The 141,382-nt window shown below is 47.3% G+C and overlaps 4 protein-coding genes across 34 annotated transcripts in view; all 4 read right to left on the bottom strand.

Annotated features, from left to right (window-relative positions):
• The window catches only part of Hnrnpr (heterogeneous nuclear ribonucleoprotein R), a 35,040-nt gene extending 5,107 nt beyond the window's left edge, over nt 1-29,933 (bottom strand). Inside the window, exons 1-11 of one of the 19 annotated variants that reach the window (NM_028871.2) lie at nt 29,786-29,933; nt 26,620-26,788; nt 24,396-24,514; nt 23,684-23,791; nt 21,368-21,481; nt 13,463-13,639; nt 11,374-11,509; nt 8,272-8,477; nt 4,428-4,577; nt 1,578-1,699; nt 1-1,456 (exon numbers count right to left, since the gene is read on the bottom strand). The exon at nt 1-1,456 is cut by the window's left edge and continues 5,107 nt beyond it. In NM_028871.2, the coding sequence (NP_083147.1) occupies nt 847-1,456; nt 1,578-1,699; nt 4,428-4,577; nt 8,272-8,477; nt 11,374-11,509; nt 13,463-13,639; nt 21,368-21,481; nt 23,684-23,791; nt 24,396-24,514; nt 26,620-26,776 (1,899 nt within the window). In that variant the 5' untranslated portion in view covers nt 26,777-26,788; nt 29,786-29,933 and the 3' untranslated portion in view covers nt 1-846. Of the gene's footprint in view, nt 1,457-1,577; nt 1,700-4,427; nt 4,578-8,271; nt 8,487-11,373; nt 11,510-13,462; nt 13,640-21,367; nt 21,482-23,683; nt 23,792-24,390; nt 24,515-26,619; nt 26,789-27,711; nt 28,931-29,127 lie in introns of those variants that run through there. The other 18 variants (NM_001277121.1, NM_001355182.1, XM_006539221.2 and 15 more) reach the window with 18 other exon arrangements.
• Nucleotides 29,934-46,932: 16,999 nt separating this feature from the next.
• Zfp46 (zinc finger protein 46) lies at nt 46,933-56,707 on the bottom strand. 6 transcript variants are annotated; one of them, NM_001356308.1, is made up of 4 exons: nt 55,780-56,199; nt 54,394-54,448; nt 53,560-53,803; nt 46,933-50,912 (listed from the first exon to the last, which is right to left on the bottom strand). In NM_001356308.1, the coding sequence occupies exons 3-4, from the start codon at nt 53,663-53,665 to the stop codon at nt 49,660-49,662; spliced, it is 1,359 nt and encodes a 452-aa protein (NP_001343237.1). In that variant the 5' UTR covers nt 53,666-53,803; nt 54,394-54,448; nt 55,780-56,199; the 3' UTR covers nt 46,933-49,659. The 6 variants fall into 6 exon arrangements, with proteins under 6 accessions (NP_001343237.1, NP_001357580.1, NP_033583.2 ...); NM_001370651.1 differs by having other exon boundaries at nt 53,560-53,686; XM_006538728.1 differs by having other exon boundaries at nt 47,023-50,912; nt 53,560-53,686; nt 54,394-54,968; nt 55,780-56,707.
• A 9,264-nt stretch (nt 56,708-65,971) lies between these two features.
• Nucleotides 65,972-92,939, bottom strand: Tcea3 (transcription elongation factor A (SII), 3). 4 transcript variants are annotated; one of them, XM_006538710.4, is made up of 11 exons: nt 92,716-92,939; nt 87,067-87,129; nt 86,233-86,410; nt 85,587-85,725; nt 82,889-82,951; nt 76,265-76,428; nt 75,947-76,003; nt 72,712-72,866; nt 69,496-69,642; nt 67,160-67,231; nt 65,972-66,095 (listed from the first exon to the last, which is right to left on the bottom strand). In XM_006538710.4, the coding sequence occupies exons 1-11, from the start codon at nt 92,824-92,826 to the stop codon at nt 66,087-66,089; spliced, it is 1,158 nt and encodes a 385-aa protein (XP_006538773.1). In that variant the 5' UTR covers nt 92,827-92,939; the 3' UTR covers nt 65,972-66,086. The 4 variants fall into 4 exon arrangements, with proteins under 4 accessions (XP_006538773.1, XP_006538775.1, XP_006538774.1 ...); XM_006538712.4 differs by having other exon boundaries at nt 86,305-86,410; nt 92,716-92,938; XM_006538711.4 differs by having other exon boundaries at nt 92,758-92,938.
• Nucleotides 92,940-94,297: 1,358 nt separating this feature from the next.
• Nucleotides 94,298-134,525, bottom strand: Asap3 (ArfGAP with SH3 domain, ankyrin repeat and PH domain 3). 5 transcript variants are annotated; one of them, XR_390738.4, is made up of 25 exons: nt 134,228-134,525; nt 113,395-113,467; nt 113,167-113,312; nt 112,402-112,476; nt 111,426-111,475; nt 107,525-107,636; nt 107,226-107,311; nt 106,776-106,851; nt 106,461-106,547; nt 106,182-106,291; nt 104,431-104,500; nt 104,091-104,178; nt 102,651-102,699; nt 102,356-102,543; nt 102,143-102,276; nt 101,889-101,983; nt 101,517-101,694; nt 100,672-100,757; nt 100,409-100,524; nt 99,802-99,869; nt 99,610-99,720; nt 99,307-99,519; nt 97,994-98,219; nt 97,334-97,427; nt 94,298-97,086 (listed from the first exon to the last, which is right to left on the bottom strand). XR_390738.4 is itself a non-coding variant. In XM_006538761.3 (25 exons), exons 1-25 carry the CDS (start codon nt 127,275-127,277, stop codon nt 97,015-97,017), a joined length of 2,613 nt encoding a protein of 870 aa, XP_006538824.1. In that variant the 5' UTR covers nt 127,278-127,292; the 3' UTR covers nt 94,298-97,014. The 5 variants fall into 5 exon arrangements, 4 of the variants coding, with proteins under 4 accessions (XP_006538824.1, XP_011248535.1, NP_001342627.1 ...); XM_006538761.3 differs by lacking the exon at nt 134,228-134,525 and adding an exon at nt 127,251-127,292 and having other exon boundaries at nt 99,307-99,502; XM_011250233.3 differs by lacking the exon at nt 134,228-134,525 and adding an exon at nt 125,629-126,571 and having other exon boundaries at nt 99,307-99,502.
• Between the last annotated feature and the right edge of the window lie 6,857 nt (nt 134,526-141,382).

The following is a 141,382-nucleotide window of genomic DNA, read 5'->3' as shown; positions in this document are numbered from 1 at the left end:
ATCAATGAAATGGTATTTGGAATATGTGAATTTAGAATAATCCTCAAATCTAATATCCACAATACATGATGGAATAGACGAGAAATTTTTCATGAATTTGATCACTCACATAGGCAGTTCTACTTTGAAAACAGTATTCCTTCAAGGATTACGAATAAAGTAATGTTTTAGACACAATTGAATTTGAAATAGGTGATGTTTTGAATAGATTTTTGAGTTTTATTGAAATCTTACATGAACAAGAAATTGGAAATACAATCACATCAAAGAACAAATTGTCACGGCTTTGACGTTTAAGCCAAACAAATTTTGTAGGGCAGATTTCAAAAAGGTGTGGTTATAACAATTTAAAAACACAGTTAACCTGCTTCTAGGAATGCAAAACATACAGTCATAGGTTATCTTCAATACAAGGAAACTTAAGTCTGTTTGCTTTAATTTCTTAAAACTACTAAGACAAAGCACTGGCTTGTACTTTTATTTACAGCATACTTCATACTCCTATGTAATCTATTCCAAATCCAAAAGAACAGAACTGTCCAAACCAAAGGTTCTGCAAAATCATGATTTAACAGTTTGTTCTGAAGCTAAGATGAAGCTTGGAACGATAAAAGCATTGTAGCCCCAGAATAAGGGAACTCTGCAAGCCCAATAATGTCCAAGAGCATTTAGAAAAGAAGAAAAATAAGAAGCCTTGAGTATATACACAATAGTGACTTCTTCAGCTGAATACAAATGGCAGCAAACTGCTACTTAAAGATGAAACAGTTACGCCAATTTTGTTTGAAGAATGTAGATCTAGAGCCAATTGGATCTTGACAGAATCGTTTTCAAGCCCTCACTTGTCTATTTCCACTGTTGCCCATAAGTATCCTGATAAAATTCTTGGTTGTCATTATTGTAACCATAGTTACCAGAATAGTCACCACCTTGCTGAAGCGGCTGCTGAGCGATGGGTTGGGAACCCCAGTTCTGTTGGTTGTTGGTCTGACGACGTTTGGAATCAGGTTGGTTGTACCCATCTGCCTTTCTCTTGCCTCCTACATTGCCCCCTCGATTGCCCCGAGCTCCACGAGAACCACGGCCTCTCTGCTGTTGTGCAGGACCCCCTCTGCCACCCCTTGAGCCTCTTGGTGGTCCCAAAGGTGCCCCCCTCTGTGAATAGCCAGCTCTACCTCTTGGAGGTGGTGCTCCCCGCCCCCTTGGTGGTGGTGGAGCACCTCGCCCCCCCCTTCCTCCTCCTCTTCCTCTTACTGCATAGCCATCATCATAGCCGTAGTAGGGATCTTCATAGCCTCCACGATAGTCGTGATAATCATAACCATAGTAATCATCATAGTAGTCTTCATAGCCATAATAATCTGGAGGGTAGCCATATCCACCTCTCCCTCCACGACCTCGGCCTCTCATTGGAGGTGGCATTCGGGGAGGAGGGTGATAATAATAATCTTCATACCTAGCAAATGGAGGGAAGGAAGAAAAGAAACAAGTCAGTTTACTTTAAGGTTCATCCCGACTTTATTAATCTGATCTGTTACCAAGGTATTCTTTATTCAAATAATAAAATATAAACTCACGCAGTGCTTCTGGAGGCCTGTCTAGCAGCTTGGCGCTCTTTCCTTTTCTTGTCTGGTGGCTTAGCTAAGACAATTTCAATTTCTTCCCCTTCTATTTCTTTTCCATTCATTTCATCCATAGCCTAAATTACAAAATTAAGTTTATTGTATAAGAAACAGCATTTTAAAACTTAGTATAAATGGGGAAGTAGAGAGCTGGCTCAACAGTTAAGGGCATATGCTGCTCTCCAGAGAACTCCAGGCTCAATTCCCAGCACCCACATGGCCATCTATACCACCCAGTTCCAAGAATGTGACACCCTCTTCTAGTCTCCATGGACACCATGCATGTACATGACACAGACAGACAGACATGCAAGCAAAACACCCATATACACATAGTTTTTTTTAAAAAAAATCTTGAAAAAGTATAAACATATGGTGTCTTAGTAAGCATTTTATAATTATTTTAACTTATAAGAGTAGCCTAGCCAGAAAGAGCTGTTTCCTCACCTTATGTTTTATACATAAATTACTGTTGAGAACAAAAAGCAATGCCATCTCATTTTATTTTAGAAGGTAAAAGAGGAGCTGGAAGATGGCTCAGGTGCCAGTACTCACACTGAGGCTCACCACCATCCCTAACTCCAATGTCAAAGGATCTGATGCTATCTTCTGACCTCCTGAGGGCACCAGGCACACACGTGGTACATATGCACACAAGCAAAACACCCATACACATAAAATAAATATGCAAATCTAAAGGTTTAAAAAAAAGTTTCATTTAGCCAAACTCCTTTTTCCAAATAATCAATCCTAGAAACAATCCACACCTGGGGAAATGCCAGCAGCAATAAAAATCATACAAAAACTAACTTTTCAGATATCAATAAAGATGTGATATTCATTATCTAAGTTTTGCACATATGTTTTAAGACTGTGAAATGCAAAAATGAGTTGAATATAGCTGTCTGAAACTCAACAGGACACTAAGTTCTGATCATATCCAGCATAGGACTTACTGCACCCAAACTAAAAGCAGAGCAAAGAAATGCCAATACACCACCAAAAAAGCAAAAACTATAAAGACAGGCTTTCTCGGGCTGAACTGGAATTCTATACACTGGGCTGGCTAGAAACTCAGTCTCTGCCTCCCAACTGCTGGGATTGAAAGTGCACACCACTGCTGAGCCTAAGCTATGGATTTTATAATCAGCACTTCAACAGATAACAGTGTGTCAGGATTTTCCCTGTCCAATTAAATAGCCATAGGTAGATATAATATCATGTAGGGATAGAATAATTGGGGTAACTTGTCTAATCCTGGTGGGCAGCTTGTATCATTATCAACTGGCTCTGAAATTATTTTGTGAGCATCTTGTGAATTGAGAATTTATTGTTATATAAATCTGACTGGTTAATTATAAGCTTCAAGAGTTTTGACTTTACCAGGTTACTGGGTATTGTGATATCTAACCACGAGGTGGGCAGTCATTGCATGGGGCTGGCATGGCAGCAGTCCACCAAGGGAAATTAGTGAGTCGGGTGGAGAAATCTTGCGAGCCTCGGGTCAGAGAATCTGTTGAGATGAGAACACCCTGTTGGAGCCATGCAGCCTGCCTAGCCCGGGAACTTGCCATTTGTTTTTTTTAAAAATATTTTCCACAACATACGAGAAGAAAGCAAAGTAATTAACTCTACACTAGAACTCGAGAAACAGAGCTAATGTCTAATGTGCTTGCTTTGCAGTTCTAGGTTTTGATTATCAGTACTACAAAAACAAGAAAGCAAACAAACAAAACCCTATACCAGCCAGTAGTTCTTTAAGTTCTACTTTAAAGCATCAACCTAGTCAGGGAAGTAAATGCTCAAATCAAACGTCAGTAGTAGTGTACCACTGCACTGGTCTATGTCAGCACTCGCTAGTCTCCTAGGAGCTTCAACTGAGAAAATGCTTTCATCAGATTAACCTGTGGGCGGGGCCAACTCCCTGTGAGAGGTGTTACTCCTGGGCTGGTGGTCCTGGGTGCTCTAAATTTGCAGGCTAAGTAAGCCAAGCGGAGCAAGCCAAAATAAGCAGCATTCTTCTGCTTGAGTTCCTGCCCAGACTTCCTTGGATGGTGAACTACAAGCTTTAAAATCAAATAAACCCTTTCCTTCCCAAGTTGCTTTTAGTCATGAAATTTTATCAAAGCAATAGAAACCCTAACTAAGACAACCATCAATAGAGAATGTGAGAAAAGAACAGTGTTTGACTCTCTTAGTATTCCATTTTCCCGATCATATATTTAAAAAAAAAAAAAAAAGACTACAAAAGTAGTCTTGATTTTTCAGTTAAGGAAGGAGAAAAGAAGAAATGAAAAGCTCTGCCCATTAAGAGCTGGGGGTTGTGGTGGATGCCTTTAATTCCAGCACTTGGAGTACAGAGGCAGGTGCACCACTGTGAGTTCAAGGCTGACCTGGTCTACATAGTGAATTCCAGGAGAGCCAGGGCTATGTAGACTTGCCTGATATTGCATAAAACGTTACACTTATTTAAGAACACTTGCTTTATATGTAGCAGGTCCTAGGTTCAGACTCCAGCAACTTACACAACGACATCAGAGTCACTCACATACACACTCCTAGACACCAACTTTATCTCTGTTTTAATGTTACTTTATGGGGTGAGAGCAGTGGTTCACGTTAGGAGTAAATGTTCTTCCAGAGGAAGTGAGCTTGGTTCTCGCACCTGTAACTGCAGCTCTAGAGAATCCAGTGCCCTCTTCTGAACTTCACTGGGCACCTGCACACTCACATGTGCCCATAGCCTCACACAGATATACACATAGACTCACAATTTTAAAATATTAAATAGTTACTTCATCCTACCTTAACAGCAGCTCCCCTGTCCTCAAAATGAACGAACGCATAATCCTTCAACTTCTTCACTCGCTCCAGTTTTCCAAACTCAGAAAATGACTTCTCTAATATTTCTTCTGTCACCGTAGTTGCCAAGTTTCTCACAAATAAAACTTTTACCTAAGAGCAAAAACACAAAACTGGCACTCTTAAACCAGCAAGTCTAAAAGGGTAGTCAAGGAAGTCTGAGAAACATGAAGAAATGATTCTCACATTAGCTACCACTTTTCTATGGCTTTTAAAAAAATAACCAAGTTATATAAACTATTGGCTCTTGCCTTTTGTCCCAAGGGAACAGTTACCACTGAGGGTATGGGGCAGGAAACACATATAATTATTATTGTTAATTCACAATTTATCATGGCTCCAAAGTACCCTCTAAAACAAGTTTACCTATTTTCACTCCTAAAACTGTGGATAGTCATGTAAAAACTATACAAGAAAAGACTTACTAGAGCTGGGAAGAAAGACAAACAAACTACAATGCTTAATTAAATCATTTAGTAAGAGTGACATTAATGGAGAAATAAAGAAAGTTGGTCTATTTTCTACAATATACACCAAGAGAAACTCCAAACAGATTAAAAATGTAAAAAAGTAATGTGGGGCTGTATGTTAAAGGAAAGCAAGGGTGATCTATTTATAAAGTATTGGTGTGAGAGAAGGGGAAATGATATAATCTCAGAAAATTAAAATTTTTAAATTCACAAATATAAATAAAGTGTGGATGTGAAGCAGCTTGTGACCTAGAACCTAGAGCCCAAATGAAGGAATGGCACTACCTATGACAAAGCTATCATAAACAAAGTCAGAAGACAAGTGACAAGTATGAAAAAATTCACAACTTATACCAGAGAAGCATCAGAAAATAAGAAAAATACGCAAAACTCATGACTACATGATTCATAAAGAAATACATGTAAAGCCACATATATTAAACACTCAAACCTATTAACAGCACTGAGCAAAATACAAGTTTGATCACATTCTATTTTGTCAAGTATAAAGCACACCTGCTATAAAAGCAAGCATGGGAGAATCTTAGTAACTGCATTTCCCTTTGAACTACAGTTCTCTCCTAAGTGTCTGTCTACAACGTGTCTGCCCTGTATCAGCACATAGCACAGGCTTACTTACTATACTTAGAACAAAAGATTAGAAATAATCCAATGCATATATAGAGCTGAGTGTGCTGTGGAGACCACAAACTAAGAGGGGCTCTATGAGCTGACAGAGAGCCTTTCTTTCCCACTGCTTCACATCTCTGAAGGAGAGATACAATGCAGTCACCAGATGAGTTCCCAGAATGCCAATTTAACTGGCAGTACCATGTGACGGTTTAGTGTTATAAACAATAATACAGTTATCTTCCCAGAGCTGATCAAACAGAATGGTGAATAAAGCAAATACAGATTAATAAACACAAAAGGCTACCTACAGCCACTTATCTAAGAATTAAGGAAAATAACATACTTTTATTTGCCTATACTTGTCTAAGACAACACTAAAATTGGGTGCCTTACAGGAGTCAAGATAGACGTAGAAAGTGGAATTGTGTATACTTTTCTGTGTAATTTTTTAATACTTGAATTAAGAAACTATTCAAGAAAAAACAACATACCTACTAAACAAACTATTACTCAGATAAAAAGCTGTAGGAGTCAGAAAGATTTGAGTCCAGGCATAGTAGCACACACCTTTAGTCCTAGCACTTCTTTTGGGCAAAGTGGGGGACATGATGCTAAGAGAGGAACGTGAATTTGTGAGTTTGAGACTAGTCTGATCTATATAATGAGTTCCTGTACAACCAGGGCTACACAGAGAAACCCTGTCTCAAAAACAAAACAATACAAAACTGAGAAGGAGAACAACTTTCCGCTGTGAGACTGAGACCTAGCTTCTTGACTAAGCGGCTTCTACTCGTTTATTCACCTCTGAACAGAAAAGGAACTTCCTGGACCGACGTGTAACTAACTCAGTGGTGGAAGGTTTCCTCACATGTATGAGGCTGTCAGTTTGACCCACAGCACCAAAACAAGACACAAACAAGCTTGGAGCTAGGCTTACAATGTTCAGCAGTCTTAGCGTTGTCTTATTTGTGTAGCACTTCCTAAGCACTGCCATGTCCTGTGTTTTAACTCTAGGACTGCAAGAATATAATTTAAATATTCAAAAAAGAATATTTAGGGGCTGGAAAGATAACTCAGCAGTTAAGAGCACTAACTGCTTTTCCGGAGGTCCTGAGTGGCGATGCACACCTTTAGTCCCAGTACTCAGGAGACAGAGACAGGCAGATCTCTGAGTTTGAAGCCGGCCTGGTCTACAAAGCAAGTTCGAAAATAGCCAGGAATGTTACTACTAGGTAGAGGTAGTAGGGTTTCGTTTGAACTTCCACTTGAAAGGTTATCAGGAGCGAGTGACAAGTGATTGATAAAGCAAAATTACTAGTTTTATCTTGAAATTTCTGGGAATTTTACTGCTCCCAATATATAATACACTTTTTTACTTTTTTTTTTTTTTTTTTTTTTAAGATTTATTTATTTATTATATGTAAGTACATTGTAGCTGTCTTCAGACACTCCAGAAGAGGGAATCAGATCTCGTTACAGATGGTTGTGAGCCACCATGTGGTTGCTGGGATTTGAACTCTGGACCTTCGGAAGAGCAGTCGGGTGCTCTTACCCACTGAGCCATCTCACCAGCCCCACTTTTATTTTTAAAAAGCAGTAGAAGCTATGTTTTGTCTTACAGGTACTCAAAGCTGTAGTGAGCTAAAGAGACTTATCCAGTCCAAATAAAACACATGACATCCAAGGTCCAGTAGTTAGCACAAAGTCACACTGTACTGCCACAAACAATGAAGACTGAAATCAAGCAATTAAAAAGAAAAAATAGGAAAGAAAGAACTAGGACTATTTAGATTCCTACTCCCTCCCCGGACACTCATCTACTCAAGGAATGTGAGACAGAAAAACAGAAAGCACAATTCCTGAGAGCCTCTCAAATTCTTTTCAATGAATCATCTCTGCTTAGCCCAAAAATGCCTGTACATACAAAGATAACATTCTAACACACCATACTAATATAAACCAGAATCCTCCAAACTAGTCCAAGTGAGCATTTTGCCTCTGTCAGTCAAAGATCCAAACACTAACTTACGGGCACTGATCAAGTTGCCTCCCTGAGGAAAGAACCGTAAGTGAACTACATAAACTTACTGCAAGCAGATAAGTAAATCCCTTCAGCTCCAGGAACCATTGAAAGAAGTCTCAGAACTGGACAATGAGAACCTGAGGACCTGCTCTCTGGAGATATGTCACGTCTATTTTACCAAATATCGGCAAGCATGACAAGCTTTGGTCTTTTTTCACAGGGACAATACTCTAAGAGTAACTAGATACATTAAAATAAATTAACTATAAATTCAAATAAAATGTAATTCAAAGCCATGTAATAAAATTCACCGCGGGAGCTAGTTCATGTCTGGAGTCTGGAGCAAGAGGATTCTAAGAAGCCAACCTGGGCTACAGTAAGTCCCCAATGAGTCTGAGCTCTATGGGGAGACCACCCCCCAAAATAACAACAATAAAATAGTTATTATTACCAACATTTTGTATGTTTTATGGTCCTAACATCAAATAAATGCTCGGTGTGTATGAAACACTTATTTGAAGAAACTAGATTTCAGTTGTTTTGACACATTTGATCTGGAGGAAACTGAGCAAATGCTAGGACAGGCTACCGGGTTAGTGCTGCATCAGCTACTTTTTGCTTTTCTAAGCAGTTACAGTGAACAGCTACATTCTGTATTTACCTTTGCCATGACTTCTGGATCCGGCTCCTCCACGGGGTCAGCCCACTCTACTGTAACCACATTTCCCCACACTTTGACTTTTCCACTCATCAGCCGGCGTCTGGCTTGTGCTGCTGACTTGTGATCCTCATATTCAAGGAAGCAGAACCCCCGATTCTTCTTTTTGTCATCGGGTTGATGATAGAGAATAACGTCCACCAAACCCTCTGTTAAACCAACAGCCAGATATATAAGCCAAAAGCATCCACCACACGTCTAGTGATTAGGCAGGCCTAAATCCACTCGCCAATGAGCAAACAAACAAACAAACAAACAAAATGACTGAAGAAGCCTCCCAACAGTAAACACCACACCAGCATTACTCGATGCAGAGTTTGGGACAGTAGTATGTGTTCTGTCAATTTTAGAGTTCTTCAAGTAGGTCCAGCTACTATGAAATTTTGTAATTAATGATAAAACATGACCTCATAATCTATAAAGGCATTATTAGGACCTCAAGATTAAAATTACTTACACAAATGCAAAAGAACTAACTCTCAACAACTAGTCATAGGCAAAAATACAAAACAGAAATAAAACAAAACAACCTACCTTTCTTATATCCAGCACAAAAGCTAGTTTTACTATGAGCGAGGATGCTCGGTGACCATTCATGTCCAGTCCTTGGACCTTGTCCTTTGTCCCTCCACATGTCCTTTCTAAATCACATGAGCTTACCGTAAGCACTTCCTATAGCCTTTTAAACAAAACTTTTTCTAGCCTAGATTTCTGTGAGATTCTTAAAATGCCTTGGACCAATTTCACATGTCCAAAACAGCACTATTATACCCAAAGTGTATTTTCCCAAGGCTTCCCTATCTGTCATCTACCAGCTAAATCCTCAAGCCAGAAAATAGTAATTCTTTTATATCATCTCTACTGTCCAGATCCAGCACATTTACTTTTTACCATCTACCCTGATCCATGGTCTAACCTACTACTACTAATCCTAATGATAGCTCATATAATTCTACTTTTAATTTGTTTTAACAAACATGAGTTTTCTATCAGTTACTTTAGTATTAAGTTACTTCTTGACTTGGACACTTGATATATATCAATCTTTTGGAAAGCACTTGGAGGGATGAGTAGAAGGACACAAAGAGAAAAGAATCACTGTATAAATAGTCAGTAGAACAATTTATGGGTAATGGAAATTAAGGTTTCAGACTGAATAGAATTTCTGAAGAAAAGATCCAGGATCTATTCTAGATAGTATAGAACTGAAGTTTGGCCTTAGATAAGTCATCTATATAGATTTTACAGTACACGGGTGGTGGTGATGCACACCTTTAATCCTAGCACTCGAGAGGCAGAGGCTGGTGGATCTCTGTAATTTCAAGGCCAGCCTGGTCTACAGAGCAAGTTCTAGGATAGCCAGGGTTACACAGAGAAACCCTGTCTTGAAAAACTAAAAATGAATGAATGGGTGAATGAATGAATCAGAGTACTAAGAATAAATCAACTTAGGGCTGAAGAAGAACTAATATGGGGCAACCTTTAAGTTAAAAAAGGGTAAAACCAGAATAATAAATGATAGGTTTAAGTAAAGGGAGAAGACAGTATGACTGGATGACAAAGCATAAAGAATATAGTGGGTTTTATAAGAGGAAGTCATGATCTTAAAACAGTGTTTTCAAATCATAATCTCACCATTTCTTTCCCTCCCTTTCTTTGTCTCATTCATTCATGTGCATGAAGAAAGGAAAACGAAGAGAAAAAGAAGGGAGACAGACAGACACACACACACACTCACGGGGGTGGGGGGAGCAAGCATGCCAGTGTGTATCAGCAGATACTCCTCCTATGGCAGCATCCATCTGTACACGTCAAAGAACAACTCGAATGAGTGGGTTCTCTCTAATTTTTGTAATCTGGGAGTTGAACTCAGATCCTGAGGCCTGCAGTAAAAATACCTCTATTAGCTGAGCCATCTCACTTGTGCAATCTCAACATTTAAAAAGTAAAATGCTCACTCAGTCTAAAAGCTTTGATCATAAGCAGGAAATCTGTATCCTATAACTGTGCCTACAATTCATCCTTTGACACCGCAGACTCGTCAACTCTTAGCTACTATGGAGGTAAAATCCTTTGGTGATGTGAGGGACATTGAAGTACAGCCTTATAACAATGAACTCCAATGTCTAAAAATTGTTCCTATTTTGGGTTTGTACCAAAGTAAGAGTCAAGATCTTAAGCTTTACTAAAAACAAAACAAAACAAACAAAAACTATCTTAAAAAAATAATAAATAAAATAAAATGAGCAGGCCAGGCGTGGTGGCACACTCCTTTAATTCCAGCACTCTGGAGGTGGAGACAGCTAAATCTCTGTAAATTCAAGGCCAGCCTGGTCTACGCTGCAAACTTCAGGCCTTTGAACGCTGTAGGGAAATGGCTCAGTGGAAAGAGTGCTTGCTGTGAAAGCAAGAGAATCTAAGTTCAACGCCTCAACACCCACATAAAAAGTGAAAATGAATGGAAAGTAGGTATAGGCAAGGTATAATCTTATTCAGTTCTTTCACATTATACATATAGTCTTCTGCTTTGCTTTTTGAAATAGAATCTCATGTATCCCAGACTGTTCTTGAGTTAAGCTTTTTTTAAACTCCTAACCTCCAAGTGCTAAGAATACAAGCATGCATCCCAGTTATATATTTAAGTATGTGGACCTGTGGTATAAAATATACTTCTCAATCAACTGCATGGATTCAATTAGAATCTTTAAATAAAGTTATGTAGTCAGGCTAACCAGAAATGAGAACTGTCTTCTCCCGAATCCTAAAAAGTTATTGGAGGAAAAAGCTTCCACTTGAGAGCTAGAGAGCAAAGGCTCTGACAAAAAACAAGATGCGATTAAGACAAAGTGAAAAGGAAATTCCATGAAATCAATACTACTTAGACATTTATTTAGTCCAACTACTATTAAAGCAGAAAGAAGCAACTGATACATAGGAAACTTGAACTCTAAGTTTATTATAGCTATCTCCTTTTGGGAGAGCATTTATATTTATAAATAATGCAACAGATCCCCACAAACCAACTTCGAAATGCATTTTTTTTACCTGTGACTTTACTGAACTCTTCCAGAATGTTCTCTTTAGTTTTATTCTTTGGAATGGATCCAACAAAAAGTCTGTTGTTTGCCACAGAAATGCACACTCCCAGGTGTTTACCAGGGCGAATCTCATAGCTGTCACACTGCAAAGAAGAAAAGAACCAGAGACCCCCAAACCATCCCAGACTGAGGACAACTAATATTAATCTAAAGAGCCCCACAATTTAAGATCAAACACTCACCAAGCTCCCTCACACTTGCTGAAACATGAGTGTAGATTTTGAATTCGTTACAATCCCCAGTTATAGCTTAGTTCTGTAACCTCTACTGTTCATCCATATAAAAAGGGGATCAAAGCTATTCATTTTAACACACCTTTCTCTCTCTCTCCCTCTCTCTGTTTTGTTTTTGAGACATGGTTTCTCTGTATAGCCCTTGCTGCCCTGTATAGCCCTTGCTGCCCTAGAACTCAGTGTAGATCAGGCTGTCCTAGAACTCAGAAATCCACCTGCAATTCTCTACCTCCCAAGTGCTAGAACTAAAGGCATGCACCATCACTGCTGACTTATTTCAATTTTATCTACATTCCCTTCCAGAGAATTTCAGAAGGAATACCTGAAAATTATTTATTTTTATTTATTCTGAGTCCTTGAGGATGAAATTAGATATAGATCAGCAATAGCCAAAATAATTACATGTAAAAAGGAACAATTAAAACTTTAACTATGGGGGCTGGTGAGATGGCTCAGTAGGTAAGAGCACCCGACTGCTCTTCCGAAGGTCAGGAGTTCAAATCCCAGCAACCACATGGTGGCTCACAACCATTTGTAACAAGATCTGACGCCCTCTTCTGGAGTGTCTGAAGACAGCTACAGTGTACTTACATATAACAAATAAATAAATAAATAAATAAATCTTTAAGAAAAAAAAAAAAAAAAACTTTGAGTTTCACACTGTATACAAACCACAATTCTGAATAAAGCTATAAAATATCAGAACACTTTCAAAACTTTATGAAGACAACAAAGAATGTGATGAATTCTTTAATAAATTTTATTTTATGTTTTAACATTACTTACTACTAGTTTACTAAGTGATATTTTTAAAGTTATCCATGGGACTGGTGAGGCAGCTCAGTGGTTAAGAGCATTGGCTGCTCTTCTGGAGATACTGAGTTCAATTCCCAGCAACCACAAGGTGGCTCACAACCATCTGGGCATCTTGATGCCCTCTTCTGTCATACACATGGGAACAGAGCACTCATATATATGAATAAATAAATCTTTTTAGTTACCTATACACTATCAAAAACAAGAAAATAAAACCTTGAAATGTCCTTAATATTGAATACACAAGTTTTAAGAGAAAAATCCATCAGAAAAACTAAACCCTGGACCAAGCTAGTAAAGGACTGCTTCAAACTCACTGATGAAACAAGAACACTTGGTGGATACAGCTGTGCTAAAAAAGGACAAGAACTGCCTGCCATACCACACTGCGTATGCCCTTAGATGTCTGGCAAAAATCTGCCAAAAACAGTAACACTGTCACTTTAACACACCGAGAGTCAGAAAGCATACAGGCCAGACTCAGAACTTACTGCTGCTCTAAAAAACACAAGGTCGTAAGAAGCTCTCAGAGAAAAGGAAAGCCACGGAAGGCTAGCTGTTACACAGCAGAAAGTAAGAGAGTTAGAATACAAGTTGTTAACTGCACAGCTGGATTGTGATACAAATAAAACAGATTCACACTATTTCTTAAACCAAATCCTAAAAACGTCCTGGTCTTCCGGTTACACTCTGCAGAACCATGTCAGACTCCGTCATACTTCAGTACCAATTCTAAAGCTCGACAGCGAGAAGTGACAGTAAAAGAAAAAACTGAATTTGTTTGGTACTAAATAAAATCATACTAACCAACCTTGTTAGCTTAGAATTATAATCAGAAAAAATAAAAGGTTACATACCAAATCAGTCAATATAAAGATATTAAAGGCAGTGACTAAAGAAAATGAAGCAATGCTAGCTGCAAATGCTGTTGAACCGCTTTATGCTCTGGAATGTTCAGTTCTTGGACGACAGACTCTTACCACATACCAGCTTAACTGCTTCCTGCGCAGCTTCTTTTCCACAGAAGGTGATGAATGCATAGCCTCTGTTCTGACCAGAGAGTGGATCCATCATGAGCCGTAGATCCCAGATAGGACCAGCCTTCTCAAAAAGGGGCACCAATTCATCCTCATACAAGTCTCTTGGGATTTTACCTACGAAGACCTGAAATAAAACTTCCTATTAGAATCCAACATAAGCACTCTTCATTTTAGAACCAGAGTCAGACTTCCTGTCTCCTGTTAGGAGATAAAGGCACAAGATACTTAGTGTTCCTTCTTTCTTTCTCTGTTTTTGAGACATGGTTTCTCTGTATAGCCCTGGCTGTACTGGAACTCACTGTGTAGCTCAGGCAATTTGAATCTGGCAGTTGATTTGGATTAAATATGAACCCTAACTTTTAATAAAGTCAGGCAGATGAGGTTACACAGGCACTTGTGAGGCAGACGCAGGTAAATCTCATGTGTTCCGACGCCAGCCTCATCTAAACAGGTAGTGCCAGCCTTGCCAAGATTATAGGGTATGATCTTGTCCCAAAAAAAACAAAACAAACATAAAAAAGCCTTATGGCCATCGACAAAAAGTTAAGGTCTATACTGAACAGAAACTGGTAGCTACACAAAACTGTACTCACAACTTCAATTTTTTTTTTTTTTTTTTTGGTTTTTCGAGACAGGGTTTCTCTGTGTAGCCCTGGCTGTCCTGGAACTCACTTTGTAGACCAGGCTGTCCTTGAACTCAGAAATCTGCTTGCCTCTGCCTCCCGAGTGCGGATTAAAGGTGTGCGCCACCACTGCCCGGCTACAACTTCAAATTTTAAAATTTTATAATTTGCCTTTTCTCACAAATCTCTGAGTTACAGGCTATCTTGGTCTATAAGCACCAGGGCAGCCAGGACTACAAAGTGGAATATTGTTAAAACAAAGAATAAAGAAAAAGCTAATCTGTACCTTCATAGAAATATGATATTCATTTTTATAAAACAGTAATTTAGTAAGAAAATTAACCTATATTTCATCAAGTTTTCTCAATATTAAAATCTTTGTTATCTAAAAAAGCAACCTTAATAGTTTTCAAAGCCTCTTGCCAACCCTCCTCCTTCAGCCTCCTTCCTAAGTAGCACATCATACTTGGCTAGCACATTTAATTCCAAGGATCAAAAAGATTATTTTTATACCATTTAAGGAAGTCATAGTATTTCTTTAATTATAAGCAAAAAATTACAAAGTAGAGTTAAGTATAAGATAACAAGAACATTGAAGTAGAAAATTAGCAGTTACATCAAAAATTTCAAATTTCTCCAACATCAGTATTGGGGCGGGGGGGGGGGGGATTGAGGGTTCAAGACAGGGATTTTCTGTGTACCCCTGGTTGTCCTGAAAATGTCTTTGTAGACCAGACTGGACTCAAATTCAGTGATGTGCCTCCCTCTACCTCCTGAGCACTCACTCGGTTTACATGTCCAGCTCTATACAGTCTTCTGATAAAACATTTATAAGCCACAAAATCTGAAACAGTAAACTTTTACATTAAGTTTTCTAGTGAAAACTCATCTACATCAAAATTTTAAACTCTGAACAATGACCTAACCACAGACAACGAATAAAGTAACAAAAGCATTCTGAAGCATGTGAAAGATATCACTGGGACTGGGCATACAGTTCAGGGTAGAACGTCTCCCATGAATGAGTAAGACTCTGGCTTCAATCCCTAGCACTGCAAATAAGAAAGTTAAAAAAAAACAAAAAAACAAAAAACAAAAAACAACAAAAAACTATTAATGGTCAAGCATGGTGGTGCAAGCATGGTGTACCATGCCCAGCACTCAGAGGCAGAGGCAAGTAGAGCTCTGTAAATTCAAGGCCTGCCTACATTACATAATCTAGCTTCAAACCAGCTACATAGTAATATAGTGGACATAGAAGCTTCAACCTGTGTTCCCAGCTGCTCAGTAGGGAGAGGTAGAAGGAGGATCATCTGAGTCCAAGAGTTGAAGAGCAAGCAGGACAAGACAGCAAAAACCCACCCTCTCTAAGCCTAAGTAATTAGGCTGTGTATGTATGACCTCATAGATATCCTGTGTATATTAGTGAGAACAAACAAAACTTGCTTCCCGGGCTGGAGAGATGGCTCAGTGAGTAAGAGCACTGACTGCTCTTCCAAAGGTCCTGAGTTCAATTCCCAGCAACCACATGGTGGCTCACAACCATCTGTAATAGGATCTGACGCCCTCTTCTGGTGTGTCTGAAGACAGCTACAGTGTACTTACATATAATAATAAATAAATAAATCTTAAAAAAAAAAAAAAAAAAAACTTGCTTCCCAGTGCAGTCATAAAACACTAACTGGAGACTATACATACAGCATGATCAGGTTAGACAGGGTCTGAGAGCCTACGTACTGTTTAAAATAACAGCCACCTTTTTTTTTCTTTTCTTTTTTTTTTTTTTTTAATTTGGGGCTGGAAAGATGAAGGACCACGGTTTAATTTCCAGACTGGCATGACAGCTCACAACTATCTGTAACTCCAATTCAGAAGCTCCAACATTTCTCATACAGACATACATGCAGGCAAAACCTTAATGTACTTGAAATAAAAATGAACTTTTAAAAATTATTTTTATTTCTGTATGTATGTATCTGCTTGTCTGCCTATGTGGAAGCCAGAAAGCTGTGCAGAAGGAATTCCTCTGGAATGGAGCTCCACACAGCTGTGAGACACCCAGTGTAGTGCTAGGAACAGAATCCACCCAGTGTAGTGCTAGGAACAGAATCCAGGTCCTCTGCAAGAGCAGCAAGTGATCTTAATCACTGTGAAACTTCCCTAGTTTCTTTTTTTTTTTTTTAAGTATGTGTTTTTGTGTTTGTTTTGTGTGTGTTAATAAGTACATATGAATGGAAGAGCCTTTCAGAGACCAGTAGATGGCATCAGATCACCTGGAGCTGGAATTACAGGCACTGTGAGTAGTCTGACCTCAGGCCAAGAAAATAATTCCAGAAGAGCAGCTACTGCACTTAACCTCAGAACTATCCCGGCAAACGCTGGTGGCCTGTTTAGGAGACTTACATGTAGCACAGGTTGGCCTCTGGACTCATGGCATAGCTGAGGGTGCCCTAGAAGTCTTGACCCCAACCTGACTTCCCAATATTCACTGAGATTAGTCATGTGCCACCATATCCTGCTCTAATTTTTTTAATTAAATTTATTGACTTTGATTGAAGTCAGTGTCTGAGAATGAAGCAATATTAAAACTGAATCTGGAAATAATTAAGTCTATTCTTTAGAGAAGACGTTCTATAAGTTACTTCCACAGGTATGCACTCATTAACAAACTGTGAAGCAGTAGTTATCCTGAGAATGAGAAATGCACAAGAATGATGGGTGTTTCTGCTGAAGGATGAAAGCTAAGTGGTTAGACAACCCAAAGTCAATTCCTAGAACCAACTGCCTGCAACTCCAGGTACTTAGGGCCTCTGCACACAACTCTACACAAGTAATGTACATACACAAAGAGAACACAGGTGCTGGGCATGCCTTGAATCCTAGCACAAGGTGGCAAACGGAGCTCTGTGAGTTTAAGGCCAACCTGGACTACAGAAACTTATTGGTCTCTGCTCCCAACCTTGTACTGATTACAAACATGCTACCAAGCCCAGCTTTTACACTGATGCTGGGGATTATAACTCCGGGCCTCAAGCACTTTACCCTCTGAGAGACCTGTTTCAAAAACATGGAAAGCTAGATATTCAGCAGGTAAAAAATGCTTGCAGCACCAGCCTGACAATCTCTGGAATCCACATAAAAGTAAAAAGTGAGACCCAACTCCATAGAGTTATCTTCCGACCCTGACATGAACACTATGAAATGCAAACCATATCATTCATGTATGCTTGCTCCCACCACCACATATACACACATAAGATAACATTTAAAAAATAGGACCTGGACCAACGGTTCAGCAGTTTCAAGAACTTGGTGCTCTTGCAAAGAACCCAGGTTCAGTTTTCAGCCCCCACAATACAAGCTCACAGCACCTTGCACCTCCAGTTCCAGGGAACTCATGCTACTGCTCTCACATACAAATTAAATCAATCAGTCTTATTTTTAAAATATGTAGTGGGAAGCAATTGAGGAAGACACCTAATATCAACCTCTGGCCTCATCGTAAAAACAGCATACATAGCTGCTTTTAAACTACATTGCCCTCTTGGAGGTGTTTCAGGATACCTTATAAACAAAAAATATGGGGCTGAAGAAACGGCTCAGTGGTTAAGAGCTCTGTCTGCTCTTCCAAAGGTCATGAGTTCAATTCCCAGCAACCATATGGTGGGGCTCATAACCATTTGTAATTGGATACACACCTCTTCTGGTGTGTCAGCAACAGGATGCTCATATACATTAAATAAATAAATCTTAAAAACAAACAAACAAGGAATCTACCCTAAGAACAAGAAATATACAGATAATTCCATTTTTCATTTAGTCATCTTGTATGTGTGTTTATAAGAAGAAAAATTCTAATGCTAAGAACTCAAAGCCACAAGTGATGTAGTCTCAGTCACACAGCAAATTTGAAGACAGCCTGAGATACGTAAGATCCTTGCTTCAAACAAACAAGTAAATGAACAATATTGGGGGCCAGAGAGATGGCTCAGCCATTAAGAACACTGACTGCTCTTCCAGAGGTCCTGAGTTCAATTCCCAGCAACCACATGGTGGCTCACAACCATCTGTAATGGAATCTGATGCCCTCTTCTGGTGTGTCTGAAGATAGGGACAGTATACTCACATACAATAAATAAATCTTTAAAAAAAAAAGTAGTAGTAGTGAAGGATAGAAGAAGCTGTTAGAGATGAGGAGAGAAATAAGGCCAAAATATTACTTATTTGTACCCTATGATTCACTGATGATGCATGCTTCTATGAAGAACCTAGATGGCTCAGAGTCCCAATCTAACCCTTCCGATTATCACATAACATGATCTTATTCTTTTATTACATTTATACTGGGGATGGGAGTATGCACCATGGCACACATGCTAATGTCAGAAGACTACCTGCAGGAGTTGGTTTTCTCCTTCCATCATGTGTTGCAGGGATCCAACTCAGGTCACCAGGCATGGCATGTAAGTACCTTAACCCACTGAGTCCTCTTACAGGCCCACATTTTATGATTTTAAAACCATCACAAACTAATAATATGTAGATGGTTCTAATGTTTTTAAACCTGAAAATGCTTAGAATCTCTTTTGATATTAAGCATTAAGAAATAGAAATTAAGAAATAGAATATGAGGCTGGAGATATGGCTCAGAGGTTAAGAGGGTCCAGGTTCAATTCCCATTACCCACATGGTGGTTCACTACCATCTCTATCTCCAGATCCAGAGGAGCCATGTTCTCTTCTAACCTTTGCAGGCAGCAGGCATACAACTGGTAAGACATACACGCAGGCAAATCACCTATACACATAAAGTAACATAACTTAAAAAGTAGAATATTTGCACTATTGTAACATGAAAATGAAGGTTACAAGAACAAAAGGCAACAACCTTACTATACAAAGAGAAGACAGACCTTAAAGCTGATACTGGGACTGGTGAGATAGCTCAGCAAGTAAAGATGCTTTCCACACAAGCCTGGTGACCTAAGTTCAAACCTCAAACCCATGTAAGGGTGGGAAAAAAGAACCAACTCCACAAAGTTGTCCTCTAATCTCTATACAAGCACCTACACAGCAAACACATACACACACTTTTTTTTCCTAATGGTTACTACAGTCATCTTTGCTTATCCATTTACAAACAAACAAAAATATGATCTTTGCTCCTGATCATTTGAAAAGTTTTAGTTTTTTGAGCATACAATTTATAATAGTCTAAAATCATCACTCTCCTTAAAAACTGTTCAAATGGGAGTAAATTTTTTTTCTTGTAACTCTAATAGTCAACCTAAAACTCTCAAATCTCACAGTAACACTCCCCAAATAAAGAGCGGACACCGACTATCTGAGGAGCTACCCCCTTCAGCCTCACTCCCACTCCGATGCTCAGGAGACTCCTACAATGCCTGGAACCTCAGCGTGGGAGGGAGAGGCTATACAACAAGTTCAAGTCAGTCATAGACTATGAGACCCAGCAAAGTACACTTGTCACACATCCTGATAATCTGATTTCTGTCCCCAGAACATACAGTGGGAGAACAAAAGCCTTCACCCCACCCTCCACATGCCTATACTCACACACACACATCCTCTATCACACACTCCAAAGGAGATCCCATCTCAAAATAAATAAATAAATAAATAAATAAATAAATAAATAAATAAATAAATCCTGTACCACTCAAGCTAGCTTAAATTTGTTACAAAAAGGCCACAACTTCTTTTGTTTTTAAAAAACTCATCAAATACTGTGCACTGTGTTCCTGGCACTAAATATAGACAATGAAACCATCCAATCAGAAAAAGTCCCTGCATAACTGACTTTTTGTCACCTAGTTTCTCCATTTAAGGATCCAAGAGTGCTACAACACTAGGGAGAGAGGGAGGTGTACAGGGCTGCAGGGTGTGGGAGGGACGCAAGGAGCAGGGTGCTTGCTGAGCACACAGGAAATCGGGGTTGGACCCTCAGCACTACATAAACTGCTGTGGAATAAACTTATCATCTCAGCTCTTTGGTGGTGCCAGCAGGAAAATTGTAAGTTAGCTAGTTCTAGGACAACTTGAGCTACATAAAACTCTTTCTTAAACAACAACAACAACCCAAAAGTAGAAAGGCACTCGGATGGTAGTAGAGCACTCCTCTTACCCTAGCATTTGGGAAACAGAAGCAGGAGCTATCTCTGAGGTCTAGGCCAGGCCAGCCTAGACTACAGAGGGAGTTCCAGGATTGCCAGGAATGCACAGTGGAAAAGGGGGAAAAAAAAAGTCCAGAGAGAAACTTTTAAAAAAGCCTAAGAGTCACTCACTTTCCCACTTTCTCTCTCTCTCTCACTCTCTCTCTGACTCTCTCTGACTCTCTCTCTCTCTCTCTCTCTCTCTCTCTCGATTCTAATCTACACTCTCCTTCATGGGATTCCCTCCCAGTCAGAATATTTCTCAGTCATTTCTAAGTGCATTTTGTGTTGAAAGAAAGCAAAGTACTGACATTACAAAACGCAAATGATTGAGACATGATGACTCACCCCAGCACAACCCCAGCATTCAAGAGGCCACCCGATTACCAATTGTTCAAGGCAAGCCTGATCTTCACAGAGTACTTTAGGCCAGAAAAAGCTACATATAAGACTTTGTCTTAAAATAAAATAAATATGAGCTGAGTCCAATAGCACATGCCTACAACCCCAACACTCAGAAGGGAGGCCCCATCGTCAAGGTAGTCTGGGCTACATACTAAGATATCACATCAAATGAAAGATTTAGGTCAGAAGAATGGCATAGAGGCAGAACACATGCTCAGAATGAATGAGGCCCCAACTCAATCCCTAGCACAAAAAATTTTAAAATTCTGCAAAATTAAAAACAACTGCATCCGGCTGGAAAGATGGCTCAGTGGTTAAGAGCACTGACTGCTCTTCCAGAGGTCCTGAGTTTAATTCCCAGAAACCACATGGTGGCTCACAACCATCTGTAATGGGATCTCATGCCCTCTTCTGGTGTGTCTGAAGACAGCTACAGTATACTCATATATACAAAATAAACAAATCTTGAAAAAAAAGATTTCTAAACCAAGGTCAGTTATCCTTGCTAATAATGACACAAATACACATAGATACTACCAATATAACACTAGCCACACTTTGACAGTAATCAAGTACTTTACCCACATCATAAGCTGGATTATACAGTTAATAGATTGGAAAGATTTTCCCACAAAGGGCTAAAAGCACTTACCTCTGTCCCAATCCCAGGCTGCACACCCGAGTACACACTGTCTGGTGGGGGACCGCCATACTTCCTCTGTCCCGTGGTCACATCCAAAGTATAACCAGTCCTCTCAAGCAAGGCCTAGAGATAATTACACATGTTAAACTTGAAAGTACAAACACACACACAAACTGTCACATCTTTGAAATGCATTTTATGATGAATTAAAAAGGAGCAGCTGGAAATAAAGCATGCATGCACGAGGCACCAGATTCTACCTGCAGTGCCACATAAACCCCAGAGATGGGGCCAGGCAGCAGTCGTGCATGACTTTAATCCCAATACCTGGGAAACAGAGGTAGGCAGATCTTTAAGTTTAAGACCAGCCTGATCTACTCAGTGAGTTCCAGGACAGCCAGGGCCACACAGAAAAACCCTGTCTGAAGCTACCCCCCGAAAAAAAGAAAAATAAAAGTGAGGGGCTAGAGAAATAGCTTAGCAGTTAAGAGTTTACTGCAGAGGGCACAAGTTTAGTTCACAGCACACATGTGAAATGTCTCATTATTAACTGTCTGTAACTCCAGGTCCAGGGGGTCCAATACCTCTTCTGGCCTCCATAGACACTGTAGTCCTGCATACAAACCCACACTCAAACAAACACATATACATATAATTAAAAACAAGAGTAAACTATTTAAAAGAGGACGGCTGGAGAGATGGCTCTGAACTAAAGCGCACCTGCTGCTCTTGCAGACCTTCGGAGTTTGGTTCCCAGTACACATGGCAGCCCACAACTGCCCTTAACTACTCCATTTGTCTGCTTCATACTCTTACCAAGCTACAAGCTCAACACAACTGGAATATCTCACAGGATACTCTAAATTTGGAAACTTCCAAATAAATATACTCTGATTTCAAAACATGAATCATTATTTGAGAGCCGGGCATGGTGGCGCATGCCTTTAATCCCAGCACTCGGGAGGAGAGGCAGGCGGATTTCTGAGTTCGAGGCCAGCCTGATCTACAAAGTGAGTTCCAGGACAGCCAGGGCTACACAGAGAAACCCTGTCTCGAAAAACAAAACAAAAAGAATCATTATTTGATTCCACCTCACTAACACTAACTAACAGAGGTCACAGAAACAATGTTCTTGCCCTCAAAAAGCTTGCACGATAGATAACATTCGTATGAAATTTCATATGAAAGGTCTATAGAATATCTTTTGTTGGCAAACAAAATATGCACTCTACCAAGAAAGAGAAGGGCTCTGCATGTTAGGTATGTAATTACAAAGAGCACCAGCAGATTCATGTTTGTTAGAGTTAGTTAACCCTGGGATTCCACAGGGAAGAATGTCTTGAACCTTCCATTTTTCTACCAGGGGAAGGGGGTTAGTCAGCCAATCAGGGTTGTTACACAGTAGTTTGGCATTTGTTTAAGAATGGGGCTAGATCAGTTTATAAACAGATGAGAATGGAGGAGAAAAGTATAAAGGCACTTTACAAAGTTAGTTATACCCAAGCCTGAGTCACCAGGGCAAACAACTCTAAAACTCAATACCATTCCAATTAAATCTTTAAGGACAGCTTAGGATAGAGCACTTGATTAGCATGTGTAAAGCCCTGGATTAGGTCCCCACCACTGCAACCTTGACAAAACCCCTTTAACAAGGTCTTTTAGGAAAAGCCTTTTTGACTTTCAAAGCAATTTATCTAAGTTAATAATAATAATAATGACCGGGGAAGGTAGTTACTTTACATATGAATTCATCTAATCTTCACAACTTAAGGAGGTAGGCAAAACCAAAACCATTTTATAAAATCAAAAAAGGTCAAAGCCAGCCGGGCAGTGGTGGCGCACGCCTTTAATCCCAGCACTTGGGAGGCGGAGGCAGGCGGATTTCTGAGTTCGAGGCCAGCCTGGTCTACAAAGTGAGTTCCAGCCAGGGCTATACAGAGAAACCCTGTCTTGAAAAACCAAAAAAAAAAAAAAAAAAAAAAAAAAAAAAAAAAAGGTCAAAGCCGGTTTATAAATACACTGAGGTCAGAGAAAATTCAAAAGGAGGAAAGCAGTTAGAATACCACAGCTCTTCCCTAAGGCCTTTCACTTCAGCACTCAGTAGGCTGAGGCAGGATCACCTTGTTGGGAACCAGTCTGGGCTATAAAATGAGTTCCAGGCCAGTTTGAGCTACATAATGGTACCCTGTACCAAACAAAATATATATATATATATATAAAAGAGTGCTTATAAAGCAATAATAAACATGCCCCTCCCTCTTTGTCAGAAGACTGAGGATCAAGGAAGAGTCTGAACTAGACATTCCCATACTGTGACTCTTTTACCTTGATTTTTGCTTCATCGGGCCCTTTCGTGGACTCTTGTACCTTGCTGCCTTGTTTCTCTCTTTGCCTGTAGGTCTTCATAACTCCACATAAAAATGCACTTTTGTTCTAAAAGATGCAAGCAATTCAAAAGGAAGAATTACCAGGAATCTCTGAAGGGTCAAATACACAATAAATTTAAATTTAAATGATAGCATTTTAAGACCAACGTTTTAACAAAAATATTCATTCCATTCATTCAACAAATACTTTGACATGCCTGAGGCTGGAGCAGACAGTAAGTCAGTACCTCAGGGAGCTTGCCTTCTAAACTGGAAAAAAACAAACAAACAAAAAAAGGGGGGGGCTCACTTCCATTTGTTATTCTTTACCTGAATCTGGACTACCTTTCCAAAATGGCTAAATGTATTTCTCATACAAAGATAGCCCAATAGCACCCCCCTTTATTGCAGACGATTTAAACATATAAAACTGTCACAGTAACAATAAAATCCAAACATGACTAAGTTCGTAAAGTAACTCACTGTGTTAAAGGTGAGGGAAGAGCTTTGCTTTGTGCCCATGCTTCTGAAACTCTGACACAGAAGATCTTTTTTTATCTTAAATTTTTCCAAAGGAGAGATAGTCACAAACAAAACAGACCACTTCCCCACAGGGAACCAGCTGCAGATAGATCACTGCTCGGACGGACGCGTGCCAGTACTGACCTTACCTGGACATGAGACAGGTCACTTTCTTTGAACTGCTGCAGTACAGACAGAGCTCCTTCCTCATTAAACTCCCTGAGAGCATCGATTGCTCTTTCATCAAGATCCACATAAGCTACCAATCCTAAAAATTAAATTGAAAAGGGTTAACATCATTGTAATAAAAGAGGTAAGCTAAACTATCTAGTAAGGTCTAGTAGCATTGTTATATTCAATACCATCTCTGACAAACTACATTTTCATTTAATTATATGCATATACATAGCTAAACAAATAAGATCTAGAAAGATCAAACACAAAAATCAAAAATAATATATCAACCATAAACGTGAATTTTAACTTAAAAAAATTTAGTGGAAAGATCCCTAAAATGTGTCTAACTCCCCCAAACAGCAGTAAGTTCTGAAAATCTGATGCGCATGCTTGTACTACAGATGAACCATTCATTTAGGAAATTCTGGTTTATATTAGAGTGGTAACAATACACTATCTTTCTCAAGGATAAACATTCAAATTACAGGTTGTTATACTTATTTATGAAAACCAATTTTACTTCTTTCCACTCCAAAGAGTATCAAAGGTTTTCCCTCCTTAGTACCAAATATAAATTAAAATGTGTTTATCCAAGCATCTAGTTTGCTGCAGTCAGAATGTGGAAAGGCATCTTAAATTCTACAAATGCAAGTGCAGCTTGCTAAATCAATTCTGAAAGTTGTATTTTAAGTCAATCTTTTGCTTTTCTGAAGTAACAAGCTGAGATTTAAAAGATGCTGTGGCATTCACAAGACTGTCAATAATGACAATCTCCTTCAAAGAATTTTAAATAAATTATGCAGAAACCATATATGCTGTGTACTATATATGTAGTCTACTTAACTACTCACAGAACATCTACTATGTTTAAAATAACTCTTAATATATAAGGAACCTTTTCAGAATTGGTCCAATGTAAAATAGAAATACCTGACAGATTAACATTCCCCTCCCCAAGTCCGTATGAACCAACAGCAAAAGTGATTCTATTTTGGTAAAGTCAAAAAGAACTTTATTTCATACAGTAAATAAATTGAAAATAAATTAATGCCACTTGCAAAGTTATTGTTTAAAATGTTGCCATTTCATGTTTTACAAGCTCAGAATGAGCATGGCTAAGCGACTGGAGTTTCCTCACCCCCAAAGCCACAACTCAGGACCACCTTCAATCCACCCTATCAATCCGATCCTTCACCCACATCACTGGCCTCTTAGTAACAAAGCACTATACAGGGAGGTCTCTAAGCAGATCACTGCTACCTCTCTAGGGCAGAAATGTCACAGCTCCTGAGGACTGGTTTTCAAATGGGACCATCACCCAGGAGTCATTTTTATAAGCCATTTTAGTGTCTAAAATTAAATCTCAGCTGCAAGATTTAAAATATTTTTAAGAAAAAAAAAAGCACAGCTATGTCTACTAAATTTAAAACATATTTCTAAAAGAAACAATTCTCTCTCCTGATCTGGATAGGCACACAAACACAGAGGAAGAAAGTTTCCATCTATGGCCCCAAAGGAGGACACATTTATTTACGAACACCATTCCCTAAGGGTAAATATTTCTCTCCCTGTTTAAAACTTCAAACCACCTACAACCAACCATATTAAGATGTTCAAATTTGCTTAAGCACTTAACCATGGGACTTACACATTAAGAAAAAAATCAAAAACAAAAAACAGCTGTTGCAAGCCAAACACTTCCAAATTACCCGAGAGATGTGAATTTCTGTCTATTAGAAACTAGACAGGCCACAAACTCTCACGGAGTATGACATATATTATCGTTTCAGACAATACAGTCTAACTATTCCTCTTATGCCACCTAATCAGACCTACACTGACTTAACAATCACTTTTAAAAAGCTAAAAGTAGAAAAGTAAAAGCAAAATGATGACTGATTTAGGTTAGGGGGAAATGTAAAATTTGGTATGCTGAAACATACATTTTAATTGGTAGTAAATCTAAGACAAATTGATGTTCTGTTCTGAAACAACTAAGTCTGCATATTCAACACTAAGGCTTCAAAATAATGAAACAGGAATAAAGTCAAACCCAATATGCCCTCAATGAAGGGAAAGTATTGGCTCTACACAAATCACAAATAGTAAGCATTATTTATCCTTAAAATCTATAAAATTCAACGTGGTTTGCCCTCACTTTCATAACCAGTCAGAAACAAGAAATGCATATTATACCTGTCTGAAATATTTCATCAAGTCTTTCTGCCACCTTCTGTGGGAGGCCTGCCTCTATCAGTGTCTTGTAGTGTTCTGTGTGAGTTACACTGGAAGTATCCATTGGTTCTTCCTCTTCTTTTAACTGTACCGCATTACCATTCACCTGATTAGCCATTTTATTATGCTGCTGGAAAAAATTCAGGAGCTATATTACATTAAGCCAGAAATAACTAGATTGTAGGACAATTCATGATTTACCTCAACTAATTTGTACACATGCTGCTAATAACTATCCAGAATATTTTATGCCTTTTGTGAGCATCTGACCTATATTTCCAGTAATAATCTTGTCAAACTATAGAAAATGTACATGGAAGTATCGGATCCTTAAGCAACTTCATGTACTCTGGGGTAGAAGAACTTGAGTTTACGGCAGGTACAATTGCTGAGTAACAGAAGCAGCCGTTGTGTTCTGGGGAGCAGATCAACAAACCACCAGGAAATCCTAAAGGCCCCTCAGCTTACAGAGTTCTAAAATTTGATTTAAAACAGAATGAACACCCACACATCACTTAATCAAGGTTTAAGAACTTTCCATTTTCCCTAGCTCTGCTTCAGAAACAACATAGGTATGAAATAAATCCATGTTGTATCTCGGTCAATGAGCTGGTGGCTTGGGTTCTCTCCACCTCACTTAAAAACACAACTTTCACATTAATTTTGTTCTAAGATGAATTTGCTATTCCCATTCACAGATTTAAAAGAAAAAATGACCAACTTTAAAAGCTAAGCCATTGTTTACAGTCTAAATAAAAATAATTGAGCTCTAGTTGAGGTTGCTTCTTGTTTTTAAAAACAAAACAAAACAAAAAACCCAGGAGTATGAGTGGAATTTTTCTTGTCAGTGAAAGAAAGTTGCAAAAAATACTGAATAAACAACTTGCAAAAAAAACTTCACAAACACTATCTAACTGGCCTAAACTTTGTCAGGTTTCTCAGATTAACCTACCAAAATCATTTTGTATGTTCAGCCTGTATATAATGCTGAAATGGACCAATTCCCTGAAGAGAGAGTAAATCACAAAAGCATACAAGGCCAGTCTACACTACCTCAAAGTCAGGGCATTAAGTGTGTGCGTGACATTCCATGTGATGAAGAGAATGGGTGGCTCAAGAGATGTCACAGCACAGAGGTAAAGGCAAGATGAAGCTGGGTCTCACGAAAAAGCCTACTGTCCCTGAAGACACAAGATAGAAACCACAAGTCACCCTCAAGCACTATAGCTTAAGATAGCCAATCCATTCCTGATCAGTCATCAAACACTGTGCAAATGCTGTTTCCTGACACAAAACAACTCTTCATTTGAACATCCACTGATGTCTAGTTGAAGTTAATGAGAGGAGAAAGAGGAAGGCAATAGTAGAAGCAGAGTGTGAAGGGTGTTACTCTGAGAATGACCTGACAGCTGCATGACTTCTCATCACAAAGCTCTCACTAGTCCTCTAATGTCTACAGAGACGCGACTGTACTTAACGATGTATCTCAAGGCAAGCCTCAAATTCTGATGAACTAGCAAAAAATAGAAACATCCAAAACTGGCACAAGAAACCACTATACTAGCACGTAAAATGTAAGATGAACCTTTTTACTGATTAAAACAACCTAGTTCTATAAAGAAGCATTCTAAAATCCAAAATCTTTCTGTGGACATACATTTGTGCTTTCCCATTCCTCCCCCACAAACACTATACGAAGATCACAACTCAAAAGTTCTGTAACAAGACCTTCATAGCACTGCACCTATGAATACTATGTTACAGGAGAGGAAATTAACTGAGAAGTTCGATGAACATCTGTTAAGGTGGAGTGTTTTTGAAAAGTATGCGTGAAGCAAAATGACAAGTTATGTATTAAGCACAAGACATTTATGACTACCATTGATATCAAAACTTTTAAAATGTTCAGATTTTGTCAACTTTAACCTAAAAAAAAAAAAAAGGTAAAATAGACTCTAGGAAATAAATCCTTCGGATCAAGAGGGGGGATTCAACAACAATGCCACACAGCCAAACCATATTTCTGGATGCAGCAAATATTCTAACGTGACTGGAACCCTTTGACACAAACATTTTTGCAAAAAAAAGAAAATTACAAAATAAAGTCATTTAAATAAGATTTATAAGGACCGCTGGGAGACTCGGGAAGTCAGTACTAGCTTCTCCCTGACTTGTGGCGAACATCTCTAAGCAAAATGTTGAGAGACGGGCTTTTAAAAGAACCAAGGAAAGCTAACGGTTATCTCACAGCTCGGGAGTATCAAGCCTTTAATCACTACGACTGACTCCTGACACATTCTGCTTTTAAAGGGCAAGGGGGGGAAAAATCCCAAACAGGTAACGAGAAAGGACTGAACCTTTCAAGAACCCCTGGGCTTTCGTCTTAAAATTCTGGCCACATGGCTACTACCGTGTAAGAAAAAGAAGCGCTTTTCCAAACTGGAGCGCCTATGACATTCTCAGAATTACCTAGCTCAGGCGCCGCTCGAAACCAAGTGTCACGGCCTCTTAGTAGTCATTTTTTCCTTCAAATCCCGGCTCGAAGCATGCAGGTTGGGGATCGGGCGGGAGGCACCCCCCATACCTCGGCCCCTCGGCTCCGACTCCCGTAAAAGTTTGCTCCCGGCTCAGGTAACCCTGGGACTTGCACCCCGCCCTCGGCTCACCCCACCCCCTCGGGCGCGACCCGGTTATCAACACATCCCACAGGCCGCCGGGCGAGAGGCGGGCCAGGCCTGACCGCAGGCCTCGGGGGCAAGCACCGGGGTCAGGGGGAAACGCCTGAAACCCTTCGCCCGGACCGGGGCCGCGGACAGCGGCGGGCGGAGGCGGGAAAAAGCACCGCGAGACCGGCAGGCCGCACGGAGGACAGCGGACCGAGGGACCGGGGCACCGGAGGGGCTGAGAAGGATGAGCGACAGAGAGAGGAGGCGCCGCGGCGGGACTCAGGCCCGCGGCTGCGCGGCGGGCCGGAGCAGAAGCCGCCCCCGGCCCATCCCCACCCCCACCCTGGGGCCTCGGAGCAAAGACCCAAACTGCAGGCCAGGGCGCCGAGCCTGGACCCGGCCGAGTCCGGTCAGACCGGGACTCCCGGCCCCTCCCCCCCACGGGCCAGCGCGAGACTCACCAGGGCAGAGCTGGGGGCTGGCGGCCTGGCCCGTGAGAAGCAGCGCGAGGCGCTTTGAAAACGACAAGAAATGGCGCGCGCGCCACCCCCTCCCCCCCTCGCATGGACCGAGACGCGATCCCGGCAGCACGCGGGGTTTCCCGGAACTGCTTCCAGGGACTCCGTGCGGCCGACCAATCGGCCCACGAGACCGTATGACGGGCAGCTTGACGGGCCAATAAGAGAGAGGGGAAAGCGGCCCTCACGTCGGGGACTCCGAGGACCAATCGGTGTGGCCGTCGGGCTGAGCCAATGAGGGGTCTCAGCGCCACTGGCTGCGGCGCCTCCGGGGCGGGGGCATGCACACAAAGGGGTCTGTTGGTGGGAGCCCCTGGTAGTGGCGAGGCTGCGGGGCAGCGGGCCTTGCGTGGCCGAAGCTCCTCCCTCTTCTTCTACCACCGTTAAGAGGTTGAAAAATCTAGGCCTCCCGCCGCGTGGCCACCTCCGGAGCCCCGCCCCCTCGGGTCCCGGCGGCCACGCTCCGCAATGGCGCTGCTACCCCGCGCCGGAGTCCCTTATCTCCAATCCTCCCTCCCGCCGTTCTGAGCGTTAGGTCCCGAGCACACCCCATTCGCCACACGCTGGGCTCCATCAATAGATCATCTTGGCTCTAGTCAAAACACAACTTCAGGGTGACTTGACTCGTGTCGCTGGAGATTTCTCTGTAGAAAAGCATCCCTTAGAATGACTGGAGAAACTGCCTGTTTCCCTCCTTGGCTCTTCTCCTCACAGAATAACGTGGATCTGACTCAAGAGTGACGCTAACAGAAAGCAGGGACCCTTCGGAGTTTGGAGACTAGAGTAGGTAGGGTCACTGGATCAACGACTGAAAGCCAGGCAAGCGGGCAAAGGGTTCATTTCCAAGAAACTAATACCTGTTATTCATAAACCTCTCACCTGTCACTCCTGTCCCAACACTACCTCAGTGAAGAAGGTCAAGGGATCTGCTTCCAAACATATCTGGAGATCATGTTTCTCAAATCCTATAAACCAAAGTTTATTGTTAGTCTACCCATGCGTTTTTGAACGGACATGTGCAAAAGTGCACTTGATACGAACTTGATGGCCAATGTAGTAGTGCTGGGAGGTGGGGCCGGTAGTGGGAGGTGTTTCGGGCACTAGGACTCCACCCTCAAAGCATTAAAGCCGACTGATAGGCCTCCAGGCTGTGAGTTTGATGCCTGACTCTAGATCTTCTCTGCATCTTTTGCGCTTCCAGCGTAGGGAGACGGCCCTTATCCCCGCGTGCTCTCAATGTTGGACTTCCCTGCTTCCAGAACTGTAAATTGTAAAGCCTGTCCTAGGGGCTGGAGAGACGGCTCAAATGCAAGTTTAAAATCCTGACTGTGGCCCGGCAGTGGTGGCGCATGCCTTTAATCCCAGCACTCGGGAGGCAGTCAGGCGGATTTCTGAGTTCCAGGCCAGCCTGGTCTACAGAGTGAGTTCCAGGACAGCCAGGGCTATACAGAGAAACCCTGTCTCGAAACCCCGCCCCCCCACAAAAAAAAAACCTGACTGTGAATCTCCATCCACTTGAGTAAAAAGCCTGGCGTGACCGCATGCACCTGTAAACTCCAGTGCTGATGTAGACTGCAACCGGAGAATTGCTGTAGCTTGCTGCCAGTTTAGCTCCAGGGCGGAGGGTGGAAGAGCAGGACACTCACTTTCTTCCTCTGACCTTCGTCTGCACCTCCCTCCACACACACATAAGCAAACACAAGATCAGATAAAAACCCTCTTCTGTATAAATTATCCCACCGGTGTTGTATCCCAGCAATACTAACAAGGCCGTTAGTGTCCAATACCAAGCCAATATTATGGGATGTAAAACACAGATCTCCCAGGAGCATACAGCTCAGTGTTAGAGCACGTTCTTCCATACAAAGAGCCCTGAGTTCAGGCTCTAACTTGTGGGGTGGGGTTCTGGTGGCTGGAGAGACCCAGGTTCAATCCCAGAGCCAATATGGTAGTTCACAAATGTCTGATACTCCAGTTCCAGAAGATCTGATGCCCTCCACTGACCTTTTTAGACACTAGGCACACATGTGATATGCAAGCATATATGCAGGCAAAAGCACCCAAACATATAAAATAATTTAAATAAGCTTTTGTACCTTAGAGAAATTCCAGGGCAGTAGACTATGCATATCAAAGCTTTCACAACCTGAAGGAAGATTTTGTTTGTTTGTTTGTTTGTTGAGCCAGGGTCTATGTAACCATGGCTGTCCTGAAACTCACTATGTAAACCAGGCCAGACTCTAACTCAGAGAGGTCTGCTGGCCTCCACCTCCCTGCTGGGATTAAAGGTATGTACTATTATGTCTGGCCCATATACTCTTTTTGGCTTGGGTTTTTTTATGTGCTTGTTTTGTTTTTAAGGTTTATGTGGGGGGATGTATTTTGCCTGTATGTATTCTCTGTAACACATGTGTGTCTGCAGAGATCAGAAAAGGATCTCAGATCCCCTGGAACTGGAATTGCAGATGGTTGTGAGCCACCTTGTGGGTCCTGAAGGAGCAACAAGCGCTCTTCACCTCTGAGCTAACTCTCCAGTCCTTCATCAAAGGTATTTTAAATGGAAAGTGTGCTTCCATTTTTGTGGAGCATCTATAGACCAGGCTGGCCTCGAACTCAGAAGAACTCTGCCTCCCTCTACCTGCAGAGTGCTGGGATCAAAGGCATGCACCACCACCACCCAACAAAAACAAGTCTTTTTGTTCTTTTAAGATTGATTGATTGATTGATTGATTGATTGGTTTAATGTATGTAAGTACACTGTAGCTGTACAGATGGTTGTGAGCCTTCATGTGGTTGTTGGGAATTGAGTTTTTAGGACCTCTGCTCGCTCCCATCAGCCCCACTCACTCCAGTCCCGCTCGCTCAGACCCTGCTTGCTCCAGCCCAAAGATTTATTTATTATTATACATAAGTACACAGTAGCTGTCTTCAGACACACCAGAAGAGGGTGTCAGAGGGTTTCAGATCTCATTATGGGTGGTTGTGAGCCACCATTTGGTTGCTGGGATTTGAACTCAGGACCTTCGGAAGAGCAGTCAGTGTTCTTACCTGCCGAGCCATCTCAACAACCAAACACAAGTCTTTATAACTCCAACTGAAAAAATATTTTCCCTTTTCCTGTAAGCAGCCTGAGATGACTTGTGAAGATGGTTCACTATCCTCTTGGCCCAGAAACCCCTACAAAATCATGCAAATCAAGAGATTCAAATTTGCATGCTCACTTTTAAGAACACCCATGAAACTGGCCAGGGCATCTAGAGTATGCATATCTGGAAAGCCACCAGGTATCTGAAAGATGTCACTTTAAAGAAATTATTGTGAGTTCCAGTGATGTAATGGAGTTTGTAGGTGTATCCAGGCCAAACAGCGGGGCTGGACATTGGGTCGACAGCCAAAAGAGTGCTGAATTTTTGCTGCACGTGCTTAAAAAATGCAGAAAGTGATGCTGAACTTAAGGGTTCAGATGTAGGTTCTCTACATATCTCGTGAACAAAGCACCAGGGATGCGCTGAGAGAGCTCATGGCCGCCAGACTACCTGGTACATGATTCCCAGTCCAATCGAGATGATCCTCACTAAAAAGGCGCAAATCGTTCCGAAGCCAGAAGAGAAGGTGGCACAGAAGAAAAGATATCCCAGAAGAAACCAAAACTTAACGGCACAGGAATAGACTCAGCACAAAACAGGCACAGACAAAAGGAAAGGTCATAAAAGGAGAGAGAAACAGAGAGAGGAGGGAGGAAGGAGGAAGAGAAAAATTGCTTTTTAGTTAGAGTCGCAGCGGGGTGGCAGGTTTGCCAGCTGAAGAAGGTATATATTATCATCCAATGAAAGTGTGAAGGGCTGCCAGGCTCAGTGGCAAGAGCCCTTATGTACTGAGACACCGCACCAGCCTGTACCATCATCATCATCATCACTATTATTATTTATTTCTTTATTTTGTGGTACTGGGGACCAAACCTAGAGCCTTGTCTATGACAGGCAACAACTCTGCCAGCAAGTTACACCCCAGGCAAAAAAAAAAAGTCTCACATGTAAAAAGCAAATTTTTGTCATGAAAGAAAATGTCTCCTGGGACTTTATCAAACAGACCTGGTCATTCCTTACCGTGTCTTCATCCTGAGCATCTTACCTCATTCCATGCTCACAGTTGATCCATGTTCTCTTCCTTTACACATGAGGACGCCAAGGCCAGATCAGAGCTGAGACTCGTACTCTGCTGTAACTCTAAATTCCCTGCTCAAATAAATTGTTATTCTACATGGCCAGAAGAGATACCTCCAGCCAGTAAAATCATCCTTCCTTCTATAAACCTCCTTGTATAACGTGATAGCTCTCCTCCCCCACCCCGCAGTCCCCGTTGGAGAAGGTCATCGGCTAGCACCACCACACCTGGTTTGTATTGTGACTTCAAATTTCTTTTTACATTAACAGATTTTTTTAAAGATGTTATTTTTATAGCTGGGCAGTGGTGGTGCGTGCTTTTGAACCCAGCACTCAGGAGGTAGAGGCAGGCAGATCACTGAGACCAGCCTGGTCTACAGAGTAAGTTCCAGAATAGTCAGGGCTACACAGAGAAAACCTGTCTCATAAAGGAAAAGAACAACAAAATTTTTTTAATTTTTTAAAAAAAAATTTAAAAAAACAATGTTATTTTTGTGGGTGCCAGTGGAGGCTAGAGAAGGGAGGAGGAGCAAACATTACAGACTGTGAACTATTTAACATGGGTATTGGGAACCAACCTCCCACCCATGGCAAAATAGCAAGTGCTCTAAATTAGTGATTTCATATCTCCAGCCCCTACATTAATTTATACAAATCAGAGCTGGAAAGAAGGCTCAACACTTAAGAACCCTATTGCTCTTACAGAGGCTGTAAGTCCCACGTTCAGCATCTATGGTGGTTTGAATACCCTTGGCCCAGAGACTGGCACGATTAGGAGGTATGGCCTTTTTGGAGTAGGTGTGGCCTTGTTGGAGGAAGTGTGTCACTGTGTCACTGTGGGCATGGGCTTTAGGATGCTCATCCTAGGGCTGGTGAGATGGCTCAGTGGTTAAGGGCACTGACTGCCCTTCCAGAGGTCATGAATTCAAATCCCAGCAACCGCAAGGTGGCTCTCAATCCCAGCACTTGGGAGGCAGAGGCAGGCAGATTTCAGAGTTCAAGGGTAGCCTGGTCTACAAAGTGAGTCCCAGGACAGGCAGGACTACACAGAGAAACCCTGTCTCAAAAAAAAAAAAAAAAAAAACCTAATGAGAAAAACAAAAACAAAATCTATGGGCAGGGCCTGAGCAAGAGGGAGAAGGGAAGGGAGAAAAAAAGATGCTCATCCTAGCTGCCTAGAAGCCAGTCTGCCAGTCTTCTCCTAGTGGCCTTCAGATGGAGATGTAGAACTCTCAGCTCTTCCTGCACCATGTCTGCCTGGACACTGCCATGCTCCCACCTTGATGATAATGGACTGAACCTCTGAACTGGTAAACCAGCCCCAATTAAATGTTCTTCTTATAAAAGTTGCCTTGGTCATGGTATCTGTTAACAGCACACCGATGGTGTCATACAACCATCTGTAACTCCAGGTCCAGGGGGAGCTGACCCTCTTCTGACCTCCATGGGTCTCAAGCATGTGTGTCTCATACATGGAGGCCAAACAGTCGCACATAAAATAAAATTAATAAATCTACTTCTTTTTTTAAATTTTTTTATTTTTTGTTTTTTGTTTTTTTGAGACAGGGTTTCTCTGTATAGCCCTGGCTGTCCTGGAACTCACTTTGTAGACCAGGCTGGCCTCAAACTCAGAAATCTGCCTGCCTCTGCCTCCCAAGTGCTAAGATTAAAGGCATGAACCACCACTGCCCGGCTACTTTTATTTTTGTAGATAGGCTCTTTCCCTGTCCTGGAACTCACTGCATAGACCAGGCTGGCCTTGAACTCACAGAGGTCTACCTGCCTCTGCCCCCTGAGTCCTGGGATTATAGGTGTGTGCCACCCTGCCTGGCTAACATATCTAATTTGTATGTGAGCCTAAGTGTTCACTGAGTTCTTTAGAAGCTATCAGATTCCCCAGGAACTTAAGTTACAGCAGTTGTGATTGACCGAACATGGGTACTAAGAACTGACCTGAGATCGATCATCTGGAAATGCCGTTCGCATCCTCAAACCCTGAGCCATCCCTTCAGCGTGCCTCCCATTATGATTATTTGTTGATTGAATTCTCTTTTTTTTTTAAGATTTATTTATTTATTATATGTGAGTACACTGTAGCTGTCTTCAGACACACCAGAAGAGGGCGTTAGATCTTGTTAGGGATGGTTGTGAGCCACCATGTGGTTGCTGAGATTTGAACTCAGGACCTTCAGAAGAGTAGTCGGCGCTCTTAACCGCTGAGCCATCTCACCAGCCCGATTGAATTCTCTTTAAAACAAAACAAAACAAAACAAAACAAACAAACAAACAAAAAACAAACAAACAAACAAACAAAAACCTGAAGAGAGCTCTCCTTTCCCAGCCTAATTTTTAAAATGCAATAGTCAGCTTTTAGTTCCAGTCAGGATTACCAAATCCAACTTTCAAGTGTTAAATACTTGGATTCTTCCATTCTACAATTGTGGAATTCCCTGGCAACTCACCAGGAGGGCCTCAGAGTTCCCACCCAGCAACACCAAATTCCTCATCCACTTTAAAGAGACCAAAACAGGTAATATCTCAGCAGGAGCCACATTCCAGCTGACTGGTGCACACAGCTCCTTCGACCCTAGTTATTTTCAGGTTTCATTATAGGCAAGCAGAAGAGATAGACACCACGGAGGTGATAGTGCAAGTCTTTACCTCAAATCCTGTCTGAGAAGGTTAACCACCCATATTCAAAGACTCGGGTTAAATACACAGATTCACAAATCCAATTCTACAGGGATTGTGAATCTTGTTTGCAGGATCAGTGTGGTGCTGTGAAGTAATTATAGCGTTCAGTCTAACTTTAGCACATGTTTGGAAATTCAACAAAACACTAAATAGACTGTGTATATAACTAAGCCCTCATTACCCTTAAGCGAAAATATCCACTGCAGGACGGGGCATGTGCTCTGTAATTATCGTGAATAATAACCACAGTATAAGGTTTTTTTCCATTTACTGCCTTCCAAATTCCAAACCTTACTAGACCTCTTACCCTCACTTGCACATCTTGAAATGGGACAGACCTTTTGCCCGGTGACTCTCCTGTCCTGGTTCCTCCTTCCTGGTCCTCCCCTCTCCTCCAGAGCATTAACCATCGGTGTTCCCAGGATTCCATGCGTCTCGATCCTCTCACTCCATCCGATACTCCTCATTTCTGTCCGTGCTTTTGCTACCACTTTTTTTTTTTTTTTCTTTTTCTTTGACAGGATCTCATGTAACCTAAGCCGTCCTCAAACTCACTGTGTAGCGCTGAGGGTGACTTTGAACTCCTGATCCTCCTGTCTCAGCCTCTCTTGCATTGGGATTACAGGTGCATTGTCCCATCGGGTTTATGTGGTGCCGGGAGACCAGAACCAGACTGTGAACACTCTAGCCAAGCATTCAACTAACTGACTACAACTCCAGCCCCTATCATTTCCATGTAAGGGGTATTCTCACTAATTGCTAAGGATGGTGTTTGTTTGTTTGTTTGTTTGTTTGTGACAAGGTCTCACTATGCAGCCCAGGCTACCAATCCTCTTGCCTTGGCCTCCTAAGCACCAGGATAACCAGCTTATGTCACCATGCTCAGCTCATCCATGTTTCTTTATCTACGGCGACATCTCTGGTCTTGAACTTTGGATTCATACTTAACACTCAACCAGTTTCTAACCCCATGAGTGTCATACATAGCTGTAATCCCAACACTTGGAAGGCTAAGGAAGGAGACTCATGAAAACTTCCAGACCCAGCTTGGGCTACACATTGAGTTCCAAGGCTAGCTCAAGCTACAGCGGGAGACCCTGTCTCAAAAACCATTGTAAAGATGACTTTTGTCCCCACCATTCAATCCTTTGTCCTTGAGCTCAGCCACAGCAGCCATCTGGTGGCTGTTCGCTCTGTGAGACCTGTGCTCAGCTCCTTCTTCCAAGGAACCCATCCTGCTATTCTGAACTCTGCCTAGAGAGCAACGGTGGCTTCCTTCTTTGCGAGTCTGGGGTCTATTACAGAGCTTTATAAGTACCAGGCAAGTGGTCTGCCGCTGACTTACACTGTGGACAGCTTTGGGGGCAGCTTCTAGAAACTTGGCAGGAATCTGACATTGGGCCAGGACACAGAAGTAAGCTCAGGCAAGAATTTGACTTTGGACTATGACAGGAAAGTAGGCTCAGATTAGAATATTTACATTTCGGCTAATACAAAGCTCAAGCTAAACTCAGCAGAGCAAAGAGGCGATTCTTTTATCTTGGACAGCCTGATAAACCCCTAGAAGCAGTGATCAGACGACTGTGTTTATTGCCTTGTTCATACCTTGAGTATTTGTGTTTATCACCTTGTTTGTTCCTTGACCTAGAACTGACCTAATTCTTTGCCTGTACTTAAAATGGTATAAAAGCAGACTGAGAGTCATGCTACAGTGTTGTCTAGTTGTCTTTTTTCTTTTCAATCCTCACTCCTTCCCTTGAGACCCGGTTGACTGACTGAGCTGGCTTGGTCATTACACCCCTACCCCAAACAACTTGTCTTTAAGGGAACGTTCCACGGCCACTTTCTGTAAACTCAGTTCCTAGCCATTCCCCTTAAGTTTCTTCATTCCTACCACTTGATATGTCTTTTATTTGTTTGTTTGGTTGGTTGGTTTTTGAGACAGGGTTTCTTTGTGTAGCTCTGGCTGTGCAGGTTGGCCTCAAACTCAAAGATCTGCCTGCCTCTGCCTCCTGAGTGCTGGGATTAAAGGTGTGCATCGCCATGGACTGGCCACTTGATTTGTCATTTATATGCCTTGATTTTTTTTCCCATAGGGCATGAATATATTTATCCAACTCCCCACCAAAAGCAGTGAGGCTCGGGAAAGTCAAAGTCTTTGTCTTCTTTAGACTTTTTTTTTTACTTTATGCACATGGATGTTTTTTCTGCCTGTATGCCTGTGTACTGTGTGCATGCCTGGTGCCCTTCAAAGTAAGAAAGGGGGCCTCTTGTGGTCTTTATTCCCATCCTATATTCCTTTTCTTTGTGTTCTCTGTTCTATTAAGAGCATACTAAACTGTACAATAAACCACAGACTTCAGTAATCTGGGTCTCAAAGGTACTGACTCTTTAAGTCTCTCATGAAAAATGTACAGTAGTGATCTTGGAACCAGGACCGAGACATGACTCTAAACGGAGGCCTGACCGTTCTTTCCCATTACCACTGGGTTCTGTGCTTTTCCAGGGGTGTCCTCCTATCCATGTGTAGTGTGCAGTGTGCAGATCCAAGTTCCATCCATCTCCGGACAGTGTCTCAGGGTACAGTACACACAAGCAGATTGATCTGCCTCAAGACCTGGAGACAAGACTCTGAAGAGGGCTGCTTAACTGAGCACAGAATTTGCAGGTCCTGGGCACATAGAACTGTGATATAGAAGTAGGGGCTGGGGCTGGTGAGATGGCTCAGTGGGTAAGAGCACCCGACTGCTCTTCCGAAGGTTTGGAGTTCAAATCCCAGCAACCACATGGTGGCTCACAACCATCCGTAACGAGATCTGACGCCCTCTTCTGGAGTGTCTGAAGACAGCTACAGTGTACTTACAAATAATAAATAAATAAATCTTTAAAAAAAAAGAAGTAGGGGCTGGCCGGGTGGTGGTGGCACACACCTTTAATCCCAGCACTCGGGAGGCGGAGGCATGTGGATTTCTGAGTTTGAGGCCAGCCTAGTCTACAAAGTGAGTTCCAGAACAGCCAGGGCTATACAGAGAAACCCTGTCTTGAAAAAAAAAACAAAAAGAAAGAAAGAAAGAGAGAGAGAGAGAGAGAAAGGAGGAAAGAAAATATGGTCTACAAAGTGAGTTCCAGGACAGCCAGGGCTACACAGAGAAACCCTGTCTCAGAAAAAAAGAAAAAGAAAAGAAAGAGAGAAAGAAAGAAAGAAAGAAAGAAAGAAAGAAAAGAAAATGCCTCTGGCGGGGTGGGGGTAGGGAGGAATGGCTCAACAGTTAAGAGCTCTTCCAGAGGTCCTGAGTTCAATTCCCAGCAACCACATGGTGGCTCACAACCATCTATAATGGGATCTGATACCCTCTTCTGGTGTCTCTGAAGACAGCAACCGTGTACTCATAACATAAAAGAATAAAGAAATTTAAAAGAAGAAGAAGAAGAAGAGGAGGAGGAGGAGGAAGGGGTCAGATCTCGATACGGATGGTTGTAAGCCACCATGTGGTTGCTGGGATTTGAACTCCTGACCTTCAGAAGAGCAGTCGGGTGCTCTTACCCACTGAGCCATCTCACCAGCCCCCATAGAGCACTAATTAAGAACACATTTAATCCCAGCATTCAGGAGACAGAGAGGGAGGGAGGGAGGGAGGGAGGGAGGAAGAAAATGCCTCCATAAGATCAGTCCGTAGGCAAGCCTTTAAGGTTTTAATTTTGATAATTATAGTTGTTTGTTGTTGTTGTTGTTGTTTTGTTTTTTTGTTTTTTTCGAGACAGGGTACACAGGTTTTTCTGTGAAGCCCTGGCTGTCCTGGAACTTATTCTGTAGATCAGGCTGGCCTTGAACTCACAAATCTGCCTGTCTCTGTCTCCTGAATGCTGGGATTAAATGTGTTCTTAATTAGTGCTCTATGGGGGCTGGTGAGATGGCTCAGTGGGTAAGAGCACCCGACTGCTCTTCTGAAGGTCAGGAGTTCAAATCCCAGCAACCACATGGTGGCTTACAACCATCCGTATCGAGATCTGACTCCCTCTTCTGGAGTGTCTGAGGACAGCTACAGTGCACTTAAATATAAATAAATCTTTAAAAAAAAAAATAGTGCTCTATGTGGGAGGGCCCAGCACATTGTGGGTAGTGCCACCCCTGGGCTGGTGGTCCTGAGTTCTATCGGAAACCCAGCTGAGCAAGCCATAAGAACCAAGCCATTAAGGAGCACTCCTCCATGGCCTCTGTATTAACTTCTACCTTGAGATTCCTGCCTAATTTGAATTCCTGGTCTGACTTTCTTTACAAATGGACTATGATGTGGACATGTAAGCAAAAATAACCCCTATCCTCCCCAAGTTGCTTTGATCATGGTGTTTCATCACAGCAATAATAGACCTAAGACAAGTTGGTACCAGAAGTGGGGTATTGCTGTGATAGACATGTCTATGTTGGTTTTTTGTTGGATTTTTTGTTTTGTTTTGTTTTTATTTTGGAAGATTGAAGAACTTTGGACTAGAAAAGTCATTGAGTGTTGAGAGCACAGTGAGATGTTTTGTAGGAAGTTTAAAATGTTGAGCGAGGTGCAGACAATGGAGGCCTGGCTTGTTAAGTTTCAGAGGAAAACTTAAAGACTCTACAGGGCCATTTGTTATTTAGAACTAAGAGTCTATGTTCTGTTTAGCTGGAGCTGAAGAGTCAGCTGTGAATAACAAGATTCCAGAACTACTAATGTGAAACCCTTGCTTTGCTGGGATACTCAATGCTGCTCAGCTGGAGCTTAGAAATTAGTGGTGATTAAGAAGGCATTTGCGCCATTGAGGTGAAATTTTCTGGAAAGTTTTCCTAAGAGGCAGCACACAGAGGTTGTGTTCCAGAGAAGGCCAAGGGTGTACTGTAGGCTGGCAGCCAAACTTGGTAATGTGTAGGAGTCACTCAGGTGGTACTGGTTTTGAAGGTGTTAGGAAGTCATGGAGAGTGGCTGAGGCTGTGGGAAAGGCTAGGAAAGGCCATTGGAGAAGGTGCAATCTCAGTAGCAAAGGCCCAGGATTCAAGAGATCATGAGGAGAAGTTGAGACTTATCCCAATGCAGAGAGTCCATCTGCAATCCCAGCACGTGGGAGGCAGACACAGGAGAATCAGGAATTCAAGGTTAGCCTGACTACACAGAGAGGCTCTGTCAGAAGGAAGGAAGGGAGGAAGGAAGAAGATGGGGGAAGAGAAGGAAGAGGGGAGGAAAGGGGAAGGGAGGGAAAAGAAGGATAGGAAAATGAAGAGGGGAGGGGGGAGAGGGGAGCAAGACATTGATTTCCAGGTTTATGGGAGGAAGAGGGATAAACACTTGTGTTCAATCCAGGAAAACCAGGAAGGACACACTTGGTCTAGTTTTCTGGAAGAAGTTGCGATAGAAACTTGAAGAAAGAAGAAAGCTACTCAGAGAGAGTGGACAGCAGCAGCTATTCAAGTGCTGGGGAGGTGGAATCAGATCACAGACCTCTTTTCAGCCATGGAGGAACCTCACTGTTTGTAGCTGGCAATATTTATATTTATGTGTACATGTGTGCCTGTGTGAGCCATCTAATGTGAGTGCTAGAAACTCAACTGATTGTCTGTTAGAGCAGCCAGCACACAACCGCTGGGCCATCTCTTCTGCCCTAACATGCCAAGGCTTTATTTTATTTCATTTCATTGAGGTATCTCCATGTAGCCCTGGCTGTCCTGGAACTCTCTATGTAGACCAGGCTGGCCTTGAACTCACAGATCCACCTGCCTCTGCCTCCTCAGTGCTGGGATTAAAAGAGCGTGACATCATTCCCAACTGCAAAGGTTTTATTTCTAATTTTTCATTTATTTGTTTGCACTGCTAAGCTTTGAACCCTAAGTCTCCACAAACACCCAGCAGGGCTCCACCACCAAGCTTCCATGCCCACTCCGCTTTCTACCTTTAAAAAGCTTGTGTTTATTATATTATGTATGTGTGCCTCCTGCATGAGTTTATTTGCAAAATATGCATATAACACGTGGAAGCCATAGGGCATTGAATCCTCTAAGTAACAAGTGGTTCTGAGATATCCGAAGTGTGGGTGCCAGTAATCCCATGTGGATGCTGAGAACAGAAGCCAGGACCTCTGAAAGAGCAGTAAGTTTTCTTCTTCTTTTCGCTTCTTTCCTTTCTTCTTCTTCTTTTTTTTTTAAGATTTATTTATTTGTTTTATATATGTGAGTACACTGTTGCTGTCCTCAGACACACTAGAAGAGGGCGTCAGATCTCATTACAGATGGTTGTGAGCCACCATGTGGTTGCTGGGAATTGAACTCAGAAACTCTGGAAGAACAGCCGCTGAACCCTCTCTCTCTCTCTCTCTCTCTCTCTTGTTTTTGTTTTTGTTTTTGTTTTTGTTTTTTGAGAAAGTTGTTTCGTTTGTAGTCCTGGCTGTCCTAGAACTATGTAGACCTGGCTGGCTTCAATCTCACACAGATCCACCTGCCTCTACCTCCCAAAAAAGCCCTCTTAACTACAAAGCCATCTCTCCAGACCCACACCTCCCTCTCCCCATTCAGTGCAGGAGATCAAGTTCTTTGCCTTTCAGAAAAACCATTAGAGCTAAGGCAAGGGAGAGCAGACTGAATTTGACGGAAATGGAGTGAACTCGCTAGGTGGCTGTTTCATTAAGAAAAATGTGGTCCTGGTGCCAGATGACTGCTAATATTCTGAGTACCATTAGGTGATTTAACCTCTGCAACTTGATGAGGTAAATATAATAGGTATAACTCATAGAACTCAAAGAAAAGAGGCGCTAAGTAATTGCTCTAAGTCATTTGGTAAACCATGTAAGTAGGGGAAAAGGTTGCTAGACTTGGGAAAGGTTTAAAGGTAACACAGATAGGACTAAATAGCTATGCAATTGGCAGTTGTCACTGATTGAGGAGACGGAGGGGGTGGAGGGTGCCGGAGCTTCAGAGAGCATGAGACAAGGATAATATGCAAGCTTCCAGCTGGGCTAACTGGGCAATGACTACCTTAGGAAATTGCAGGAGAAGCCATGGGGTCTAGAGGAGAAGGGTCTGTGAAGGATGGTATGGGCATCTCCATCAGGAGCTACTGAGAGGCAGCAGCTGCAGAGGCTGTGGTGAAGCCCAAGCAAGAGTTGTGATCATGTCTTCCAATCCAACTCCAGGCAAACGCAAAACAGCAAACTACCTTTAGAGATGTTGGAAATGATGCCAAATTTGAAAACAAAACAAATGAACTCCCTACATTGTCTTGCACTGTTTTGTTTTTATCTGTTGGTAGCTTCTTTTTTTTTGTTTGTTTAATTTATTTATTATTATATGTAAGTACACCGTAGCTGTCTTCAGATACACCAGAAGAGGGCGTCAGATCTCATTACGGATGGTTGTGAGCCACCATGTGGTTGCTGGGATTTGAACTCATGACCTTTAGAAGAGCAGTCAGTGCTCTTACCCACTGAACCATCTCTCCAGTTACTGTTGGTAGTTTCTAAGAGCCCCTATCTCCTTCCCTTCCTCGCCCTGATTCTGATAGGGTCTGACTGTGTACCCCAATTCTGTCTACACCTCCAGAGTCAGCTGGGATTACAGGTGTGTCATCAGGTCTGGCAAATTGTTTTTGCTTGTTTGTTTTAAATATTGACGCTCCAGCGATCCACTTGTCACCCACCTGTCTCTGCCTCCTGCATGCCAGGATTACAGGTGTATATATACATCTAGTCTAAGAGGCCTAAGATTTAATTATCATTTAAAATGGTGTGTGTTTATGTATGTGTTGTGTGTGTCTGTGTCCACACGAATGTGTGTAGGTATGCACACATGAGCGCAGGTGGAATTGGAGGCTCCTAGAGAGTTCTAACACAAGCCTCCTAAGGGCCTGTTTCCTCTAGGGTGTGGAAGCTGGAGCTTCAGACACACCGGAGAGCCAGTTAGCAGATAAGCAGGTTGGTGTCCTCCCTGGAGCCCTACCAGCCTGGAAACAGCTCTGAGCTCCCTCTGCACCCCTCCACTGCTGGAGGACAGTTCACGCCTGAGCAAGTTTGCTTTGCCAGGAACGCTGCAGAGACAGTAACATCCGAAACACGCACACCGGAGATTCCCTGTTAAACTTCTGGTGAGTTAACGTTTTAACTCCTTTCTGGCCACTTAAGATGCTGAGCTGGCAGAGGGTTTTGCCTGTGCTTTGGAACTGAAGTTCAAACTCCCCATGCTAAGTACCCACTGTTCTACTGATGGCATTCCCAGCAGCCCCCACACTTTTCTTTCTATTTTTTTTTTTTTTCATTTTGAGAGAGGGATTCTCTGTGTAGCTTTGGCTGTCCTGGAACTCACTCTGTAGACTGGTTTGACCTGGAACTCAGTGATCCCGCCTGCCTCTGCCTCCTGAGTGCTAAGATTAAAGGTGTGCGCCACCATGCCCAGCTTTTTTTTTTTTTTTAACTTTACAATTATTTTTAAATGTATAATGAGGATTTGCCTAATGTGTGTTTGTCCACCACAAACAGTACCAGAGGACATCCAATCCCCTAGGACTGGAGTTATAGATGGTTTGGAAGTGCCATAGGGGTGCTAGAAATCAAACCCAGGTGCTCTAGAAGAGCGGCCAGTGCTCTTGACCACCAAGCCATCGGAGTCTTTCAATGTTGCCCAGCCTAGTCCCAAAGCCCTGGTCTGCTATGGCACCATGCCTAGCAAGAAACAGCTTAAGTCTTAAAAAGTTTATTACATGTGTGAGGGATGGAACAGTGACAAGTGGGAACCTGTTCTCACACTGTCACACTCAGGGGTTCAGGGATTCAAACTCAGGTGGCCAGGTTTGGTGGCAAGCCCCTCTACCCTTTGAGCCATCTTACTGCCAGATATTAAAGTATCTTTTCTTTGCTGAGTCTAAGCTACAGGCTAAATCATTTCCCTTTAATGTCTGTAGTCTCCCAATTATGAAGACATAAAGCATTTCTTCCCACTACCTCTGTCCTGGCTGACCTGCCACTAAAAAAAGTACAAGTTATTAAGAAAAAACTTAGCAGCTGGAGAGATAGCTCAGCGGTTAAGGGCATTGACTGCTCTTCCAGAGGTCCTAAGTTCAATTCCCAGAAACCACATGGTGGCTCACAACCATCTATAGTGGGATCTGATGCCCCTTTCTGGTGTGTCTGAAGAGAGTGGCAGTGTACTCATATACATTAAAATAAATAAATAAATCTTTAAAAAAAAAGAAATTACTTATAAGTAATTTAAAAGTTATGGCCACACTCTGTATATCCATCATCACTGTCTTAGACAAAATGTGCTCTGGTCTTCTTAAAAAGAGTTTTCTTTTGGGCCAGGGGGTGGTTGCATATGCCTTTGATCCCAGCACTCAGAAGGCAGAAGCAGGCGAATTTCTGTGAGTTCAGGGCAGTATGGCTTACAGAGCTAGTTCCATGGAGAAACAATATATATATATTCCATGGAGAAACAATATATATATATGGCAGTTTTGCCTGCATGTGTGTGCCTGGTGCCTACAGAGGTTAGAAGATAGTCTTGGTCCTCTGGAGTCACGGACCTTTGTGAGGCACTGTGTGGGGTCTTGGAATGAAACCTGAGTCCTTAGAGAAAACAAGCGGTGTTCTTAGCTGTTGAGCCACCTCTCCAGCCCCTACTTGTCTTGAACCACAAGCTCTGTTTTTAAGAGATGGTCTCATGTTTTACTATTTTTTTTGTCCCTTTTACTAACTTACTGGGGGTGGGGTTAGCACATGCCATTCGTTTCTGCCATGTGGGTGACAGGAGTTGAACTTGGGTCATCAGGATTCCACTAGAAGCATCTTTACCCACCGAGCCACCTTCCTAGCCATTTTAATGGTTTTTAGTTTTTGTTTTGTTTTGTTGGTTTGTAGACAGGGCCTTCCTACACGTAGACTAGGCTGACTTCAGACTCATGAGCTCCGCCTGACTCTGCCTCCCGAGAGTCGGGATATAATGTGTATACCACTATGCCTAGCACTGGTTCCTGCTGTGTTTCCAGAAACTCTCTTTTTAAAACAAGAACTCTAATTTTTACTTTTGGCGTGTTTTCCTCTTTCCTGCAAAGCTAATAAGCTATACTTTCATGTTGCTTTTGCCACGGCCATGACTCCTTAGGAATCTATTCAGGTTTTCACACTGACCGGACCAGATGTAGCATATTCAGAGTTCAAGACAGTGTGCCCTCAACTCCTACTGGAAAGCCTATGCAAACTAACTGTACAACCTGCACAGCATAAATGTAAAGATGATCATGCACGATTTTAATGAATCTCATGAAAATGAGAGGCTCTACTATCAATGAGTTTGAGATTACCAAGATAACTCAGTGGTTTTGAGTTTAAAAATTATACCTTTAATTATAGAATATTGTTAAGATAATACAGCTATAGACAAGACACTAGGATGGTTGACCAATACCAAGGGAATCTGCTCTACAGATTTATCTGCTCATCCACTCTCCACAACCATAGAACACAGGCACAGACTGTCTGGTGTGTGCAGAAACGGCCAGGGACTTGCGAACAGAGGGCATGCACATAGCGTTAAGTGAAGTGTGGTGCTTGTATGACTTCCGCAGCTCAGCACAGGGAGGGGAGCGGCTGACCACAGCGGAGTGGACTGAGCTGGCACGGCCACTGCCTTTTAAGCCACCCAGCTGGAGTGTACGGATATGAAGAGATGGGAAGGCCATCGGGAACCTTCTGGGAACCTTTCATCTCTTAGAAGGCAAAAGCAGCAAATGGGATTCAGCATAGCCTTCAAGGGCTGGGGCTGCGTGGTCATGGTGGGGGTGCACAGGCGCGTGCGTGTGTGTGTGTATGTGTGTGTGTGTGTGTGTGTGTATGCATGTGTGTGTGTTAGTGTATGTGTGTGTGTGCACGTGTGCGTGTGTGTTAGTTTTAGGAACCGAGGAGGGAAACGGGGTGCAATGAAGCTGGGTCAGAGGGTCTGTCTTCTACAAGCCACTCCCAGGCAGACACTTATGAGGCTCAAAGAAGCAATGGGAGACCGCTGAACTGCACCCAAGTCATCGGCTGCACTGATACAGAAGATACATCCGAGTTTAGTTACCAAGAACATGTAGTCACCTAACAGTTAAAGTATGAATACCCACAGTAGGCTCCATTTTGTACAGAATAGAAACCATGTGCCCTGCCCCAAGTCTGCCCTCTAATGGGAGTGCCCACTTAGAGGCCCTCTGAGTGGTTGCTCCTTCGGTTGCTTTTCAGGTTGTCACTAGTGATATGGTATCATCCAGCTGTGGCCACAGTGACTCTCTGTGACGAAAGCACTGGGCTTTAAGTGCCAAATCCTAAAGAACTTTAACAAAAAGGGTTTTCTTAGTAAAAAAAAATAATAATAATAAAAATTACACTTGCAACTTTGCAACAAAGCACCATAGAAATACACTGGGACTCTTTAAATTCATACACGCACTCGCGCGCGCGCACACACACACACACACACACACACACTGGAAGTCCCAGCTCCCTGGGTGCCAACTCCTCTCCATCCCCTCGGGGCTGAATAAGCACCAACATCTGGGCTATCTAAGGAGAACTGAAGTACTGGGCTACGCTGGTCAACTCGTTTCACTATTTGTGTCGCCGCAAACACATTCCTCCATAGGTCTATTCGTGTCTTCGGATGAGGCCACTCATCACGGAAGATAATTCAGTCTGAGGAAGGCCAAGGACCTGAGTGTCCAGTCACTCTCTCGCCACTGGTGGACACATCCACACAAGTGCTTAGTTCTGTACAAAACCAAACCTTAAGGAGCGCATGGTGCTTGAGCACTGATGCTAAACCTTTCTCTCCGTAACAAAAGAAAGAAAATAAAATAAAGGACACTTCTCACATCAGAGTTATGTCTACAGTTCTAGCTTATGATCTACATCACGCAGGAACATGCTGATTATGACTTCAGATTCTGCTATCAGAATACACGTTTTACTGTACATACGCATGCCTTTATGCAAGCTAAGAGAAAGACTGGGGTGTGGCCCTCTCAAGCCCTAGAGTTAGCAGTGCAGGGGCGAGTGATCTTAAAGGCTAGATGGCAAAGACCACAGTACCGACTGCTGTTCCCTGGGAAGAGTTCTGGGCTCCCTTCCCTGGGGCGGTCAGTTCACTTCCTACTTCCACTCCACCAGGACTTCCAGACCTATCTTTTCCTAAAGGCAGTTTCCCTGCTAGGATCCCTAAAGTGATTATTGAAGAAAATACAGAAGCCTGATGAATGGCAGTCTCGATGGCTATCTCTTGCTGACGTCACCGCCCATGGGCCCTTGGTCCTTGAACCTGTGCCTCCAGTTTCCCGTTTCCTGTTACATTGTATCTTCGGTCAGCTTTCAAAAACATGCAAGCTATACCCAAGTGAGAAACAAGGAGAAACCCTGTGATCACTGCTTTCAGCAGGCAGAATCCTGTGCACAAGGAGAGGTTTAGATATGAAGGTGAGCTACTCAAAATAAAATAAAATAATAATAAAAAAAGAGCCCTTTGGAAGGGATGTGTGTGAGCCCAGCCACTACAGCTTGTCAACAGTTGCAGCTCAGGGCAAGGCCACCTGCCTTCTGCCAAAGCAGTTGTGACCATCCTATTTCTCCTGGGTCAAAGATACGAGAGAGAAAAAAAAAAATTAAAGATGTACTCCATCTCCAGGCCTGAGCATCCGCCAGCATCTTGTCCTCTGGTCTTCAGCTCTCAAGGAGGGGGCTGACTTTGATGAAGCAATTCATATGATAATCAGTGAATAAACATCACCGTTTTGGAGGAGGGGACAGCATCCTGGAAGCTGTGGGTCAGAATTTCAAAAGGGTTGCTTTCTTTTGTGTTTTAGACTGTAGCCCATAACTAGGGAAGCCAGAGCATTAAAAACAAAAGAGCTGTCTTAAGGAAGCCCGCTGATATCAAAACGTCACTTGGCCTCCAAACGAGTCCTTTCTTACCCGGGGTTACAGGGCCTAGTCGGTATGAACTCTCTTGTGTTTAATAAGCGCTGAGCTCCGGCTGAAACTCTTATCACACTCGGTACATTCGTAAGGCTTCTCTCCTGTGTGCACTCTCTGATGCGTGATGAGGTTGGAGCTCTGCGTGAAGCCCTTTCCGCACTGCACACATTCGTAGGGCTTTTCTCCCGTGTGGGTTCGCTGGTGCTTGATGAGGTCGGACCTTTCCCCAAAGCTTCGCCAGCACTCGTTACACTCGTAGGGCTTCTCCCCGGTGTGGATCTTCTGGTGCGTGATGAGGTGCGAGCTGCGGCTGAAGCTCTTCCCGCAGGCCGTGCACTCGTACGGCTTCTCGCCCGTGTGAGTCCGCTGGTGCTGGACGAGGTGGGAGATGCGGCTGAAGTTTTCCCCGCACTCGTTACAGTGGTAGGGCTTCTCCCCGGTGTGCGCCCGGCGGTGCCGCACCAGGTCGGAGTTCTGGCTGAAGTTCTTCCCGCACTCGTCGCACTTGTAGGGCCGCTCCCCGGTGTGCACGCGGTAGTGCTTGATGAGGTCGGAGCGCTCGCTGAAGCCCCGCCCGCACTCGTGGCACTCGTAGGGCTTCTCGCCCGTGTGAGTCCGCTGGTGCTGGGCGAGGTGGGAGCTGCGGCTGAAGCTCTTGCCGCACTCCTCGCACTCGTACGGCTTCTCCCCGCTGTGGGTCCGCTGGTGCTGGATGAGGTGGGAGAGGCGGCAGAAGCTTTTGCCGCACTCGGTGCACTTGTGAGGCTTCTCGCCGGTGTGGATCGTCTGGTGCTGGATGAGGTGCGAGCTGCGGCCGAAGCTTTTCCCGCACTCGTTGCAGTCGTAGGGCCGCTCGCCCGTGTGCGTCCTCTGGTGCTGGATGAGGTGGGAGCTGCGGCTGAAGCCCTTCCCGCACTCGTAGCACTTGTAGGGCCTGTCTCCCGTGTGCGTCTTCTGGTGGCGATTGAGGTCTGAAATCTGACTGAAGGCTTTCCCACACTGAGAACAAATGTGGTAGCGGATGCCCGCGTGCGCTTCCTTGTGGACAAGCAGGTCAGTGACTTGCTGGAGAGGGTAGCTGACCCACTCCTCCGCTGTCAGGTCTCCCCACGGCCTTTCTGCCTGGTCCCCACTTTCGAAGGCCTCTTCGCTTCCAGGATTCTTCTCGGCATTCTCAAGAGGCTCTTCCGACATGGTCGCGAATTCCACATCGTCACTAAACTCCTGTTTGGGGTTGGCTTCATTCTCGCTCCTGATCTCAAAATCTGTAAGGATGGTGCAGAGTCAGGTCAGTGCACGGCCATACCTGCTGAGTTCTAGACGCTGGACTAGGACGGTTAGTTATCCCTCTAGTCCCGGGGCTGGAGAGTAAACCTGGGATTTCTAAAGCTCAGCTCCACCACGCCCACCTGGTACTGAGCGCGCTGGCTCTCGCTCTGGCTCGCTCGCTATCTCTCTCTCTCTCTCTCTCTCTCTTAGTTTTTCAAAACAGGGTTTCTCTGTATGTAGTCCTAGCTATCCTGGAACTTGCTCTGTGGACCAGACTGGCATAGAACTCAAAGATCAACCTACCTCTGCCTCCCGACTGCTGAAATTAAAGGTGTGCGCCATCACCCCATCAAATCAGGTTTCTTAGTACATGAGAGAAAACTGTATGTAATAGGTATGTTCCCTGAAAAGACCCTATGGGTAAATTAGTTTACTAACTAGCCACAAACAAACTGAAAACCTAAGAGAGGCTGGGAAGATAGTTTAGAGAGGAAAGTATTTGTTGTACAAACATTAGAATCTGGTGTGGGATATCAGGCACACACATAAAAACTGCACATACCATTAATCCCAGAGCTTAAGGTGATGGTCAAGTGGATCCTGGGGCTTGCCCGCCAGTCTCACTGAAAGAGCTAGCTCCAGGTCCAATGAGAGACTGTGTCTCAAAAGTAAGGTGGAAACGGACAGAGGAAGGAGCTGAGAGTGAAGCCCTGGCTTACACCCAGGCAAATGTTATCTGCACATCCATGTGCACACACACGCATCTACCCCATCACACGTGCACAAACAAACACACACACACACACACACACACACAGAAATCCAAATGTTTAATAATACATTAAAGGACCCAAGGAGCCCTGAGATAACAACCTTGAGGAGCCTGAGAGATGGCTCAACGGTCTCTTGCAGAGGACCTGAGCTCAGTTCCCAGCACCCACAACTGTTTGCAACTCCAGTTCCAGGGGATCTGACACCCTCTTGTGGCCTCCATGGGCACCAGGCATGCACGTGGTACACAACACACACTCAGACAGAACATACACACACATTACAAGGAGCAACTAAACAATGAAAACAGTTACTAATCCTCCCCCTACATTTATCTGGGTAAGAAAAAAATCTTTTGGTAATTCTATCTAAGAAATGTTCCTGAGACAGACTGTAGGGATTCAAGAGTGTATCTTTTAAAAGACGCTCCTTTCTTTCTTTTCTCATTCTCTTTTTTTGTTGGGTGGGATGATATAGTTAGGTTCTACTTAAAATAGGTCTGAGTAAATAACATAGTGATGGCTGTTGAATCTTTACTTCACGTTTAATTATGTGTATGCATCTAGGTTGGAGTATGTGTACATGTGATTGCATATGCCTTCAGGAGCCAGAAGAGGGCATCTAATCCCCTGGAGCTAGAAATACCAGTGGTTGTAAGGTGCCTGCTATGGGTACTGGGAACTGAACTCAGCACCTCAGCAAAAGCAATGTCCACTCTTAACATTTGAGGCATCTCTTCCACCTGTTCCTGGATTTGTTCACTTTGTGTTTGGTATTGGAGTTGTTGCTGCCTTTAAAGAACAATTCAAGGGACAAGAGCTCAAGGAAGTAGGGGAGGGGAGCAAATCAGATCAAGTGTTTGGACACGTGTATATGAAAATGTCAAAATGAAACTCATTATTAGTATCACCTAAAAATGAATAAAAAATAAAAAGAAGACTCCAAGGAAACTGGGACATCAGAGAGAGAGAGAGTCCAAGCAAAGAAAACCTGTCAGGTCGCCTTCTGTTCTGAGAATAAAAACATTTTAAAATATCTCAGTCCTATGTCTGGCTGTATGCCGGACTGAGGATGAAACCCAGGGCTTCAAGTCTGCTAAGCAAGCGCTCTACCAACCGAGCTGCATCTGCAGCCTCACGACTTCTCCTCTGAATAGGATCTGTGAGCTGACTATTCAGTGGTTCTTCTGAAACAAGACTGGGGCTGGAGAGATGGCTCAGCAGTTAAAAGCACTGGCTGCTCTTCTGAAGGTCCTGAGTTTAAATCCCAGCAGCCATATGGTGGCTCACAACCATCCGTAATGAAATCTGATGCCCTCTTCTGGTGCATCTGAAGACAGCTACAGTGTACTTACACATAATAAAAGGAAAAAGAAAGAAGACACACTTGAAGGATGATCGCCTCTGAAAGATCTCTAGACAAGAACCGACCTAAAGTACCTGAAGCAACGCTGCAGCTATGGAGCCAAAACAAACATAGAAGGGAGGTTTCTGTCCTCCTGTGAACCCACCTCAGAGCCCTCATCTTCCAGCGCCCCAGAGAAAAAGCACCATTTATAGGGCATTTATGTCCTGGCGAGCACCAGAGTGTAAGACCTGTTTGGTCAGTAATCTGTACAAACAGGCCACAGAGCCGCTAATGACTCAGGGCACGAGAATCCTCAGAGTCTCGGAAACGGCAGAAACTTTACTTTTCATTTAAGACTGGGAAACACGGATCTTCCCACACTTAAAGATTTGAATGAGCACCAAAGCAGGTAACTAACCGTGTGGTTTTCCTTAACAACAAACAAGGCTGTATCGAAAAGACCTAAGCCGTTCTGACAGTTTCAAAACCCCTAAGAGGTAAGACAAGATAAAAGTCCTCACTCACCCAGTGAGACAACATTTCCGTAATTCTCCTGCATCACATCCCTGTAAAGATCTCTCTGTGTAGGATCCAGAGGTCTCCATTCTTCCCGAGTGAGGTACATGGCCATATCTTCAAATGTCACAGGGGCCTGAAATCACACAACGCTTCCTCACTACTTGGTATCTAGGAGTTTAGAACCAGCTTTTCTTCTTGAAATTAGAGACATGGTTAGAAATGTCGAGAAGGCAGTGGCATTAAGTCTCATCTGTAGAGTCCGAAGGAAAAAAAAAATAATAAAGAAAGAAGAAAAAAAGACATGTGGTCAAAAGACAGGGGCAATCTACTAGCTTCCCGCTCAGGCCGTCCCTGCCCACTTTGGACCCTTACATACAAGGCTCTCCTTTTCTTAGACCAGTGAAATTCTCGTCTTTATGGCCCAGTTCTAGAGCCAACTGCTGTTCTGTTTCTCCCCACCCTTTATCACTCTTCGCTCCATCCTTGGACACCACATCTAGAATTAACCACTCCTCGACTTACTATTTCCCACACCACAATACGTCCTTGCTCAGGCCAACAGAATACTTACCATATCGCATCCAGGTTAACCGGACACACCGTTCTCCCTACAGATTGTTGGCAAGAAGGGTACCACCCATCTTGTTTGGTTTTATTCTCCTCAGTATTTAGTCTTACAGTGGGTGTTCTATATATGCTTGTATATGGTTATATTAGCCAACTCGAAGCCCGTATACTAAGCAGAATAGCAAAATGAGCTTATCCCAGGGAATTTCCTATAGGGGTTTGCAGACGGGGAAACACCGGGCAAGATGGGTAAGCAGAGCCCTCGGGGCTTACCTGAGTCCCAGACATGAGCAGGGTGGCTGCCATCTCGGGCTCAAGCGTTCGTCTCCTGGGAGAGAGAGAGCAGGAAAACCAGCTAGCAGACAACGTTGAAGGAGGCGAAAAGCAGGACGTGAGGCGCGGCAAGAGGCCCTGCCCACTACTCCCTAGGGCTGGAGTTCTGGTCGCAGGGTATGAGGGGAAGGCCCAGGACTGGTCACTCTCCTCTCTGACTCCCGAAGAGTCACCCACTCTCCGTGTCTCGGTTAATATCGAGTACGTGCAACGTTAGGGTAGGAGAGGGCAGGCACTGGCTGGGTGCCCCCTAGGCTGGGGGGTCAGGCCGATGCAATTCAAGGGAGGAGGCTTTCAACCCAGCCCATAGAACGCCTCTGCTCTGCCATCTCCGGGCTGGGACCTTTCCGGCAGCAATCCCAGCCAATCAGCGAAAAGAAATCGTAAAATATCTGACCAATCAGAAGCCAAACCATCAGCCCTCCTCCTGCGGCGTGGCCGGGTAGCTCCATCACGCGTGCGCGCACCTCGCGGCCTGACGGGACTTGGAGTTTCACTCTGGCGTACAAAGGCCACTTAGCAGCCAAGAGCAGGGGAGGGAAAAGAACAAAAGGGAAGAGACAGGACCGCGACCTTCAAGACCAGTGAGAATACCCCCACACATACTTTTTTCTCGGAAACCACAGCACGACTCAGCAAAGGAAGCGTCTGTGTTTTTTTTTTTTTCTCATGGCCCTACGACCATCTTTGAGTCATATATTATCCGCGAGGTTAGATTGAGTGTGGAAGCTCGGGCTGACCTCAGCTGAGATCACCCCTCATTTGACAGCCCAGGCCAGAGCGGGAAAAGGCTTCTTTTCCCTCCCTTGGGAGACTCCCTGGCCGGGATGGAACTTTGGGCCCCGCCCACGGACTCCCAACACCGCCTGAAGCTCTCGCTTTCTGGATACTGAGAACTACAACTCCCAGTAGGCCTTCCGGCAGTCACAACCCACCCCAGACTACATATCCCACGAGGCCTCGCGTCCCCTGTCCGGTGCTGGAGTGCTGTCCGCGGCCCGGCCCAGGGTGTTCCAACGTTAACCCTGTAGGGAGCGTCTCGAGCTCTTTTATAGAGACGGAGCTCAAGTGCACCCATCTAAGTCGCCAAAACATTGAAATCAGAAGCGGGGGGGTGGGGTAGGGTGTGTAGGGAAATAGCTGGCCCTGGAGTGGGAGACTCAGGGACTTGGTACTCTTGAGGGTGTCTCTGCTGAAAGGAATCTTGGAGACCTCCCAACATCATGAAAACCTTAGGCCTGCGACAACCTGGAGTCCTAAGGATGCTAGTAGTCTCTGTTTCAAAGAAATCACAAAACCAGATTAGGACAGAACGGACAGGCTTACCTCCTGGTCTGTGGTCGCTGGCTCCTCAGAGATCTAAAGAGGCCTGACGTTCAGAAAGGTTCTAGATATCACCAGCAGATTCCAGAGATCTCAGGGCCATGAATAGAAATCCGAATCCATGGATTAACAGGCAAAGGGCAGGGTTTGGTTGTAGGATGAGCACAAAGCTTCAAGACTGCAGAGACTGTTCTATAGCTCCGGGAAACAACAATCTCATAAACAGATCTCCGAGGCCACAACAGCTGGCCAAGAAACATCAGCGTTGGCTATGCTGCATTCACTCAGAATCCTCCAAATGGAAGGACTTGTAGCCTTTCCTTTCCCTAGCGGGGATGAAGGAATTAGACAATGGAAGGCGAGGGCTAAGCAAAACAGGGATTCTGTGTGGGGAAGAGCTCCCAGCTTGCTGTAGCCTTGGAGAGGGAAGTGATGGAAAAAGAATATAGCAGCTTATTAGGGACTCCCACCCTCTTCAAGTTATAAATATCCCCAAACCTTGGCTTGATGCCCAGACGCCTGTTGTCTCTGACTGAACGGGAGACTTCTCTGCCTAGGCTGGGAAAAGGGACTTTTCTTTTGTTTTACAGATACATCCACACACACTGAAGGACTTGGGGAATTTTTTTTTTCCAAATAAGATTCCCGGCCATGCTTTTATTAGAGTGTTCTGTTCCCAATGCCCAGTTATTTATGGCTACATGACTCAGGGGTCTAAAAAAAAAACAAACTAGCAGGACCCCTACCAGCCACAATGAATCTCTTCTACCTGTGCTTCTCTTGTGCTCCCAAGGGTAGGACTAAAAAATGTTTCGATGCCACAAAATTGCACTATTCTACCTACTGTAAAATGTATCCAGCCACCATGTGAGTTAGAATCCTGAAGGATTTACAACAGCCAGAATATGGGCATAAAGATTGGACAGACCTAGGCTGGGTATCTTTCAGAAAAATCTCTCCAGGCCCATTTCCTTTTTTAAATTTTATTTTATCTTTAATTATTTATAAAGGGGAGGGATATGAGCATGTGAGTACAGGTGCCTGGAGAAGCCAGAAGAGAGTGTTCGGTTCCTGCTGGAATTACTGGTGGTGGTGGTGGTTAGCATCCCTCTAGGCTCCGCCCAGCAGTTACCTAGCAACAGCCTGCCTGTCTCTACCCCAGGTACTAGCCTGGAGCCAGGCAGTATAAGGACTTATCTCTCTCTCTCTCTCTCTCTCTCTCTCTCCCTCCCTCCCTCCCTCCCTCCCTTCTTCTTCCTCTCTCTCTTTTCCCCACATGTCCTAGCCAGCCTTTCTTCTCTTCCTTTCTTCCTCTCTCTTCTCTCTGTCCTCTCTTCCCCTTCCTCTGCCTCTATTCCTTTCCAGGTCCCTGGCTCCCTTCCCCCAATAAACACCCTTTTATACCAGACCTAAATGTTTGAGGGGACACCTTGGCAGAGCCCAATGAAGTGCTCTCTCTTGAATTATTATGCCACGTTCGTAAAATACCACAGTTGTAAGCCACCTTATATGAGCACTGGAAAACAAATTTGGGACCTTTGCAAGAGCAGTATACTCTTTGAACCACCAAGTTATCTCTCCAGCCCTTCTCTCCTTTTCTGTACAGTTGGAATTGCCTCTGCTAAGGATGTTGGGGAGGGATTTAAAACACACCTGCACAAAATGAACACTAAGACCGTAGGTATTTGGATGAGCCTGCCTTTCATAGCAGGAGAAACTTCCAGAAATGCTGTGGGTATATTCAGTGGCCTGAAGGTCTGGGAAGTCCACTCTGGGATGACCTTATCTTCACACTATTTCCGCTGGAAATACAGCCAGTGGGCGGTGTCAAGTGAGTGGTCCGTAGAGCCTACCTGGGATTACTAGTAACCCAGCAAATTGAGGCCTCATTCAGAGAAAGCGGAGTCAGGGGTCAATAACCAAACTCCTAGAACAAGGAGAGTGACTGGTGTTGAGGCAGTCTGCTTAAGTCAGGTCCCTCCCTGGAAGGGCCTCCCTCTCAAGGCTCTTTTGTAAACTCTGAGGCCTTTTGTCCCGCTGCTGCCAAGCTTTAAACCCTCTTTTGTCCCTCCTGCTTTTCCTTTTATTCCTAAGGGCTGTGCCCGCGAGCAGGATGGCTCTGTGTGCCCTGCTTGTCAGCTTGCCCCTAGTGTGTGCTTTTTCTTTACCCACCTGGGAGAGGAGTGCAGGTGGGAGCAGGTTGGGAAGCCCCTGGAGGAGTGGGGAAGGGAAGACAGAGGCTGTGGGGCTTCCTGTTCCAGTTAGTAGCTTGCTTCCAAGGGCTGGGAGGCAGTCCCTGGAGGAGGAAGCCACTTCCTGCCCTATTGTTCAGGGTTACGCAGAAATACTCTTCTGGGTTTTCTAGATTGAGTTGGAAAGTCCTGTCTGTTCCATCAGCATTCAGCAAATGATGATGACCTACTGGGTGTGGAGGCTTCCCGCCAGCCTGGTCTGTCCTGGGGAAGTGAGGACCCTTCTTGCACGTCTTTAAAGTGTGCATTTGCTACTGGGCGAGTGTTCCTGTGGGGCTCTGTAAATGATTCTTTTTCATAAATATTTTTAAAAGATTTATTTCATTAACTGTGTGTGTGTGTGTGTGTGTGTGTGTGTAAGAGTCACATCTCCTGGAGCTGGATTTACAAGCCATCGTGAGCTAGTGTGCCACCCAACATGGGCACTGAAAACCAAACTCTAAAAGCACAAATATGTTTAACATCTCTCCAGCCCCATATTTTAATAAATCCTATGGTTATCTAGGATCAGTTCAATTGCAGCTTTTTTTTTCTTTTTCTTTCTTTTTTTTTTTTTTTTCTTTTTTGGTACCAGAAGCATTAATGTGCTAAGCATTTAAAACTATGTCTCGGGCTGGAGAGATGGCTCAGCGGTTAAGAGCACTGACTGCTCCTCCAGAGGTCCTGAGTTCAAATCCCAGCAACCACATAATGGCTCACAACCATCTGTAATGAGATCCGGTGTCCTCTTCTGGTGTATCTGAAGACAGCTACAGTGTACTCATATGCATAAGATAAATAAACAATTCTTTAAAAAACAAAACAAAACAAAAAACAACCCTATGTCTCTGTGTTTGTAATCCTACTTTCGAACGTTCTATTTCAAAGGAAATGACCTGGGTCTCCCTTGCCCTTACAGCTGCACCTAGCCGGACATCCCGTCATGTCCCCGCCCACCACCCCCTTCTCACTGGGAAGGTGGGAGGTGACACCCCAGCAGTCTTGCAGACTGTAGACACTTCAGAGGTGGAGACCAACCGTGGGTGGGAGGGAGAGCTTTCATCTTGAACAGTTTGTGCGAAGGCACAGAGGTGTGAAAGGATCGCTCCATTCCAGCAGGGCTTGGGTTTCTGAGGACAGGAGGGAAGAGTGGCAGGGGAGGAAGCAGGGCAAGGACAGCGTCTGTCTCATGTTCCCTTGCATGCCTGCCTGCCTGCCTGTCTGTCTGTCTGTTGTCTGTCTGTCTGTCTCTGCCTCTGCCTGCAGATCAGTGAAGCTGGTGGTAAGTCCCACAAGCAAGGCCCAGGGGTTGGCCTGGCTGAGAAGAGCAAACGGGCTCTGCAGGAGGGCATCAGGCCCCAAGGAGTGGGGAGCTTGGCCTCATAATGCTTCTGCTGGTGGTCTTCCTCAAAGAAAGTAGGTTCCAAAAAACTGTAGACCATGGTACTGAAAATGCACAACAAGAACAAGCAGCGTTCTCTAGGCTTTAAGGGCATCAGCTGAACCCAGGTCATTAAGCCCCTTCTGAGCGAGACACTGAGCTGAGAATTGGGTGCCGCGCCCTAATGACTGCAGGGCTGCTGTGAGGATCAAGTGTGGGGCTGACTGGTGGATGCTGCTCAGAGCGAGGACAGAAGTGGAATCGGGAGGCCACTGCCCTGGGACCCCAGTGGAACGGCTTTCCTCCATCTCAGAAAGGGAACTGTGAGAAGGCAGGGTGTTGGCTGCTGGCAGCAGTGGTGGAGAGAAGGGCCGCTCAACAGAGGGACCACAATGTATCTGAGAGGCTCTGAGTAACATTGTCCTGAGTTAAAGATGATGGAGGACTAACAAACAAGCCAGGCCTGGTAGCCGCAATGAGATGACTAAGGAAGACTTCAGGAAGTGGAGCACTGGAGAGATAGCTCAGTGGTTAAGAGTACTTGCTGCTTTTGAAGGGGACCCGGGTTCGATTCCCAGCACCCACATTGTGGCTAACAATATTCTGTAACTGGTTCAAGGGGATCCCACATCCTCTCCAGGTTCCTTGGGTACCAGGTATGTACCTGGTGCACTGCCATGCATGCAGGCAAACGCTCATATATACAGAAAACAAGAAAATAAGAATACATGGTAAAACTTCCAGGGCTAGGATGCCACTCAGTTGACAGAGTGCTTCCCTAGGACGCACAAGGCCCTGGCTGATCCTCAGATCACATAAACTGAGGTGGGAGATTCCGCAGCTCAAGGTCACTTTCTAGTGAGTTAGAAGCCCACCAGGGCCACTGTGTCCCAATCTCTCTCTCTGACAGCAGTGGTGGCACACGCCTTTAATTCCAGCACTTGGGAGGCAGAGGCGGACAGATATCTGAGTTCGAGGCAGCCTGGTCTATAGAGTGAGTTCCAGGACAGCCAGGGCTACACAGAGAAACCCTGTCTCAAAAAAAAAAAAAAAAAAAAAAGAAAAGAAAGGAAGGAAGGAAGGAAGGAAGGAAGGAAGAAAGAAAGAAAGAAAGAAAGAAAGAAAGAAAGAAAGAAAGAAAGAAAGAGAAAACAGAAAGAAAGGAAGCCTATAACAGATTGAGGATTGACAACTGAGAGCCTCATGCATGTAAGACAGCACTCTCTCATCTCAGCTGCATCCACAGCCCATGTGTCCTTAACCTTTAAAAACACCCTCTAAATTAGTTGTAGGGTTTTTTTTGTTTGTTTGTTTGTTTGATTATATGTAAGTACACTGTAGCTGTCCTCAGATACTCCAGAAGAGGGCATCAGATTGCATTAAGGATGGTTGTGAGCCACCATGTGGTTGCTGGGATTTGAACTCTGGACCTTCGGAAGAGCAGTCGGGTGCTCTTACCCACTGAGCCATCTCACCAGCCCGTAGGTTTTTTTTTTTGTTTTTTTTTTTGTTTTTTTTTTAAAGATTTATTTATTATATGTAAGTACACTGTAGCTGTCTTCAGACACTCCAGAAGAGGGCGTCAGATCTTGTTACAGATGGTTGTGAGCCACCATGTGGTTGCTGGGATTTGAACTTCAGACCTTCGGAAGAGCAGTCGGGTGCTCTTACCCACTGAGCCATCTCACCAGCCCTAGGTTTTTTTTTTAAGAAAAAAAATTAAATATTTATTTCTATGTATGTGACTATACTGTAGCTGTCTTCAGACACCAGAAAAGGGCACCAGATCCCATTACAGATGGTTGTGAGCCACCATGTGGTTCCTGGGAATCAAACTCAGGACCTCTAGGAAGAGCAGTCAGTGCTCCTAACCGCTGAGCCATCTCTCCATCCCCAGTGGTAGGTTATTTAATGGGCTTTTATTGAGATCTTTTCCCCAAACTCCCAAAACACATCTTCTCTCTACTTCAGATCATCCAACCTTGTCCTTTTGCTCCTTTGGAGAAACAATCTTGCCTTCTCCAAGTGGTTGATGTTAATGCCAACTTGCCTAAGGCTTGAACTCTGAGTCTTTGAGATGAAGAAAGCCATGGAGTTAAGAGGCGTCCCAACAGATCGCAAAGATCTGAGAGGCCAGCGTAGCTGTGGAAAAGTGTGGAGGCGAGGTAAAAGCCAGCCCTGCAGAACCTCTAAGCCCTGCCAAAGGCATCGGGGGAAATGAACATCTTCAAATGGGGGGGTGGCAGAGCAAGAGACTCTAGCACTGTCATGCCTGGGAGAAGGTTTCCAGCCCTTGTCAGTGAAGGCATGGATTGAATGGATCCAGGGTGGGGCCAGGAAGACGCACTGGGATGGTATTATAAAGCCTATGGGCTATTCATCATCTGTATCCTTTGTGGGAACACGTATGCCATGTCACATGTGGACTTGTGTCGGCTTGTTCCTTCAGGGTTCACTGTGACTCATCTCCTTTGTAAAGGGTAAGGTGACTGACGATGAAGATTCAGGGTTCTTTTTCCCCTGCTCTAAATCCTTATGGTGCATAATATAGTTAGGTTCTGATATAGAAAGTCTTTCCTGGATGTCTCTTTAAAACTCTCACCCATGGGCTGGGACAAAGGCTGAATAAATAAGGTGCTTGCCACCAAGCCTGAGGACCTAAGTTTAGTCCCCTGGATTTCCATGGAGGGAACAGAGAGCAGGCTCTGATATGATCTCCTCCATACCCACATTGTGGCACGGTATGCCCCTGAGCACACACAATACGAACAAGTGAATACACAAATGTGCAATTATCTATGATTTTTTTAATCTAATTTTTACTTCCATACACATTGGCATTTGGCCTGCATTTATGTCGGTGTAAGGGTATCAGATCCCTCGGAGTCACAGTTATGAGTTGCTATGTGGGGGCTGGAAATTGAACCCAAGTGCTCCGGAAGAGCAGTCAGTGCTTTTAACCACTGAGCCATCTCTCTCCAGCTCCTTCTGTAACATTTTCTCTCTTTCTCTCCTTCTTTCTTTCTCTCCTTCTTTCTTTCTTTCTTTCTTTCTTTCTTTCTTCTCTCTTTTTTTTCCCTTTTTCGAGACAGGGGTTCTCTGTGTAGCCCTGGCTGTCCTAGAAATCACTCTGTAGACCAAGCTGGCCTCGAACTCAGAAATCCACCTGCCTCTGCCTCCCAAGTGTGCTAAAGGTGTGCACCACCACTGCCCGGCCATCTGTGACATCTTCAAGGGTAAAATATTACCACTCTAATTCCTGTTACAATTAGCTTTATAATATTGAAAACTCATGCTTAATTCTGAGATTGGAAATTCTGTTTTATAAAGGATATAGAGCCGAATGTGGTGGCACACGCCTTTAATCCCAGCACTCGGGAGGCAGAGGCAGGCGGATTTCTGAGTTTGAGGCCAGCCTGGTCTACAAAGTGAGTTCCAGGACAGCCAAGGCTATACAGAGAAACCCTGTCTCGAAAAACCAAAAAAAAAAAAAAAAAAAAAAAAAAAAAAAAAAAAAAAAAAAAAAAAAAAAAAAAAGGATATAGAAAGCTTTACCTTTTAAAAATACATTCTAGTTCAGTTTGTACAGGTAGAAAAAAATGTGAAATTAAAACAAAACACAACACAACACTATAACCAAATGATGGTGGCGCACACACACATTTAATCTCAGCATTCAGGAGGCAGAGGCAGGTGGATTTCTGAGTTCAAGGCCAGCCTGGTCTACAGAGTGAGTTCCAGGACAGCCAGGGCTATACCAAGAAACCCTGTCTAGAATGAAAGCCAAACATGCTAAAGTGACCCTTGCTGACGTCGTTAGATTGACAGTGGGCACTGCCACGATCTTCCTTTGGTTTCTAAACATCTGGATGGAGGATGGTATACATGGAGGATGGTATACATGGAGGATGGTATACATGGAGGATGGTATACATTTGCTCTTAGCAGAAGATGAGAAGCGATGACGTTAAACCATCCAGAGAGAAACCTGGCCCCAGACCCCTTCCTGCTTGACTGTGCCCAGAAGCACTGGCACGGCCAGAACGGGGAGCTTGCTGGATTAAAAAACTCTCAAACCCTGAGGCTCACTGGGTCAGAAGCTGGGTCTCAGCATGGCCTCCAAGGTAAACTCTAAGAAGCACCTAGATTTTTAAGTGGCATTTCTCTGCACCTCTGTGGGTGACACTCGTGTCTCAGAAGTGGCATACATCACCATCTGGTGTGGAGTCCATTTTCCCGCCAGGTCTGAAGGCTGTGCCCAGCTCTGGCTCTCCCAGTGTTGAAACTGAGACAGGGAACAGATACGATTGGACAGATGTCTGTCCTGTTCGGTCTTTAGGAGCTGTGGGTGTGAAACCCTCTACAGGAGGTCTTCAGTCTCCCCACAGGGCTCTCTAACTTTACTGTTTTAAAAGCTGAAGGCTTTATCAAGTTTGCCTACCTGCCTCCTTCTCCCTTCCCTCTGCCCTTCCTTTATTTATTATGTGTATGCATGTGTTGAGGAGAGGTGCCTGTTCCTAGGCATTCATATGGAGATCAGAGGAAAACCTGCAGAGTCCGCTGGCCTTGTGTGGATCCTGAGGATTGAACGTGGGTTATAGGTTTGGCAGAAAGTGCCTTTCCCCACTGAGCCACCTTGCCAGCGCCTTGTGGCAGATTTCTATATCCAGTCTATTAACAGGCTACATCTTTGGGGAAGGTCCCTGATAGTTAGAAGGAAGCTGACCTACCAACCATGGTCCCCAGAAGACAGCAACTCCCCACTGTCACTATCCAGCCATTTTTATCCCATGGGTGAACGGGACAGATGGAATCTCTGGAGCCCCTGAAGTCACCCCAGGAGGCAGGGGCTCACTGCTCACATGTTTGTAGTTAAGAAGTTGGTGTGGGGTGACATATTCAAATTTCTAGGAGTCACACCCTTCTTCTGTGCCACATCCCTGCTAGGACACGGTCTAGGATGCTCCGTCTGGAGCTGTCAGAAGGCCAGGGACAATCAGTGACCAAACTACCACAGCTGCATCCAGGGCATTTCCCGAAGTTTCTAGCTTTGCCTCAAGTTGTCCTTAGCATAAACAGCGAGCGGGCCAGGCGGTGGCGGCGCACGCCTTTAATCCCAGCACTGGGGAGGTAGAGTTAGCTGGATCTCTGAGTTAGAGGCTAGCCTGGTCTACAGAGTGAGTTCTAGGACAGCCAAGGCTACCCAAGGAAACTCCATCTCAAAAAAAACAACTCCCCACCAAAACAAACAAAAAGAACAAGCCGATGTCAACACAGGAGAAGTTCAGCAAAGCTACTGTGTTCCACATACGCCTTGGATGCTCAGTTCGGAGAGCTGTGAGGAACACACTGGATCTAGTCAGGCGCTGAGGCTCAGGACCCTCACGGGGGCTAGAGTCGTGGACGTTGCTGTAATCCTCCCTGCGTGCTCGCTAGATCTATTCCTGCCTAGAATGATCCAGAGTCCTCAAAGGCCTTTCAGCCAGCAAAGAACAGGGCACAGCAGCATATGGGAGGAGATTTCTATCTGCAGAAGCTGAACTGCATGGCTACTCTGTGGGTGTGCAGTGCTGAGATTCACTGTGTAGATCAAGGTAGCCTTGAACTTGTGGCTGTCCTATGTCTAACTCCACAGCACTGGGAGTCCATGTGGGCACTGCCACACATGAATTTTTTTCTTCTAGATTTATTGTATTTCTTTCTCTCAGTGTTTTGCCTGTACGAACGTACACCTACCACAGGTGTGCCTGGTGCTCTTGGAGATCAAAAGGAAGGCACCAGGTCCCCTGAAGTGGATAGTTGTGAGATACTCGGTGGGTGCTAGCAACTGAACCTGGGTCCTCTGTAAGAGCAATAAGTATTCCTAGCCACCGAGCCATCGCTCCAGCCCTGATGTTTTCTGTTTTGTATAAAGGTAAGAGTTTTGAGCTGGGGGTATAGCTCGGTGGGTAGAGTGCTTTCCCAGCAGGCATGAAGCTCTGGGTTCTAGTTGCAGCTCTACATCAGTCAGCCATGGTGGCACCAGCCTCTAATCCCAAATCTTGGGAGGTGGACGCAAGTAGTTCGGAAGTTCAACACATTCTCGGCTACACTCAGCGTTTGAACCTACTCTGGGTTACAATGAGGCCCTATCTCAAAATACAATAATTAAAAAATGGAAATGAAATACAGAAAATAGGAGATGAGGTTTCGTTATGTTGTGGAAGCTGGCTTTGAACTCCCAGACTCAGGTGATCCCCTTTAGCCTCCCAAGTTGCTGGAATCACAAGCAAACAGCACCATGCCTGGCTTGGTATCTCTCCCCTCTTCCTTCTCCCCTTCCCCCCTGCTCTATGCCAGGGATTGAGACCTGTGCCCACCACTGAGCTATACACCCCTATCCCCATCCACTGTCAGGACAAGGCTCCTCCGATCTGATGCTGACCTTCTGTGTAGGTCTGTCAGTAAAGACCCTGTGCATCATGCCCCAGATAGACTCCCCTTCCCCATAAGCCAATCACTTTTCATGACTGATTAATAATTGGCTAAAGAACCTCCCCCCGACACACCTCCTCTAAAACCTAGCCTCATCCAGGGCTCAGCATTTTCTGTCATTTGAATTTGTATTTATTTATTTATTTTTGCTCTGGGTCACGTGGTCTGTGCTTCCTGCTGGGTCTTCTTCACCTTATCCTCTGCCATCCTTGTGGGTGGTTCCGTCAGCAGAACTATAAAACCAAAAGGCAGCCGTGTAAGAGGTGTCTTTGAGTCTTATGAACAAGAAGGTGGATTCAGGCAGGCAAGGTGGTGCACGCCTTTAATCCTGACACTTGAGGCAGAGGCAGGTGGATCTCTGAGTTTGAAGTCAGCCTGGTCTGTCTAAGGAGAGCCATGATAGCTGGGGCTCCCCACAGAAACCTCCTCTCAGAACAACAATAAAAATACCATGATTGTCGCATACTTCTTGGTTGGACTTTAGCTCTCCCACAAGGCACTGGACATTAATAATACTGTCAAATGACACAATGCAACCTCTCTTGGACCCTGCCTTCCCAACACGCACACAACACACAGAAGGTCCTTTCCCCATAGCAGCTACCATTAATGAACAGATCTGTGCTGGGCTGTGGAATATGTTTAAACCCATTTCACCCCATAACTTTTTCATGTTCTTTTTAAATTACATTTGTATAATTTAGTAATGTGTGTGTTTGTATGTGTGTGTATGTATGTATTTATTTCACTAGGAATCAAACCCAGGATTTTATACATATCAGAACTAGTGCTGAGCTATACCCCCAGTATATAAGCAGTACTCAGAGAGGATTCTGTTGCCCTGCCAGGCTCACAGCACTAGGTGATAAAAGGCTTTTCCAGAGCTTCCTAAGAAAGGAAGGGCCATTCTACTGTGACAGGGCTTAGTCTTCTTGTGTTATCCTTGTGTGGCCAGGTCAAGAGCAATAGGCTCTGTGCAAGTACTTTGCAGAGGCCTGGTCTAAATGCTCAGGGCTCCCTCTGTGGTCCCCAGGGAACCATGCCTACCCATGGTCAACTGATGGACAGCCCTACCCACCCTGTAATAAACTGAGCTACCACATATCCCAGCTGCTGCCCTGCCAAACACACACTTCTTTCCCGGCAACTACCTGCCACTGTCATGTTCTACAGGCTGACTCTGCAGGCTGGCAAGTCTTCTGCCTGCTAGCACAGACTCTCTCCCTGTGGGCAGACTATTTCTTATGTAGGGCAGTATCTGTGGATAGTGGGGAGGGAGAAAGACAAGTATACAGACCTTCCAGCGATTCCCACATTCATTGCATAAGACAAAAGTGGTCATGGGCTCATCAGCACTGCGTGTCTGCACCTAACAGAGAGAAGAATCATTCATGAGGCCTTCCCTGCTCTAGGGCCTGCTACGGTTCCTGCTGTCTTTAGAAGTAGGTTCAAAGTCCACAGGTTGACAATGATATTTACACAACTTTGATAACCTCTTTTCCTCGGGCACACTGTCAATCACCCAGAATCCCACTGGCTCAGCCTGGCCTTTGCACTTGCACTCTTGTTGATCCTTCCAAACTGGTTTCTCTTCTCTTGCTCAAAGCCTCACCTCTTACAAGAAGCCTTCCCAGACTTACCCCCTGAACAAACTAGATCTGACATATCTGTCCAAGACTGCAGGTGTCTGGGAAATCACCCTGTCTATAGTCATCCTGCAAGTGGCTGAGGCCCAGAGATGGAAGGAGGCTTGCAGATCACTGGGGTGGGTTATGCTGTGTTTTCCCATCCTCCACCCCCACCTCCAAGCACGTCACTCAGGTTCAGCAACATGGGCTTCCCCCCCACAAGGTCCTGGCGTTCCCAGTTGCCTTCTGACTCTCTAAAGCTAACCCTGGTGATGTCTACTGGAATCAGTACGTGAGGAGTCCTCTGCTGGACTGGGCCTCTAGCTGTCTTTCAGGAGGGCACAGCATAGCACAGCTTTGTCACCACACAGCAGAGAGAAGGAGAGAAGGCAATGGGTTTTCTTGGGGAAGAGACTCAACTTTGCTACTGACAAGCTCAATTCCGAAAGGCAGTGCCAGGCAAACACTACCAGTGCCTGCACAGACACCCAAACCCACTGTTCCATGGATCCCACCCCCTTGCCTCCCACTGATCCTTCAAGAGAACGTCCCAGAAAACAAGATAGACAACAATATTTCTACTGTGGCCACAGGGTGCTAAGTGGTCCTGATATTCCCTCACCATCTTTGTGGCAGAGTCTGCTGTATCTTAGGTTGTCCTTGAACCAATTATGTCTCCAATCAGAACCCTGAACTTCTGACCCTTCTCCCTCTCTTTAAACAATGTTTGGATTACATTTTGTTTCCTGTGTGTGTGTGTGTGTGTGTGTGTCCGCATATGTTGTGGCATGGGTGGATATCAGAAGACAGTTTGTGCCGGGTAGTGGCTGCGCATGCCTTTAATCCCTACACTTAGGAGGCAGAGGCAGGCAGGTTTCTGAGTTCGAGGCCAGCCTAGTTTACAGAGTGAGTTTCAGGAGAGCCAGGGCTACCCAGAGAAACCCTGAAAAACAAGAAAAGGAAGGAGGAGGAGGGAGAGGAGGAGGAGGAGAGAAGGAGAAGAACACAGAAGACAGTTTGACAGTTTGCAGGATCTGGTTCTCTCCGTCACCTTCAGAGTCATCAGGTTTGGCACCAAGCACCTAATGAGCCATCTCGCTACCCCACTCCCTCTACCTCTCTACTGCTGGGATTGATGTGCGTCCCCACTTCTGGTCTCTGTGGTGCTGGGAATCAAATGCACTGCTTTTTCTCTTTTTAAAAAAGATATATTGGGCTGGAGAGATGGCTCAGGGGTTAAGAGCACTGACTGCTCTTCCAAAGGTCTTGAGTTCAAATCCCAGCAACCACATGGTGGCTTACAACCATCCATAATGAGAACTGCTGCCCTCTTCTGGGGTGCCTAAAGACAGCTACAGTATACTAACATGAAAGAACGAAAGAACGAAAGAATGAGAGAACGAGAGAACGAGAAAAAGAGAGAAAGAAAAGAAAAGAAAGAAAGAAAGAAAGAAAGAAAGAAAGAAAGAAAGAAAGAAAGAAAGAAAGAAAGAAAGGAAGAAAGAAAGGAAGAAAGAAAGGTAGGTTTAGCTCTGAGTTCAAAGCCACCAGCCTGCCTGGGCATCCTGGCCTAAGCTTCAGAGTTGTCCACCTCAGTCTCCCGGTGTTTTTAATGAGAGTTTCACATGCCTATGCTTCTTTCCAACATCTGTGACATCTGTGACTCTCCAGAAGTCTGTGCCCAGCGGTGTGCATGAAGGACAGTGTAGCCCAGCTGTGGCTTGGGGTTCGCTCTCACTTCAGGACAGACAGGACAAATCAGCTCTGCCCCATAGATACCCAGAAGCTGATTCCACAATATGAACATTTCCCAAAATCAACGAGGTGGTGGCTTCTCCATGCTTGCCCTCCCCTCAGTGACCTGAAGAGTGTACTCCCTGTTGCTCCCCTGGCATCTTTCCTCTCCCATGCTGTGGCCCAGCCTCATACCACCCCAACTCCCCGCCCCTCGTGTGGCCCCGCCCCCTCATGTGGCCCCACCCCATTCCACCCCACCTCTGCCCACCTGGTTATAGGTACAATTCTTCTTCTTGCACTTGCTACACCGCAAGAGGTCAGTGGTGGTGCCGCCTGTCTTCGCCATCTGGTGCTCACGGATGGCCTCTTGAGTCATGGCGTTCCTCAGCTCCCTCAGCTCATCACTGGCCATTTCCTGCAGAGAAATGAGTCTGTTGGCTGTGTGTGTCTGTGTGTGTGTGTGTGTGTGTGTGTGTGTGTGTGTGTGTATACACCTCTGACCCTTGCCAGGTTTTAGAGTCTGAGCTGAGAAAGAGAAGGAGGTACCATGCTGGGTCAAGAACATAGAGATGGAGGAGAGGCTGGACCCCTGGTCCCACCAGATCTGGGAAAGGCCTGTCCTGGAGGAGTTGCCCCATCCTGGCTGAAAGATCCAACAGGGGAGTTCTAGCTGGGTCAAGGTCAGCTGGGTGTTTGTAAGACAGCAGCAGGTGCTCATAGCCGGAATTAGTACTGCGGTAACATTCCATCAGGCCGGTGCTCACCCTGCCTGCCAGGCCTCTGCCCGAATCACACTGCCCCAGCAGCTGATTTGGCCACTGCCCACCCGTGTCCCATAGCCTCCCAGTCTGGACTTTAACCCAGGGCCTGCTCCAGCTAGGAATGTTTCTAGCTTTGTCTGTTGGTGGGAATCATAGCTCTGCGGACCATGAGCTGCTGGCCGTGCCACCTAGGAGATCCCCATGGTAACCAGGCTCAGAGGTCTGAATATCCGCTGTGGATATACACCTCAGACAGCTGCCCCAGGAGCACCAGTGGTCCATGCTCCTGGAGATACAGCATCAGCATCACCCAGCCCCTCCCCTTATCTATCTGACCCCTGTTCACTGAACCCTTCAAGCCTCTGCCAAAGGAGACTGGGCAGACACACGGGGTGGAGACAGCAGTAGTTATGAGTGGTTTGTGGATCAGAGTGTAGCCAAGGCTCATATGAAGGGGGCCTAGTTTCAGCTAATCATTATTTTTCTGTTGTTATTATTTATTTAAGACAGTCTCAGCTATCACAGACTGTCCTTGGGCTTGCTACGCAGCCCAGGCTGACCTTGAACTCCTGATTCTCCTGCTTCCACCTCGCATATGCTGGGATTACAGGTGATTTTCTACCATAGCATTCTGGACTGACTAAGACATTGCAAAGATAAATTGCAATTGCTACCTCTGGGCTAAGCTGTCATTCACAGAAGATTGTCAGGCCTTCCTGGGGACATGTCTGAGTTGGTAGAACATCTGTCTGGGACTGGAGAGATGGCTCACTGGGTAAGAGCACTGACTGCTCTTCCAAAGGTCCTGAGTTCAAATCCCAGCAACCACATGGTGGCTCACAACCATTTGTAATGAGATCTGATGCCCTCTGCTGGTGTGTCTGAAGACAGCTACAGTGTACTTGCATATAATAAATAAATCTTAAAAAACAAACAACAACAACAACAAAAAATCTGTCTGGTATGCATTAGTCCCTGGGATCAATCCTCAGAACCAAGAAGGAAGGAAGGGAAAAGGGGAAAGGGGGGAAAGGGGGAGAAGGGGAAAGGGGAAAGGGGAAAGGGGAAAGGGGAAAGGAAAAGAATGAACCTCAGTCAGGTAGGTATAGATACATATGTGACATATGCCTGTAATCCCAGCACATGGGAGGCAGAGGGACAGGAAGATCTCTTTGAGTTCACCTGGTCTACATAGAAAATTCTAGGCCTGCCAGAACTATATAGTGAGACCCTAACTCAAAACAAATAAACAACCACCACAAAACTTAGACCCTCTAAACTGAGCGCAATGGGGCCAGCAAGATGGCACCAGAGGTGAAGGTGCTTGCCACCATGACCTGAGTTTGATCTGTGGTGTCACAGGTAGGAGAGAACTGACTCCTGCAAGTTGCCCTCTGACCTTCCCACATGCCCTGTGCTCCCTCCACAAAGAAGCAAAAGTAACCGAGCAGCGTGATGGCGGAGATACGTGGTTCATTCCTGGGAGTCAGGGTCCCGCTCTCTAGAGTGCTTGGGGCAAGCAGTAAGCTCTCTTCTCAGAACTGCACGTCCCTGGACTGTGACACCATTCTGTACTGTTCCATGCAGCATGTGTGTGCCATTCAGACACACACTCATTAACTATACACCACGCACAGTAATTATATATCCCATGGTACACTAACCACACACTAACCACACACCAACTCCACACCACACACTAACCACCCACTAACTCTACACCACACACTAACCACCCCACTAACTTCACACCACATGCTAACCACACACCACACACTAACCACACTCATTAATCACAGACTGCACACTAAACACCCCATATACACAGTGACCACACACTAACCACAGACCACACACCACATATCACACACTAAACACATCAAACACACATTACCCACACACCACATAAATACCAACTTCATACTATATACTGACAACACTCTAGCACAGTCCACACACTACACTGAGCACACACATACACACACTAACCACACATACACACACTAACCACACATTCATATTAATCACATACCACCTACTCATGTCAGGCCACACTTGCAGTAACTTCACACCATACACATATCATATTATCACATACATGAACACTCCACAGATCACCTCCACCATACAAAGCTATCTATATTGCATCCACACACAGAAGTTCTCTCTGTGCACATACCACATACACCCTGCATACCGCATATCCCATACACATCACATACACATCCCTGATGCTCATTCTGTACATCATGCACAGACTCCCCCCCCCCACTCTGGACCAGTAAAACACCCTGAATCCCACCCAGTCTTTAGGGGTTCGACACATTTTTCTCTCCCCTTCTCTGGGTCTCTTCATTTCTCCAACATCTGAGGACTGACAGGGAGTCCCCTGGTAGCTCTGGAAGCGCACCACATCCGAAGATGTGTCAAAGATCTTTCCAAGATGTGGTGTTTGAAATAAGTAGATCAAATAGCTATCTGCCCAACGAAGGTCTCCATGGCCCTTTATATATCTGCACTTGTGAGAGATGAACTGGGTCTCTTGAAAGAATGCTTAAATCATGTCTTCAGAGTCACACCCATTGCTCTCAGAGCAGGGCAGCAGGAGTCCCAGCCCTCCCTCAGCTCCCCACCCCATGACCCCCCCCCCAGCACTGCACTGCCCAGGCCCACCCCCCACCCTCCCCTCCCGCCCAGACCCAATGCCCTCAGAGCCTCCTCACCTCCGCTGTCATCTTGGCAATGAGCTCTGGGGAAATGGCCCCACTGAGCACATTCCGCCTCAGGCCTGGGTTCCTGGGGTCCTTCAGGTTGCTGATGCGGCTGCGCACACGGTTCCGGTACTTCATGTCTGTGCTCTTGAGTTCTTGATAGATATGTGTCTGGGTCAAGGGCCACCTTACCATCCCTGGAGGAGCATGGGGAGTAGGAGCCTGCTATGGGGGTCAGGAGACATCTCTGTGGCCTCTGCTCAGTGGGCATCTGCTTTGAGCCCTGGGGTCAGCCAAGTATCAGAGACAGGAACGGCCTCCAAGAAGAGGCCAGACTGCACAGCAGGCACTGAGGTATCAGGGGCTCAGGATAGGCGTGCTGGTCTGTCGCAGTCTCCCGCTGCAGTTCAGGTGAGTCACCTGCTTCTGTGCTTCAGTCCCCTTCTTTAAAGCACCAACACCACCATCATCATCAACAACAACAACAACAACAAAATAAACTGGGATTGTTAGAAGGCATAAGTGTGTCATCACACACCCGGAACCAGTATGGGATATGGAACCTGTCAAGTGTTCCACATTCAAGACTTCTAAGATGAGAAAAATGATACAGGAAACCTCTAGTTTGGAAGGACCCCAGAATTGGAGACCAACTGTCAAAGGCAGCGGTCAAGAGCCACGGGCTTCAGGTTCTGAGAAGTGCAAAAGCAAACCATTGGCTTTGGGAGTGGCACACGCCCTTGGATCTCAGCATTCAGGAGGCAGAGGCAGGCAGATGGATCTCTGTAAGTACGAGGCCAGCCTGGTCTACAGAGCTACAGTTCCGGAGAACAGCCAAGGCTACCAAGGCCTTGCCTCAGAAAACCAGAAAGCGAAACGAACTAAATTACAAAATCCAGTGGGAAGTCCTGTCCTCCCCACCAGCTCCGGTTTCTCTCGTAGCCCAGGGTAACCAAGAATTCTCTGTGTAACTAAGGATGGCCTTGAACTTCTGATTCTCTCACATTCACTTCCTGAGAGCTAGAATAGGCACGCATCCTACCAACCAAGCGACATCACCACCTCTCCCAAGGAGTCTGCTCAGATCATCTCCCTCCTTCTTAGGCACAGCCCTTCATCCCGGGGATCCACTCTGGCAATGGCTGACCAGTTACTTCTCCCACAAGTAGATGAGGAAGCAAGGCTTAGAAAGGGGCCAGGTCCCTGCTCAGGCGGAGAGGGCAGAGTCCTAGTAGGGCCAGAGCTGCACATCAGGCCTCCTCTTAGCAGCAGTGCTCTGCCACTCACAGGCAGGAAGTCACCCCTGACCACAAACCACAGTTCTGATGAAGCCCAGATCCTCTCTGTGCCCATCTCAGGACGCTGATCAGGGCTGGGGAGATCAGCCTGGTTTTCTTGATCTCTTGAGCCAAGCAAAGGCAGAAAGTCAAAGCTATTGCTGGGGAAAAACACAGCCAGGAGTGACCAGGGCAATGCACAGAGCAGAGCAGAGCAGAGCAGAGCAGAGCAGAGCAGAGCAGAGCAGAGCAGAGCAGAGCAGCTCTGGCTTTCAGGGACTGGTGGGAAAGAGGTGGAGACTTGACATCTGTCCTATTTTTTTGTTTTAATGTCATCTATACAATCCGAGTGTAAAAATAGACATATGCCTTTAATTCCAGCACTTGGGAGGCAGAGGCAGCAGATCTCCAAGTTCAAGGCCAGCTTGGTCTATAGAGTGAGTTCAGAGACAACCAGGGCTACACAGAGAAACCTAGTGTCAAAAGACCAATGCCCAGGGGCTGAAGAGATGGCTCAGCGGGTAAGAGCACTCATTGCTATTCCAGAGGTCCTGAGTTTAATTTCCAGGTGGCTTACAACCATCTATAATGGGATCTGTTGCCCTCTTTTGGTATGTCTGAAGACAGCAACAGTGTACTCACATACATAAAATAAACAAATCTTACAATCTCATCTTAGCAGTCTTGAATGTGGAACACTTGACATGTTCCTTACCCCGTACTGGTTGCTGGTGTGTGATGGCACACTTATGCTTTCTAATAATCTCTGTTTGTTTGTTTGTTTGTTTATATTTTTTGGTTTTTCGAGACAGGGTTTCTCTGTGTAGCCCTGGCTGTCCTGGAACTCACTTTGTAGTCCAGGCTGGCCTCGAACTCAGAAATCCGCCTGCCTCAGCCTCCCGAGTGCTGGGATTAGAGGCGTGCGCCACCATGCCCGGCTTCAGTTTATTTATTTTTTTTAAGATTTATTTATTATTATATGTAAGTGTACTGTAGCTGTCTTCAGACACACCAAAGGAGGGCATCAGATCTTATTACGGATGTTTGTGAGCGGTTATGTGGTTGCTGGAATTTGAACTCAGGACCTTTGGAAGAGCAGTCAGTGCTCTTCCAAAAGTGCTGAGCCATCTCTCCAGCGCCAACAAATCTTTAAAAAAAGAAAAAGAAGAAAAAGAAGAGGAGGAGGAGGGAGAGGAAGAGGAGGAAGAGGAGGAGAAAGAAGAAGATGAGGAGGAAGAGGAAAGGCCAAGCCTATCCCCAAATGTGAAAAGAATCAGGAGGTAAAATAGTAGGTAAAGAACATAGAAAACATAAATATATAGAGCGACAGGCATGCTGGCATGTGCCTTTAATACCAGCACCCTGCGGCAGAGGATCTCTGTAAGTTTGAGGCTAGCCTAGTCTACATAGAGTTCTGGCAAGCCACAACTACATAGTGAGATTTTATTTTTTAAATATACTTTTTTTATATACATAGAACCATATATCAAGACTTTTCGTCCAGCTCTGATACCTTGCCATCCCCAGCCTTAGTTTCCCTGATGAGAACACCAACAAGCTTCAGAGGGGTGGCTGGGGGCATTAAGACAGTTCACTAAGTGTCAGCTGCCCAGCGCAGTGCCTGCCTAATTGCATCGCAGAGTACACTCAGGAGCTGTGCCTATCAGAGGGAGGGAGGGAAACATAGCCTGTGGAGCAGGCTACCCCTCTGTTCATGCAGACAGACCAGGGCAGGGCTTACTGCAGGAGCTTTGGCAGGTGACAGCGCCTCCCTGAGCTTCCAGTGCTTCACCTACAATCAGATGAGCCCAGGGAAACCATTGATGGGCCGGGCCGGACCCAAGAGCAATGTCAGCTGCGCTCAGGAGCTCTGGTTCAAGGGCAGAGCAGGGAGCCTTTCCCAGAGCTGCCGCCCACACCCGCCAACTAGACAGTTTAGGCATCCCCTGCCATAAGCTATGTGAGGATATGGTCTTCTATTTCTGAGGCCAGCTTGTCACAGTTGACTCCATAGTCCTTGAAATTGTCTGAAAGAGGTCGGGGCACAGACATTAGTCCTGCGCAACTTTGCTAGGGACGCTTCTTGGCAGTGGGATGCACCCCTACTGGAGACTCTGCCTCAACAAGCAAGCAAGCAAGCAAACCAATGGTGTCTCACTGGCTGCTTCCTCTTCCCCAGTCCCAGCCCCAGCCTCAGCCCCAGCCCCAGCCCAAGCCCCAGCCCCAGCCCCAGCCCCAGCCCCAGCCCCAGCCCCAGCCCCAGCCCCAGCCCCAGCCCCAGCCCCCACCTTCTGCCTTCAGAGCTGCTGACAGCATCTCCACACATTTGTCCCGGACAGAGTCCCCGGTGAGGTAGCAGGGGGCCAGGAGACAGACAGCGGGGGCAAAGGTGGGAGTTGAGGGGCTGCTGGGGGTCGTGGGAGTTTCCACTTTAGATTTGCTGCTGTTGGATCTGAGGATGACAAGTGGTAACGGACCGTTCATGGAGAGTAACATTCTAGATGTTTCCATGGGTGTCGATGCTCTCCTCTAACTCTCAACCACTCTCTGAGGCAGGTGCTACTCATAGTTCTCGATGATCATTTCCTTTAATCCTCAGAACAGTTCTAGGAGACAGGTACTTTTTTTTTTTTTTAAGAATTATCTATTTATTTTATGTATGTGAGTACACTGTTTCTCTCTTCTCACACACACACACACCAGAAGAGGGCATCAGATCCCATTACAGATGGTTGTGAGCCACCATGTGGTTGCTGGGATTTGAACTCAGGACCTCTGGAAGAGCAGTCAGTGCTCTTAACCACTGAGCCATCTCTCCAGCCCCCTTTGCTCCCCCCATACTATTCTTATCCCACATACGGGGTGCCATCTTAGAAATGGATGTGGTTTGAAGACAAGCTTGAAACCCAGTGTGGTGGAGCATAACTCTTGCCTTTTAATCCCAGCTCTTGGGAGGAGGCAGAGGCAGGAGGATCTCTGTGAGTTGTAGGACAGCCTGGTCTACATCGTAAGCTGCAGGACAGCACTCTGTCTAAAGAAACCAAAACCACAAAAACAAAAGATGAGTTAAACTATCCAAGCTTGACTCTGGTTGTACATCTGATGCCCACGGGAACCAAAGCCCAAGCATCTGAGCTTCTGGTACCCAGGCTGCCAGCCAAACCGCGTGCTCTACTCATTACAGGACAGGGACACTCAGTGGTTAGTCTCCAGCTTTTCTGTACTGGGCTAGTTGCCCCCTCATATATAAGTTTATATCATCCAGTATTTATCAGGTACTGCATACATTTATATATTATCCATCCATCCATCCCATCTATTTGTCCATCCATCCATCCATCCATAAATCTATCCATCCACCCATCTATCATTTATCAGGTCCTTACTCTCCAGAAACTATGTAAAAAACAAGTAGCCAAATGAGATTCTCTCCCTCCCTCCCAGAGTTCACACTCTATTGAGGACTGACGATCTACCATCACTTACAGGGCCTGGCTGTTACCAAGTACCAGAGTTGGGTCAAACACTTCTTGAACACTTTCTAGTTTAATCGTCATAGGAATCCCTGATGGTCAATACCCTTATCATCTTATTTGTACACAAAGAAACCAACTTGGAAAATCCCATCCCTGAGGGGTACCTGGAATGATTCACCAAGACTAGAGCCCTGGGCTGTGTGTCAACACCTTCGCTGCCTCTGAAACATCCCCTACAGTGATTCCATTTACTGCAGTGACAAGATGGAAAAAATAAATAAAAATAAAAGATCTCACAGTCCAGGTTGTCCTCAAACTTACCATGCAGCTGAGGGTAGCAATGAACTTCTCTGATCCTCCTGCCCCCGCCGCCCAACTGCTAAGACTATAGGTGTGCATCCCTGCCTGGTTATGAGGTGCTGGGGTTTAAGCCTAGGCTTTGAGTACTCTAGGAAAGCACACTAATAACTGAACCACATCCCCAGCTGGACTAATTGGTTTTTGTGGTTGGTATTTGTATGAATGTGTATGTGTGTGTGTGTGTGTGTGTGTGTGTGTGTGTATGTGTGTGTGTATGTGTGTGTATATGTGTGTGTATGTGTATATGTGTGTGTGCGTGTATGACTGTGTATGTGTGTGTATGTGTGTATGCGTGTATGTATGTGTGTGTGTATGTGTGTGTATGAATGTGTATGTGTGTGTGCATGTATGTATGTGTGCGTGTATGTATGTGTGTGTATGTATGTGTGTGTATGTGTGTGTGTGTGTATGTGTGTATGTGTGTGTGTGTATGTGTGTGTGTGCGTGTGTGTGTATGTGTGTGAGTGTGAAGTCAACCTCAGGTGTTTCTCAGGAGCCAGCCACCTCATTATAGGAAATAGGAGATAGTCTCTCTTGCTGGCACCTGACTTACCATGGTTAGACAAGGCCCTGTGGCTCCTCCTGTCTTGACCTCTCTGGGACCAGGATTGTAAGCACGTGCCCAGCTTCTCATGAGGGCTCTAGGCTGTACCTGTGTTTGCTGAACCAGCTCTCAATCTGTCTCTTTTTTCTTTTAGGGGACAGGTTGTTTGGTTGTTTTGTTTTCTTTTTGAGACAGGGTTTCTCTGTGTAGCCTCAACGATCCTGGCACTCACTCTGTAGACCAGGCTGGCCTAGAACTCATGTATCTGCCCGCCTCTGCCTCTCTGGTGCTGGGATAAAAGGCATGCGCTGCGCCACCTAAGGAGTTTGTCTGAGAACAAGACTAAGTGAGCAGCTGGCATTCCCCAGAGTTCAACATTGGAGCTTCCTCTTACCAGTTCGTCACGTCTCACCTCAAAGGTCACATCCCCAGGAGACCGCCTCTCCCTGTTTCCCTACTGCATAGCCCTTACCCAAGTCTATAATTAACTTGCTCATGTGTTTATAAACATTGTCTGCTTCCCTCTTCAGATGACATCCACACAGAGACCGTGCGGCTCCTTCACTCCTGTAACAGTACCCATATTTAGCTTGCTAAATAGCCGTTGAATGCATGATAGACACTGATTTTGATCATAAAGAAATCAAGGACCAGGGAGTACAGATAGAGCTCAACTGGAGGGAGTCTCATCCTTTCTGAAAGGCAGTATTCCTATTTCCTGGGTTTATAAGAGAGCTCGGGCTAGAGAGATGGCTCAGTGGTTAAAAGCATTGACTGCTCTTCCAGAGGTCCTGAGTTCAAATCCCAGAAACCACATGGTGGCTCACAACCATCTGTAATAGGATCTGACACACTCTTCTGGTGTGTGTGAAGACAGGGACAGTATATATATAATAAATCTTTAAAAACAAACAAAAAGCAAAAAACACCAAGAGGGCTCACGTTCCCATTCCTCAGCGGAAAGGAGTCCCTGTTATGTGTGGCCCGGCATACATAAGGTTCAGGGAACCCACATAGAGGGAAGAGAAAAGCAACTCCCCAAAGTTTTCCTCTAACCTCCATGTATGTGCCATCATGCACGCACACGCATACGTGCACACGTGCTCTCGTAGTGAGTGTGCTCTCCGACAAATCTAGGCTTCAGAGACAAATTCCAAAGCCTGGTGCACCACTGTGACCTTGGGTCGGTTCTTTAGCCTCTGATGTCTCACATAGGACTAACAGTAGCAATCGTTTTATGGGTCAGTTGGAACAACTAAAAGAACCTAACGAAATCCCAGCAAAAAGCACCAGGTCACTTATCCCCGCACACGAGCAGTACTATCACACATGCCACCTTTGCAGCCTGTGATTGAGAGCAATGCCCGGGCTTTTCATTTCACCATCTGATCCTCACAATGACCTTGGGAAGTCAAAATCATTTCCACCCTACAGATCAATACGGCGAGTCTCAGTGAGCAGAACTGAGCTGTCTAAAGTCATCCATCCAACTTCCAAGCGGTTGAGTCAGATGGAAACGGCTGTCTGTCTTTCCAGTTCTCCTGATACATTTCACTGTGTTGAGAGTTTTCCAGAGTCCTCTGACCCATGCAAGCAGCAGCTGATTGGAGCTCTTTCACCTCTAGACCCTGGCTTTGTGCCTCCCAGCCTGGCTGGGAGCTGGCTGCCTGGCTAGGAGCTGGCTGCCTGGCTGCCTGGATTTTGTAACTGTGTTTTATCCAGTCACACTCATACATACCATCAGGGACTGCCAAACTCCAGAAAAGGCATTGTTAGTGAGGCTCGGGATTAGGTGCATTTTATCTGTGCCTTCCCTCTGCTCCCAGATTTGTCAGCCGCCACCCCAGCCTCAGCCCCAGCCCCAGCCCCAGTGCCAGCTCTTAGAAATCTTTTCTGGTGCCTGCCAGAGGCACATGGGGGCTCTGCTTGCTGTTCTTGGGCGCCACCTCGTGGACAATTCAGTTACTGCAACTTACAGTTGCTGCCAAGCCAAAGCAAAGTTGTTCGTGTGTGGTGTGTGTGGTGTGTGTGTGTGTGTGTGTGTGTGTGTGTGTGTGTGTGTGTGTGTGTGTGTGTGTGTGTGTGTATGTGTGTGTGTGTTTCTGTCTGTGGCTTGGCATGTATCTCTGTATCTGTGTGTCTCTCTGTGTGTCTCTGTATCTGTATGTCTGTCTCTGTGTCTGTGTGCCTGTCTGTGTCTCTATGTTTGTATATGTGTCTGTCTCTGTATGTGTGTGTGTGTGTGTCTGTCTGTCTGTCTGTCTCTGCATGTGTATTCCAGCTATAGTTCTCAGAACACTGCTTCCTCCCGTCACACCTATGTACAGCTTTCCCAGAGTTAACTCCATCTGCCCAGTGAGCGGACCCACCCCCAGCTCACTTTCTCCTTCTTATGTAAAGCAATCCTTGACATTCTTTCTGTGTCCCACCGCATGGTGTAGCCACTCCACCAAATCCAAGCTATGGATCCAAAGGAATTCAAGCTAGTATTTTGGTCTGTGACCTCTGTCCTGACTCAGAGGCCCTGAGTTTCAATCTGGAGGCTGCACCCTGGTGGGACACATTGTGTGTCAGTTGTGTCTTAGAAAACTCTGCACCTGCACATGTGGCCAATATTTACAATTGGAAATTTCATAGGAAGAAACATTAATATCTAGATGCCCTTTAACAACTGGGACAGTGGGAGAGCTGGCTCAGCAATCGAGAGTGCTGACTGCTCTTGCCGCAGAGCTCAGTTGCCTTTCCCAGCATGGCTTACAAAATACCTGTACCTCCAGGTCCACGGATGTAGTACCCTCTTCTGGCCTCTGAGTTCCTGCACATGTATGGTGCATATGAGCTCATGCAGGCAAAGACATATACACTTAAATTAAGCTAAACAACAACAACAAAACACATAATAATGGTGGACTGTGGGTTAGTGAGACGGCAGGGGTGCTTGCCACCAAACCTGACAACCTGAGTTGCATCCCTGGAACCTACACAGTGGAAGGAGAGAACCAACTCTGTTATAAGCTGTCCTTTGGCCTCCCCTGGGTATGGCACACACACACAAATGCATGCTCTCACGTACAAGTAATAAAAACCTGGAAAAATCCTAGAGAATGACGGTCAAGCACGCTGACACATCTGTAGCAAGCCTGCCTGAGTCCAGGAATTTCAGGTCGGCCGGGGCCTCAACAGTGAGGTCCTGGTGGCATACCCCCTTAACCCCAGCTACACAGTGAGCCTCTGCTTCACAAAGAAAGAACAACAAACCCTGACGGATGCATTGGATGGATGCGCCTTTTCATAAGGCAACCACTGGTTAGGGCTGGGCACTGTAACCCCTTCAGGTAGGCAGATTGCCTAGTTAGCCACACTCTGTGCTAGTCTTCAAACTGGTGATCTGATCGCCTCTGCCTCTCAGGTCACCACAGGCAGCTCAGAAAGATCTGAACTCTGTTTCAGTTGAGACATGGTCTCCTGCTATCCAGCCTGGCGTGAACTCTCTACACACTTAACAACGACCTTCAATTTCTGAACTTCCTGCCTGCATCTCCAGAGTTGTCTCAGGATCACAGGCGTTTATCAGCCTGCCCGGTTTACACAATGGTGAGGAATAAACTCCAGGACTGTGCATGCTAAGTAAGCACTCTCATCCCAGCCTTAATTCTTAGCAGGGCACCCCATGTGGTCTCCACCCTGACAGCTCCAGCCACAGAGACCCCATCATCGTTGATACCCTACATTGTCTCACATCCCAGATTCAACCATCCATAAATCTCACTCCAGCCAACACCTCCTAACTGTTCTCCTTTTCTGTTCTGAGCCCTACAATCTGATGCAGGCACCCGGACAAGCCTGATAACTCTAGCGCAGCTGTTCCAAGTTAGTGGCTCCATTTTCTAAAGGATCCACGAGGGGGGGAACTCAACCTTGCATCACCCCCCCCCCACTTCTGCTCCTGCAGACTCTGTCACTGTCCCTTGACTCTGTCAGGCCCTTCACGTAGGAAGGGCTCTAGGCTGAGCGTGGTGGCACACGCCTTCAATCCCAGCACTTGGGAGGCAGAGGCAGGCGGATTTCTGAGTTCGAGGCCAGCCTGATCTACAGAGTGAGTTCCAGGACAGCCAGGGCTACACAGAGAAACCCTGTCTTGAAAAACCAAAAAAAAAAAAAAGAAGGGCTCTAGGCTAGGTATGACCCCAGTGCTGGCATAACCAGCTAGCTCCCTTACCTCTTACTATATAGCCTAGGCTAGCCCTGAGTTTGCAGCAGCCCTCCTGTCTCCCAGATCCTGGCTTTGGTTTGTTTGTTTGTTTTTCAAGACAGGGTTTCTCTGTGTAGCCTTGGCTGTCCTTACTGAGCTTAGTTTGACATTGGGCATGGCACTCTGTGGCAGAGTGACAGTGACTGGTCAGAGTCATACCTGCAGGTCCTAGAATTTGGAGGTAAGGTAGCGTAAGTTTCCTCTCCTACCTAAGGCTTCCCCAGCTGAACAGAGCCCAGCCCCCATTCCTGCAGAACTTGAACTTGGCCCTTTCCATTACCTTTCCAGCGAAGGCCTTTTTGGAGAGGAGGTGGTGGATGACCTGGAGTCTACAGAGTCTCTCCTGAAAGACACAAAACTGGAGATGATGCTGTCTTGTAGGCTGGCAGCAACACTGCTCTGCTAGGAGAGGAAACCTTGGGGCAAGACCTGCGGGACAGAGGATGGGAGAGACTGCCTGGGCTACAGCTGCCAAGGAAAGAGAGGCCCCAGTGTCCCACTAGTCCCTCTCACCCACCCCTGCCTGACAAAAGAATACAAGGGAGGAAACAGATGTCTGCAGAAATGTCACCTCCATGCGACCCTGTAATGCCTAATTACCCCACTGAGAACCCCCAGCAGGCCCTTCTCCCTGCTGTCAAGGCAGCCTCTGGCCTGGGTTCCCAGGTTGGCACAGGTTGGCACAGCTGGAGAGACTGAGATGGCTACTTAGGAGGTTGGGGGAAGCACACACAGGCTTGGGAGATGGAAGAGTTGAGTTGAGTTGGCAAGTGGGAACAAGTAGGGGACAAGATCAGGTGTGTGCTGCCCCCAAACTCTTCGAAGAAGCCAGTGTCCAGGAGAAAAAAGGGACAGAAAAAAGAAAACCCACCCAATCCTACAATCCCTGTGCTCTCAGCGTGACAAGGTCAGAGGTTAAAAAAAGATTTAAAAAAAAAAAAATCTTTGCTTTCCAAAATGCACTGAGCAACTTCTAGCCTTGAGTGAGCACCGGGTCCTATTTGTATAAAGCTTGGGACTGTAAGCTGTAGTTCCCGGTTTACATCTTCTAGGGTGGTGTAGAACTTACTGTCCTACGGCACTCATTATGCAGCAGCTGTCCATGAAAGTTACAGAAAAAGCAGTGTGGCGTGGGGACTGGGCTGGGTGAGACCGCGGAGGCAGGGAGTTGCCTAGCATGTGGAAGGCCCTAGGATCCATCCCCAGAGCTGTGAGGAGAGGTGACAAGGGACAGGAAGGGGGGGGAGTAAGGGAGGAGGGGAGACGCCAAGCCGGATGGCCAGACTTTGATATTCTGAACCCACATGGTAGGAGGCAAACATGACGCCTACGCCTACAAGTTGTCACATGCGCATGTACACTTTTTTTTTTTAACGTTTGTGCATTGAGGCGTTTAAAAGATTCTGAAGGTGTGTGTCTGCAGTGTGACAATATCTACCACAAACTTATCAATGCCAAACACAAACCCCAAGAAGCTAGGCGATTTCCCAGTTACAGGGAGTGAGGAAGATTTAGTTACTTCTTACAAACTTTTTTTCTGCCGGGAGTGGTGGCGAAGGCCTTTAATCCCAGCACTCAGGAGGCAGAGGCAGGCGAATTTCTGAGTTCGAGGCCAGCCTGGTCTACAGAGTGAGTTCCAGGACAGCCAGGGCTATAAAGAGAAACCCTGTCTCGAAAAACAAAAACAAAAAAAAAATAATAATAATAATTTTTTCTTTTGAAATGGGGGGGGCCTCACTATGTCACTCAGGGTTGGAACTCCAAGTTCTCTCTCACGTTATCCTCCTGCCTCGGCTTCCCCCATGCGTTATCTGTAAGTCCATGAAATCCTTTATCTACCGTGACAAATGTGGCATTTGTGTCATATCCAAGACACGCATGGGTTGGGGAGCACCTGGCTAGGGTGGGCAAAGGCATGGGGTTGGGTTGAGACCACCATGTTCTGTTCCCCTCTGCAGAGGCACAGGTCCAGCCCCTCTCCCTCAGAACAACTGTGGGGTCTGGGAAGTCCTTACTCCCAGGATCCTCTGCTTCCTGGTGGCTTATCACAAAAGCCGAGTAAATACTGATCAATCACTTCTCAGTGGTCAAAGTCCAGGCCTGCCCCGCCCCCCCAGACCCAAGGAAGGTGGGATGTGGGCCGTGTTACCAGGCAACACCACTGTCTGAGCAAATGACTTGGTTCATAAAGTGTGTCTAGACAGGAAAGGCTGAGAACCGGCTACAGATAATTAGTGGAGAGCCACAGCTTTATGCCGTGGCTCTCGACAGGGGTGACTGGTCTTGATGGATGCCAAGGCTTTGCTTATGGGACTGGTGCAATGCTGGGGACATGGGGATCCCTCTAAGCAGGGGTTCTCTCCCATGGTGGCCATCTTTCTTTGTATATGCCAGGGAACAGCTGTGTATCCTCCTGAGAGAACCCCACTTTTTTTTTGAGGCAGTGACCTTGCTATGTAGCCCAGGCTAGCCACAAACCCATGGTCTCCCACTCCCCTCACTTGAGTGCTATGTTTACGGCTGTGTGTGCCACTGGGCCTGGCTCCCGGGAACACCTCAAAGCTGAGCAATGCCAGGCCTGCCTGCCTGGCATGCTCCCCATCCCTTCTCCATTCAGGGTGAAACTGAGGCCATGCCAGTTGGTCAGATTAAGCCAAAACCCCCAGGGTGAGCTCCAAAGGAGACATAACATCTACCTCCAGGGCTTCAAGAAATTCTCTAAATGGTTGCTGGTAAAAGATGTGCCAGGTTAGCCATGCGTGGTGGCGCACGCCTTTAATCCCAGCACTTGGGAGGCAGAGTCAGGCAGATTTCTGAGTTCGAGGCCAGCCTGGTCTACAAAGTGAGTTCCAGGACAGCCAGGGCTATACAGAGAAACCCTGTCTCAAAAAACCAAAAAAAAAAAAAAAAAAAAAAAAAAAAAAGGTATGACAGGCATGGTCCGTCCCCCCCCCACCTCCAGCCCTAGAAAGAAGTACCTAGTTTTGGGCTCTCCCCCTCCTTTCTTCCTTGGTGGAGAAAGGCCTGCTTCTGGTTTCCAGTCTGAACAGCCAAGTCCTTTCTCCTTCTTCGCTTTTTCTCTTTCTTCTCTTTCTCCTTTGGTGGTTCTGGGGGAGTCTGAAAATAAAATTGTGACATTGTGTCCCCACTCAGCGCCTTCACAGCACAGACCTGTGTGATTTTGGTCCCTGGAGAACAAAGTATCAAGACTGGGGGACAGTTGCATGCAGGCCTATCACACACATGCATGCATACATGTGGATGCGTGTGGACACATGTGCACAAACATACATATGCACATACACATGTGCATGCACACATATATGCACACACACAGGAATGCATGCATGCAGATGCATGTGAACACATGCACACACATGTGCATGTATTCAGAGATATATAGAAAACAGGTACACCTCACATGGAACATAGCAGTACACCCATCTATGCAGAGTCGGGCAATGTGCATATACATGCACACAAATAGAAACGTATAGACACATACAATAAAAGTTACATGCTACATATAGATCTTACACCGGCACACACACCACCGTGAGCTCCATGATCCAGGGACTACATGCCACTTATTAAATAACTCAAGGATGTGAGCTGAGAACCTACCACTAGCCAGGCATGGCCTCTCCCACATGCTGGCAGGAAGCCCCATCTCCCATCGGTCTTGCCCCCTCTCACCCAGCAGCCGCTTCCAGTTTTTAATGAGGACTTTGGCCAAGGACACCACTTCCTTGTCTGAGCAGTGCTTGCGGACTCCGTTGACTGCCACTCCGATCCTGGTGGTCTGTGAGGCAATGGTTAAGGGAGCTGACCCGCAGGACCAGCCACTCTTACTGAAGGCAGCAGCCCCATTTCAACCATCGCTTCCCTCCAATCTGACTTCTCCAGGGTCCTTGCCCTGACCCCCAGCAGAGGACAGGACCTTGGTCATCTGTCCTAGAACTAGGCCCTAACCGCTCTCCTGCCTGAGACCCCAGTCTACGCTGATAGGCAGGGTTGGTGGAAAGCTGGGGTGGGGTTAGTGTTGGCTGCAGCTAGGACCCTGGACCACTCTCAGTCCACTGGATGCTTTGAAAAAAAGTCAACCTACCTCAGGCTGCCACATCTTAGATCTACACTGGTGCTTCAAGACCAGAAGTCTCCAGTAAAGTTTAGGGGTTTATGGGAAATTTAAGGAAGATTTGAAAGCAGGGGGGGGGGCATCTCTCTCTCCCTTGGTCATAAGCCACTTGCATCTCACAGGCTTCCGATAAAGGTTCAAGGAAAACATCTTAGACACAAGGACCCTGACCCCTGAGGCTGGGAAGTAACCCACTCTCAAGAGACGCTCTCAGCACCCTCAACTCCATGTTGGCACCTCACCCCCAGGAGCACCCCCCAAAACCTCCACGGGGTCTTTCCCTCCCACAGAGCAACTACCTCAAGAGCCCCTCCTCCCACCTGTAGCAGCTGGATGGACATCTGGCAACTGTTCAGCTTCTTCAGAAGGTCCAGGGCCCCTTCCTGTGGGAAGTCACAAGAAAAACACTGAGACACAGATGTTGCCCTGGGCCTCTCTCTGATGGCTGTGGGCTCCTGGGCAGACAGACAGATGTGTGGTTCAAAGACAGGTGTGGACACACAGAACTCGAGAAGGGAAAGGCTCTGGCCCCAGACCAGATGGCTAGCGGCACCCCACCATCACCTCCCCTCATCTTTCCCCCTGCTTCACTTTCTGCCCAGCTTGTGTCTGCCTCAGAATAGGGCGGAGCTTACCGCTGGGTACCTGAAGCTTGCAAGCCTCCTCTTGTCTCCCAATTGCGGAGATTAAAGATGTATGCCACCACCACCCAGCTCTAGACTTTGTATTCTCAAAATTTTAACAGGGTCTCAATATGTAGCTCAAGCTGGCCTTGAACTTGTGGTCCTCCTGCCTCAGCCACATGAATGCAAAGACTAAAGGCTGTTGTTACCATGCTTGGTCACTTAAAGAAGTTTATATAAAAAGTGCAGTGTAGGGCTGGTGAGATAGCTCAGCAGGTAAGAGCACTGACTGCTCTTCCAAAGGTCCTGAGTTCAAATCCCAGCAACCACATGGTGGCTCACAACCATTTGTAACGAGATCTGACGCCCTCTTCTGGAGTGTTTGAAGACAGCTACAGTGTACTTACATATAGTAAATAAATAAATAAATCTTTTTTTTTTTTGAGTGTGGTGTAATCGTCATCTTTCCCCCTAGATTACTGTTTCTGAAATCTATCCAGACCACCTGAGATCAACAGTTCCTTTTGTTCAAGTAGTTTTCTATCAAAGCTATCTGCTTCTCTAACAGTATAAAAATACTTAAAGAGTTCCTAGCAATTAGTATGAATCCAGTGGATGGAACTTTTGGGTCGCTTCAAGGTGGGACCACTTCAAAGACGGCTCCTACAAACCTTTACTTTCAAGTGTTTGGGATTTGTTTGGAAACAAGGTCTCCCTAGCTCAGGCTGGCCTTGAACTTGTGATCCTTCCGCCTCTGTTTCAAGAGTGCTGGGATTCACCTTGGAGTCTCTGAATGGACAAATACTTTCATTCCTTGGGGTTAATGAGAACTGCTTTCATCTCTAAGACCTTAGAATACTGTATGAGAGCCAGTTGCTCTCTGAGTGAACTCGGAATGAATGAAGCACAGGGCTGGAGAGGTTGCTCAGTGGTTAGAGCACTTGCTGCTTCAAAAGAGAACTCAGTTCCCAGCACCCATATGGTGGCTCACAGCCATCTATAACTCGAGTTCTAAGGGATTATTCAACACCCTCTTTTGGTTTCCTCAGGAACCAGGCATATTTCCTCAGGTATCCAGACATAACACACATCCAGGCAACACTCCAATACCCAAAGAATAAAAAATAAGTGTTTTTAAAGAACAAATGAAGTAGAAAGAAGAATGGGGATAACAAAGAAGGAAGCTTGGAGCTGAAAGTCTGTCTGCCAGGTCCTAAACACCCATTCATCCATTTTAACCTTCTCCTTCCTGTTACCTGCTACATAGAAGCCAACCCTGCTGCCTGTCAGCTTCATGGCTGAGATCAACTCTGGTGTCTAAAAGCCAGCCCTAGCTATCTTGAGATTAATTCCCTGAGGGACATGAACTATGTCCTGTATGTTCCTTGCCAGGCCCTGGACCACATCCTATGAGCTGCCTGTCCTCAATCGGTCCTTAGACTCCCTCAGCACTGAGGTTCACAGGTTCCCAGAATGGCCAGCAGACAGGGCTGTGTGTGAACTTGTAGAGATCCAATAGCATGCTTAATGTTAACGAAAGGCTTTCCTGTATGCTGGGAACGCTTCTAAGGCCTGACCTGCACTGACTCCTCATAGGCAGATGGGAAGGTGCTTCAGACGGAAAACTGTTTGCTTATCATGTGGAAAGCTTCGATGCCATCCCTAACTCCGTATAAATCAGGTGGTAGTTCACAACTGGAATCGCAGTTCTTAGAGGGTAGAGGCAGGAAGAGCTGGAGTTCAAGGTCATTTTCAGTTACAGTTTGAGGCAGGTGTACTCTACATAAGACCTTGTCTCAAAACCAAACAGGGCTGGAGAGATGGCTCAGTGGTTAAGAGCACTGACTGCTCTTTCAGAGGTCCTGAGTTCAAATCCCAGCAACCACATGGTGGCTCACAACCATCTGTAGTGGGATCTGATGCCCTCTTCTGGTGTGTCTGAAGACAGTATACTCTTATAAACAGATAATTCTTAAAAAACAAACCACCCACTTCTCAGAAGGCTTAGGGAAGTGGGTCCTATTTACTTCTAAAGAATTATCAACCCCTTCCACAGAAGAGGAAACCAAGAGACTTTGTAAAGAACCAGTCTTGAACAAACACTAGGCTTGGAACTTCACATACCATTTCAAGACATAGATCTACCAGTATGGACACAGTCGTGGAGACCAGTAAGTAGAGCCATGTGCTGATGCAGACTGAGAGCCAGTTCTCAAGGAGAGAGCCCTCACTCATAGCACCTGCTAGTTCCTGTGGAATAAATACCATCTCAGTGATGGCTTTCAAGCTACCAACATGTTGTTCCTGAATGGAGTTTTCTTTTACAGTTATACCTTGTGTGTGTGTGTGTGTGTGTGTGTGTGTGCATATATGCACATGTCAAAGCCTACATGAGTAGATAGGAGGCTGCCCCATGGGAGTCAGGTGTCTCCTTTCACCACAGTTTGGTTTGGTTTGGTTTGGTTTAGATTGGGTTTTCTTTTTTTTTTTTTCCCCCCGTGTTTTTTTTTTTTTTTTTCCATTTTTTATTAGGTATTTAGCTCATTTACATTTCCAATGCTATACCAAAAGTCCCCCATATCCACCCACCCTAGATTGGGTTTTCAAAACAGGATTTCTCTGTGTGGCCCTGTCTCTCCTTGGAACTTGCTCTGTAAACCAGGTTGGTCTTGAACTCACAGAGATCCGCCTGCCTCTGCCTCCCAGGTGCTGGGATTAAAGGCGTGTGCCACCACTGCCCAGTGCACCACAGGTTCTAAATTCAGTTTAATTGCAAGCACTTTTACCCACTGAGCCATCTTACTGACCCCTGATAGTAGTGGGACAGAACTGGCAGGGGAGACCCTGTGCAAAGAGTCCTTTTTAACTATAAGCAAACTGACGTTTTTGTTTTTAAAGTCTGTGTTTAACAGTTCCCTAAAATCCTGAAAATTCCATAGTCAGCATGAAATCATTTGCAGTTCACCACCGGGTACACGTCTTTGAATAACTGGAATGTAGCACCCGTGAGCCTGTGCTGAAGATGGTGGGCTCATAAAGCCGTGTGCCAATCTTGTTACGTGTGCTTCTCTCACTGTGTGGCAAAGACACTCTCTGGTGCCAGTGTGGAGAAGTGAGGACGCAGCTCAGGACCCTCTGTGTCTGTTTGTTCCCAAGCGATGATGTCTGAAACTATAAACTAGCCTGTTGGCTTTGCATTTCCCAGGGAAGCCGTGCTATCGTGCTATCGGCTTTGGTGGTGGTGGTGGGGTATCTACCTGCTTTAACCGAAACTGTCAGAGCATGTGCGTCATGCCTGTTCTGTTAGTGTCAGGAGCCACAGCCCACATGCCGTCAAATAGAAGTTGCTTGCTAGATAGCAGTGTGTGGCTCTGTTGATGTGTCATTAGTGTGCACTTAGCTGGTGTGTGTTTGTCTCCTGCAAGCGGTTTAGCCGGTGCATGCTTACAGTATCTGACACAGCCCCAAGTCACTGAATAAACAAATTCCAGCCCTGCGCTGCTACGTGGAGGATCTGTCTTATTGCAGGAAGTATGCCTTCTTGGACTAACCACCACTGGGCAGGCCCACTTTCACTCTCGGTCCAGGCCCGCCTTTCTCAGGCAGAAGTCCAGAGCTCTGTGCCTACACAAACCCTGCTAGAGCCCAGGCGCAGACTCCAGACACAATTGTGACTCTACACAGTTGTGCCCTGTAAGGATCCTGTGGCCAACCATTCGGCTTTCCTGAAGACTGTCCTGGCACTACTTGGGATGCCCACTCCCAAGAGGCCCTATTTCCTCTTCCCATTTCACAGAAGAGGAAACTGAGGTCCAGAGGAGAGTAGAATAGCTAGCCTAGGAGTGTAAACGGATTAAGAGGGAAGCCAGAGCAGTCCCCTTAATCTTCTCAACCTGGCTGTCTTCCTTAGCGCCTCCTCCTACTCCCAAATCCTTCTCAGCCCAAAGCCCAGGCTTCCTTTACTGGCCCAAATCTGGGGTGAGCAAGGGGGTTAGGCTTAGACAATCTGTCTACCCGAAATACCATGTAGTTTGGGGTTCTTAGTTGGAAGAATGTCCTGTGACTTGAGTTTAGGTTTTTCTGGCGACATTGGGGGAAGCCTAGCGCAGCGCAGTCTCGCAGTCGGGGCTGGGAGCCAAAGGAAAGTGCCGCCGAAGCTCGGCAGGTGACGGGTGGAGGCATCTTTTAACGTCACCTCCAGTCCTATCTCACTCACTCTCAACTCTCCCTACTGCCTCCCCGCCCCCATGTTCTTCCCCCAGGCAATCCATCCTCTTACAGACAAAGAAACCGCAGCCTCAGCCTCTCACCATTTTACCAACACCACCATCTCTCTCATTGTTACCAGGTAACAATTTCAGGAAGCCTAACACTCCTTGGCTGCTCCAGCCTGTCACTCATCCCGGGTCTGAAACCTCTCTTTGGGCCCCAGAGTTTTCCAATTTTCCTGGAATGTCCTGGCAATGCAGGTCCTGGTGCAACTCGTTGCTAGAAACTATGTAGAAGAAAAGGACCCCGCGGCAAGTCAGCATGGAGGGCCTCATTCACAGGGTCCCTGGTCTTCTCCCTTTCAGTCCACGCCCCTCTAGAATTGGCACAGTCGCCAGCTTCCAGCCTGAGGCAAAGATCGCTAGGTAGATCAAACATTAACTTTCCATTTGGATCCAGCTCGGTGCTACCCGGACTGAGGGCTCAGGGACCCTCGGGCGACCAGGGCTGCGGACCCCCACCTCCCGCCACAGTTCTCCTTCGTGCACCTCCCCCTCTGGGCCAGCCCAGGCCCCATCTTTTCCTTCCCCCGCCCCGCACCTGTTCACCTCCGCCCGCCAGGGCCCCATCCCGCGGCCAAGGAAAAAGTTGCAAACAGAACTCCTGGCACTTCAGTCACCGCCCTTCGCTCGGGTCTCCTGGGGTGTGCAAACGAGGCTCGGCGCCCCCTTCTCAGCCCGAAGTTCTCCGATCCTTTTTGAAGTCACCCAAAACGTGCCCCTCCAGTTCTCGCTGCGCCTGCAGCTCCCCGGGCCTAGCGCACATCCCGAACCCCCAGACTCCTAAATGTCCTCCCCTGGGTTTGTGTCTCTCCTTGCTCTTTCTCTGCTCCGCGCAAGCTGCCCAGGAGCGCACCCAACCCGTCCACAGTGACTTGCAACAGTCGCGCGCCTTAGGGGACTCTGTACGATCCCCTCCAGACCTGGCCATGCACATGCCCATCCTAAAGTGGCCAGCAAGTAGCCGGGGGACCCCCTGCCGGGCAACTCCTCCCCAGTCCCGTGTCCCCTGACCCGCGCGCTCCCTTCGGGCACAGGGCCGGCACGCCCACCAAGCCCATAGCTGGGGGAGTCTTGCCTCCGTGGCCCGGGGGCTGCGTTGCAAACTCTGCAGCCTCACCGTCTTCTTCCGGGACACCATCTTCTCCAGCTTTTTGGCGATCCTCAACAGCTCCTCTTCCAGGCCCATGTTGGTCCACAACGCACGGCGGGGTTAGGGGCGCAGGGCAGCAGCGGGCGCCAAGGCGCGAGCCGCAAGGGCCGCAAACACACCGGACACTCGAGCCGGGAGGGGGCGGGGCGCGCCCCTCCCATCGCTGGGGGGAGGGGTGGCGGGCACTAAATATAGACTTCAAGGACTGCCCGGGCAAAGATTGCCTGAGCCTGGCGGGTCGTGCCTCAGGGGGTGTGTAAGTGGGAGGGGAGGACCAATCTGGAAGAAGGGGCTCTTCTCTTCCAACTCTCCTAGGGGTGCCCCAGGCTCCAGGGAGATTCGAGCATGAGGGTTCGGGGGTGATGAGTGTCAGCATAGCAGTGGGAAGTACAGAGCTGCCGGGTCTCAGCATCACTGCGCTCCCAGAGGGAGCTATGCCCAAGCTGGGAAAGTTGGTGAATTCATCGCATCTTGGTGCAGATTTTGACGTCAGCTCTGCCCTAACTTAGGTAGGCTCCTTGGTGCGCCCAAGGCCTGTGCCGTACACGTACTCGCGAGGTATACTCAGAGCCCTTTGCCGGCCAGTCTTTATTTTTTCTAACAACCTCTCAAAGGGGTATCGGGACCACGCTCCGAAAGACTAAGTTTTGGGTGATTCCGGTACACAGGGGGTGGGCTTGGAAGAGTAATTTGGGGTGGAGGGAATAACTCTGCCTCCCACTCTCGGCTCGCGAGCGGTAATTCCAAGAATTCGCTGAAGACCTAGTTCCCCTCCTGACAGAAAATGACCTTTCTGCGAGGGTCTCTGATTTGAAGCGGGGCAGAAGAGGGCTCACAGTGTGTGAAGGAACTTTCTGAGATAACCTCAGAGAAACAAGTCTGGAGCCTGTTGTGGACACCTGTCTCCCAACTGCTGCAGTGTGATGACGGTCAAGGTTTTTTGTTTTTTGTTTTTTTTTTTTTTTCATTCGACAAACGGTATCCAGTCAACTAGCAAGAAAAATCTCAGGGGCGGCAGGCTGGGCAGAATAACCATTAAAGAGGACTGTATTCCTCACAGCTGGGGTGGGGAGAGGAGGGAGAGAGGGCAAGTGTAAGGCCCAGCTGGGGCCTCATCCCCGTCCCAAGAAGTGAAATTTATTGCCTCAAAAGGCAGAATGGAAGTTTGGGGGAGGGGGAGGTCTGTGTAGTCGGTCAGGCCGCAAGCGGTTATTCTATTTACTGAGCTCCTACTGTGTTCCAGGTATTTCTAGCGTCCTGAGCCAGACGGCTCTCCTGGAGCACTCAGAGAACAAAGCTTGGGGATCACTGACATGTCAGCAGGGGGTGGGGAGGTGAGGAGGTGGCCGGGGGAGGAGCTGAAAAGTCCTTGGCTATAGCGGAGTGTTGTGGAGAGGTCCGGGATGGGTCCGGAAGGGCGGGGCCTTAACACCATGTGGCCAAAGCCAGGTTTTTCTTCAGTGGAGCTTCTGGGAGGCCTCTTGGCCAAAAGAAGCTTGAAGGACCCTAAGAAAACGCGTCAGACTTTATTATGCAAATAGAAGAGTCAATCTCAGGAAGTGGGAGGCCGCCTCCTCGGTACAGCCAGCATTTGCTGGTACCCATTGTATCCCTTCTGCCCACCTGTCCAAGAGAGAGGTCACCTGCACACAAAGATGCACACAACTGTCTTATTTCCCTGTGAGCTTTGGGGGGGGGGGGCAGACAGGGAACTGATACCCTCAGAGGGGTTTCACCATCGGTGGTAAACACCCCATTCTTTACTCTCAAAGGGACAGCGCAAAGGTATTTGCTAACTCACTATGGCCCTGCCTCAGTCCCCAGAATGCTGGAATTACAGATGTGTGCAGCTGTGCCAGCGTCTTTTATGCTTGTGTGTGTGTGTGTGTGTGTGTGTACTCGGCAGGAGGCAGGCAGCCAGAGACTGGTGGTGGTCTCAATTGCTAGCCTCCTTATGTTTTGAGACAGGGTCTCTCACTGAACCTGGAGCTGCCCAGCAGGCTTCCGGGATCCTCCAGGGTCTGCTTCCACAGAGCCAGGAGTCTGGGAGGACACTGTGTACTTAGCTCTTGGCATAAGCCCTGCAGATTCGAACTCAAATCCTCAACCTTGCGTGTTGTATGGCAAGCACTTTCCCAACAGCCTTCTTCTCTGTCCTTCACTGCTGACAAACCTTTTCTGTTTCATTTCTCCCCTTGTTATGCATTCAGGGCTCACCTCACAAACTCCATTACCCAACTCATCATCTCAGGGCAACCAAGAGGGGGTGTGGTCGGGACCATGGGTGAGCCACGAATCAGGTCCTCAGGCTCTGGCCCAGTGTGCTTTTCCTGCACACCAGGGGTTCTGAGCCTGGCTGCTGACAACATTTTGGATTGGCTAGTTCATTGCTGTGAGGATAAACCATACCATGTGGGTATGGGTTTTTTTTTTGTTTTGTTTTTTGTTTTTTTGTGAGACAGGGTTTCTCTGTGTAGCCCTGACTGTCCTGGAACTTACTCTGTAGACCAGGCTGGCCTCGAACTCAAAAATCTGCTTGCCTCTGCCTCCCGAGTGCTGCAATTAAAGGTGTGTGCCACCACGCCCGGCTCATGTGGGTGTGTTTTGAGTGTGTTTTCTTCCTTCCTGGTGTGGCAATGTGGAAGGGTGAGTGAGCCTTTAAGGGGCAGCGCCTAGTGGAAGGCAATTATGTGAGGGGCTCTGCCTCTAGGGAGTGAGTTCTTACAGAAGTGAGATTCTATAAATAAAGCAAATTGCGATTACTGCACATAAGTGCTTGCTTTCTCCTCTTTTGTGATGTTGTGACAGACGGGGCCTTTTACAGGGCATTCATGGCATGCTGTTTGGACTTTCCAATCACCAGAACCCTAAGCCAAAGAAAACTCTTTACTGTAGAAAGCACCCAGCCTCTATCGTTCCGTTACAACGACACAAGACAGATTAAGAGATGCTGTAAGGAGGATGCTGAGGGCACCCTGAGCTCAGCGATGCCCCCTCCAGTCCTTGCCTCACCAAATGTCTCCTGTGGCAAAACTCCCTGTTGTTCTCTGACCACTACTCTTTACCAACCTGGCCAGGGAAAGCATCCCAAGTCCCAAGAGTCTCCCAGGGGAATTCGTCCCTTCCCCCAGGAATCCTTTGATAAGTAAAACAGTAAGAATGAGATGAACACAAGTTGACCTGGGGCTCAGAAACAATCCTGTTTTAGGACCAAGGACCACAGCAGCCTCCAGAGTGCACAGTTCAATTCCTAGCCACACTGCTGGCTACTCACTTGGTGCCCTCTGGCCTCCCCTGTTCGGCTTGGCCCACCCCTGCAGGCCCCACCACCAAGGAGGTGTGAAACAGAGCTGTCCATGGTTGTTGGTGGTCTGGCTTTGTAATTGGACTAAGCGATGGTGGGATTTCTGGCCCTAGAAAGCAGACTTTTGAAGTTTCTCTTATCTTCCCAGCGCCTTTCTCCTTTCCTGATCCCTCGTTCCCCCAGGCTTCTGAATTCATCGAGAGAAAAGTGAGAGAAATGAGATAGGTCAACCCAGACCATCCTTTTCCTTTCTGTGAAATCAAGGCAGGTGAGTCATATTCTACTTCCAGACGGAGGGACACAGTACAGACCCCAGGGAGGGTAAGGCTGCCCTCTAATGGAGCATACTTTAGACTGGGAGTCACAGGCCTTGGCCACCGGAACTGGGCTGTAACAACTGCAGTGACCAGACAGGAGACCAGCTGAGGTCAGTCCCGGCCCTGAGCTCAGAGCCATCCCTCTGCAACCTAGCTCTGCTCCTTCCGAGTCAGTTCTTGAGCCCAGCTTTCCAGTGAGGATCCGCACCTGCGGGATGTGTGTCCTATTCATGTGGCATCCATAGTACCCAGCAAAGGTCTGGACATAAAGCTGGACTTCGCTAAAGAAAGTCACCAGATTGATAAGTGGCCACGAGACAGCACCTGGGCATGAATGATGAGAACGGGTCCCACGCTGGTAGGGAGAAACACAATCCTAATATAGTAGGTATTGAGAGTTGTGTAACTTAACTCAACCCAGACATTGTCAGATCTAACTCCAGGGCTGCCTGGCTCAGGACGTCAGCCCCAACACAGAAGGGCCAGTGTCCTTGGCAGGGTCATGGTTCCCATAAGGAATGTGAGCTCCCAGATCTGCGGTCTCAAGTCCCAGCTCTGAATGTTGGGGTCCAGTGTGAGCCATGCAGAGGGGTCAGCAAGGAGCTAGTCGTGCAAGAGTTGCAGGGAATCCGGGAGAACCCCGATCTTTGAGCCATCTCCTTCCACGAGGCCAACCTGGGTGAAGAAGGATGAAGCTGCCAGTTAAAGCTTCTTTTGCATCTTCTCTGGGAAACGGCTACAGTCAGGCTCGAACTCACACAGTCCTGGACTAAGCAGGAAGGTGGCACCAAGCTTAACAGTGGCTACCTCAGCCCACGGTGTTGTCACCACGGAAAGAGGTCTCCCTCCCCTCTCTGCCTGTTCTTGAACCAACTCTACAGCCCAGGCACCTACACTTCAAAGCATACACAAGTGCGCCTACCGGAATGTGCCTTCTACTACACAGAGGCTGCCGGGCAGAGGGACTGTCTTCCAGACTTCGGCCTCCCCGTCTGTAGGATCGAGTGCTCTCTGAGCTGGAAGGCAAAGATGACCGGTTGTTAACTCTGCTGGCGGAAGCACCGCAGAGGGACCCAGGTAGACAAACAAGGCTGGGAGGGGGGGGGGCGGGGTGAGGAGAATCAGAATCCACCAGGCCCCTAGGCTGGGTCTTCACAGGCCCTGGAGGTCTGGAACTGACCTCTCCCCAGAGGGCTCTGAGGGCACTCCTAAGTCCATAGGGAACTAAGTCTAGACAAAAAGGGTTTGCAGAGAAGAGAGGCATTGACTCCTGGATGGCAGTTGGGGATAAGATGGAGCCCTTAAGAAAGATCCAGGCAGGCAGGAAGAGCTAAGCCTTTTCTCCTCCCACCAACCTCAGCAGCCCAAGCCCCAGGCTTCTCCTTGGTTCTCCCGGGCAGCCTTGGAAGCAGGTGGATGGTAGAGGAAAAGGTAAGCCACCCTCCGCTCAGGTCCAGCCCACAGCTTGGCTCCTAGAGGGAGACTATGGCCCAGGCTTCAGAGCAGTTCAAGTGGGGACGCCAGCAAATGCTTGGAGCGGCAGGGGCCATACCAACCTGAATTTGGCAGGGGCCATACCAACCTGAATTTGACAGGGAGGTACACCTCAGCAGAGGTAGTTCCAGATGCCAGGCCAGGGCGTGAGATGCTGGCTGATTCCTGGAGGCCCTCTTCAGGGCTAGACGGGGCCTGGCTCAGCCCCCCGGGTTCCACTGAGCTGGTGAGGCTGGAGGAGGAGGATGCTGGGCTGCTCCGGTTTTCTAAGGCCTCAGGAGATTCTGATCTCAGGCTGGGAAGGTCAGAACGATCTAGAACCACAAAGTGACAATGTTTTTCTTTAGTTGCCCTCCCCCTACCCCCCTGTAGTACGAAGGTAGAAATGCTGGGCTGGTGAGAGATGGCTCAGTGGTTAAGAGCACTGACTGCTCTTCTAGAGGGCCTGAGTTCAATTCCCAGCAACCATCTGGTGCCCTCTTCTGGCGTGCAGGTGTACATGCAGACAGAGCACTCACATTAAATAAGAAAAAAGTAAATTAATTAATTAATTTAAAAAAATAGAAACGCTTTCCTCTTTGCTCACTGTCAAAGCTAACTTTGGCTTCTAGGATCCATCATGGTCCTTTCCCAACGTCCCAGCCCTGTACCCCAGCACTGTCATTTAGTAGTCACGTGGCCACCATCCCACCTACACCCTGGACCCCGGCCAGTAGCCATGGCTTCTGTTCATCTTCTCCTTGGCTTGGGCCTTCCTGCCCATCCTGCAAGCTCCGCTCTGCTTTGGCACCATGTCCTTCAGGGAGTCCTCCTAACCCACTACCAGCTCCAATAGGATCTACCCCCTCCCAATCTCTCTCCTGCCCTTCCAAAACAGGCTCTGCCAGGCTCTTCTCAGAGCTGGAGTGAGCAGTCTGCGATGGACCCAACGTGGAGCTGCTGGGATGGATTAGCAGGCTTTATAGTGTGCAGAGCCTCCTGTTATAACCGATTGCTCTCCAGTCTATCTCCTCACTAGACTGACGCAGGGCACGCTCTACAAACGCCTGTCTTTTTGTTCAAGTGGCACTGAAGGATCTGAGCAAGACCAACCTGGGTTGTAATCTCACAACAGAAGCTTAAAAAGTCACTGAACATCTCCATTTCCTGAAGGAAGGGACAGCAACCCTAAGGGAACTTTGATGGCAGGATGGTCTTGCCACCCTTCGCTCTGCTGTTCTCAGGGTCTCAAGGAACCCAAGCTGGCCTTGAACTCCTGACCCTCCAACCACCTGCTGAGAGCTGAGATTACAGGCACGGGCTGCCACCCTTAGCTCTGCCATGCACACACAGCTCAGTGCCCCACATAGCGGTCTCTCAGTGAACGGCTTCATCATGATACTTCTGGGAAGCCAACTGTACCTCCACTGCAATGTCCGGCTCGCCCGAGGACTATGGTCCGAGAAGAGTTTTTGATGGGCAGGGGTGGGGGACTGTCCTCACTTTGGCTCTGAGTGGTGGCTGGTCCCGGGGTGGCAACGGTCTCATAGGTCTTGTTGCTGATGTCCAGCCTCACACTACCCCAGCAGGCCTGCGCTGGGGGCTTCGAGGGGCAGTGCTGCGGAGACAGGGCCACTTTGGTTTCCACAGTCAGCCTTCCTCTTCCCACAGCAGGCCCAATATGGCTCCTGTCTGGTACAATCGAGGGGGAGGGGCTGACCCTACCTTTTCTTCCTCCTCCTCCTCCTCACTGTCAAAGCCGTGTTCCATGGAATGTCCCCAGTGGTAGTCCATATGCAGAGGGAAAGCAAGCGTCCCCGCTTGTGCCTGCTCCAGCTGCCAAGAACAAAGGCTTGCGTGTCAGAGGGCCGGCAGGCTGAGGAAGGGTTAGAGGGCAGCCTCTCCGGTCAGACTCACCAGCTCTTCACATTCCTTGTGCTGTCTGTTTCTGGCTATGTCCAGGGCTGTCTCTCCAGCATCATTTACTGTGAAGGGCAAGTCCAGACCATGGTCAGATCAAGGGGACGCTGCAGCTTAGAGATTAATATGGGCCTTGGAATCAGATTGGCTGAGTATGAAAACTGGTTCTCTGACTTCCTGTATGGTCTTAGGTGGTCTGCTTAGTACCGCTGGGTCTTAACTGTCTCATTTAAATGAATAGGATACATGAAACTCTCTCTCCAGGCTGTGAGGATTGGCTGATTAACAGTATATAGATCACTTATCATGGGACCAGATACATGCTATCTAGTAAGCAGGCAACAGTTACATCACTAGAACCCAGATTCAACTAGAATTTGCTTTGTTCCCTGTACACTAGCAGGCTTACTAGCTCTGTGAAACTCCCATTTTATAGATGAGGAAGCTGAGACCCACTGAATGACAACCCCGGAGTAGGGCAGAAGCAAGCCAGGGGGAGTATGCCTGCATAAGGTGTGCTTGCTGTCAATGCTCTGGTCTGTGAGGGCAGAAGGCCCCATCCGCAGTGGTCAGAAAGGAGTCTGGAGGAGGTGTAGCGACGCACCTGCCCCCACGGGAGCCCTTCCTCTTAGCAGCAGTTTGAGACAGTCTAGCTGGCCGTGGAGCGCCGCGCAGTGCAGGGCGGTGTTTCCATCTGCAGCTTTGGCATCCAAGTGGCCACTAGGAGGAGGGGGTTGCAGGGAGGTTCCAGGAGGGAAACAGGCAGGCAAGGAGTAGGGGTGGGGGATCCCCAGTCCCAGGGAAAGAGAGAGGTGGGGCAAGGAGGGAGTCGGGATCAGCGAGGGTTGATGGCAGGCAGGCTCTCACCCATTCTGGATGAGGAAGTCCACTATCGGCAGGGAAGCATGGCTGGCGACTCTGATGGCCAAGTGCAGGGCGAGCTCTCCTGGTGCCTGGACACACACATGGCTGAGTTTCCCCTGCCACCTGCCCTCTTGATCCCTTGTTGCCCCAACATCTCTGTATATGATGTCATCAGGATGAGATGTCTGGATAGACCCTCACATTAGGGAAGCGTGGGAAGGCCCAAGCAGTCTTTTTATGGCTTCCTTCAGTGGTTCCCAAATCTTAATCTGGCCGGCCCTCCCCTTTTCTCCCACTTCCTCACTGAGGTCTCTCTGGCCTCCTGTTCCCTAGCTTGCTGTGCTGCCCACATCACCCAAGTGCTCAATCAAGTGCTATTCCCCCACTGCCCACTGGGGGGCCTGTGACGGTTTCAGTTGTACAATTCAGAGCCATCACAGTCTCCTTCAGTGCTGGCGACAATGCAGAGCCTCATAGGCAAGCTCCCGACCCTTAATCACCGGGCTACATCCCAGGCCAGTGACAGCCAGCTGTTTTGTTTTTAAAAGATTGCCTTCGTTTGTGTGAGCCTCCATGCGGGTACTGGGAACTGAATGTCAGTCCTCTGAAGAGCAGCCAGTGCTTTCAGCTGCGGAGGCCACTCTCCAGTCTCATAAACATTAAATGTTTGATCAGTCACAGGAATCCTACTGATGAAATCCTTCCTTCCTATCTCATGAACGTATCACCAAAATCTAGTGGCTTTCATGACTCTAATCAAACCTGGCCTTCCCAGCTTCCAAGGCTAACCCATTTTACAGACAAGGAAATAGGACTCCTCAGAAGCCCCCTGGGGGAGGGGCTCTCACCTGCCCATCAGGCCCTGGCAGCAGCTGTCCGAAGTCCTGCCCATTGGCAAAGGCCTCCAGGACGGAGAGGAGGTCCCGGCTGCAGATGGCTGTCCGTAGCTTCTGGGGATCTGGTGTGGAATGGCGTGCGAACTTGTGTTCTACATACTTGGCTACAATGTAGTTCCTGCGGCTGCTCCTAGGGAGACAACAGACAATCACCGGACCTCAGAAAATGTTCTACATAGTAACTTCTGGAACCACTCTCCAGGTGAGTCTGGTGTCCTGCTAACTTCAGAGGGCTCCCTTCTCCCCAGCCTTCTGACACCAGATCCCTCTCAGACCCTGGATACTGGGGAGCTAGCAAACCCCAACTTCTGAAACCATCCGTACATGTCACTCTCAGCAGAGGGTTTAGGGCTGCCGTGGGAGGGCAGGTGGGCCTCCATGACTTCATTGAAGTGGGAGTTTCCGATGTTCAAAGCCAGCTGGAGGCACAGCACAGCAGGAGCGGGAGTCAGCGAGTAAAATCACACGTTAGGACAAGGACATAGCTCCTGGCAAGGTTCACCCTTCAAAGTTTAGTCCCTCCCTACAGTTCCCTAAGCCCCGCCTCCAGGCCCCCTAACATTCTCTCCCGCTCTCACCAGCAGCTCCGAGGGGCCCAGGAGGTCCAAGGTGAGCGATTGAATGCGGGAGAAGCGCACGCCCAGCTCCCGGTGGACACCGGAGCACTGGATGCAGGTGAGCACGCCCAGGTTGGTGCTGAGCCACGTGGGGTCTGCAGAGGGGAGTGGTTGGAGCCTCCATCCCAGAGTCCCGGTCTCCAGGCCTCCCACCAAAGCTTCCCCACCGCTGACCTGCAGCCCCACAGTCGCAGCAACGGTCATTCCCTGGCCTGCTCTTCACCTCAGCGACAAGCATGTTGGTTAGGTCGTGGGGCTCCGTATCCAGTCGGGTGCCCCAAGACCACTGGCCGCCACTGGGCTCCCCGTGAAAGGCATTGCTCAGGGCTTCGTCCTTGCTATTCTGCAGCACTGACACCCATCTGTGCGGATGGAATGGGCGGGTTGGGGACAGGAGACTGGGTGTGGATGAGTTCCCGGGCCCCATGCGCTGCCCATCCCCCACTGCTGGCCCAGAACGGGTACTCACGCCTCACACTCCTGCTCGTCCTCTGCATGGAAGTGGTAAGTGCGGTTGTCTGTCGGGGAGAGAAAAGGACGTCAAGCCCACAGATAGTTCAGGCCTTCCCCAGGACAAACATCTGTGTGCCCCGGAGATCAGGCCCTCCTAAGTGAGCGTTACCATCTTCATATGTCATCTCCAACATAGGACCCCCCCACACACACAAGGCCCTCTGTATGATCCAGGCTCAGTGCACAGCACACACCCCCAGATCAAGCACAGCATGGCTCTCACCTCCAGACTCACCACTCTCTCACTCTCTCATTTCCCTGGTTCCTTCCTTTCTCCCTTCACCTAGCCCTACCAGCTCCCAGGCTCTCATGTCTACGGCTCTAACCATACTGTACCCTGCTTCCAGACACCCTAGGGTCCCTGCTATCAGGGAACAAGGTCTAGACCTTTAATAGGCAGTCCCAGGCCTTGCCCCTCACTGCTTCTCTGTGAAGTCCTTTGGAAGACTGGCTGGGGGAGTCTGCTCTGCTTCCATGCCTTTTGCCCTGCGAGCCGCTCACAAAGCACCGCCCCCCTCCTAAATGCTACAGTGTCCGAATCTCTCAAGGCTAAACACAAATACGTTCTTCAAAGAGCCCTTAATTCCCTGTAGCAGCTCAGGTCCTCTGAGGGTCTCTATGTGTGCCTTTCTCCTCTAGACATCACTCCCACAAGAGCCTGGATGCCCTTCTCACTCCTTCCAAGAGGGCTCCCTGTCTGCAGTGCTAGCTCATCGGGTAGGAGCACTGGCTCTTCTTCACAAGGTTCCCAGCACCCACGTGGCAGCTCACTGCTTTCTGTAACCCCAGTTCTCGGGGACCCAACAAAAATACCAATACACATAAAATAGAAATAAATCATTAAGAGGGTTCCCTGAAGACAAGAGCCTTTTTTAAAAAAATATGAGACAAGGTCTCATGTAACTCAGGCTGGCCTAAACTCTCCATGATCCCCTTCTGGAGATTACAGATGTGCGCCACCGTGCCTTGTGTTATACGGTCCTCAGCAGTGAACCCAGAGCTTTATGCATGCTAGGCAGTGTGTTAGCTCTTCCTGGCCTGAGAGGCCAGCTCTTTCCCAGTCTGCACTCACTTCCCTAAAGCTTGGCATTAAAGCTCCCTACCCCCAGATACACACACACACACACACACACACACACACACACACAAAGTTAAACCAGTTTCAAAAGCCAGATCAACCAGAGTCTTTCAAATGTGCTCTACATGACCACCATGCTTAATATATATAGGAGGTAGATGTGTTTTCATGTTCAGTGGGCTGAGAGGTGAAACCCTATAAAGTGCCAAGCCCTTGGAGTCCTGGGCCTGCAGGGCTACATAGTAGGACTACATATCCAGCGGGGGCTGCGGCCTCTCAGGAGGAGCAGTGTGGGGCCGGTGGGTGTGGACTACTCACGGGTCACCAGGTCGAAACACCTTTTCTCCTCGGGGTTGGGCCTCACTTGGCACGTCAGCAAGGGCAGCTTCACTGGGGGCCTGTTGATCTGTGGGAATTTGAGGGCAGAGGACCCCATGCTACCCCTCTGGGCCTCTGAGTCTTCTGTCTCCTTATCTATCAAGTAATTATGAAAGACCCTTTCCTCCCGGAGGGGATGGGCATCCTACGTTGAACCTTAGGACACCATCCTTCCTCCTACCGGAGATCGATAATACTCCGTTATCTAAGATTAGAGGCCTGTTCTAGAGGGATGGGATGGCTTGGCCTCTGTCTTCTCAGAACCCGGAAGAGGTCTCACCATGCTGTGCGAGATGGTCAGGCAGCCATACTTCACTCCACACTTCCTCTTCTGCCAGACTCTTCGAATCCTAAAGCCCAGCAGGACAGAGAAACAGTGTCCGATGGCTCACATCTAATTCCCCTGAATCCGAGAACAAGGATGCAGGACCTCTTCCCTTCCCATCCACTGTGCCTCACCCCTCCCTACCCTCGAGAAACTCCCAGGATGCTGGGGCCAAGCCTCATGCTTAGAATTCCTACTCTAGGGTGGAGATGGCTCTGGTACCCTGAGCACTTCGAGCCTGATGGAAGAGACACAACTCACACCCTCACTCACTTTGTACATGAGCACACAAACAGGCAGAAAGGACGACCCGAGAGAGTCACATGAGAATGACCTCATAGGCTCAGGCTTGAACACGTGGTCCCCAGCTAGCAGAACTGTTTAGGAAGGATTAGGAGGTGTGGCCTTGTTGGAGGAGATAGATGTAAGTTTTGAGGTTTCAAAGGCCTATGCTACCAGGCGGTGGTGGCGCACGCCTTTAATCCCAGCACTTGGGAGGCAGAGGCAGGCAGATTTCTGAGTTCAAGGCCAGCCTGGTCTACAGAGTGAGTTCCAGGACAGCCAGGGCTACACAGAAAAACCCTGTCTCAAAAAAGCAAAAAAAAAAAAAAAAAAAAAAGGGGCTGGTGAGATGGCTCAGTGGGTTAGAGCACCCGACTGCTCTTCCGAAGGTCCGGAGTTCAAATCCCAGCAACCACATGGTGGCTCACAACCATCCGTAACGAGATCTGACTCCCTCTTCTGGAGTGTCTGAAGACAGCTACAGTGTACTTACATATAATAAATAAATAAATCTTTAAAAAAAAAAAAAAAAAAGCCTATGCCATTCCCTGATAATTCTTTTTCTGCTTTGTGCTTGTGGGTAAGCTGTGAGCTCTTGGCTGCCAAAGCCTGCTTGCCTGCTGCCATGCTGTCCACCATGATGGTCACGGACTCACCCTCTGGCACTGTAAATCCCCTCTAAACTCTTTCTTCCCTAAGTTGCCTTGGTCATGGTGTCTCTTCCCAGCAATAGAAAAGTAACTAAGGGCTGGAGAGATGGCTCAGTGGTTAAGAGCACTGACTGCTCTTCCAGAGGTCCTGAGTTCAATTCCCAGCAACCACATGGTGGCTCACAACCATCTATAATGGGATCTGATGCCCTCTTCTTGGGTGTCTGGAGACAGCTACAGTGTACTCATATACCTAAGATAAATAAATATATATTTAAAAAAAAAAAAGAAAAGAGAAGAAAAAGTAACTAAGACAGCCAGTCCTCTATTTCCTCCACGTGGGCTCCAGGGATTGAGCTCAGAGGGTCAAGGCTGTCAGCAAGTACCCTTAGCCTCTAAGCGACCTCACTGGGCCTTTTTAAAATAAAAAGTTAACACCAGGAAGCGAGGCATAATCAATGTTTTCACATCTAGGCATATTCAGCATACTGTAATAGAGAGGTCAAGTCTCAATCGCTGCTGACATCAAACTTATAGCAATCTCCTGCTTCAGCTTCCCAAACGCTGGCATTAAAGGCATGTGTCAGGGATGGCCTTGTGGCTGCAATTCTTGAAGAATAACCTTTAGGGACCTTTAGTAGTGACACGCCCAGGCATCCTTTGATAACTGTATTCAATAAGATTGTGCAAAATGGTCCACAGGACTGTAAGAACCACCTTCATTCCTAGCTGTGTGTCTTTGGGCAAGTTGCCTAAGCGCTCTGAGTCACTCACCCATCACTTTTCTTGTACAGGAAGCCCACCTTCTCAGTCCCAAACTGCTTGTTGCCTTGGTGCTGGTGGATGCTGTAGCCGCCCCCTGAGTTCTTCCGGTTTGGGTGATCCTGCCCCTCAGACATGCAAAGGAGACTTCAGGGTGTCTGGGAGGGAAGAGCCCCGTGCTGCACTGGTCCTCAGGGACTTGGGGGTCTCTTCTCCCTCCCTGCCTCCCTCCATGTGCCAGGGTGTGGCGGATGGGTCAGACATCTCTTTTAGAATGATTCAGAAGCTGACCTCTCTGCTCTCCAGGTGCAGCATCCCTCGGAGGGAGTCCCGGAGCTGGGTGAGCTTGTGCAGTTCCTCTTCCTGAGCTTGCCGAAGCTACGGGGCAGAGATGGTGCAGAGCAGAGCCTGACCCAGTGTGCAGGGCAGAGCCTGACCCAGTGTGCAGGGCAGAGCCTGACTGAGTGTGCAGGGCAGAGCCTGACTGAGTGTGCAGGGCAGAGCCTGACCCGGTATGCTGGGGCAGTGTCTCGCTCTATGACAGGAGCCAGCTTCCCAAAAAGGGGGAGGGGGTGACCCCACCATAGAGGGACAGGACAGACTTACCCCATGCACTGAGGCTGCCAGCTTGTCGATGAAGGGGGACAGGCTCTGAGCTGCCTTCCAGCCATCTTGGAAGAAGCTAGGAAAAGCCAGAGGCCAAACAAGAGATCATGGAGGGAAGAAAATGGGGATGAGGTCAGAAGTCGGAGGAGAAGGTCCCTACAGGGCACCCATGGGCATGCAGCTTGAGGGTGAGTGCGGGCGTGCACAGGTAAGACTCGCCAGGTTCGGCTCTCACTGACTAATTTCGAGAAGTTGATTAAGTGGGCCTCAGTTTCCCCATCTATAAAATATGGATAAATGTTGCATCTGCTCATGGGTGCTAGGGGATTGGTGGGATCAAAAACTGTTGCCAACGAGATCCAGAGACCTGGAGGGTCTCAAGCCCCAGAGGGATGCTTTGTCCCGTTCCCCCAAAGCATTAAGGGAGGAGGTGGAGGAGGACAGACTTACTTGTGCTGGGCATGGAAGAACTTGATGAGGCTCTGCAGGAAGTCTGGGCCTTGCTTCACCTGACTCTCTCCAGCTTTGACAAGGTACTGACAAAGGGCAAGACAAAAACATGTGACGCGAACGGGATCCTGGTTTTGTCCCCTGCCCCAGGGCTAATCCTCTTAGCCATGACTGAAGCTTGGTTACATCCTGCAGGCCAGCTGGCCAGCCCTGGGGCCTGTGATGGCTGCCTTCAGGGTTTGGAAGGGACACACAGGAAACACACCCCGCACATCATCACTGGGCGCTTTGTACCTCACCTCACACATGTGCAGCTGGAAGACTCGTCGCTCTCGCTGTGTGTCCTGGGACATCACCCCATGGCTTCCTCCTGGGAACCTGGCCCGATCCCTCTCCTTCTCCAGTTTGGCCCTAGGTCATAAGGAAAGAGACATTTGAAGATGCTTCGCCAGCCCTTATGCCGCCCACCGTCCTTCCATGGATCCATGTGTGTGTGGACAGAGCCCTTCCCTGTGCTGTCTATGTGCTAGGGCTGGTGACAAGAGAGGGTGGGGAGAGCTGCATATGTATCAAAAGATGGCCTAGTCGGCCATCACTGGAAAGAGAGGCCCATTAGACATGCAAACTTTATATGCCCCAGTACAGGGGAACGCCAGGGCCAAAAAGGGGGAGTGGGTGGGTAGGGGAGTGGGAGTGGGTGGGTATGGGGGACTTTTGGTATAGCATTGGAAATGTAAATGAGCTAAATACCTAATAAAAAATGGAAAAAAAAAAGAGAGAGGGTGGGGAGGTCCAGGGGGTCATGGAGGGGAAAGGGCACAAGTCACATCAGAGCAGAGACAGGGGAATAAAACAAGAGACTTGGCCTTGTCGCAGTAGCTTAGAAAGCAATGTCTGTGCTGTGACTGGGAGCCAGAGACATTGGCTTGGGAGAAGCTGAGGTTGAGCAGGAGGGCTAAGCCTTGGGATACCTTAGGTGGGGGGCTCAGGGAGCTTTGCAGAGATAGACAGGGATGGGATACTGCCAGGGGCAGGACCACAGGGGGGGCTGGTTCCCACCAATTAAGCTTCTGGGTCTTTAAGTTAGAGCAAGGGTATGAAGATTTATGCCATCGGTATTAAGGGCCAGGTGGGACCAAGGGTGACTAATCCTGATTAGCTAAAAGGGACTTCTCTTCCTGTCATACAAACCAGGAGGTTCTAATAAATAGGGACCCTGGTGCTGGATCGATCTGTCTGTCTGTCTGTCTGTCTGTCATCTATGAATTGAGAAGTAAACCAGCTAAAAGTGTAAAGAGTTCCCCACCAAGGAAGCTCTTCATAAGCATTAGCTGACTCTCCCTAATTTATTTTTTCTCAGAGACTGGGTCTTAAGTAGTCCAATCAGGCCTCGCTATGTATCAGATTAAATATTATTTATTTTATGTATATGAGTACACTGTAGCTGTCTTCAGACACACCAGAAGAGGGCATTGAATTCCATTACAGATGGTTGTGAGTCACCAAGTGGTTGCTGGGAATTGAACTCAGGACCTCAGGAAGAGCAATCAGTGCTCTTAACCACTGAGCCATCTCTCCAGCCCCTGGAGTTGTTTTAAGATTTATTTGTTTGTTTGTTTGTTTGTTTATAAATGTATGTATGTATGTATGTATGTATGTATGTATGTATGTATTTATTTAGAAACAGGGTTCTTCTGTGTAGTCCTGGCTGTCCTGGAACTCACTCTGAAGACCAGGCTGGCCTCTAACTCACAGATCCACCTGCCTCTGCCTCCTGAGTGCTGGGATCAAAGGCACATGCTACCACACCTTTGAAATCTTACAAAAAGTTCTCTTGAAAAAAAATTTAGTAAAGGGAGAGTTGCTTGAGAAAGTCTATAGGGAAAGGTCACTGTCCATTTTGGTAGACGTGGCCCTATAAGACGAAGGGAAAACAAAAGTCACATGATTCCCTCGGCAGCTCATCCAGATAAGGCTAGCCTCAGCCTGTCTCTCTACTGCCCATTTTTGGATCTTTAAAGTGAGCAGATGACCACAGTGTCCCAGAGAGGATGACGCCCTGAGCTCTGAGCTAGAAGGTGAGGAAGGAGCTGGCCCTGGACAGGTGTTCACAGCCCTAGGAGATGGAAGGGCAATCCACTCCGCAGCATCTGCTTTTTGGAATCTGTCCCGAAGAGGTCATTACGCGCAGGAGCAAATATTTAGTTCCGAGGATGCTTCCTCCGTGACAGGCACACCCTGCCCCAGCTAACTGTTGCTGTCTGAGAATACGATAGTAATTCAGAAAGACGGGTCACAATTTGGGCTTCTTTTTTATTTTTTGAGACAGGGTCTCCTGTATCCTAGACTAGCCTCGAACTCTATGGGTAGCCTTGAACTTCTTCCCCTCCTGTCCTCTCTTCCTGGGAACTGGAATGACAGGTCTGTGCCACCGCCACACCCACTTATACTTCCCTGTGGATGGCACCCAGAGCTCTGAGTGTGATAGGCAAGCACCCTCATTGCACACTGGGCTACATTCCCACTTTGCTTACTTGCTTTTGAGACAGGGTCTCATTATGGAGCACCTGGCTAACCTGGAACTCACTATGTAGGCCAGGCTAGCCTCAAACTCATAGAGATCCACCTGCCTCTGCCTCCCAGAGTGCTGGGATTAAAGGCATGAGCCACCAAGCCCAGACCATTTTGAGGTAAGGTCTCTTTATGTACCAGGCTAGCTTCAAACCTGCAATCCTCCTGCCTCACCTTCCCAAGTATGACCATTATAGGTATATATAACCATATCTAGATCACATGACATCTTTCTTTCTTTCTTTCTTTCTTTCTTTCTTTCTTTCTTTCTTTCTTTTTTCTTTCTTTTTTGTTGTTGTTGTTTGGTTTGGTTTTTTCAAGACAGGGTTTCTCTGTGTAGCCCTGGCTGTCCTGGAACTCACTTTGTAGACCAGGCTGGCCTCCAACCCAGAAATCCACCTGCCTCTGCCTCCCAAGTGCTGGGATTAAAGGCATGCACCACCACGCCCGGCTGTGTGTGTGTTTTTTTAAAGTGGCTTCTGGGAACTGCACTTAGGTCCTCATGCTTGCAACGTGAACACAACTGAGCCATCTCCCTGGGCCCATTCCCCCCAACCCCGTCGTTTCTTTTTTAAGTTATGAAATCATAGCGCTATGCATTTTTGTAAAAAAAAAAAATGTCTAAAAGAGACATCCCCCACAAAGTGACCCTCATATTCTCCTAAAGATGATTAAACATTTTTCTTCTTCTGTGTGTGTAGGTGATGGGACAGGATCTCACTATACTGTCCAGGCTGCCCTGAAAATCCTGGGACCAAGCAACTCTTGCCTCAGCCTCCTGCATACCTGGAACTATAGGTGTGTAACTCCGTGCTGAGCAAACTCTCTCCTCCCCCCCCCCGCCCTCTTTTTTGTAACTTCACCATATTTTCTAGATTATATTTCTGCTTTAGCACAATGTAAGCAAAAACATTTTTTCTGAAACCACAACCTGAGGGAAGCAACGGAGTCTGCTTAGGGAGGGCTGGCCACTGGAGGCCACAGACTCCTCTGTCCCTGGAACAGCATGAGAAGCCTGGGTACCTCCTCCCTCCCCATCTATGTCCAACCCACAGTTTGCCGCTACCATCTTACCATCTGCTGCCCATCGGTGTGGCCCTGAGCTAACTAACAACTCAGCTCCTTTGAGCCTTTGGACACTGGCACCCCCCTCTCAGGGCTGAGTTATCTTTTTTTTTTTAATAATTTTTTAAGATTTATTTATTATTATATCTAAGTACACTGTAGCTGTCTTCAGATGCACCAGAAGAGGGCGTCAGATCGCATTACGGGTGGTTGTGAACCAGCATGTGGTTGCTGGGATTTGAACTCAGGACCTTCAGAAGAGCAGTTGGTGCTCTTAACCACTGAGCCATCTCTCCAGCCCCAGGGCTGTGTTATCTTGAGGCTGCAATACCCTTGTCCACATGGACATCACAAGGCCAGAAGGTGGCCAGGGGGCAGCATCCCCTGGTCCTTTCACAACAGCTCCCTTTGGTCATCTTGCAACATGGCCCCCAGAACCCAGCCAGGCCTGACAATAGGCTCCAAAGAGCCAGACACCCCAAGTGACACATCCCAAAATCAGCCTCCTTCTTCAATGTAGAGCAGACGTGCTCTCCTGAAGGCCACCCGTCCAAGGTCACTCACACTTTGCTTTCGTAGTCTTTCCACGCCTTCTCCAGATGCTTTTTGGAATCCTGGAGTTGAGAAAAGAATGAGTTGCCCAAAGGGTAGCAGGGGCCCTGGGATAAACAGGACACTCTGCTGCCTTCAGGGGGAACCTCACTCTTGAGTCTTGTTGTCCAGCTGACACTAACACACCTACCCAACTCCCTTCCCAAAGCTCAGCCCACTCCAGCTTCTCCCCAGGGTTGCCAAGAACCAGTCAGGTGCAGTGGGTTCTAGTCTGGGGTGCAACCAGTCTCTGGGCTCTGCTATGCGTCTTGTCATGGGCTGTGGGGGATGAAGGCAGGAAGCTGAAGGTCAAACATCACCCTGATTTTATCCTACCAATTCCTTCTGCCTGATTTGAGACCACTAGGGATTGGATGAAGGCACACACTGGTTGAGAAGTCTCCCTAAGGCCATGCAGCAAACCAGTAAGACTCAGCTGACCCCTGGCCTGGCTTGCCTGGGCTGGATGCTTGAGCCTTAGCCAGCCCAACTCTCCACACCCTTCTAGATAGCCTTAACTTCTTCTGAGAAAAAAAAAAAAAAGTCATCTGTCTGGTTTGGGCGGTTCCCAGGATGGTGCGACTCAGATGAGGACAGCCCCTCCCCATGCTCTGTGGGGCAGCCTGCCCAGGAGGTGACTCTGCCACCTCCTTTCACAGGACTCTCTGCATGGACCCAGAGCTGCTGGGTGCAGAGGAGCAGCCACAGGACACTGAGGATCCTGGCCTGCGCCCTGGACCTTCCGTGTACCAGTGTTGGGAAGCTCGTATGGCTTTAGCCTGCTGGTAGAGGTGAGGAGTCAGAGCTGCAGGCCAAACTGTGCAACATGGCCTACATGCCAGGCCTTCCGGGTGACCCAAAGGCAGTGACAGCCCCTCACATCTCCTCCCACCCAGCCCTGCATTCACTATACCCTCAGCAGGCCCCTCTCTCCCACACGGACACTCACATGTCGCCCATCCCTTAGATGCCCCTTCATCAGACTGTCCAGCGGGAAGGAGACGATGTTGTTCAGGTTCTGAACCTACAAAAAGCAGAGACCCCACCCCAAGGGGATCAGGGTCCAGGGAAGTACCGGGAGGCAATGGAGAGCCACAGGACTCACAGAGGCAGGGAGAGGGAGAGATGAAGGGGCAGAGAGGGGCTGGGGTTAATGAACACTGTGCCCTCCCTGGACTGCTGCACACCTGCAAGGGGCTCTCCCTGCCCTGCTGCAGGACCCCCTTTGCTCCTGGGTGAAGCAGAAGAGGGCAGAGGGAAGGGAGGCTAGAAACAGCTGGGAAAGGGGGTGAGGTGGGCACACAGCGGACTGGGATTCCAGCACTCAGAAGGCTGGGGTGGGAGTGGGACCATCCTCAAAACAAAACGGTAAAGATGGGTCAGAACTGTAGAGAAACAGGTAGGGGTCAGAGAACAAGGGACACAGCTGATTTTTTTTTCTGGTTGGTTCTTAAGATGCTGGGTTTGGGCTAGAGAGATGACTATGTGTGGCTAGGGGCTCTGGATGTTCACAGCACTCACATGGTGGATAAGCACCATGCGCGTAATTCCAGTTCCAGGAGACCCAACACCCTTCTCTGGCCTCCAAGGGCACCAGGTAGACACACCCATGGTGCATAGATATGCATGCAGACAAACACACACATGGAAGAGAAATAAAAATAGCCTAAAAGACAAGCAGGAGGCTGGATTGGCTGCGAATCTGGAGCCTCACCAGGTTCTTGAAGAGGGCAGCCACCTCTCTGGTGAATACAGCCAGGTTCAGGAAGCCAGTGGACAGCTCGTGGCTGTTTTGAGACAAGTGACTATTCCCCAAGGCCTCCACGGCCTCTCGGTAATGCTCCTCAGTCTCCACGTGGCCTGCAGACAGGAAAGGCTTTCAGAGTTGGCTGCAGGCCTGGTTGGGTCCCAGGCCCTGGACCCCAGGCCCAGGCTTACTCACCGAGACCAGAGCTGTGGATAGCTCGAACAGCCTTCTTGATCCTCTGTAAGATAGCCTGGTCTCCTTCCAGGGCCTAGAGGCAAAGTGTCCAAGGTTCAGAGGGGTTATGTAAGAAGACCTTGACTTCAGGATTTGACCCTACACACACACACACACACACACACTCACACACACTCACACTCACATACACACACTCACACACACACACTCATACACACACTCACACACTCACACACACACACACTCATACACACACTCACACACACACTCACACACACACACTCATACACACACACTCACACTCACACACACACTCACTCACACACACTCACACACACTCTCACACACACACACTCACACACACTCACACACACTCACACACACTCACACACACACTCACACACTCACACACTCTCACACTCTCACACACACACACACACACTCATATACACACACACACACACTCATACAGAGTGCATGCACAGAGTCTTGCTGTCTTCTGAGCTTGCTGGGCTCCCCTTGCCAAACATAAACTGACCACCCTCTTCTGCCTGACCACACAGAAGCCACAAAATACCGAAGCCACTCTAGGAAGACTGCAGACTCTCCCCCGACCTAGTGCCAGCCAGCACTACATAAACCTAGAGATCCAGAGATGTGTGACACAGGGGAGCTGCCAAGCTAGAGTCGGAACTTCAGCTCAACCTAACCAAGGCTTCTTAACTGACAGTCACACAACTGAATGTGCAAATGGCAAATAATCTGACAATTGTAAAGTGTTTCTGAAGATGTGGTGACCCAAAATTAATTCAAAATCAAACACATATCTTGAGGTATTTCTTTTCTTTTTAAGATTTATCCATTTATTTAATATATGTGAATACACTGTAGCTGTCTTCAGACACACCAGAAGAGGGCATCAGATTTCGTTATGGGTGGTTGTGCGCCACCATGTGGTTGCTGGGATTTGAACTCGGGACCTCCGGAAGAGCAGTCGGCGCTCTTAACCACTGAGCCATCTCTCCAGCTCCCAAATCTGAGGCATTTCTAGGAGGGTTCATCCATGCTCTATGAAGCAACTTCATTGCAGCCTTGGTTCTAAACATACTACTACATGAGCACCTTACATGGTGCTGTCTCACCACACAGAGTCAACAGAAGCAGCCCGAGACACCATGGTGCACCCTTGAGACTCTTGCACATTAGGGAATGCAGGGATCTTTACTGTATGTACAAAGTTTTCTGCTCTTTCAGAAACACAATGGTTTGACTACAGGAAACAAAGACTGAATAGTCTCCTACTATTTATTCCTCAGCATGCAGCAAATTAGTCCTCTCTGGGCCTGGAGAGATGGCTCCTGGTTCTCTTACACAGGACCCAAATCCAACTCTCAACATCCACACTAGAAGGCTCCCAACCAGCTGTCAGCCCAGCTCCAGGCGATCTAATGCTCTCCTCTGGCTTCCCCAGGTGCCTACACAGTGTGGCCAATGCATACAATCCACATACCCATAAATAAAAATCAAACAAAATCTTGGGATGGGAATAGTGATGCACACCTTTAATCCCAGTACTTGGGAGGCAGAGTCAGGAGGATTTCTGAGTTCGAGGCCAGACTGGCCTACAGAGTGAGTTCCAGGACAGCCAGGGCTACACAGAGAAACTCTCTCTTGAAAAACCAATTTTAGGGCTGGTGAGATGGCTCAGTGGTTAAGAGCACCGACTGCTCTTCCAGAGGTCCCGAGTTCACTTCCCAGCAACCACATGGTGGCTCACAACCATCTGTAATGGGATCCCATGCCCTCTTCTGGTGTGTCTGAAGACAGCTACTGTGTACTCATATAGATAAAAATAAATAAATCTTAAAAAAAAAAAAAGCTGGGCAGTGGTGGCGCATGCCTTTAAGGCAGAGGCAGGCAGATTTCTGAGTTCGAGGCCAGCCTGTTCTATGGAGTGAGTTCTAGGACAGCAGAGAAACCCTGTCTCAAAAACAAACAAACAAAAATCAATTTTAAAAAAATAGAAAAAGAAAAGTATTAAGGGAGGATTTCTGAGAGGAGCCTGGGAAGAGAAGGTGTCTGGGGAAAGGCAGAGGAGTTTCCAGGACACTGTAAGGACAACGGCGAACCAGGAGCATAGGTTCTGGGCTCCAGCATCACGCTGCGCATGCTCATAGGTTCTGGGCTCCAGCGTCTGTCACGCTGCGCATGCTCTGTGCCCAGAGGACTCAGCGCTCCCGGCCACACACACAGGAAGGAGGACATCGCAGTGACTACGTTACAAGGAAAATGTCCAGATTATTCAGTCATAAACAGGGTCAGAGTCAGAACTTAACCCAGGATAGGAGGCTATATCCAGGGTCCACATTCTGCCCACAGCAAGCAGACCCAGAGTATTGAGCACGGCTTTGATTCGTAGCCCAAAATCCTCAACTCCAACATCTGTACAAATTCTCTCACTGTCTCCTAGAAAGTAGGCGAGGAACCGGGAAGGAAAGAGGGAACTTGTCTCAAGAAAGGGAAGTTGATAGCAGTCCTCGGTTCCCAATGCCTGACACCCTCGAGCCTGTTCTGCACAAGGGAGAATTAGAAGTGGACTGGATGATCCCAGAGAGGTGGAAGTCAGCGAGACACAGACTTCAGCCCAAACAGGACGTTCCCAAGTTTCCTCTCTAGGGCGTGAGCTCTCTGCCACTTGACATAGGGACTCCAGTGCTGCAGAGACTGAGGCCCTGGATTCTACGTCAGAACAGGGAGGCGAAGGCTGGAAAAATGGCTCAGCAGGTAAGAATGCTCGTGCACAGGGCCTGATGAGCTGAGTCAGACCCCTGGATTCTACAAGGTGAGAGGGGGGAAAACTGACGCCCTGCAGCTGACCTCTGACCTCTACACTCCTGCTTTGATATGTACACTCGAAAAGATGCACACACACTCACGGGTACACTGAAACAGACAGACAGACAAATAAATAAATGCGTGAGATGGAAGGACTGGTGGCCACCTAGATTTCTCTCAACACTAAGAGCCAGTGCCTCTATGCAGAAACCTCCATAGGCACGGGACCAAGATGCGTGAAACACAGCACAAAAGAGATGTTTGAACTTGGAAGCCCAATGGAGTCCTTCAGGCAGCCTGGCCTGTCCAGCCCAAGAAAAGGGCTGAATTCCAACTACTGGTATTGTCCTTTGTGCCCCTCCCCCACCCGAGACACACACACACACACACACACACACACACACACACACACACACACACAAACTCTCCACCACTCTGGCTCTCAGCCTGTGCTTTCTGCCTGTGCAAAAGACCACAGATGGCAGCACCAGACCATGCCCAGATGCCCTGCCTAGAAAGGTCTTCTGCCTGCACCTCTCCTTGGGTCAGGATGCATCAATAGCACCCATTCTTCATCCCTGTGGCTCTGCGGTGCCAGCTGTGGTTACCATGGCAACCGAGCAAAGGGACAGAAAGCCCTGGGAGCTGTAGATTAAATTTCACTCCTTTGGACCAGTATAATACCAGGCCCAGACACCATTTTTGAATCTCCAGTGACCATTACGGCTATCACCAATCAGCAACCGCGGTTTTCCCACTGGCTCTGGGTTTGTCATTCTGCTGAGAGCTCTCAGGTACCCGCTGCCTGTAAACTCTTGCTGTAGCCTACAGCTGAAGCAGGAGGTGGACTGACCACTTACTGCTTTGCTCTGGACCACCGTGAGGGTGCCTCTGGAGAGCCCAAGCCACTGGATATAGACTGAGCCCAGTACCTGTAACACTAAGACTGAAAAATCAAAATCCAGAGCATTTCCCCCACCCCCGCCCCCGCCCCCTTAACAGACTAACGGAAAGATCTGAACCAGAACCCACATAGGGCGATGGCTCAGTGTGTAAACGGGTTTGCTACCAAGACAAGGCGCTGAATTCAAAGCCAGGGACCTGTATGGTGGGAGGAGAGGACAGATTCTGTCACCTTGTCCTCTGACTTCCATATGTATCCTAGGACATGCGCTAGTGTGCACACATCTGCACATGTGCACGCCACAAAACAAATGGATGTAAATTTAAAAGTAAGGAGAAAACAAACCAAACCAAACCAGCCATGAGTGGTGCACACCTGTAACCCCGGCAGGTAGCAGCGCAGATCTTTGAATTTGAGAACACCCTGCTCTACCTGGCAAACTCTGGGCCAGCCAGGGCTACAAGGGACACCCTGTCTCAAAACAACAAAACAAAGCAAAAACCAGATGGAACTTTAAAATTAATTTTTAGTTTTTTTGTTTTGTTTTGCTTTTTTTTTTTTTTTTTTTTTTTTGAGACAGGGTTTCTCTACGTAGCCCTGGCTGTCCTGGAACTCACTTTGTAGACCAGGCTGGCCTCGACCTCAGAAATCTGCCTGCCTCTGCCTCCCAAGTGCTGGCCACTACTGCCCGGCTCATTTTTAATTTTTTTAAATAGTCACTTATTTTCTTTTTCCTAGACAAATTTTCTCTGTGTAGGCCTGAACACACTCCATTGACCAGGTGGTCCTTGAAAGCACAGATCTATCTGCCTCCGCCTCCAGAGCGCTGGGATTAAGGGTGTGGTCTACTACACCCGGCTTACTATTCACAAGAAAGTATAACACACAAAATGTAGGCACCCCAGCATTCTGATTCGAATGAGGCCGCAGAGACAGGCTCGGTGTTTGCCGGTTTCCATCTGGCAGACAAGTCATGGATACTCACAAAGTTGCCTAAGCTCACATAGCTCAGATGTTAGATCCTAACTCCCCAGTTCACCCTAAGCTCACATAGCTCAGATGTTAGATCCTAACTCCCCAGTTCATCCTAAGCTCACAGAGCTCAGATGTTAGATCCTAACTCCCCAGTTCACCCCCTGTAACCCTGGAGGTCCACAACCTGGGACCTGCACCTTGGAGTTTCCCTTCTCAATATAAAATTTTCTCACTTTCTACCAGGAAAGACCCAGAAAGAAGAAGTAAAAGGTCTCATAAAGGAGTCTCTAAGACTGTGTTCAACGATCCCTTGTCTCCTTCAAAGCTTTCCTGGGCTCCTCCCTGTCAACCTTCCCCAGATTTCTAACCAGGCAACAGCAACAATTGCCCTGAGGAGTCCTGGAGACTTTGCTGCTCCTCAAAATGCATTCTGTGAGGTGGTGAATCCTGGCTCCTTTGATCTTTGACTGATGTTCACAGGGAAGATTAAATTACATGTTCTAGATATGAAACATGGTCATTAAAGCAGGTGGTTTGAATGCCCAAACCAAATTACACTGAACACATTTGGCAAATAAAATAGAAACTACAAAAAGTTCCAGATGAAGGGGTGGGGGATCAGGGACGGAGGGAAAGAGAGGAGAGAGAAAGGGTTAGAGAAGGTTTTTTTAGTTGTTTTGTTTTGTTTGTTGAGATAGTTTCTCAGTTTCTCAAACTGTCCTGGAACTCTCTCTGTAGACCAAGTTGGTCTCAGACTCAGAGATCCGCCTGCCTCTGCCTGCTGAGCGCTGGAAGTGTCACCACTGTACAGATTAGAGAAGGCGGGACATTTTAAGCTTTTTCCTTTTTTGCAGTGCTAGAGACCAAACCCAAGGTCTTGAGCCTGCCAAGGAAGTGCTTTACCTTGGAACTGCATCCTTGGTCATTGGAGGGAAAATCTTAAGAATTTTTAAGACATATATCAACAAATGACATTACGTAAACTTCATTTGAGCCCTGACATTTTAAAGTTTTTATTTATTTTTATATTGTGTATATGGGTGTTTTAACTATGTCTATGCACCACTTGCACGGGGTGCCCAAGAGGATCAGAGAGGGCAACAAATCTTTTGGAACTGGAGTTACAGACAGTTGTGAGCCGCCATGTGTGTGCTGGGAATTGAACCTGGGTCCTCTGAAAGAGCAGTCGGTACTCTTAACCACCTCTCTAGCCCCTGAGCCCGATTCTTACAAATTAACTGTAGCTGCGTATGATGGTACACACCTATAATTTCTGTAAGTGGGGAACTGAGATGGGCAGATGGCAAGTTCCAAATCAAGGTGAGTTCGTTCGAGGTCAGTTTGGGTCAAATAGTGAAAGCTTGTCTCAGAGAACACCTGGGGGCTGAGGAACAGGTCAGCCAGTAAAGCGCTCACCTCACAAACAGGAAGGTCTGAGTTCGGATCCCTAGGACCGGTGTAAAAGGCTGAGTGTGTGTTGAGTGGGTGGGTGGGTGGACCACAAAAGCATACTCTGTTAGAAAAGATCTTAAAGGAAGCTGGGTATAGAGGTGCACGCCTTTAATCCCAGCACTTGGAAGACAGAGGCAGGTGGATCTCTGTGAGTTCAAAGCCAGCCTGATCTACTGACTAAGACTGTGAGTGAGTTCCAGGCTAGCCAGAGCTATATAGTGAGTCCCTGTCTTAAAGCAAGTGGCAAGGGCGGGAGCGGGGGGGGTGGGGGGTGGGGACACACACACACACACAGAGAGAGAGAGAGAGAGAGAGAGAGAGAGAGAGAGAGAGAAAGACAGAGACAGAGACAGACAGAGCGCATGCAGAGGGGGGCAGGTTGGTGGTATGGACCAGAAAGGAATAGCAAGGTGTGGACAGTCTGCCAACTTGACGTTTCAGTCAATGTTTTAAATGTCTCATAAAACATAAAAAATTGGGGGTTGGAGGATGAAAGAATCAGACACTTGTTGAAACCCAGTGAGTAAGCTAAGAGTAGGCTCGAAAATTTCTACAAAGCAAATAAATTAAAGAAGACAAAGGGGCTCTTACAGGGAGCAAGGCTGAGGGCTGCTCCAGCAACCTGAAACTTGATCAGCGACTTGACTGTTGTCCAATGAGCTGGCCCCTTTCAGCTTTCAGTTAGAGAGTCCGGGAGGCTCTGGAGCCCAGGCCCGGTGGGAGGGTCCCGGGGGGACAAGGAGAGAGGCAGCACCTGGTAGGGGTGGGCGGTCAGTCAGGGAGTGCAAGGTAGAGAAGAGACAGACCATTTCTTCCCCAGTCCAACCATTCTCAAGCATGGTAACTCTCAGCAAGTCCCCAGTCCCTCTGGGCTGCCAGCTCCCACCACAAGATGAGAAGGGCAGCGGAACCCATTCCCTTCCCAATGAAGCCGCCGCCGGTGAGACGGGAGTACGGCCAGCTCTGAGGAGCAGATTACCCAACAGGAAGGACGCAGACTCAAGCTGGCTCAAGAACCTGCACCGCAGTGAACTCACCTACTGCCCCACTTAAGGCTGCTATGATGTTTGGGGCAGCCGCTCTCTGTGGTACCTTGTTCTCCCCATCAGCCATTTGCTGTAATATTCGCCTCTCCGTGTCACAGAGGGAGGAGGGAGGGAGGCTAGGGAGGCTGAGCAATGGGCCCAAAGTCTTGGAGGAAGCCTCTCTTACACCCTTGCCCCAGGAATCCATGAGGCAAACACAAGCAGGAGGACCCCCTTCACCCTTCCTTTCCTTTCTCTGCTCCTTCCTTCCTTGTTTGGAGGGAGGGGCAGGCTCTTAGACACCCCCAGGATGACCTTGAACTTCTGATCCTCCTGCTTTTACCTCGAGTGAACCCAAGGCTTCATGAATGCTCCCTTCTAGGACTTTTCTTGACCCTCTTCTCCCATCGCCCCCCCCCCCGCCCCGCGCACCCCCCCCCGCCCCACTTTCTCTCCTTCTCGCTTCTCTCTTTCTCATTTGAGACAGAGTCTTACTCTATAGCCCAGACTGGCTTCACACTCATAGCCATAGCAATCCTCCTGCCTCAGCCTTTCCTGTCTGGGACTGTAAATACGGGTCACCACATATACACACACCCACACCAGATTTCCCAATCTTCGCTTCTGAAGAGAGCCAGCTCCTCTAACAGGGATGTCTCTGGAGGCAACGCAGGACCATGGAAGGACCCGCTTTGCAGTGCATACGTTCACAGCTGCCTGACCAAGTGTCCTGGACTGGAGGCTGGAGGGGGTGAGGTGCTGAGTTTGGGGCCTGCCTCCTCTGTGTACCCCGATAAAAGCTCCTTCTCCTTCTGTGCCTCAGCTTCCTCATCTGTACAGTTTAGCTCCGGGAGACTTGAGATCTTAAGCCCATTCAGGGATGCTTGGGACTCAGGGCTGACTTCATGATGCCCTGCAAGGCTACTCCAGCCTGGCCAGCTGCGGGAACACAAGTCCACCTGGTGACTTCACCCAATGTCCCTGGGCCCGAGTCCTAGGCCTCTCTGTCCCGCTGAGCAGTCGGAAGGTGCTAGAGGAAAGTAGGATTCAATCCTCTGCCTTTGCACAGCCCCGTGGGGGGCCAGAACTGGCCAGTGGAGTGACTTTGCCTGGCTGTCCCCGCTCCTGGGCCTCCTGCTTCAGAGCCTGTCTTCTGGAATGAAGAAGCTGGGCGGTGACAGGGAAGACTCCTGCTGGCTCTGCCATTTATTATTTCAGGACGCTGGCTGCTTTCCTTCCTGCAAGGCTGGAGCCTGAGCCTGCCGTGTGCCCCAGGTGGGGCCTCGGTGCATGGTTCCTAGCCTGGGCAGCAGGCCAGCCTGAGCAGCTCGCTCCCTCCACTACCCCTTGTTGGGTCTTTGGACTCGGAAAGGAAGAGGGGGTGCAGGAAAGGAACCTCGCCCTCCCCCACATGGAGACCTCAGCAAACCCCAAGTTTCCTGGCTGGGATTTTCCTCGGGAGACTTCTCGGCAATGATGAACTAAGAGAACAAGAACTCCGCTGGACCGATGGCTGACGATTCCCGAAGATTCCCAGCCCGACCCCTGGCTGTCAGCCCTGGATTCCTCCCAGCTGAGGGAGACAAGTAAGAGATCTGGAGCCTGGCGCCCTCTGGCCTCCACTGGTAACCAGGACGACATCCACCCCCTGTTCTCCATCATGAGCCCCTCTGGCACCAGCTACGGGGAGCTCTTAGCAATTTCCTGACCATGGCAGGCTGATTCCAGTCACCTCAGCTGCTCCCTGTGCCTGGAGGGACTCTTTCTCCTTCCTTCTGGAAACGCTCATCTGCTCATCTTCCCTGACTCAGCACGAGGGTCACCTCAACTCCCACCACTGCTGGACTGCCTCGCCTCCCCTTTTGCTGTCCAGTGCCAACCTACAGGGCGTTATCAGGCCCTGACTGCCCTGTGTGCCACACAGGTGACCTTGGAGGTGAGACTGAAGACGGAGGGAGGGTGTACTTCCTATGTGTGTGCAGAGCTGGAAGCCAGGGATGTGCTGGATGCCCGCAGCGCCTCTCTGCCCTTAAGACAGGGTCTCTCACTAAGCATGGAGCTAGGCTGGCAGCCAGGAAGTCTGGACAATGCTCCTACAGTACTGGGGTTACAGGCACCAGCATAACCAAACTCAGCTTTTCACATGTGTTCCGGAATTTGAACTCAGGTCCTCACGTTTTTACAGCAAGCTCTTACCTGCTGAGCCATCTTTCTAGCCCCCTCATTACTTTGTATATGCAACACCCACCACGGGAATGTATGTTAATTCCTATGGGAGGAATGAGAGATCGAATGAATGAATTAATGAATGTTATCAAGGCCCCACAGGAACAGAAAAAAGGTGGCAGGAGTTAAGGGCACTGATTGTCATAGTATGATGTCCAGTATTCTTAGCTGTGTGATGTGAAGCAATTGAGAACCTCTCTAAGCCTCTGTTTCCCCTGTTGTGGAGGAAGGTAATAACAGTATCTATCTCAGAGCACCGAACCCTCTTTTTTTTTTTTTTTTTTTTTTGGTTTTTTGAGACAGGGTTTCTCTATATAGCCCTGGCTATCCTGGAACTCACTCTGTAGACCAGGCTGGCCTCGAACTGGCCTCGAACTCAGAAATCCACCTGCCTCTGCCTCTCAAGTGCTGGGATTAAAGGCCCTCTTCAGCATTTAAGCCACTACTCTGGTGTGCTGTACATAGAACGAGCTTCCTAATAACTATTACCATCCAGTAGCTGCCTTTACAACATCCCCAGGCTGCCCAGGAAAACCACCTAGAGTGCTAAAAACCAAACCAACCAAACAACAAATCAATCAAACAAGAACACCAAGACCTACGACCCCAGAGACCCTGGGGACAGCAGGAGGAGCCAGGTGTCACTCAGCAGAGTGAGCAGGATCTGCTCTGGGCCACTTCCCAGGTGCAAATCCTGGCTCTGCCACTTCCTGCTGGTAGAGGAGCCAGATTTAGCAAAAATAAATACACAACACTCAGCTGTATTTACATTTCAGACAATTGCTGAACAACTTGGGAGGTGAAGTACGGCCCAGGCCCAGATAGTGCCAGTATGTTACCTGGCAATCCCGCCTGCCGGGCTACTTTACCCCTCGACGCCCTGAAAGGTTTCTCACGTGGGGATCACACAAGGGAGCCTGTGAAAAATACTTTCCACGACGCCTGCTCTGTCTGCTAAGCCAGATGAAGGGGACAGACTTTAAAAAACGCAAAGCTAGCCAAGACAGAAGACCGTACGTTATGGGAGTCCAGCTACGAAAAACGTCCAGAACAAGCAAACCCAGAAACACGAAGCAGCCGGGGCCGGGGTTCCCGCTACACAGAACAGGGGTCCTTGCTGGGGCAATGTGGTTGAGAGTTGAATAGTGGCAGTTATCGTACAACACTGTGAGTGTACAAAAGATGTTCTTGTGTTTTTATATGCTTCGAAATGGGAATACAGCCTAAGGGCAGCATTTGCCTAGCAAGTGAAGTAGTCATTCAACCCCAGTACCCATATGTAAGAAAGAAAGAAAGAGAGAGAGAGAGAGAGAGAGAGAGAGAGAGAGAGAAAGAGTGAATAAATGAATGTTTTTACATTGTGTGTGTATCTGAGTGTGGTGTGTGTATGAGTGCAGACTTCAGCAGACAGAAGATCCTTGATGTTAGTGCTGGGAACCAAGCTCAGGTCCCCTGGAAGAACAGAACATTATCTAACCACGAGGCATCTTTAAATACTTTTTTTTTTTTTTTGAGACAGGGTCCTGGGTGTCTGGAACTCGCCCTCTAGCCTTAAACTCTCAGAGATCCGCCTGCCTGTGCTTCCTGAGTGCTGGGAACAAAGGTGTGCACCACCACTGCCTGGTTATAAATATAATTTTTAAAGTGGAAATATAGCTCAGTGGTAAAGTACGTGTACAAAGAATGCGCAAGACCCTGTCTCAGCAGGAAAGAGAAAGGAAGAGAAAGAAAGAGGGAGGGAAAGGAAGAGAAAGAAGAAGAGACTGAGGGCATGGTGGCGCACGCCTTTAATCCCAGCACTCGGGAGGCAGAGGCAGGTGTATTTCTGAGTTCGAGGCCAGCCTGGTCTACAGAGTGAGTTCCAGGAAAAACAAAAAAACAAAAAAACAAAAAAAAAAAAAAAAGAAGAAGAGAGGGAGAAGAAAGGTTTAAAATGGTGAGTGTGACATAATGTAAATTTGATCACCACTTTAAATAAGACTACCTATTGGGGCTGGTGAGATGGTTCAGTGGTTAAGAGCACCAGACTGCTCTTCTGAAGGTCCAGAGTTCAAATCCCAGCAACCACATGGTGGCTCACAGCCATTCGTAACAAGATCTGACTCCCTCTTCTGGTGTGTCTGAAGACAGCTACAGTGTACTTACATATAATAATAAATAAATCTTTAAAAAAAAAAAGACTACCTATTGAACCACAGGAGACTATAATATGCAGCCAGCACGGAGCCTCTGGGGAGGTTATTAACAAATGTTTGACTCAGAAACAGGTGGACGGGCGAGCAAAGGGCAGAGCAGAGGGAAGATCCTGCCTCCTTCAAAACCAGGCTCCAAGCCAGGCCTGGCTTTACAGACCTAGAATCCCAGCACCCGAGAGGCCGAAGCGGAGGGACCCCTGCAAGTCCAAGGCCCGCTGAGTTACAAATGCAGACCCTGTCTTTAAAATCCTAAAGGAAAGATGATAATAAGCAAACCGGCTCTGCACCTCACTCTCTGTCTTGAGCACAGTCCTTCCTGAACTGGCACCAAGACTGCTCGGATCACTCTTGACTGTTCGCTCCGAGCAGCTGCCTCCTCTCCGCTGCAGTTGTTGTTTTGGTGTGATTCTGACCCCTCTACCCTGCACACGCACATGCGCGCGCGCACACACACACACACACACACACTTGCACACACAGGCACACAAGCACTAACATGCACACATGCATGTACACACATTATTTAAAGTGTCTGTTACGTGCAAGGTCTGTGATGGACACATCACATGTTACATGTAACCCTCTCAAACAACCCCCCTCAGAGTTATCCTCTCTGACTTACACACATGGAGTCTGAAAGGATAATAATCTCTTTGTCTGCTGTCACACAGCCAGTGGGAACTCGAAGCTAAGTCCGTTGAACCACAAACACCAATCGATCGCTTGCTACTGAACTCAGCCAGGCAAATGGATACTGTGAACATCACCGGTTGGTCAAGCTTTCATGGACAGAGTCCTTCTAGCAGATGGGGACCTTGTCTGGTCACCTCTGTGACCTTTGTACATACGGTGTTCTGTAAACATGGTCTACCAGGTCACTAACCTCTAGTGGGCATTCAAAGCTTACTGATCTGTTGTCACCCTGATGGCTCAGTCACCTGGAGAATTTCCAAGCAAGTCCTACTCAGACCTTTCCCCTGGGAGACTCGGACTCTGATTCCACAGGGTCAAGACCCAAGGTATCTGAGGTTCTTCCGGTAAGGTCTAGAACCAGCATGGAGGAACCTTCAGCATCCGCCACCACATCAGCCAGCTCAGACCTCCAAAGTGCTTCTGGTGACTGGAAAGCATGACAGTCCTGGGGCCTGCCCTAGAGCCAGAGGAACCCTGTGTGCTTTCCCGGAAAACACCAGGCCTCCCTCTAAAGGGATAAATATGCCCAAGAACTAAGTGACTGGAAACTGTAGCTCAGTTGGTAGAGTGTTTGTCTAGCATGCATGAAGCCCTGGGTCCAATCCCTAACACTGCATATACTGTGTGGAACAAGCTTGCAATTCCGGCAAGGCAGGAAGATCAAGAATTCAAAGCCATCCTGTCAAGCGACGCTGTGAGGCAGAAGCAGGGATGTCCCTTTGTCGGGGGTCACACAGCCAGTAGGAACTCAAAGCCAGGTCGGTCGGACCGCTACTACTGAACCCAGCCAGGCGAACGGATACTGTGGTCGTTGGCCAGGCTGCAATGAGAGACCCTGTGTCGAAACACAGAGGTCGGGCTGGTGAGATGGCTCAGTGGGTAAGAGCACCCAACTGTTCTTTCAAAGGTCCAGAGTTCAAATCCCAGCAACCACATGGTAATGAGATGTAATGTAATGTAATGAGATCTGATGCTCTCTTCTGGTGTGTCTGAAGACAGCTACAGTGTACTTACATGTAATAAATAAATAAAATCTTAAAAAAAAAAGAAACACAGAGGTCAAGAGCAATCATATATGGACGTCTGAGATCAACCTCTGACCACCCACACACACGTACACATTTAGCAGCACACGGGTTCACAGACATATAACAACATATGCCCCACCCACTCACCACCCTCAGACACATCACACACACAGGAAAGAGTTAAAAAGATAAATGACAGAGTTGGATGATCAAACCGCCTTTGGGGCTGTTTCTTCCTTCCAAAGTTTCAGTTTCTGTTCCCAGATCTACCTGGCCACTCCGCGGACCAGCCAGAGCTGGACATCGGCCAAGAAAAGCCAGCGCTCAAGGCTGAGGCATGTGCTGAGGTCAGACTTTGAGACCAGGCCGAGGCTGACCCTCATCCCAGACAGAGGCAGCCAGGAGGGGAAGGGCTGGGATCACAGTCACCTCTCTTCAATAATTCTCACCAATCTCCTATAACCCGTCCCCATCTCTTCTCTCCAGCATACAGGAGACAAAGACACACAGTTCCCACACTCACCATGGGCCTACATAGTGTTGAAGCCATTGATGATATTGCTGCCTGCTTATTTTGCTATAGTGGCGCCCTGGCAGCTGGCCACCTCCTCCCTCCTCCCTCCTCCCTCCTCCCTCCTCCCTCCTCCCTCCTCCCTCCTCCCTCCTCCCTCCTCCCTCCTCCCAGCTCTGAGGTCTGCAGTCCACACAGCCCTCCCTTCTTCCCTGGGAGCGCCTTTCCAGTCTCATCCATTAGCTTCTTCCTCGGTCTCTCCAGGCTTCAGTTCCTCGGAGCACGGGCCAGGGTGCCCTGCATTCCTCTCCCAGAAGTGATCTCCTCTATTCCCACTGCCAGGATGGACGTAAATGGGACACACAGATTCGGGGACTTTTGGAGTACTGGGTTCTAGACTCCCAGACACCTTACACACTGCTAAACCTAGAGCCGTGTCCTGCCAACCTGGCCTGTGATATCATTCTGGCTGACATCTGCCTGCTGCTTAGGCCTGGCTCTCCAGCTCTGGGAGCTTCTGGGAACTTCTGAGTTTCCCATCAAGTGACGTCCTATTCTGTTTAGAAGCGCCCAGGTGGGTGTTTCTGGGCTCACAGTAAGATGCCTAAGGACACACCTACCATCCCACGGATTGTCTCTGTGGGGTGTGTGTGTGTGTGTGTGTGTGTGTGTGTGTGTAGGCCAGAAGTTGACGTTGGGTGTCTTCCTCAGTCACTTTCCACCTTATTCATTTATTTTGGTTTTTGCTGTCCTGGAACTTGCTCTGTAGACCAGGATGGCTTCTAACTCAGAAATCCACCTGCCTCTGCCTCCCAAGTGCTGGGATTAAAGGCGTGCGCCACCACGCTTGGCTTATTTTGCTTTTTGGAGATAAGGTCCCATGTAACCTTAGCACTGGAGGGGCAGAGAGAGTAAAATCATAATTTTTGAGGCTAGCCTATTCTATATAGTTGATTAAGAAGCCAGTCTCCACTACAGAATCAGACCCTGTCTCAATAAAACAAGACACATGGAGAACCATATCAACAACAAAACAGGAGACTCAGGAGACAGCTCAGCGTGTACAGTGCTTGCTGCACAACCATGAATCCCTGACTCCCCAGCATCCACATAAAAAGCTAGGCCTGTCTGTGCCTTCCCCTGCATCTCCTCCCAGGGTTGAGAAGGGAGAGACAGGAGGGTCTCTGGGGTTGGCTGGGCAGGCAATCTATTGAGTTAGTGTTCTCCAGGTTCAAAGTGTGTTCCTGGTTGGAGGAGAACCAGGGTACATAGTGAGATCCTGTCTCGAAATAATAGTAATGAATAATGACGAGAACAATAACAGTAAAAACCTCACACACAGAGAGACAGACACACAGAGACAGACACACAGACACACACACACATAGACACATACAGAAAACAGACACATACACACACATAGGCACATACACACACAGGCACACACAGAGATAGACAGACAGACACACACACACATCGACACATACACAGAAACACACAGACACACACAGACAGATACATACACACACAGAGACACAGAGACATACACACACATACACCACAGCAAAGCCTAAATTACTAGCATTGCCTACGAGCTTCCGTGCAGCCTGGCCTTGTCTATCCTCCTAACTCTACGCTTTTCCATTTACCCCACTCTAGGCTTCTCTCCCTTCTGCCTCTTTTCAGTGCCTCATACACTTGAGGTTCTTTATGCGTAAGGTTCTTTACTGCTGGAGGACCCTTGCTGAAGCTGTTCCCTCCAACTAGAACAACCCCAGGCCACTGTTCTCTGTTTAGTTTTTGTTTCATTTGTTTGTTACTCAACCAATCCTTTTTAGGCACCTACTGCAGTGCTATGACAGGGGCCTGGGAGTATAGCTCACAGCAGAGGGCATGTTTAGTATGCATGACACCATAAATGTAATTGCTAGCCACACTGAAAACAGTAATTAAACCAGGGAATACAATACCAAGCTTAGAGTCTAGTCTCATGGAAGAGAAAAATCTATTCTATCAAGCAACCAGATGTTAATGAAATAGTTACACAAATTACACATATACATAACATATATACATATATATGTATATATGTATATATATATAATTGGTTTTTTGAGACAGGGTTTTCTCTGTGTAGATCCACTCCCAGAACTTGCTCTGTACACCAGGCTGGCCTTGAACTCACAGAAATTCATCTGTCTCTGCCTCTCAAATGCTGAGATTAAAGACGTGTACCACTACAACCTGGTAATAAATATAAATTTTATCCGTGGAAGCAGTGAGAAACAGTAAAAAACGCTGAGCAGCCGGGCCAGCTGACAAGCCTGATAGGTGTGGACCAGGGAACAATTTAAGAGCGAGGGACAGACTGCAGATACACAGCAGGTAAAACTCATGGCCCTTGGTGAAGAAGAGTGCGTGAACCTCCCAGCTTGTACAACAGAGCCTGGCTGGTGCCCAGCCTGCAGAGTCATGAGTGTGGTCCGAGCAAAACCACTGCAAACCACTGGACACGGGAGTCTGGGCTGGGTGAGTCACTGAGAGGCAGGAGGTGACTGAAGCCATGGAATAGCCAGCCTAGGGAGAAGGGAGAGCAGGAAGAGAGATGACCCAGGGCCCAGCCTTAAGGAAGGCCCGGACGAGGGGATGAATTTCCTGTCACCTGCTACCACAGGCAATCGCTGGTGACTATGCTGTTCCCCGGGCTGACTCCTCCAGAAGAGACGGTCCCAAGGGCAGGGACTGCATCTCTCTTCCTGAGAGATGAGCAGTCTTAGCACCTACTGTGTGGAACGCAGTGTTATTATGAGGCCTTGGGCAAGGCTGCCTCATCCAGTCCTTGGACAATACAATTAGGTTTTGATCCCCAGTGTCCAGCAAAAAAGTCCAAATGCCTAACTTGTGTCAGGACCCTCCAAGATGCGAAATGTCCCTTAGCATGCCAGTCTGTCATTAAACTTTCTGTCTAGCTTTCTGATAGACTCATCTGTAGCCGGAATAATACGCAACTGTTCTAAAAGAAGGAGACACTGGCAGAGAGCCTCATGAACGACACCAAACAGAGAGAAGCTCTGTGGATGGTCATGGGGGGGGCGGTGAGGGAATCTCTGGACCCTGGCCTCTTTCTCTAAGAAGTGATCTCCTCCCCCAGGTAAAACCATGGTCATGTTTCTCATGCCTGAGTTTATACCTCCGTGACCTCTGTTGATGAAACCGGGGGTGGGGATGTCTGGGGAGCTTCTGTAATCAGTCCAGAAGCTGGGCTGGACTGTCAGGAATTTGGAAGTGGGACATGAGAGACTGGCTGGGTTACCTTTAGACACTGGACAAGTGAGGTCACATAACCGTGGGGGCCGAAGCTGCACTCTGGGGCCTATCCAATGAGAACGGAGCAGAAGCAATAATCAGAGATGAGACGGACGGAGTAAGACAAGGTGGATGAGGTGGTTGCCTAAGTCCTGACTCCTCCCAAGCCTCAACTCCCAGGTTACTTGGGGTCCAGTTCCAAGAGGCACCCCTATTTCTCTATTTCTAAAGCAAGCTTCCTTTCCGCAGAGCCTGGCCAGGAGTGTTCATATCATCTATAGTCTCCAGGATCCTGTAAATTTTTGTGTTTTTGTGTTTTGTTTTGTTTTGTTTTGTTTTGTTTTGTTTTGTTTTTGAGACAGTATCTATTATGTAGCCCTGGCTGTTCTGGAACTCACTATGTAGACCAGGCTGGCTTCAAACTCAGAGATCTACCTGCCTCTGCCTCCCAATCGCTGGGATTAAGATGAGAGCCACCACGCCCAATCTACATAATATTTTACACTAAAACAAAAAGATACATCATGAGGCAAACTGTGATGACATTAATACTGCGAATGCTGCCATTTTGCTCTTATTTTTATGGCACCCGAGACTAGACCTGAGGTGTTGGGCTGTACTGTATCCCCACCTGATTAATATCAAAACTTTCGGATGGACTCCTTAGCCAGAGGTCGTACACACCCACAATTATAACATGCAGGAGGCTGAGGCAGAATTTGAGGCCAGCCTGGAGCTACATAGCAAAACCCTGTGTCAAAAGGAAAGGGAAAGAAAAAAGAAAGAAAAGAAATTCTTCCAGAAAACCAAAACCCCTGGGTACGGTTGTGGCAGTACACACCTGTAATCCCAGCATTCAGTAGTCAGAGAGACGGGAGTATCATGAATTTCAGGATAGCTTGGGCTAGACCCTATCTCAAAACACACACACGCACACGCACATACACACACACACACAAGCCAAAGAAAAGGTAATTCTGACTCCACCAGAATTTCAGCTATGCAGCGTGAGACATGATATGGATTTTAGGTAAACATTCCCCTAGCCATGACCCTTCCTCCACCTATCAGCTCTGAAGATAAGCGCTGGAAGTATGCAGATGTCCACAAGGGTGGCCTCTTACAGAGCAGGCGTCAAAATGGTCTCCTGGCTTCCTTTCGTGCTTTTCTTCCAACCAACCCCTGAATTCACTCACTCGTGTTCTCTACTAAACTGGAGTCACCTCGTCTTCTACCTGGAAATAGAACTTCCTCCTGGAAGTTCCCAAGATGCACTGGTCCTCGCTGGCTCGCTCCCTAGCCTGCTCCTTTGACCTCAGACAGTACTGACTGTATCTTTCCCTGGGTACTCAGGACAACTCCTGGCATTCTCAAAGGAGGATCATTATGCCCTTGGTGCCCAGCACAGAAACAGCACAGAGAACTGCACAAAACACAGCAGCCAGCCTGGCCTGCTGAGTCCCACGTGGCAGCTGCCTTACTTTCTCTGTGAAAGTCAATGGGGTGGTGGCTACAGAGGGGTCCAGGACAGTCAGGGGCTGCCTGATGCAGGGATTATTGTAATACTCCCTCATGTTGTGCAGAGATTCACAGTGAAAAACAGGCAACCATTTGCAACCCACTGAAGTTTTAAGCATGGAGGAACCGTGAGACTCGGGTTCAAGATGACATTATTGAGGCTTGGAAAAGTTCTAAAAGATGTTTGGGAGAAAGAGACCGGGACCAGAGGCTAAGGCAATCATGGAGGAATGCCAGCTACCTTAATCCCTTGCTCTGGGAGCTCAGGCAGTGTCTTGCCCTCTCTGTGTATGGGTTTTAACATCTTAAATGAGAGCAATTCTAGCTGATTTCTCTATTGCCAGGGTCCTTCAGCCTGGACATTCTTGGTTCCTATGACCTGTCCAGGGTCCTTCCCAGTAAGGTGGACAAAAAAGTCCTGCAGATCCTAGAACAGAGTCTCTAGTTAGTTTCAGGAAACTGGTTAGAGCTAGGAGCCTTGATTCAGGAAGCAACCGCGGTTTCAAGCCTGGTATTAGGTTAGTCATGTCCAGTACTGGAGGGAGGAAAAAAAAATCCCAGTATCAAACTACATGTAAGCCCAGCACAATAACAGAGAGACATGACCACGAAACCAACCAGAAAGCTCCAGCAAAATCTCTAAGTCGTAAGTCAGACTTTTCATTTGGGGGACGCTGGAATGGTGAGGGGGAAAGCTGAGTTTGGGGATCTCCTGCCTTTCTGTTGCAAAAGTGAAAGCTTGCAAGCACATGGATCTGAAGGGAAAGAAAGAGAAAAAGAAAAAGGAAAAGAAAAAGAAAAAGAAAGAGAAAGAGAAAAAGAAAGAGAAAGGAAAAAAGAAAAAGAAAAGAAAGAGAAGAGAAAGGAAAAGAGAAAAAGAAAAAGAAAAAGAAGAGAAGGAGAAAGGAAAAAAGAAAAAGAAAGAGAAAGAGAAAGGAAAAGAGAAAAAGAAGAAGAAAAAGAAAAAGAAGAAAAAGAAAAAAGGAAAAAAGTTGGATTTTGTCTGGCCTGACCTGAGGCAAATCTGAGCTTACACAGTCAGGTAAGGTCAGTCAAATGCATGGACACTTAGCCAGAGCAGATCTCTCCCCTCTGATCCAACACTGTAATGGACAACCTGGAGGAGAGGATGATGGATAAAATCCCTAAAGATGCTGAAGGGTCCTGAGGCGTGGTGGCTCTGAACCTATGCATCATTTGAAATCCGACAGTCTTTGTATAATTGTCTGCCTTCCTTACCAAAGAGGAAAAAGTCCAGACAGAGAGCCAGCCAGTCAGGGGAGAAGAGGAAGGGAGATTTCCTAAGACCTCAGCTCAGGGTATTTCTGGGTAGCTTTGTATCTGCCACACAGTAGGTACAACTTATAGAGAAGGCCAGACTGACCACTGAAGTCCAAAATGCCACCTCAACCCAGGGCATTCTCTAGAAGAGAGCTGGGTTCATATTATCCCCGTCTGGCCCCAGACTACAGGCTCTCTGCTCCAGTGTATTCCTAGGGGATGAAAACCTGCAGCGAATCCAGAGAAGAGGAATGAACTCCAGTGAGCTTGGGAATGGGGTGGGGCAGCCTACAAGGGCGAAAGAAAGAGCCTGGGACACTTTGCCTGAAAACACAAAGAGGAGAGGGGAGGGGAGAGGAGCCTATAAACTTGGCCCGCAGCAGCCAAGGTGAACCCCGGCTCCTGGCGCCTTCCCATTCACAATCATTCCACAAGGCAAGCCAAGTCTCAGAACCAGCAGCCAGGAGGAGGGGGCCTCCTCTCTCTCTCTTGCAGCCTGGGAGAGGTAAGTTCAGGACTGAGCCTGCTTCTCAGAAAGGGAGTGACCTGAGGGGCTGCATATTTGTGGGGTTCTAAAACGAAAACACAGAACTGTAAGCCGCTGAGCAAATACACATATAATGGGCAAGTCGCCCAAAGTATATGGGAGATGTGCCCCAACATGTGGAGTCTGTATCGAGGTGACCCCGAGATCCCATCTGGTCCTCTCTTCCCAGGCTCCACCTTGGGGACACAGATGTTTGAGATGAGCTCGGTTCCCACAGATCTAAGAGGGGCGGGTTTCTGGAGCGCAGCGAAGAGCCATCCTAGCTCCAAGCATTCCTGCAAAGGTCAAAGCCAGGCCCCAAGTTGACCTGAGGTCCCCTCCCGCCTCGGCCCCTCACCTCCTCCCGTGCCAGCGCCGCCCCGCGGCACCGGGGCATCTTGGCGGCGAAGGCAGCTGCTCCGGCTGGGGAACTGAGGTCCTCTGCGGTGACGGCCAGGAACTCCGCGACACTGAGCTGCTCGGGCATGGTGGGAACGAGGCGAAAACACCGGAGCTGCCTGGAACGCGGGGGACGCTGCACTTAACAGTGCTGGTATAGCTGCTCTGCGCAGGGCCTGTCTCACCACCCGCAGCGTCCTAGTCGAGGCCTCTTCACTCCCTGCTCCGCCCCGCCCCTAACTAACTCCGCCACGCCCCCGCCCGCCAGCCTTTCTCTCTCCGGCCACGCCCCCAGACCACTTGTCTACCTCCCTGGCCACGCCCCGACTCGCTGGTAACTCCCTGACCACGCCCCCATCCCCCTCACTCTCCGGCCACATCCAAGCCGCGCCCCTAACTCCCTGGTCACGCCCCAACCTCGCGTTGGCCCCACTCTGCCCTGCCTCCAAGACCTACAGATGGGGAGAGTTCTCCTGGGGCTCCGCTCTTGACTCCCAGCCCCCGTCCCCGATCCTCTTCCCTCCCTAGCCCCGCCTCCAAAGCCTACCACACACACACACACAGACACAGAGCCTGGCTCCTGGTTCTGGCTGGCTCCTGGTTCACTTGTTCTCTTCTCCTTAACTCTAGGTTCTTCAGAGCAGTCGTCTTCCTCTACCTCACCGGTGCTGAGATTAAAGGCAAGGCCTGTGCCACCGAGGCCATATAAGATCTTCGCCATCAGCCAGCTACGTGCCATTGAATCAATTGCCCCTCTGGTTTTTAAAAGGAATCATGTCATAACTCCGAATAAGTTTAAGTAAGAATGGGAGAGGTTCACTATTATCTCAGGTACACAGAATAGCTCGGGATTTTGTTGTTGTTGTTGTTGTTGTTGTTTTGCAGGTATTTTTGTTGTGGTTTGGTTTTGCCTGGTTTCTTAATTCCAGCCGTGAGCCAGGGGCCCTTCCCATTGCCTTGGACTCTTTCTGCTTCTTCTTGAAAGCCTTATTTTCTTCGTCCATCTCACAGGGCTCTTTCAGAGGCTTCCTCTTGACACCTTCATCGCCCAACCTGGCCCCTGGCGTCTGGTCCCCTTTCCCCAGACCAGATGCTAAGTGACCCTAACAGTTCCTTCAGACTCCAATGCTGAGTCTTCCAAATTTGCTTCTCCCTGTCTGCCTCCCTCGGTTTTTGTTTATTTGATTTGGGGTTTTGTTTTTCAAGGTTTAGCTCAAACATTTCAAACTTTACTACAAGGCTTATCCTGACCACCCTGTTTAAAACTAGTCACCTGCTGCTCCCCCCATCCCTCACTCCACATACCCCATTCATAATCATCTTTATTCTGCTGGGGTTTTATGAATGAATATTGGGCGCTCTTGGAGGCCAGAAAAGAGCATCAGATCCCCTGGAACTAGAGTTACAGATGATGGTGAGCCACCATGTAGGTGTTGGGAATTGAACCAGGGTCATCTGCAAGAACAAACATTCTTTAGCCACTAAGCCATCTATCTGTCCAGCCCCTTTTTAAAATTTTCAGTTTTAGAAATTTGCTGTGTGCATGAATGTGTGTGGGTGTGTGGGTGTGGGTGTGTGTTTGTGTGTGTACTCATGTGTGCACAACATGCAGGACACTGAACTCATGAGGGCAGAGGACAACTTTCAGGAGTTGGCTCTCTCCTTCCCACGTGGGTTCCAAGGATTGGACTCAAGTCATCAGGCTTGAGAGCGGACTCCCTTTCTTGTGTATCTGTTTATTTATCTTGAGACAGGGTTTTATCTAGACTCAAACTTAATGTGTAGCCATGGGTAACCTCACACTCCTGATCTACCTGCTTCCACCTCCTGGATGCTACTGCAGATATGGACCAGTACATCTGGGTTCTGCGATGCTCTCTCCGTGCTAGCCCTGAACTCTGTGCACTACACCTCTGAGAGCTGTCTGGGACTCTGCTTCCTAACTTCCTTCTTTCCTTCCTTCCTCTGTTTTCTTTCTTTCTTTTTGACAAAGGGTCTTACTATGTAGCCCTGGATGGCCTGAAACTCACTATATATACCAGGCTGATCTCCACCTCAGCAGAGCTCTGCCTGCCTCTGCTAGGATAAAGACGCGTGCCACCATATCTAGTTCATGCTGCTTTGTTTGCCTTCTATTTACCCTTCACTCTCTCCTACTACTGTGCAAATTCTGTAAGAAAAGAAGGGTTTTGTTCTGGTGAGGGCTTTGTGGGAGATCGGGTTAGGGTCCAGAGGCACAGACTGTCTGGTTGGATCCTGTCTTTGCTCTCTGTCTTAGGTAAGTAGCTCCATTTCCGTGGGTGCCAGTCTCCCCTTCTCTCACTGGTGGGACGAGGATGGCTTCCCTCCTGAGGTCGTCCAATCAAGTAGATAAGCGAAATGCAGTTTAGCCTTGGCACACCTTCGCCATGGTGATCATCACTCCCACAACTGATACACAGTAGGTATGCAATGAACATACCATGGTGTGGTGGTTTACCTGTGCTCAAAGTCAGCTGACCCAGGAGCAGAAAGGGCAGAACAAGAACCCAGGCTTATCTGAAGTCAGACTCTCTGCTTCTTTTGCTGCCGTGTGAGTTACCTTCTGGGGACAGGTTCTAGGTTCATCTCCAGGATGTAGGTAATCCATAATTTCTAGTGCAAATGAGAACTAATGAGGGGCCATGAGGCTGGCAGGAAAGAGGACTCCGCGCCCTGAGTCCGGGCTATGCTCTTGTACCCCACTCCCAGCGCCTTCTCGATCTAGCATGACCCGCCCACTTCTTCTGTTTCTCAGGAGAAAAGAACCAACTTCCATGCAGACTGACATCTGGCTGCTCCCATCACCTGCCTGCCCCAAAGGCTGTCCCTACTGCCCGCCAGCTCAGAGCCCCTGTAACTCCAACTCCAGGGGATCCAACACCTTCTCTGTCCTCCACAGACACCTGCACTCACAAGCACACACTTAAAGGCACATAACTTAATAAATCTAACAAGAGGGTATGAATATCAATCCATTTACACAACTGGAGTTCCTAAGAAGGGGATTTTCGTGTTCCCAGGACATGAACTAATAATGAAAGTAAAATCAATCGGTCCTCAGAGATGCTCTCTGTCTTGATCCTAGGCCCAATCCATATAATCCTCCCAAAATTAGCCCCCCACATGACTCACTTTGTCTTCTTGTTTATCCCTCACACTCTCTGTTGTGTTTTATAAAAAAGAAAAAAATCAGAATGTGTTTGTAGAGGCTCAGTATGGTGAGGTAGAAGGGGGTGCCTCTGCGGGCCCATGCTGAGACGTCCTTTTCCCTGAGGTACCAGCCATACCATACAACAGATATAGTATAGAACAGAATTTATTTAGGGCATGAGAAGGGGAGTTGAGGGAGAGGAAGGGAGAGAGAGAGAGAGAGTGAGAATGAGAGCAAAAGAGGAGAGAGGGAGAGAGAGAGGAGAGAGAGAGGACATATGGCGAAAGTGGGGAGGGGAATGGGGAGAGGAGGGACAGAGAGGGCAAGAGGGTAAGGAGGGGGCAGCAGCCCCTTTTATAGTAAATCAAGCATCCCTGGCTATTGCCAGGTAACTGTGGGGTGGAGCCTAGAAGGAATGCTAACTCTGCTGAGACATAGACGGACCCTACTGGACCTACTTCCTCTCTTTTCAAATCTTCCAGCTTGATAATTCCCTAACCTCAATTGCTCCCAAGAGTTCCTAGCCAAGAAACTGAAAAGTGCTCAAGAGTCAAACACAGTTGCTTCCCAGGGCTCAGAGATCTTTGTACAACCTCAGTTCAAGCCACATGCTGACCCTAATCTTTGAATCTCAATTCTTAAATTTCTTTAAGAGAGAACTACATATTTCCTGCCAGAAAGAGACCTAAGAGGACCACCCCCAACTTGAGCACCATACTTGGTGCCATGGCGCCCCCTAGCGTTGAATAGTGCGCAGCCTACACAGCTGGAAAGCAGAACACGGTAAGCAGTCTTGCGTACCCATTCGGGTGGGCCAGACTTCTGTAGAGCCCGCAGAACGGGCACCCCCACCCACAGAGCAGAAGCATAATTTTCTCCCACACACGTCAGTTTCCAGAGAACAGTGTGAATAGTTTAGATACTTCCAAAGTCAGATTCTCGAAGGGTCAGGGAATCCATGAACAAGTTTGGAATCTTCGGTATATGCAAACATCTAGGCACCATGGTGGAGCTTAAGAATAGGACTTAGGGTCCGTGAGATGGCTCTGGCAAAAAATACTTGCTTCCTGCCAAACTTGAGAAGCAGAGGCAGGCAGATCTCTTGTGGACTGAGGTCAGCTTGGTCTATGTAGAGAATTCCAGGCCAGCCATGGCTACATAATGAGACCCTAGCTCAAAAACAAAGAAATAAAACAAAAAAGCATGATTTCTTTGAAAGTCTGGAGATCTGAGTTTGATCCCAGGAACCCGTGTGTTATAAATGCTCTGGCGCGTGTGCACACATGCTCGCGCGTGCACACACACACACACATACACACGATCCCCAGAACCCATGCATTATACATGCTCTGGCACACATGTACACACATACACACAAATAATACATTGTAAAAGATATTTATGATGATTTTATTTTATTTTATTTTATTTTATTTGGTTTTTCGAGACAGGGTTTCTCTGTGTAGCCCTGGCTGTCCTGGAACTCACTCTGTAGACCAGGCTGGCCTCGAACTCAGAAATCCACCTGCCTCTGTCTCCCAAATTCTGGGATTAAAGGTGTGGGCCACCACTGCCCGGCCTTAATTTTTAAAAAAGATTTTATAATTTTATGTGTATGAGAGCTTTGCCTGCATATATGTATGTATACCACATGAGTGCCTGGTGCCTATGGAAACCATAAGCGGGCATAAATCCCCCTGGAATTAGAGTTACCATATGGGTGCTGGGAACCTAACCCATGTCCTCTGCAAGAACAACAAATGCTCTCACCCACAGAGCCATCTCTCCGGCTCTCAGTGGCTCACCTCTTAGAAGCCTCTCTGATTGGGGGGCTGTGGGTGTGATTTCGTGTCTTGCATGCTCAGAGCCCTGGAAATCCCAACAACTCATAAAAACAATGTGCGGCGGTGCACACCAACAATGCCCGTGATTTCAGCTCTAGAGAGTCCGGAAAAGAAGGCTGATAAAATCTAGGTCATCCTCTGCTACAGAGAGAGCTTGAAGCCAGCCTGGGCTACATGAGACCCTGTCTCAGAAAAAGGTAAAGCTGCAGAGAGGGCTCAGTGGTTCAAGGTGCAGACCGTTCTTGCAGAGGACCCGAGTTTGATTCCCAGCAACCATATCTGTTGTAATAATTACTCCATCTCAAATCAGGGGTTCTACCCCACCTTTTATCATTCAGTTCACAGATAAAAGACTCGACCTTTACATTTATAATAAGCCTAATCGGCACTATAGCTGAGCAGATATCCATCCTCCAAGCTATTAGAATCTACTTCCCCGTAAATAACCCTGGAGTATAACTTGCCATGTTCCATCTGGGCAGCTCTTACTCCAGCTGGCCAGCCCTCATGGCCATGTTTTCATGACTCACCTACCCCATGGCATCTTCTTTTCCCACACTCTCCCTCTCCGTGGTCTTCTCAGACCCCAAGCCTGGGAACCCAAACCCCACCTATCTCCCTTCTGCCCAGCTACACCCTGTAGGTGTCTTTATTCACCAACCAGGGATAACTTAGCAGTCGGGGTTACACAGTGTCACTTGAGTTTGTGCAGATTCTTTTGTCCCTTGGGGCAACCAGGCCTTGGCCGCCGTATTTAGCATTACAATGCATAGCAAAAGACTAAACCTCAACACATATCAGACAGACCACAACTTCCTATAACTCCAGTCCCAAGTGATCTTACACTCCCTTGACCACCTCATATGCTGACATATACATATAAATTAATAACAATAATAACAGCCGCAGCAACAACAACAAGTTTAAAGGAGATGAGAGGGATTGGGGTGGGTTTGGTATCCCAGGACGTGAGATAATAATCTAATTGAAACTTATCAAAACTTTACTTTGTGCCAGGTTGGGTGATACATACCTTTAATCCCAGCAGTAGGCAGGCAGAGGCAGGTGGATATCTCTGAGTTAAAGGCCAGAACAGCCAGAGCTAAAGAGAGAGATCCTGTTTCTGTCTCAAAAACAAACAACAAACTTAGGAGCCCTCACAAAGGTAACATATCAAAGGCCATTCAGGGGGTGGAATGCTTGTGTAGCATGGTGAGAGCCTGAGTTTCATTCCTAGCACTTTAGCAAAGCAAAATTTGCCTAAGTTAGCCAGGGAGAGAGGAAGCCAGAAAGGCAGATGCCAGCATCCAGTCCAGATGGGATTGGGTGCCCAGTGTCAGCTTCGAACTCCGTTGGCCAAGAATAAGATCGGTCTACAAGCTTGCTTGCTTACCTTGTCCTGGCCACATGCCAGTTGTGTGACTTCAGTTAAGTAAATTCACCTTTCTGAGCCTCCGTGGACTTTCTGAGCCTCAAACAGATTTCTACAAGGGTTTTGAAAGGAGGGTAGCGCCTTTCCTTGTGTCCACCAGAGGGCAGTAGTGCTCTCTAGCACCCAGGCAGAACTCAGGCCAACACCTACTGAGGGCCGTGATGTTTTAATTTTCTGTCCTTTTTCCTTTCCTTCCCTCATTTTTTTTTTTTTTTTCAGAAATGTCTCACTGTGTAGCCCAGGATGGCTTATAGCTCTCCATTCTCCTGCCTCAGCCTCTGGAGTACTTATAGGTAGTTTTGAATGATCCCATTCTGAAAGGAAGCATGCATGGCCTTGCCTGGATCAACGCATCACCAGCCAAAAGATCCACCCGGCATCCTCCCCTCCTGCCTCCAACCATTTGCCTGGCACCATATCAACCTCCTGGGGCCATTTGGTGTGAGCGTCCACCCTGGTCTCTGTTTTCTGTTTTCTGTAATTAAGCCATTATTATGTTTCTGTAAAAACAGAAAACCTTTATGTGCAGCACCTTACAAAGGTAAGGAGATGGTTCAGATAGAGTTCACTGTCATGCACTGTCATGCATGGCTGTGAAGTAAGTCCCACAATGCATCACTCGCCAGCTTGGCCAGAAACACCTCAGATTTTTATATATTTTGTTTG

This window comes from Mus musculus, chromosome 4 (assembly GCF_000001635.26).
Source record: "Mus musculus strain C57BL/6J chromosome 4, GRCm38.p6 C57BL/6J".
NCBI classification, from domain to species: domain Eukaryota; kingdom Metazoa; phylum Chordata; class Mammalia; order Rodentia; family Muridae; genus Mus; species Mus musculus.
Note: the sequence above shows the minus strand (reverse complement) of the source record. Positions and strands in the feature narration are given on the sequence as shown.

Bases quoted from the DNA above. Each gene is read 5' to 3' on its own strand.
- Zfp46 (XM_006538728.1), bottom strand. From the start codon at position 54,426: ATGGCAGCCACCCTGCTCATGTCTGGGACTCAG. The intron at 53,687-54,393 runs GTAAGCCCCGAG...GTGTGATTTCAG, and splicing joins TGCTCATGTCTGGGACTCAG to GCCCCTGTGACATTTGAAGA. The intron at 50,913-53,559 runs GTGAGTGAGGAC...CCATCCTTACAG, and splicing joins CGGAAATGTTGTCTCACTGG to ATTTTGAGATCAGGAGCGAG.
- Tcea3 (XM_006538710.4), bottom strand. From the start codon at position 92,826: ATGGGCCTGGAAGAGGAGCTGTTGAGGATCGCCAAAAAGCTGGAGAAG. The intron at 85,726-86,232 runs GTAGGTTCTCAG...TTTTATTTTCAG, and splicing joins GAGGCCATGCCTGGCTAGTG to ACTCCCCCAGAACCACCAAA. The intron at 67,232-69,495 runs GTGGGCAGAGGT...TCTCTCTGTTAG, and splicing joins AGAATTGTACCTATAACCAG to GTGCAGACACGCAGTGCTGA.
- Asap3 (NM_001008232.2), bottom strand. From the start codon at position 134,356: ATGCCCGAGCAGCTCAGTGTCGCGGAGTTCCTGGCCGTCACCGCAGAG. The intron at 101,984-102,142 runs GTGAGAGCGGGA...CTGTGCCTCCAG, and splicing joins TGGGCCCCTCGGAGCTGCTG to CTGGCTTTGAACATCGGAAA. The intron at 100,525-100,671 runs GTGAGAGCCTGC...CCCTCCTCCTAG, and splicing joins GACTTCCTCATCCAGAATGG to TGGCCACTTGGATGCCAAAG.